Consider the following 140,389-nt stretch of genomic DNA (forward strand, 5'->3'; position numbering starts at 1 on the left):
TGTGGTTCAGGTACCTGATTCAATAAAATACAAACCACCACAAAAAAACATTTGTGAGCATGTTATAGGTTTAGTATACTCACACATGCTTTGTAACTGCTGATCAGTCCTGCACAACATCCTCAGTACAAAACCACTTCAACTCTGTGATGTTGGTGGGTTTTGTCCTATGAACTGCTTGCTTCAGCTCCTTCCACAACATTTCTTCACAACATTTAATCCACAACTGGATTAAGGTCTGAACTTTGACTTGGCCATTGTAAAACATCAACTTAGTTCTTTAACCATTCTTTGGTAAAATGACTTGTATTCTTGGGGTCATTGTCTTGCTGCATGACCACTTTCTCTTGAGACTCCTGACATGTTCTATTAGAATTTGCTGGTATAATTCAGAATTCATTGTTCCATCAATGATGATGATCCGTCCTGGTTGACTCATGAACATTAACATTAGCCAATGTGAGAAAAGCCTTTAGTTAGTTAGAAGTTTCCCTGTGGTCCTTTGCAACCTCACCAAATATTATGTCTTTCTTTTTACTGTTTTTTAAAACAGGGCAGGCAATGACACCACTGAATGAAACGCCTCTTTGCAGTTGGACTCTAACTTCAGCTTTCAATTTAACAGTTAAACCTAGAGATTCACATACTTTTGCCACACACTGATATGTAACATTTGATCATTTTACTAAATAAATAAATTACAAAGAAAATATGTTTCTCTCATTTTATTGATTGATTCTCTTTGTTTACTTTCAGGACTTGTGCGAAAATCTGATTATGTTTTGATCATATTTAGGCAGAAATATAGAAAATTCTAAAGGGTTCACAAACTTTCAAGCTGCACTGAATATAGTCTGCATAGGTTTTTAATTTTTTATTTCAGTTCTGGCTTTAATTATCTTAATACATCAAGTTATACTAAATGAAAAAGAGAAATGTTACTTTGACAACTAGCTGGAATAAAATAAAATTTAAGGATTTTTTTATATGAAGAGTTCAGATGCAAAAGCCTCTAAATGCCATCTGAAATGTTCTTCTAGAGCATTTTTATCAGGCTCCTATATTTATGTCAGTTATTTCACTTTAATTGCATAGAAAAGGACCTATATAATGCCATTAGAGTAAAATAACTCAACCTAAACATAGCAGCCTGATAAAAATGCTCATTTTAGATGAAAATTTCAGATGGCAATTCAGATTGAACTCTTTATATTTTATTTCAGGTAATGTTTATTTAATTCATGTAACAAAAACTGGTTTTAGTTTTAATTAGAAACTACAACAACCCTGGTCTACATGGCTTTATTTGGCTTGAAAAACCCCCCATAACAATTAGACTGTACACACACACTCACATGCCTACCATGTGTGTTTGCTTTGATAGGCAGGGTCTAGCTCTGCAGCATTTGATTGGACCCTGAAAACCTTTAAATGCTTCACTTTGCAATGAATCACCCAGAACCTTGTGATAACCTTCAGTAAACATAGATAAGATCAATTTCTGTTGGACATTTTGAGGAAAACCATGAGTGGATGTCCTTTTTCGGGAAGAAAGCATCAGTATGTTTCCAGAATTCGTTTTTAACTTTATTTATTTTTAATTCCTGTCAAAAATCAAATGAAATACAAAGTAATCAAAATAAAATGTAATGTTTTTTATATATTTTACCTGAACATAATTTGAATATAAATGGATGTATATATTTTTTTTTTATTATCTCAAAATTAGTTTGTTTACCAGTACACCCAGTCAGGCAGAGGAAGAGGATGAATCCCAAAAGGGCATAAACAAGGCCACTAAAGGAGGAATCGTCTATGGAGAATACCTACAGGTAATAAATCATCAACTTTTATATATGTACTGATCCAAATATTAATTATTCATACCTAACTTTGAGCCTGTTTTGCCTAAAATGACTTAACCACATCATGAAATGCATTAAGCTGTAATAACTTTGATCTGATTGCTGTTAGCTTGACAAGGTGTTGAGCGCTCAAGTTTTGCAGAGTCAACAGAAAGGTAACAAAATCCACGATGAGCATCTCTTCATTGTTACCCACCAAGGTAATGTATTCATACTATATGAAAACCTGTTAGCTCTCACATAACATTATCAAAAACATTTTGCGGTTTGAGAGTCCATTTCCACATATCCTGACTGTTATTCTGTGTTTTCACGTTTAGCTTATGAGCTGTGGTTTAAGCAGATACTGTGGGAGCTTGATTCGGTTCGGGACCTGTTCATTACAAACCATGTGAGTTAAACTAACAATATGGAAGGAAGAGTTGATTGCTCCTCAAGCTTTTCAAAATAAATTCTTGTTTTTGGCATCAATGGAATCACGAAGAACGTTTAACATACATGGAAATGTTTCCATGCCACAAAAGGTACTTTCTAGTGGAAATGGTTCGTTTAGGTTTTTTTAAATGTTCTTCACACAGAGTTCTTTTAGGAATTGTTCACTGAAAGGATGGGGAAGCAAATATGATTCTTCTGTGGTATCACTGTGAATCCCCCCCCCCCCCCCCCCCCCCCCCCCCCCCCTTTGGAACCTTTATTTTTCAGAGTGTAGGTGTATTTTGTGTTAAATGTGGACTTTGTCCACAGGTTCGGGATGAGAGAAACATGCTGAAGGTGGTGAGCAGGATCCACAGGATCACCATGATCTTCAAACTACTGGTGGAGCAGTTTGCTGTCCTGGAGACTATGACTGCCCTGGACTTCTATGATTTCAGGTAACATCCTCAGTCAACACATTCTCATGGCAATTCATAAGCACTATAAATTGGTAGATATTTCATATTCATGCAATCACATTCATATGCTTGCGTATGATCTGCTTATGCACCATTGACAGTCAGGTTTAGGGTGGACCTCTGTGTGTGGTTTTTCCCCTATCGCATCATATTAATTCATTCAAAATTGTCACCTCGTAAAATTTTTACATTTTCTGATGAAATCTGGATGGCCTCAGCTCAAACAACCCTGAAAAATAGGTCATAATTTTACAAAATGAAGAAAAAAAAGCCATGAGGTTAATATAGTTTACAGATAGATAAACTATATTAGTAGTTAATAGAGTAGATTAATGAGTTAAATCCTTTAAGTGAATCATTTAATCCAGAAAAACGGTTTGAGTGATTTGTTGCACGAATCGGACGGGTTTAAGACGTTGCTTATGTGTTGTAGGGAGTATCTGTCCCCAGCCTCGGGGTTCCAGAGTCTTCAGTTCCGTCTTCTTGAGACTAAGATTGGTGTGGCGGATCGTTTGAGAGTCCCCTACAACCGACGACACTACAGAGATAACTTCCATGGACAAGAGAGCAAGACGCTGCTGAGTTCAGAGCAGGAACCCACTCTCCTTCAGCTGGTGGAGGTAAAACCTCTCATCTTCAATAATGGATTTTGCCACTATGTTTGGTATAATTAGTATGCCATTTAAATTATATAATGCATATTGTAGCAATGGCTGGAGAGGACTCCTGGACTGGAAAAGGAAGGATTTAATTTCTGGGGAAAACTCCAAGCCAACATCGAAGAGGGTCTCAAGAGGGAGAAGCACAAAGTGGAAGTTAGTTCTGCTTTCTTTTCCGATCACAATGATTTTTTTCTATTCCATTTTCTCAGAAATGTTGCTATGCTCAAAATTGACTTACTCATTGCTTTGACATACAGAAAATGGAAGATTCTGAGGTGAAGGAGGACCTTCTGGCAGATCTAAACAAACAGACTGAGGTCTTCACCGCCCTGTTTGATCCAAAACGCCATGAGCATCTTTTAAGCAAAGGTGAGGATTAGCTCACAGTACTTTACCAGTAGTAGTGTATTATAGACTATGCAGGGATATTATTGTTAACTAAACTCACTCTAAAAAAAAATGGTGCTATATAGCACTAAAATGGGTTATTTGGCTCGTAATCACAGGGGAACCACTTTTGGTGCTGTATAGCAACAAATCTTGGTGCTTCACCGGTTCTTTGGCATAACTGAGGGACTATATAGCACCGATACCATATACAGCACCTGTTAAGCTCCTGTATGATTCTTCAGCGGCTCTTCAGTGGTTCTTCAAAGATATGGTGCTATATAGCACCAAAAGTGGTTCCCCTATGATCACGAGCCAAGAACCACTTTTAGCACTTTTGAGTGGTAAACTATTAAAAACCTTTTTGTTGATAGGAATATAAATAATAAATGAAAAAATAAAATACAATAAACAGACTGCAGTTGCCAAGGCTGACTGGAACAGGAAATAAATAAAAACTAAAATGAAAGTAAAACAAAATTAAACCTTAAAATTAATATTTGAAATTTTGTGGTAAAGACTGAAATACTATTTCCTTGTAAACTGTCCAATAATCTGTTTTATTTACTATAATTTAGAAAAGTATTTTTAAAGTCTATGGTGCATAAATATCAATGAATTTCAATCTTTTCCCAAAAGGTGAACGGCGACTTTCTTACAAGGCGCTTCAGGGCGCTCTAATGATTAATTTCTATAGGTATGTGAGATTACATTTAATCCACTATTCACTATATTCAATATTGTTTTTGTGCATTATAAATTAGGATATTTTTACAGTGAAGATCTTCTTTCTTTTTTGTATTCCAGGGAAGAGCCTCGATTCCAGGTGCCCTTCCAGCTCCTGACTGCGCTGATGGAGACCGATATGCTCATGACCAAGTGGAGATGTAAGTCTTTGATTCTAAGCACAAATTCAGGAATCTCTACATATACTACAGCCATATCCCACACTAACACCACAAACCTTTTGCTCCAGATAACCATGTCTGTATGGTGCACAGAATGATTGGGAGCAAGGAAGGGACAGGTGGATCTTCAGGCTACCAATACCTGCGCTCCACTGTCAGGTTTGTGTCTCACTAATGATCTGAGAAACATGCTTTTTTGTTCCAAACTGAAATACTAAACTACTCTAGGTTTTTGTGTTGTTTTGGTCATCATCTTTCTCTATGGTGGCATGATTACAGCTCATCACCTCATCCTTATCTCACGTTATCATCCATAATGCTCACTTATCTTCGCTGATATGGTTTACAAGTGTTTGACACATTTCCATTGTGTTTATTGGAGTTCACACAGGGATTTAAATCTGTGATAAACAGTAACACTTTGACCTCAGAAAAGTTCTTATAAGATTGACCACAAAAAAGATGCCTTGTTCTCTCATCTTTCAGTGATCGTTACAAAGTGTTTGTGGATTTGTTCAACCTTGCGACATTCCTGGTACCCTCGTGCCTGGATGCCCAAACTGAACCCAAACATCCATAAGTTCCCCTACATGGCCGAGTGTTACGACAGCTCGTACAGCAGTGAGGATTCAGATTAGAAAGACTTGTTTGTCTGTGCTGATGAAATGAAATGATGTCCAGAAACTCAGGAATAGTGCCAGGACTCTGTATTGATCAGCCAAAGCTTGTGCTTTTTGTGCCATTTAAATGATTGATTGATTTTCTGAGACACTGAAAGGCTAGAAGCTTCTCTCAAGATGATGTAAACAAAGTTTAATGATGAAGTGATTATGTATATACTGGAAATCAAGAAATCTTGTATGTACTATTTATATTTTTGAAACATTTATGTAAAAAATGTCTCTTTTGTAATATTAAAAAGATATTTTTAAATGAAGCACATATACATATATGACGCGCACACATATATAAATATATGTATGTATTTTGTAAGCTGTGCATAGTCAATGATATATATATATATATATATATATATATATATTTGTAGCAAAAGCCAACAATACGTTGTATGAGTCAAAATTATCATAAGGTAAAGATCATGTTCCATGAAGATATTTTGTACATTTCCTATGATAAATTTATCAAAACTTAATTTTTAATTAGTAATATGCATTGCTAAGTACTTCATTTGGACAACTTTAAAGGTGATTTCTTTTCAATAGTTAGATTTTTTCCTCCTCAGATTCCAGATTTTCAAACATTTGTATCTCAGCCAAATTTTCTCCTATATCCTAACAAACCATACATCAATGGAAAGCTTATTTATTCAGCTTTCAGATTATGTATAAATCTCAATTTAAAAAATAAAATAAAAAATGGACCTTTCTGACTGGTTTTGTGGTCCAGGGTCACAAATGTAATTTATACTATACAGTTAAAATGCTTATTTTATGCTTAAGGTGAAGATACTGTGCACCACATTAATAAACAGAGCTATATTTTTCACTTAATGCTACTTGTGAAATAAATACTTAATTCTTTCCAGAATTTTCTCCATCCAAGTTCACTGACTTTTGTTGGTAAATATTTGTTTGACCGCAGTCACTCTCAGATGATCTTTCCGTTTTGAATGGAGGGTTACTTTGCCCTGTTTTTTGCCTTTTTTTTAAATAAACATATGAACTGCTCCAATTCAGTGAAAATAGACAAGCAGTATTTCATCATTAGACAAAAGTCAAAGTAATCAATCATTCAAAATGAAAACACTAGAATAGATCATGACAGCGGTCAAACATATATTTACCAACAGAAGCTGTTAATATATAAAACATAATATATTAAACACTTTACAATAATTTTTTATTTGTTAACATCTATATTAGTAATATGAACTAATACTGAACAACGCTTCTGCATAATCTATTTATCTTCAAGTAAATATCAATATTTACTAATACTTTTTTCAATCAGACAAGTGATATAAATATTCCCATTAAAAGACAAATCCCATAAAAAAAATCATGTAAGATACATATTATTAATGCCATATTTTATTATTGCATTTGTATGATTATGAATGTTATTAACTCTTTTCTAAAACCAATGTAATGTCCAGATTTATATTTCTACTCAACTGTTTATAAATGACGAAGCATAATCGGTTAGTTGATTCTTTGTTTTTGTACATCATGTTGTCTTTAGTGTTCATTCACAAACTTTCAAGTTCAGTTAACTGACCTGTAGTACACTTCGTCTCTTCACATAAAGAGTTGTGTGGTCAGTAACGGTGTACAGTGGTTTGTGTAATATATAGGGAAACAACATGTGAGTTCTGTCCACAATCAGATGTACAGAGGGCATGAATCTGCTGAAGGAGTGTTTGCATAGAAACCAACAGAAGTGCACAGTCATTGGGCCTGACAGAGACACTCAGAGATACAATTATATATGCATAGTGAAGTAAATAATTACTTTATTGCATGTATGTATTTATTTAAAAAGGACTTTTCCAGGATCATAATATATTTATCATTTATATATATGTGTGTATACACACACACACACACACACACACACACAGGTTCAAGGAATTGCTTTACCTGTTTTGCAATGTGACATGCATATTGTCTTGTATGAAAATTGCAGGCTGAATGGGAGATGAACACAGGGAAGTAACCATATGTTGCTACCCTGCCATGTAGTTGTATTAGCACCCAACTTTTTGATTCTTTCTGCTGATGAGAGGTTTGGTCACTGCAGTCCAAATTCTCTTAAATGTCGAGACACTGTATGCCAAGACAGATCCTTAACCTGTTCAGCGCTGAAATGGCAAACAATTCCAGCTGCCGTGTTGAATCGATTGAGATTCTTCTCATTATTCTGTCCTCTCGTGCATTTGTCTTTCGTGGACGATCAGCCTTTTTGGAGGACTTGGATGAGTTAGTGACATTGTAAAGATCCAGTATTCTAGAAATCGCAGATTTGGAACGACCAACTTCTCATGAAACGGCTGCTATTGGCCTTCATCTGGACATCCTGCTGTTAGAGGGTTTCAGTTACTTTAGCTTTAGCTTTTGCTCACCATCTTGCAAAGTGAAAACTGCAAAGTTAAACTGTCAGTTAAATAGTGTTTGTCAGATAATTAAGGAAATTAGGAACATGTGCCAAATTAATATCAATAACTTGTAGGTATCTGTAAGTGTTGTCTAATTTTGATTAGTGTTCTTTTTCAAATATCTCAAGTTTTTTTTAAGTTTTAATTTTTTCTTTTTTTTTATACAGTGTAGGTTGTTTCGTAAGTTGTTCTTTTTGACGACACACACTCTCTCTCTCTCTCTGTGTGTGTTTTATTGTTTTATCAAAATATATTTTAACATGCAGTACAACCAGAAAACATGTTATGATGTAAGTCACCCAACCAGTATTTTTATTTGTTTCAAATCAGTTGGATTTCAACATAATTTCAGTGTGTATGTATGAGAACTTCTTGAAAATTTCCAGTACATTTGAATAATACTGTGATAATATTGATAACTGTGATCATTTTGTTCACTTATAACCGTGATCTGAAATTCTACCTTTATTCATTTGATCTAATACCAATAGCTAGCTTATGTAAAACAATTCTGATAAAATCTTTAAAACGGATTTAAAAAATAATAATGTTTTTAAAGCGAACATGAAAATGTAACATTAAATTAATGGAATATTTGCTTAAAATCTCAGGGGGTACTTAAGGTAAATAATTTATGCCAAAGATTTTCAGCTGACAAAAAAAAGCATAGATAGATAGATAGATAGATAGATAGATAGATAGATAGATAGATAGATAGATAGATAGATAGATAGATAGATAGATAGTGCTGTACTTGTCCACTAGAGGGCAGAATGTATCCAACAGTAAATGAAGTTTGTTCTGGCAATGGAAGCCTCATGTGACAAGAAAAAAAATCTTGTACTTTCATCTTAATGCTTGGTGAAAGAAAACAGCCTTTGAAATCATGCTAAGTGCCTGACTGACTATCATTAGTAAGCTACAATGTAAAACGTTCTTTGAAGGATGTAAGTGACAGACGGATCGGGGTTGCAGTAAGGACATACTTTCACTGGGCTGGACACCAATTCAGGAAGTCTCCTTTGAGAGAGCCAATTAGTCCCCTTAGTATCACTTAGTATCACCCAACCCAACCCCCCCCCCCCCCCCCCCCCCCCCCAAGCATTTCCTGCAGTTATCTCCAATCAACACAGAGTTGCACCACCAAGGCAGGGAAACAAAAACATACAGACAAAGCAACATGTTCAGAAAAACCTCCTCATTGCCAATGTGATTCATCATAAACTAGGTTTTCCAGTCAAAATGTTTCTCATGAAATATAAAGGTTTCAGTGGAAGTCCATTCATGATGTTTTCATTAATGTGCTATTGTCTAGCCTATTGTTTTTGGTAGTCTGTCTGTCTCTGGAGAAGTGATTATGCACAATTTCTTTCTGTGGCAGTCTCATTCAGAACATGCTGTTTTTATTGTCAATACGAATTGAGATTTTTGGTAAACATCGTCCCAGAGTTCGGGAGAGAGAGCAAAGTGACTTCACCAGCTTTCTCCATCTGGTTGGCAGACTGCACTTAAGATTAATGGAAGTGTCACAGCGCTCACAGCCGTTTGAGTGCGGCTCAGGTCTGTGTTTAATTAGCTGCAGCTCTTCCAGCGCGATCGACCTTGATGATTGCCATAAATTGATCCTCTGAGAGGTATTTGTAGAGTGATTAGACTCTTGTGGTCAGAATGCTGTTTTTTTTTCAGTATTTTACTCTCATTCTCTCTCATTACACCCTCAGGAGGTGATTTAATTAAGGGCAGCTTCAGCTAAGCACTGTTCATTTTTCCATGACACACTTGTGAAAGCATCATACCTTACCATGCTGAGTGGACACTCACAGACTGGGCACCGAAAACCAGCTGGTGTCCAAGATCCCATTCACCACCTTACTATGTTTTATCTTCTCTTTTTATAAGAATATATAGGCATACCTAAATAACTATGCTTACAGTTTATTCTCCACCACCCCACTAAAACTCATACAGGACACAAGAAATAATAAGCAATGATGCCACTGTATAAGTGAATTCTGATTGAGTTCAAATGGAATTTAGCATTGAATGTGTACAGTAATGGCCTAATGGTTAGAGAGTTTATTCAAAAATTGTTCTCTCTGTAATGACTGTAGCCTTTGCTTCTCCTCTCCTAACAGGTGTTTTTGTAATAAAGTGTTTTCCAGACATTATTCCAGAATAATGTGCTTGCCTCTATCTGTCACATGATCACATGATTTGGAACAACTGAGAAAGGTTTCATCATGGTTTTGCTGAAGCATAAAACAGGAGATGACACTAATGTGCATCTGTGCCATCTGGGATCAGTTTGTTTTCTCATTAACATGGCCGCATATCACCTGAATTAAACTCGCCATGTTCTGATAACATGTGTAGGTGATCTAACGTCTGTGACAACATCTCTTCTAGCTTAAATTAATAGAGGAAATGGGGTAGAATTATTCTTGTGCAATATAAATAACGATCTTATCCACATAGATTAGTATGGATTATATTGCATAACGTAACTCCTCCATCATTCGGTTTCATGCACATGCTATAAAAGTTTTCATAATTCTAGTAAAGTTGGCATCTGTATTCAAATGTGCTTGGAGCAGTTCTCAAGAGCGTATGATCTCATCCCATGGGAATTTCACCGGCTTTCCTATTTGGATCCAGATAGGAATAGTAATCCAGTAAGGAAGGCCAGGGTATTCATTTGGTGAAAATTTGGGATTTTTCCCAATGCTCAAACAAAATCTATGACTGATGAATTATTCACAAGAAGGTCAAAACACATGGATTATTGTCTTTATAGATCAATGCTTTCCTCTGTCTCTCCCTTGCTACAAAACTCCCAGAATTAGAGTACATATCACTAGGGCTAAAGAGCTGGAAAAATGAAGTCATATACATAAATAACAACATAAATTAAAATAAAAATTAATTTTGACATTCGTTTATGCTTACCAAAAGATTCACAATATTGCTAATTTTACTGCATTAATGAGCAAATAAATGCAGCCTTGGTGTTCTATCAAAGACATTTAAAAAAATCCTACCGACCCCAAAGTGTTGAACTATAAATAACCAGAATAGCATTCAGAGTTTGGGTCGTTTATGTTACCTGCTGTTTTGTGATTGTGATCTAAACCCTTGAGGTTCCCTAGAAAACCAGAGGTCAAGCTTAACCCCTCCCTCACCCCCCTTTTAACATGTCGAGATAAGATTCATTTTAAAGGCTGTGCACTTTGACCTGTCAGTCTGCCTTTAACTTTGAACATTCTTCTAGTATGTTCTCACATCTGCCTTTTGAAAAAAAAAGTGAAGTGTGGCGACCCATACTCGATTGTGCTCTGCATATAACATTTACATTTATTCATTTAGCTGACGCTTTTATCCAAAGCGACTTACAATTGCTATATATGTCAGAGGTCGCACGCCTCTGGAGCAACTAGGGGTTAAGTGTCTTGCTCAGTGACACATTGGTGTCTCACAGTGGATTCGAACCCGGGTCTCTCACACCAAAGGCATGTGTCTTATCCACTGCGCCATCACCACCCCGTCCCCATGCAAGTACACACACACACACACGGAGCAGTGGGCAGCCAACGCTGCAGCACCCAGGGAGCATTTGAGGGTTCAGTGGCTTGCTCAAGGGTCTCACCTCAGTCATGGTATTGAGGGTGGAGAGACTGTTGGTTATTCGCTCCCCCCACCGACAATTCCTGCCGGACTTGAGACTCAAACCCGCAATCTTCGGTTTACAAGTCCGACTCTCCATGAGGCCACGACTGCCCACAACTGCAGTTCTGCTTCAGCAAAAAACAGTATGCGCACAATCCTGATGCCATTCACCTCGATGAAGGCCGAATGAACCAGCGCAGCTGTCAGATTCTTCACAGATTTACAGTAAGCCTCCACTATAAAATTCTGATTATTACCAGATGCCCCCCCCCCCCCCCCCCCCCTTCCTCCCAGTCTTAGGGTACACAATTATTTTCTCTTTCTTTCTTTCATGGAAGAAAAAAGCTAAGCGAATGAGATCAGTGGAAAAAGCTTGCTGAGCTCTGGCCAAACATTGGACTCCTGTACATAGTATTTTCAAGGAGAAATTAATCCTTTCTTTCGGGTGGGGGGAGAGCACACCCATTTCCCTTCAGTTGCCACCAGGCAACTATTTTGATCCAAAACATACAGTAAACATCCCATTTCACACTTTCACCCTCCCTCTCTGAAGCATAATCCTGATATTACCACATTTGTTTGCACATACAGTTGTACCTTATAGCATCACGTAAATATTATTTTGTACCATGGTATCACCACAGTACTTTTTTTTGTAAAGAACCATGACTAGGTTTCCCCAAGGACCACCCTGATCTCCCCTCTGTGACGTTCCAGCTCATGCAGTGTTCATTACAGACCGAGAGAGGAAAAAATGATCCCTCTATTGGTGAACCATACTGCTTTTTTCCCTCCTCTATTTTACACAACACTGCTAGATGTACAATGAATGTAGTGTCTTCACTTTACCGACTTTACAGTCACTCTTTCCCGGTTTTAAAATGAAGCAGCTCTTGCTTGGACTCTCTCAAAGCGGTTAGATGCTTTCCCATCCTCTCACATGCGAGTCTGTCGTTATGCGAATGAATGATGATGTCGTTCTTCACTCACAATGTTGTAATTATAGTGTTTCAGAGTGTCATCTTGAATTTACTGTAGTGCTAATGGGAGACATTAACCCAGACACAAAGCATCATTCATTAACTCCAGATATTGATGTTCTGAGCAAAATACTGTTCCACTTTGATCCTGTTATCGTTCTGGAAAAATATATGAACATAAAGGTATAGATAATAATTTATCTCAATCAATGGCATCATTTGGTGTGCTGATTTACATCAGCTTGATGTTCTAGATCTCAATCCAGAAGCATTAGGCCTGTAACCACTATGGTGAACCCATCCCACCCAATATTAGTGGTCAACCAATTATGTTTTTTAAGTCAGATGAAATGGGTAAAGTTACCCAGAATGGGTAACTTGGTTGACAGTTAATGCTTCACATAGATATGTACCTCTATGGATATTCAATCATACAAGTATCCAAATGTTATATACACTGCCCTCCAAATGTTTGGAAACACCCCAAACTTCCAACAAGACAATGGCCCCAAGCACACTTCCAAGCTGTGCAAATCCTATTTGGAGAGGAAACAGTCAGCTGGCATCATGTCTGTCATGGAATGGCTTCCCCAATCACCCGACCTCAACCCAATTCAGCTACTAAGCAACAATTGGAATTGGCTGCATTAAAGGCTGGGAAAAGTATTTCAAAGGATGAGACCAAGAGTCTGGTGATGTCTATGGGTCACAGACTCACTGCTGTGATTGTGTGCAAGGGATCTGCAACTAAATAATAGCTTTTAATCTTTTATATCTGCCTTATGTTCAACTGTCCCAATACTTATGCTCACATCAATGAGTGGGATGAACTCTAAAAGTGCTGTTCTTTTTATTTGGTAAAACATGTATGTGTTGAAATGGCTAATAATAAAATGTGACATTCAGTAGTTTTGTCTCATATTCATCATTTAACCATATTTGCAAATGTCTTGACTCCACAGCCAACAGAGCAATTTTGTCTTTACTGTTCCAATACGGAGGGGACTGTACATATACATATACATATAGGCTACGTATACTATCATTCAAAACTCTGGGCTCCGTAATTTTTTTTTTCAGTACTGTGAAATATTTTATGCAATTTAAAATAAAATATGTTTTGACACACACAAATAAAAATGTTTTATAGATATAATATAGGCTATAGACACAGGAACAGTTTCTTCCCTCAGTCAATACATCTCATGAACACTCAATAAATAAACGTAAAACACACAACTAATACATTATCCATTCACCACACTCACTTATTTTATTTTCTCATTTCTAATTTGCACATACTTGACCTGTACATACATAGTCGCCTATATTATATATTATATATTGTGTATTTCTTTTTTTTTTTTTTGCTGCTTGTACATTGGTCATTGGCTATTTCCTGTTATTTTGTTTCATTACCTGTGTCCTGTCCTGTTACTGTCCTTCTGTTGCACTGTGGAGCTTCTGTCACTACAACAAATTCCTTTTATGTGTAAACATACTTGGCCAATAAAGCTCATTCTGATTCTGATTCTGATAATATTATGAGCCATACAACTTTCAGGAAGTTCAGGAAGGGAACATTCAGTTATAGAGAAGTATGAAATACCTCATACTCGTAATCAAGATCTCAGTGAGCCAAAATTGAGCAAAGCATGTTCTCATGTTCTCTTTTAAAATAATTAGGACAGTGTGACTTATTAAAATCCGCACATGGGTGGCGCTGTTTCTCTATCAAAAACAAACGTTAAGAAGGGAGTGGCGCTTTTTTTGCCGTTCATATATTAATCTTAATTCTCTCTCTCTCTCTCGTCTAATCAATTGGTCTACAAGTAGACGAGATGCAGATGTGGAAAGACCTTTACCCTCTGCCTCTGGAAGAGAAAAGACATGTCAGATGTCTCGCTTATTCGTTATTCTCTCTCTCTCTCCCTCTCCTTCAAACTCTTCCCCTCTCAGCTCTTAAAAATTGTGTCTTTGAGTGCACTTTTATAACCTCTCACACACAAGCAGTGTTTCATGTCGCTTGCACGTTCTCACACACCAGAATGTTACCCATTAAGTTTCCAAGGTAACCAAACTTTATGCAAAAAAAAAAAAAAAAAAAAAAATCTACAGTTAGCTGCTTGGACACAACTGGTAACTTGGTATTATAGACCCATTATAGAAGAAAACAACAAATAAATCTTCTTGAAACTATATTTTCTCCCAAATTGATTTATGATTTTATAATATTAGCAATATTTATATATAATTTCTAATATATATTCTTAAAAAAAAATTAAGACAATTTTTTTTTTTTTTAAATAAAACAGAATTAAGGTGCATATGGCGCATTAAATAGGCTATAATCAAGTACGTATTGATTTTGAATATACCTCGTAAAAGAAGTGCTTCAAGGCCTAACATCGGTGTGCAGCAGTGGGATGAAGCCCTGAAGTAGTGAAGAGTGAACCTCCCTCCTCCTCCTCCTCCCTCCTGTTGTAAGGCGTTTCATTTTCTGTGCGCTCTGAGCAGACGCGCCACCGTGCCACTGTCCGCCACTTCATCTTACCCGAGCCTATTTTCATATTTCATCTGCAATCATATCACTCCTTCTGTTCTGTGTACCTCAACCTCAGTTTGCACGGTTAACGTGCAGTAACATCGGGATCTATGGCGCTTAATGGATATATATTGACCGCTCTGTGCGCACTTTGGGGAGGGATCATCGCTCAAGATGTCCAAAGAGTCTCCTTCAAAGGTAATTATAAATATTTTTTTTCCCGTCCATGTTGCATTGATTGTCTTATTTGTAAAGGTTAAATATGTTTTGCATGTTCGGTATTAATGCTGTCGCTGTGCGTAAAAGTCGGTCATAAGTTACATTAGACTGATATTCAGCTGCAAATAAACGATGGACACATTCGGCACTATATGGGTTTTCAATGCATTTAACGTTTGCTCTTTTGTTATAATAATCACAGAACAACGTTATAATAAGTTATATAGAGGTGTTTGGAATTAAAGTATATGACATTGTGTTGTGAGTGCAATCATAGGTATAGGCTAGTTTAGGATGGTAGTATAGTAAAATATAGTATAGTGCGATAGTTTAACGAGTACAATAGCAACTCACAGAATGAATCTAATTAATGGAAAATGACATCCATCCATCAGGAGACAGCTATGATGATGTGATGCTGCTTGTTTCAAGGTATATGCAGGAGATTATTATGTTTGATGCACCAACAATGAGCAAAATGATACTTCAAAGCAAATGAAATCAGGGCAGTGAGTTGATTTTTGAGATGCAACTTATGTTTATGAAGAACCCTTGTGCCTCTTTGCAAGAAAGGCCTTGGTTTAGGCCACATTTATGGATTCTTCCTATATAATCTGTGCTTAAATTGCTATAAAATTTTTTTAAAAAAATCATTATTGTAATTGAATCTTATCGGACTGTCCCAAAAATGGATTTTGAGGTTCATTTTGTTAGGTAAACATTTTGTGACTGTTGGGCAGTTTATTTTATAAGTTACATCTTTGTACATCTGCAAATCCTGTATACAGTATCTCAGACACTTTAATACTCTATTCAAATTAGCTTTAATGTCACATGACTGTTTAGGCCAGGTGATGCTAATTTCTCAGATTGATAATAGAGCAACAATTTTATCACCCACCAATAGGGGGAGCTCATTATTTTTCCTAACTAACCATAATTATCATGACTAGGAAGTGATAGATAAGTAAACACTGAAAGTTAATATTTATATAGCATTATGGACATGAGAATGCATTGCTACTGTTTATACATCCATTTTCATGCTGTGTTTTCTAGCATATATTTTTCCTGAAATCAAGTCCTGATAGACTGGACCCATTAAGAACAGATCATGTTGTGATTCTCCTTCTGTCTTCCTGCAGAGTGTCCTGTGGACTTGTTCTTTGTGTTGGACACGTCTGAAAGTGTGGCCCTCAGAGCCAAACCTCCAGAGTTTTACATCAACCAGATCAAGTCCTTCACAAAGATGTTCATTGATCAGCTAAAAAATCTGTATGCTATCTTTAAATTACATATTCTTATCAAGTATATTTTGACCAAGAATTGAGCATTTATCGATGTATATCATATCTAGCATATGCTTTAAAAGGTTAACAAAGTATAGCTTAGAAAATGCAGATTCATAATATGGAGCCTCCCTTTGGTGGCTGCCATGTTGAGATCACATGACCAGGCCAAACTATATATTTTTCCTTACTATCAAGGGGTGTTATTTAGCATTTTTACATGCTATTATAGTTTTTATTAATGTTTTAAATTAGCTTTTATTTTTTATATTTTCAGTTTTAATTTTACTTTTTAGTAGTTCTGTCATGTGCATTTGTCATTATTACTATTACTATTATTATTTTCAGTTATTTCTGTTTTAGGTTAAAAACAAATTCAGCTTTTGTTTTGTTTTGTTTTCAGTTAGCAATTTTACTGCTTCAGCTTAAGCCTATTCCGTTAGTTACCAAGCCAGCATTTTTTATTTTATTTTTAGTTTTTCATGTTGTAGCTATATTTTATTTCAGCTTTATTCAGTAAACAAAATGTTTTTAATAGTTTTAGTTTTATTTTACTTATTGATAATAATGTTGGTCAGTGTTTGGTCAATATTTTAACCTTTAAAAATGAGTTTACGTACATTTTTACTTTATTGCTTTGCTTTGCTTTTTTAACACTTTAGATTAGGGAACACATATACACTATTAACAAAGAAGTTTCCCTCATTAAACTCCTAAATTGCTGCTTATTAATCTAGAATATGCTCATGCAGGATAGGGCATTAATATCTGTATAATAGGTACTAATAAACAGTCAATATGCTAGTAATATGCATGCTAATAAGCAACTAGTTAATGAGATTTGGTCCCTAGAAATAAAGTCTTACCAATCTGATAATGTCTGTTGTGTTGTTGGCAGACCACAACCATGTGATCGCAGTGTGACGTGGAATTCTGGAGCGCTGCATTACAGTGACGACATCGAGCTAGTGATGGGACTAGTTGACCTGAACACTAGGCGTCTCGACCTGAAGGCGGCCATAGACAAAATCAAATACATCGGCAAAGGAACGTACACCGACTGTGCCATCAAGGAGGGTATCTCTGAGCTGCTCCGAGCGTATGTGAAATTCGCTATTACTTCGCTAAAAATTTGATTTTTACAAATAGCCATGTGTGAAAACAGTCGCATGCATCTGTCTGCAGGGGCTCCCATTATCATGAGAATAAGTACATAGTGGTGGTCACGGATGGCCACCCTGTTACCGGTTACAAGGAGCCATGTGGGGGGATCCAAGAGGCTGCCAATGAGGCACGACAACATGCCATCAAAGTGTTCGCTGTGGCCATCTCACCTGACCAGGAGGTACCGTACAGATGCTACTTCAAGTTTTTTAAGTGCATTGCATCACATTTTCTGACGTGTATAAGATTGAAGCATACAATGGGTTTTCAGATACTGTGTGACTTTTCTTGATTTGAAACGCATAGCAAGTAAACAATATAAAAACTCAGACATCCTTTTCCTGTGTAAGTGGGCGACCATAACAAGCAGCAGTGTGGAGTAGACATGCCGATGGTCAAAAGTCTGGTCACACAAGAAAACACAAAATGTGATGCTTTTCATGAGAAACACATTGCAATTGTATTTGGACAAACAATGTTTTTCTTTGAACTGTCTTCTTCTCAGGACACCAGACTCTCTGTCATTGCCACAGATGTGAGCTACAGACAGAACTTCACTGCTGCAGACAACTCCCGCTCCACACAAATGAGCACTATAAAATCCATCATCAACATGATCGTGAGTGTCGTAACACAAACTCACCTGTGGATTTATGGGTCAGACTGACACAAACACATACAGAATTGATTTGCTTGACGATAAAGGTTTAGGAACTTTGCTTGAAATTGCATAATTATATGTTTATTTGAGAAAAGAACTATATACACTACTGTTCAGCATTTGGGTTGAGTAATTATTATTATTATTATTTCATCAAAAGAAATTAATACTTTTATTTTGGATTCTTTAAATTGGTCAAAATTGGTATAGACATTTATAATTTTACAAAAGATTTCTGTTTCAAATTATTGCTGTGTTTTGAATTTTCTGTTCCTCAAAGAATCCAAAAAATACTGGTTTTAAGCAGCACAAATGTTTTCAATATTTATAATATTGAAATATTTTCTTTTTGCAGCAAATTAGCATATTAGAATATCAGAGTGTCTATTTACACTAAGTGCAAATAGCCCACCTTATTGGCAAAGGCTATTTACACTAACGTGTGATTGGGACAGTCAAATCTGCAAAAAAACACTTGTTCAACATCAGTTTCAGTGGTGTATATGGTAAGGTACGCTCTTTTTGACGCGATCGACCCGAGTTCGAACCCGCCTTTTGCCAAACGTTTTCTCTCCCTTTTCTAATCTCATATCGCATCGGAAAGGCATTTATTTTCAATAAAAATGAAGGAAATAATCAAAAAGTTGAAGATAAAGTATCGGGTAGGGTCAGGGTAGGTGTAGGGAGGGCTTTATTGTCCCAATAAGGTGGCATCCATTAAATAGCCACTTAAGACTTAAGACTAAAGTAATGACTGCTGAAAATTCAGCTTTGGCATCACAGGAATAAATTACGTATTAAAATATAAAACAGTTATTTTAAATTGTAATAATATTTCAGTTATATTTTTACTGCATTTTTGATCAAATAAATGCAGACTTGGTGAGCATAAGAGACTTCTTTCAAAAATATTAAAAACTGTACCAACCCCAATTTTTTGAATGGTAGTTTATATTAATAAATCGATTCTAGTTTATTGGCTCAATGTAGCATTTATTTATTCATTCAGATTTCACTAAACACTTGAGGGTTTTTCAACCAACCTTGTGCTCATGCCAGTTGTGTGTGTAGATTTTGTCTAATGTTGTCCTCTCCCCTTTTTTTGCTTTTCATTCTAGACAAATGAAACAAAGGATGTGGTATGTGTCTTTTCCATAGCTTTTGTACATTTTTATGCATCTTATTTTTATTTTGTACATTAGGATGTTAATGTTGTCTTCTCAATCTTTCCTTCAGTGCTGCTCCTTTGACTGCAACGTAAGTAACATTACTTGCCAAACCCGTGCAAACAGATCTTGTTTGGATGTTTTCGGTTTTTAACTGTTTCATGCAATATTTTCAAAGGCTCCTGGAGGCCCTCTGGGACTCCCTGGTGATCCAGGACAAAGAGTGAGTATTAAAAAAATACATTTTTATGTCTTTATGTTGCCTCTTCATCCATACGCATAGAAACCACCTGTTGATTCCTATGAAATGTTACACGTGTTCATGTTTAATGCACTCTCAGCATGCACAGACGACTGTGGCCTAACCTTTCCTTTTCCTGCAGGGAGAGGATGGAAGACCAGGCATGCCAGGAGAGAAAGGAGAAGTTGGTCCTCCGGTAAGAATCTGCTTTTAGGTATACTCCTGTTCAGAAGTGATAGTGGGTGTTTGTAGGAGTACATCTGACATTTCTGACCTCCTCCATTCTGTTTCTGATCCAGAAAACACTCAAGATCAATTGTAATGCTGAACTTTGATGTTTAAGCAAGCATTAATATTATTATTGCTCATATTTAGATGTAGGGATTTGAAAAACTCTTAATCTTAACTATCAAACTTTGGCATAGACTTAAAATTTTCAACTGGCAGATGATAAGATGCCAAATTTTAGTGCTGTCAAATGATTAATCACGATTAATCACATCCGAAATAAAAGTTTTTGTTTACGTAATATATGTGTGTGTACTGTGTATATTTTTATGCATGTATAAATACACACATATTATATACATAATAAATATAGACAGAACACACAAATGTATTATGTAAACAAAAACTTATTTTGGTTGCGATTAATCGTGATTAATCGTTTGACAGCTCTGAATCTGGTTAATTTTTACAGAATTAATAGAAGTGAGGTGTTAGAACTCATGTCTAAGAGCCCATTCACACCAAGGATGATAACTATAAAGATAATACTAAAGATAATGTTTTAAAAATCATTCTATGAATCTATAAGAATAGGGATATTCACACCACAACTATAACCATATGTGACCCTGGACCACAAAACCAGTCTTAATTAAGTCGCACGGGTATATTTATAGCAATAGCCAAAAATACATTGTATGGATAAAATTATCAATTTTTCTTTTATGCCAAAATCATTAGAATAAAGACCATGTTCCATGAAGACATTTTGTAAATTTCTTACCGTAAATATATCAAAACTTTTGATTAGTAATACGCATTGCTAAGGACTTTATTTGGACAACTTTAAAGGTATTTTTTTTATAATTTTTTATAAAGGTCATTTTATCTCAATATATGTCTAGGGTCACATATCAGCACAGAGAAACAATATCATTGGGATCACGTTTTCAATATTTTTCCAGCTGATGAGTGATACAAACATTGACAACCAATCAGAACCCATCTGACTTTCAAAACTGCACTTGTGCGCTTATTATAAACAGAATGATATCATGCATCGGTGTGGACGCTAAAATAGTTATCCTAATAGATATCTTTACAGTTTTTATTGTTGGTGTGGCTGGGCTTTTCACTAATACTAATAATTATTTTTTTAGCTTAAGCTAAATGTGCGGTCACATTAGCATTAGCAAAGAAGTTTTCTGTTGTTCAACGTCAACTTGAACCTGTTGCGAAATCTGGAAATCTTTCACCCTCACACAAAACTCCTGATTGTGTAGATTTGATAAATACGCTATTTAAATGAATTTTGCCTGTGAAAAATTAACCAAGAACATACCTTAAGAAAGAAGTCAAAATATACAGCCGTCAGGTGAAAAGTCAATTACATGTGCCTATTAGTGTGCTGATTAATATTTTTCACATGGCTATGAGATCATTGTGTCGAATAAATGTTCCATGTGTCCCTGGATTTCTTTGTTGATAATCCAATCAAAGCAAAACCCTCGACTGACCCCGAGGTCTTTCATCTTCTGCAGCTGTTACAGTTTCAATAATCTGTCAAAAAAAATGTATCTGCATTTGCTGGTGGATTCAGACTTTCTGACTGCCACATGTGCTGAAGTTTACAATGTTTGTAAGGATGTTTTCAGAGATTTGGCTCTTATAAGAGTCACAAAAGATGCACACACTTGAAAACATCCAGCTATGCTATTAAACAGCGTATGGTGACTGCGCCAGCTATTCTGTTATTTTACAGCAAATTATGCTGATTGCATAGATATAATAATCACAGCATGCAGTTGACTCCATAAAGCCCTGTAGGAATGTTTTTCTTGAAGATGTTATCTTGATGACTGTCTTGTTTATCCTCACTTAAGGCATTCGGGCTGATCTTAAATGGGGTTTAGAGGGCAGCCATGTTAACAAATGTCTTTGCATTAGTGATTTATATCACAACCACATCCAGCAAAACTCTTTTTGGCTTTCTCTCTGATGTTTCTTTGCTTCTCCTATTAGGGAAATGTTGGTGATCCCGGTCCTGTCGGTTACCAAGGAATGAAGGTCTGTCTTCCGCTCTCTCTCACAAATGTTTACGTTCTGTTTATATTACAGTTGATTTGTGCACTCTTGTTGAAACGATAATCTATATTCTTTTCCTTTCCTTCCAGGGAGACCAAGGAATAAGAGGTGATAAGGTAAAAGAAACAGAGCTTCCTTGCAGATTCGACAGACATTTTTATCAAAAGCACATTCCAGTCGATTAGTTTATCTCATAATTCATTCTGGAACTGCAAAATGTCACAAATACACTTTTGTTTTATCTGCAGGGAGAGAGAGGTCATAAAGGCTTTAAGGTGAGCTTGTTTATTAGCAGTCTCTTTAGTTGTTGAGTCTTACCCATTTTCCCAATTGTTTATCGTACTGAATTGAATCTCAATCCTACTTTTAGGGAGACAAAGGTCATCATGGTCTTGATGGCGTTGATGGACGTAAGGTAAGTGCTTATGTCCTCTTCTTATATAACAGCATTTTAAAGGGATAGTGCACCTAAAAATTCAGAGTCTGTCATAATTTAACAAACCTGTGTAGTTTTTCTTCTTCCATGGAACAAAAAAAAGAACTATTGCCTAATGTTCGCTGCAATTTTCCATGTATTAAGATTGAATGGAGTCAAGGACCATCTAAGAATGACTAAAAAAACATCATAAATGTATGAATAAAATAGCTAATATGACTACAGAGTTGCTTTACTTTTTGGTCTGTCCTTAATACATAAAAGTTTAACAAGTTTCAAATTGCATGAGGGTGAATAAATGAATTTAATATTGAAGAATAATCCGCTGCTGTTAGATTTGATGTTATTTCTCTCTCATCTTCCTGTGCTGCTTTCTCTGGCATCCTGTGTCAGATTTCAGGTTAACAGTATGTGAACAATACGTAGATATCAAAAAACATTGCATGGTTATCTCTCTTCTCTCTCTGACACTTGTTCCATTTCTGGTTTGTTTCTGTGCTTTGGAAAAGCATTCCTAGTCTTGTGTCTCTGACCCTTGACTTGACTTGTCTTCATTCTCGGGTCATTTTGCACCTCAATTAGTTCTCAACATGTACTGTAACTCTTTCCAAGACAGTATCCACTCAACAAATCACTCTCCCTTGACTTCACTTACCCATCTGCACGATACTTCTGAGCTCACAGTCATTTATCATAGTGTGATTTACAACATGCATCTCTTGCTGTTGTTATTTTCAGTCTCCATTGCATGCAATCTTGTTTTGTAATGCTTTTTTTAGTACTTTATATCTTCACTCTTTCTTTGCATGATGTCACCCTCAAGCTAATTAAATGCAGTTCGGGTGTTTGATTCCCACCATAAAGAAGAGTGTTTATGTTTTGTGTGTTTGTATTATATTTGATAGGGTGAGGCGGGATTCCCTGGCCTTTCAGGCTGTAAAGGGTCACCGGGGCCAGATGTAAGTACAACTGTTAAAAAATATGTAATTTTTAGGGGAAAAAGTGTGCATCATCTGCACTTTTTTATTGTATTATATTATATTATATTTCAGAAATCACATTTTGAATAAATCACATTGTAAACTCCATATATAGTTATTTTAGCAAAGGAATTTCACTTGTGCATGTATGTTTATAAATCTGCTAAACGGGATTCATAAAATGAACGCTGTGCAGGTTTGAGTGCGAAAATATCTAACCTTGTTTGCAAAACCTTCCTTTTGTGCATACTTTGAGGATGGAAGGTTTTATACTTGAGTACTTGCTTACTGTAAGTGTTTACAGGTGTTTAGTATGTTTATGGACATTCCCATGAATGTCTACCAGCTGAGTGCATGTTTACATCAGATTACTTTGATCCAAATGCATTTGAGATCCAGACGTTTAGATATCAGAATCTAATTGGCTGAGTTGGATCTCATTCTCCTTTAAAGCATCACCTCAATAGGACTGCAGATGCTCCCGCCCCTTTGAGCAATGCTCATAGGCTGTGCAGTGTGTCAGTCAGTTTCACAAGCGTCTGTTTCGTCTCAGCCTGCATCTGGAGGCCAGGACGTGGGATGTTTGCCTCTTGAGCAGCCAAATATTTACCAAATTTAACATCCAAGCTGCTTTCAGAACTCTGCACACTTTATTTACATTCTGTTGTAAAGAATATGCTAAAAGAAAAGTAGGATATTTGGATGTACGTTCTTCTCTATTACTCATAAATAAACTTTTTAATTTGATTTGGTAGGGCTTGCAAGGAGAACCAGGTCCTAAAGGAGACCCTGGCCAATATGGAACCAAAGGAGAAAGAGTAAGGAATTTAAAATTTAGATGCTCACCAAGGTTGCATTTATTTGATTTATTTGACAAGAGATCAATGTGTGATATTACCCTTTTGTAAGTCATTTCCAGCAGTAAAACATCTCTAAGCTTAGAAACATATCTTCTGGGTTTGATTGTTGCTTTCAGGGAGATCCTGGCAAAGATGGTGAACCAGGAAGACCTGGAAACGATGGGTCTTCAGGGCCGAAGGTACAGAGGAAGATTTTGATCTTGTATTAAACACAGTTTTACATTGTGACTTTTGACTGGTAAATGCAACATAGCATTTGACGTAGGTTAGTTATGATTCACTAATGCTGTTGTTTGGCTATATGGGGTTTTACCGTGTAACTAGTTTCAATGGACATTGGCTCATCTGCAAACTCATTGTTTGTTGTTTCAGGGAGACAGAGGTCCTCGTGGAGCCAATGGCGATAAAGGCGAGCGAGGAGATGACGTAAGTGTTTTCACTCTTTTTTTCACTTTTTCACAGGCTTGGATTCTAAACATTCAGTGTAGTAATGTGTGACAGACCTGCTTTTAGTGTTATCTAACACTTTCTTCAATTTCCTGTTCTTTTTTAGGGACTACCGGGACCAGATGGCCCAAAAGGAGACAGAGTAATCAAGCATTTAAATTAACTTCTGTCTTAGTGTGAATGGTTGTGGTTTAAGCTGTTTGCAAAGGTTTTTTTTTTTTTTTTTTTTTTTTACATGTGAGGGTCAAAATATGCAGGTGATCTGATGTGTTTTTCTGTTTTTCTGTCAGGGCACAGCTGGTGAGAAAGGTGAACAAGGTTCCCGTGGTAACAGAGGGCCCAGAGGCGACCCTGTAAGTATATGTCACATTTAGAAAATATCCCACAATGCATCTCTTCCAAACTCAATATTTAAACCCTGCTAATGATGACTTGAAATGACATTTGCAAGCCAATAATAATAACAGTAATTTTGCGGACCTGAGCATATACAGTTCAACAGATAATTTGGAATGATCACATAATAGATTATAACAATGACATAAATTGTAATTATGGAATGAAAAGTCAAAATTATGACATACTACATTCTATGACAAAAGTCAAAATTATGAGATAAGGTCATAAATATGACATAATAGAATATAACGATGGCATAAATTGTAATTATGAGATAAAAAGTTATAATTATGGAATAAAATTCTGACATACTACATTCTATGACAAAATTCAAAATTATGTTATAAAAAGTCACAATCATGACATAGGTTATAACTATGACATAAAAAGTTGAAATTCTGAGATGAACATAATTATGTCAAGAAATGTTTCTATGTAAATCTAACACGATTATAACTTCTTATTTTTATGAATAATTTTATTAATAATAACAATAGTTTTGTGTGGATTTCCAACCGAAAGAGGCAAGGTTGTAATATTTTACAGACATTTTTTTTTCATTGAAATAACACATGAATGAATTGCTCACAAGTAAATTTCTTTTTGATTTCACATTGACACAGTATTCTCATTAATAAGTGGTTCTAATTACTCCCTTGTTAAACAAATACACATTTTCATAAATCAAACATATCTGACATATAGTATATGCACAGATGTACATAATGTCTGTTTCAAACAAATTTATTGGTTATTAATTGTTCATGTTCTGTTCTGTAAATTGTTTGACAACTTAAGCCTTCGGTGTTTATGCACTCAAGAAGAAAATAATATTGTGAAAGAATGATACAAATGACATTCTAACTCTGACAGGGTGAACCTGGGCCCCGGGGTGAACAAGGACGTGAGGGGTCAGCAGGGCCAAACGGAGATCCGGTGAGTGAGTGACCAAAACCATCATGAGTGATATACAACAGATTTTGAGTGTGGAAGAGTGGGTACTTCAGCATTATCCTGCTTGAACTGAGACACTGCAGGAGTTCAATCTTCTAAACTCAATCATTTTATCATCTTTATACATTTATACACTTCCTTAAATGTTAATCCAGAATTATACATTGCAGAATTGTGTAGTATGCAAGGCATAAGAGCTTGAACAAGGATCAAAACTTATGACCTCAGGACACAGGCATTCTGAGAGGCCCTCTGAAATCTCAGAGATCATTGGACCTCTGGGCTGTGTTAGGGGGTAACTTGAGGAACAAAGAAATACGACCAGGGCTTCTGCCATTTGTGATGGTTTGGGCAGTGGGAGGAGAAAGAACGAAAGCTATATATGTTCCTAGGGTCAGATGGACTCCAGATGGACGATGTCAAACCGGCTGGGCGAGTTCAAAACTGAGCAGCACATGTATTTTAATACCTAAAATCATACAAATGTTCTTCCCTAACAAGAATAGCTTACACTCTATGTAGTAAAAGATGACCGAAACTAATGTAGACTGTAAATTTTTCCATCCAGGCTCTAATTGCATAAAAACATAGATCATTTCAAATAGGAAAGCACTGCTGATTGTTTTTTGCAGATAAAAGGAAGACATAGATCATAGTAAGTATAACCAGTAAAAGATAATGTTACAGTCATTATTATAAATTATACCCTGACAAGGTGATCTGGAGCACTTCCACCATACGTTGGTAAATCATATTTATGAGATAAAAAGTCAAAATAATGAGATAAAAAGTTGAAATTATGAGAAAAATTAATAATTCTGACATGAGAAATTTTACTTTTAATGTCATAACGTCATGTCAAAATTTTGATTGGTAAACATTTCAACACATGATTAGGACTTTTTTTCATGATATTTGCTATTTATCTCATAATTATGATTTACTAAAGCATGCTTTTTTTCTTACGTGGCGGAAATGGGCTCCCATAGACACAGAAATCAGAGGGGTCTTGTATTACTCTAAAGGGGTTTATTTTGCAATAATGCCTGTCTGACTGTTAATTATCCAACTTACCATACAGCTTCTTAAAAAATAAAATAAATAAATGTGAAATTAAATGCATTTGTGATTTGATTTGATTTTTTTTATAAAAAATGTATTTTGTGAAGAAAAAAAAATCTTTACCCCCTATATCTTTACCACTTTTGGTGGTCTTAACTTGGCCAGTCTGGGAAACCAGTTGAGACGAGCAAACCAGCTTTGAGCTGGTTTAAGGCTGTTTTTTTTTACACAGGGACCACGTGAGTAAATTGTGTTTATCTCAAGAAACCATTCTTGTCTCAAACAAACTTTTTACTAGTTTTGAGGCATTGAGTAACTCAAGGACATTAAGAGTGATTACACATGCCAGACCTGACTCAAAATTCCCTTCTGAAACAAGCTAATCTGCTGAGATTTGAACCTAAGAGTCATGAGGCTTACAACATCATCAGCAGCTGCACCACAGAACTCCATGCATGCTAGTTCTGTCAGCACATGACTTCTCTCTACAGCTCTTGTAAACTGCCAGGCCAACTGCGAACAGACCAACAAATTTCCGTTGCCTCTCAGGACTCTAAATTTCCTGTGCAGCTTACGTGAGAGTGTTTAGAGCATATGCGTGCCCAGATGGTTCCTTGGTTTCATGGGTTTCTCAAAGTCATCTATTGTTTCTCAAAAACAGCTGCGCTTTAGGTGCTCACATAATCTTCGTTAGTGACTAACGAGGACTGCCATTATCTCAAAAATGCTCTGTTTTGTGCTTGAAGTTACCAGCGAATCACAAGTTTTACTTTTCGCTATGTACTCTTGGTTTTTATTGGTTTTGTCCCGACAGAGATATTTTCCAGTAGAGTTGAGTGGGTGGGATGTGAAAGAACCGAGTGTTCAAATAGGTGGGAATCTGGATACATTTCTGAACTCATGAGCCACTGCTTTCTCAAAGCCTGTTTTTTTACTGATTTAATTTGTGTCAGATACCCCTCTTCGAAAAGTAATGCTGCAGTAAATAAAGAAAAAAATATATAACAAATTTTTTTTTTCTTTACTGAGTCATTTTCCGAAAGTATATTTTTAGTTGATGACTCAGATGTCTAAGGCCAGCAAAAAGCTAAATGTAATAACGTATGATATGATAACTGTATGATTCCAATATGTGGTCATTTTGTCATGAATGGCTCTCTATCTTCAGTCTCCATTCCCTTGACTCTGGAGTTACTTTTATTCTCCACCTTTAAAAGAGAAAGTAATCATTTTAATATGCTGATTTATAAGTGTTGGAAACATTTGTGCTGCTTTAGGTTTTCTGGGCCTTGTGATGCTTTTTTCAGGATTTTTTAATGAATAAAAAATGAAAAAGAACTGTTTATTCAACATAGAAATTTTGTTTTACAATAGACACTATAAGTTAATACTTTTATTCAGCAAGGATGTGTTAAATGGATTAAAAAATGAGTAAAGACTTATTGTTAGAAAAGATTTATGAATAAATGCTGTTCTTTTTTTTTTATCCATCTAAGAATCAAAGAAAATAGTATCACAGGTTCCAAAAAATATTTATCGGCACAACAGTTTAAACTCTGATGATAAATCATCATATTAGAATGATTTCTGAAGGATCATGTGACTTTGAAGACTGGAGTAATGATGCTGAAAATTCAGTGCTGCATCACAGAAATAAATGATACTTTAAAGAATATAAAATTGCAATAAGATTTCACAATATTAGAGTTTTTTTCTGTATTTATGATCAAATAAATACAGCCTTGATGAGACTCCATTAAAAACAGTAAAAATTCTAACTGATCCCAAACTTTTGAACACCAGTGTATACAGTATTAATATATTATTTATTTTCTTATATCCTGACCAAGCAGGGAGATCACCTTAAACCAGCTAAGAAAACTCATTTAGATTGGTTTAAAGGAACACTCCACTTTTTTTGAAAATAGGCTCATTGTACAACTGTTTTTGAATCCATTCAGCCGCTCTCCGGGTCTGGCGGCAGCACGTTTAGCTTAGCTTAGCATAGATAATTGAATCGGATTAGACCATTAGCATTGGGTCGTCAAAATTGACCCAAGAGTTTCGATAATTTTCCTGCGTCATATCATTGCGCCTGCTGCACCCATGGTACGGCAGCAAAATTCCTTGATTATTACGCCGGAATGAGAGTATAGTTCCTAGCTATATCGGTCTATAAAATCGCAACTTTTCATTTTCCGTCGGTCTTAGTGCACGATGTAACTACAGGAGTGTCAAGCTTTAAATCGGAAAAATATAGAAACTCTTTGGTCATTTTTGAGCGCGATGCTAATGGTCTAATCCGATTCAATGATCTATGCTAAGCTAAGCTAAACGTGCTACCGCCAGACCCGGAGATCAGCTGAATGAATTCAAAAATTGTAAAACTCAACTGTTTAACTCCAGGGGAGTTGTAAAATGAGCCTATTTCCAAAAAAAGTGGAGTGTTCTGTTAAGAGTTTTTCAACCCAAACAGAGGGATCTTATAACTTCGGGAATATAATTTTTCCCCATTTCCAACAGGGTGAGTCAGGAAGGGTGGGGGCTCCAGGTTATCGTGGCGATGAGGGTGCTTCTGGGCCAGAGGTGGGTGATATCAACTAGTCTTGATTACCTTTTAACCTGACTTGCTGCTGCATCTGTGACTGACCTACATTTCCCGTGTTGCATGTCTGTGCTTTAGGGAGCTAAAGGGCCCAGAGGAATCAAAGGGGCCCCAGGAGACAGAGGCCTGATGGGAGAGAGGGTGAGTTGATCCTGTTGATCTTTAGAACTGGTTTAAACTAACCAAAGCCAGTTGTCCATTGCTTTAATAAAGTGTTTTTTTTATTAGGGTGAAGATGGACCACCAGGAAATGGAACAGAGGGCTGCCATGGTTTCCAGGTAGAAGACCTCTCAGTTTATTTAACGCCTCGCCTTTAAAGTCCGTGTGAACAGGAAGTTGCTGCCGACATTATTTCAGTATGGTGACGTATGCAAACTGAAATGGACTATTGAATAGAGGGCAGGGTTTTATTTTTGTGCTCCTCCTCTCATCTCTCACTCGCAGCAAACTAACGGTTGGAGGGGCGTGGTTAAGCATATTCTTCCCAAGCCTCAAACAGGAGTGCCATTCCAGAGCTGAAGCAAATGATCAGATTTTGATTAAAGATTACCAAGACAAACATTTTTTTTTTAGTGGATTAACTTGCATGGAATAATTGTTCACATTAAGACTAGTAATGTGCGCTAACAAATTAAATACTGTAAATTTTGATTTAATGCAGACTTTAAACTCATATCTAGTGGAAGATCTGTATTGTTTACGTGCATGTTTTGTGTCATTTTTAGGGTTATCCTGGGCCCAGGGGAGATCAAGGAGCACCTGTAAGTATCCTGAAGATCTGTTTTTGAACACAACCCAATAGTGTTCCAAAAGTAAAAATCCCATTCATTTCTTCCACGGAGAAACTGATTTTGATTGATAATGAATAACACATTTAATTTGTTATGTAATGATACATGCTCATTTCATTTAAAAACATATTTCCAGTAAAGAACCAAATTATTCTTCAGAGGGATCCATTAATCAGAGTTGCCATTGCAGAACCCCCCCCCCCCCCCCCCGCTCTCATAAATCATTGAGAATGATGTTATCCAATCTCCTTATGCTACCAAACAGTTATATATTTGTTAAGTATTTATACACACACATACATACTGTATATATATATATATATATATATATATATATATACATGGAAAAAAATGAATTGGAAAAATCCTCCACAACTGACCTTATAATTCATAGTCTGTGGTTATCATGAAATTCAAAATTATTTACAGATTAAAAGAAATCCTCCATATGGAAGATGATGTTAATATTGAGAATGATTTGTATGATTTATTTGTGGTTTTTATTAGCATGCCTAACTATTGATTCGCAATGTCTTAATTTATCAGGAGTTAGTGTGTGTGTGACTCACAGCAGGGACTGTGTATCGCAATAGAAACACAACAGCTCATCCCTAGCAGATGTAAATAGTCTAGACTGAGGCCGAGCCCAGACATTAAGAGGAGACGGTTGATAAGTTGACACAGCAAAGACAATTCCTCTCAACTAATCTCCCTTCTTCTCTCTTGCACTTTCTTGAACTTCTCACTTTCAAGGGTGGAAAAGGAACCCTTGGACCCAAGGGAGATGATGGAGAGCCAGGTGACCCTGGATCAGATGTGAGTGGCTTTAGATGCATTTGCGCTTATCAATTTGTATCACTGTCTTTTCTCTTCTTTAGCCTCTTTATCATTTTTTTCTCAGAGAAGTCTGTTTTCCTTCCATTTTGACCGTTTTTCATGAAATTCTTCACTTCTGAAGGAATGTTCTGGGTCCACACAAGTTAAACACTGTCCAAAGCACTATCATCAATGGTTTAAATCAGAAATATGCAACTCTTTTGTTAAAATACTTGGCGGCATAAATGCAGAGTCAGAGTCAGGCAAAGGAATGTGCAATTCTCAAAAAATTCTCAAAAAATTCTTATAAAAAAATAATAAAGTGGGCAATATTGTGCAGGTCATGTCATTTCCCATGATGCGACCTGCTGCATCTTAAATACAATTGATTTTTAGCCTACTCTTCATCTTATGTGATTGTAAATTATTTTAAACACATTTTTAAAATTTAACTATTTATTTCTGCATTTTAAAAATGAAAAAAAAAAAATGATGGAATGTTATGTGTTTGTTAAAGTGATAGTTCACCAAAAATGAAAATCCTGTCATCATTTACTCACCTTCTTGTCATTCCAAACCCATAAGTCTTTGGTTAATCTTCAAAACACGAATTAATATATTTTTAATGAAAGCTTTAGCTTCTTGCGTGGAGGAACAGAAATTTCAATAAAAATATATTAATTCATGTTTCAAAGAATTATAGGTTTGGAATCATGTGATGGGATAATTTTCATAGTGAACAATGAAGCACATGTATCATGAAGAGTCCTGGCTCTCTCAGCGTTTTGGTCGTTGTCTCCAGTGTTGAGTTCAGGCAGCTGTGTATTTCTTGTTGTCATGTATACAAGGGAGCAAAGTTTAAGGTCTTGATCTTTTTTAAGAAGACTGTATTTTTATTTACATTAATTTTAAAAAGATAGAACGGAAGACTTAAAATAGTTGATTTTCCATTTTTCATGAGAAAATCACATCCGGGCCAAAGTAAATTATTATTTTTTTTTCAGTAAAGTTACACAGGGTAAACAGCTTAGTCCTTGTTGAATGCATGCATTAATAAACAAATCTTTCTAGAGGCGTGTAATAATCCAAATCAGTTTGGATAAACAAGATCGCTTGAGAGCAGAAATTCATTGAAAGTTTAACGCTTTTCTAAAGCCAGACTCCTCAGCTGGGTTACATTTTTTAACGGCCCCCACACACATTCAGTCCAACAGAGATCTACAGCACTCTCACAAAACAATATGTGCTGCAGAAGTCACAGGTTTGGACACAGCGCTGCTTTTTGTGCCTGATGATTGATTTTAGATGGTGGAAATTGTGGCAAAGAGGCTTGGATTTGGTCAATTAAATTTAGGTTCCTGCTCCTGAGAGGTTCCTGCTGTTCCTGAGATTTTCGATATGTTGTTTTAGAACAGCTAATAGGACAGTTGTGGCAGTGGAGACATTATTGGCAAACATCTTGCATCTTGCACCTTTTTTGCCCAATGAAAATTTTCAAGATGCTTGATTTAGCCAATGCAAAAACAGCCTTTTGAGAAGATGCAACGTCCATTTAGTACACTTTTAGGTGTATTAGTGGGCTTGCTAGTACATATATTTGATTCAACTCCTAAGTTTAACATTTTGGCAGTTCATATGTGCTACATACTGTACATGAATGCCGTAAATCATACAATTTGTGAAAGAAAGGTGTACTATTACTTTTGTAAGTAGACTTAATTTCTTTTTTGTGACAGATAATAAAACATATGAGAAAAAGGCCATAGACTTGCACGTGAATTGTGCTTGAGCCTTATCTATGGCTGAGTTTTTTTTGTTTTGTTTTTGTTTTCCGATCCCACACATGTACAAACATCTGAAAGATGCAATTATTCTCTGCCCTGTCTGTATTTACAAGTGGAAATAATCTGATTTAATTCCAAAATAAACTTCTCTATCCTTCTGGGTGATCAGAAAACCACTAGTAGCCTGGAAGCAAAGAGTTTGATCCCATGCATTCATTATTCAGACTTATTCCCATCAGGAGATGGAAGTCAGCGGGGACTTGACAGGGAACCCACATTGTTATTTATGTTGTCTAGCTGTGCACGTCTGCAGTGCAAATGTTTGAGGAAACTTCCCACACGTTCAGTTCTTTGATCATTCTGGCCATTTTGCACATCTGCAGGATTAAGATAGCAGTATTTTCCTCTGAGACAACGTTTTAGCACTCAGTTTTTATTTGATCTAACCAGCGGGTAGATGCTGAACTGTTTGTTTTGTAATCCCAAACTTGGATCCTAATGGAATAAGTTGTACAAGAGCACAAAAGCATGGACTGCAAACATTTTATTGTCACACCATACTGTAGCCTGTATTTCATTATGTCACTTCCTTACATCTGGAACATATGTGTTGTATTGGGGTGGCACGGTACATGTATTTGTACCGAACCGTCACGCTATGAACATCTCGGTTCGGTGCATGAGGCCTTACGACGAATACAGGCAATTCACCCCAATCCCAAAGGGGACGCCTGAAGTAATGCAACGCTGTTTGATAACCGCCAGTGCCAGCAGAAGAAGAGCGAATGCCATGAGTTGCGCAGCTAGACAGTGACCATCTGCTGATTCTGAATGTGTCTCTCACATAGACTGAAGGAGTATACTTTAAAGCAGGGGTGTCAAACTCAGTTCCTGGAGGGCCACCTGACAAACACACCTGATCCAGCTAATTAATTAAACACACCTGATCCAGCTAATCAAGTCCTTCAAGATTATTTGAAAACTACATGGTTTGTGTGTTGGAGCAGGGTTGGAACAAAACTCTGCAGAGCTGTGGCCCTCCAGGAACTGAGTTTGACACCCCTGCTTTAAAGGCTTGTGCACTCAACTGTTTGTGAAATGGAGCTTTGTGCTCGTGTATCCTACCTCTCTCAATCGGCACAAATCCAAATATTCCATAATATTTCCATATTTGCGATGTAACATATCTGAATGCTAAACTATTATTTATCATGTAAATTATAGGCTTTGTATTTCAGTCGCGTTCCGACAGTGACACAGAGGCGCGCGCGCTGATGTTTGGCTCACTGTATTTTATTTTGATAAAGTACCAACTGCGCTATCAAGCTAGCAATGCTGGAACTGATGTGTGTTTTGTGTGTGTGTGTGTGTGTGTGATTGTAACTGTCATTTGCACTACTATCTGTTCAAAATAAATTAAAAGAAACCGAGCACAGTAGATTTCAGTTTTTTTCCTGTTGTACCGAAATCGTATCGAACCGTGACCCCCGAACCGAGCTACGTACCAAACCGTGACATCTGCGTACCGTGCCACCCCTAGTGTTGTAGCACTGGGCAGTATGACCCCATAGTGTATATTGAATTCCTGACTAAAAAAGGATGATATCATGATATATACTGTGATATAAAATGACCTTGAGTGGCGAGATGAATGTCATCTGTAAACATATAACACATGCTTATATCAAAGCTCATGTTTAATTTTTACATCAAAACAATCTGAGTCGCTTCATTGTGGTTGAACAAGCCGACGCGAAATGGCAATAACTACACATGCTCGCAAGCTTTCATCTTCAGTCATCTGGAGTCGATTTTTGGTGATCTAACACCCAGACTGCTTCACTATTCATCAATGTGTTTGTCTTAGTCCATGCAAAACCAAAAACTTCAAGGAAGTGGTGGAGACATGCATATGTGGAAAGATTATTTTGCATCTGTTGGCTTTTCATGGTGCTTTCTTTAGAAATTATGTTCTAATTTTAAAATTACCGTTATATCACTCCAAAAGAGGAACATTGAGAGAGAGAGAGAGAGAGAGAGAGAGAGATTTTTTGTTTGTTTGTTGAGTAGTGATTGAACACATGTGAATGTTTGGGTTCTAGAAAGGCCTTTATTAATCATACGGGATGTTTACATGCCACACACATTTTGCAGGTGTAAACTGTTTATACATGGTGATCTTTCAGTTAAAGGCATACAGTATACCTTTTCTGCAGACTTACGATATTGGCTGTGTTTGCTAAAGCTGGCATAGCTGTTATTATTTCGAATATTTAGTGATTTGAATGAAGCAAACACATGCTGTTCGACTTTTTTGGATTAAGCAATTGGCTCATCCAAAGGAAACGATAAGTTCTTTTGAACTTTTTATTCATCAAACAAATCTTGAAAACGTATCATTTACACAAAAATTATAAGTAGCAACAGTTTTCAATAACAATAACAATAATAATAATGATAACTGTTTCTTGAGCACCAAATCGGCATATTAGTATTATCTCTGAAAGACCATGTGATACTGAAGACTGAAAATTCAGCTTTGCAATCACAACAAAAAATATATATTTAAAATTTATTCATTTCATTAAATTTATTAATTAAATTAACAGTTATTTTAAATTGTCATTTTTTTCATAATATTACAGTTTTTGTTTACTAGTGGTCAACTGATTTTACCGATATCATTAGCTAGGTTGGACCACACTGGCCGATAACCAATTAATTAAAAATATGAAAAATGAAAGCTCTAATAGTGAACTTCAAAAACAAAAAACAGTACTGAACCACACATTTAAAATGGAATAAAATGTTTGTTAAGTATTAATTATACATCAATTTTACTTCATAGTTCATTAAGTAACAGATGCATTCAATTCAAGCAGTGGTCCAAAACTGTTTATTTAATCCCCAAACAAGCAAAAGTTCACATCAAGAATGAACAATGTTGTGTTGATGAGTTTGAGATTTGGTGTTTGACAAAACAAAGCGAAAGAGAAAGTGTGATCTATATTATAGCACAGCACACAATCTCCAATCCTAGGGTGAAGTCATTATGCACATTAACAGTAATGTGAGACAAATCTAATGCAATTTAATGGAAAGATGTGTGCTAGGCATTCTGTGACGTGGAAGGATTTCTGTCAGTTGCATTAACATATGATTTTGCTGATCGTCACTGGCTTTAAATATGCAACTTCTCTGAATTAAAGGTGGTAACAATAAACTAATGCAAATAGATGGTAACAATCATGGCATTACACATTTAGGGCAGATTTCCATGTGTTTTGGTCACATCGTTTTAACAGCTTATGTTCTACTAATGTTAGTGTCCTCTCAGCCTTAACGGCAAACATACTGTTGTTTTTTCTCTACTAATGCAACATCTAGTCAACATTAGATGTTGCAATAATTAATTACTTTATAATGATATGAAAACATACACTGCGGTGTATACGTACGGTTTTGTTGGCAGTCTTCCGCATCTGAACTGTCCTGCTCTGTGCAGTGCACAGCCTCACATGTCAAAACAAACAGCTTAAGACGTCAGTGATTCACCTCTAGAAGCTGTTCTTGTACTGTATAAAGGCAGCGGACCGTCCTCAGCTGCTACAGGAACGACGCAACCCGGAAAACCCCCAATATGGATTTTTGGAAAACACAGATAACTTCAGCAATTGACTATTGATCCCGATTAATCGGCAAAACCAATCAATCATGCAACCTTTATATGTATTTTTGATCAAATAAATGCAGCCTTGGTAAGCATACACATTTTTTTAAGCTAGCAGCATACAGCATATGTTGTTTTGTTGTTTAATTATTATAATTATATGTTATTTAATTATTATAAAGTAGTGACCCATGTGGCAAGTGACCCATGTGGCAAGGCTGGAAATGCAACATTGCACTGTGTTATGAACAGTGTTCAGACACATTTCGGAAAGGCAACTTATTTGTTTAGCCAGAAGAGATCACTTAGAGCATGTCTGGTGCATATTGCTCTCAAAGTTCAAACACACTTCAACTGCTCACAAGATGTGCTAGTGCTCGTTTTGGAGGGTTTAATTTTACTGGCTAAAGACCCCCTGTAAAAGTTTTGAGTAGTTTGCCATACTTAAGTTCATCTAGAAAATGAAAACATACGTTTGGTTGCGCAAAGATCAAAAAGAAGCAAACTGACTATAATTCCAAAAGTAATCATTAGCAGAATTGCAATTAAAATGTTTACTATGTGTTTTACAACTGAATCATAAAGCCTGACCAGAGGCTCTTCATAATAAACATCAGATTTCTAGGGAATAATATCCACAATAACACAGAGGGAGGAACAATTTAACATGCTGACACAAAGACTGATTTAAATTAAAGTTAAACTTCTATGATTAAACACACACTTGAATGTTTTTGGCTACAATAAGGCCTTTATTAATCAAACGCAATGTTTACATGATACCCAAACATTTTGCATCATATGTGTTTTGGATGTTTAAACTTTACACACAGCTGATCTTTCTGTTTATGAAGACTTCTGTTATTAGTGGTTTTTGTTAAGAAGATCGCCATTACTATTTCTCATACTTAGGGTGCAACTCTTATTTTTATACATTATTACTTTTATAATCAATTAAGCATGATAGCAACCACCAGAACGCCTTAGCAGCCACATACAGTAGCAACTGTAGAATGCTAACATGCTAGTTTGTGTTGATTGATACATAGAGTTTTGTTGATACAGAGTCAAACTATACTATGTCTGAAAAAAATAATAGCTTAACTTTTGCTAGTTTAACGATGAAAAAAATGGTACAGGCACATAGTCCAAAAGGGTTGTACCTATTCTCATAATGAGTCATGGGTGTAGCATGCAATAAACCAGAGTCTCATCTCCCATTCCTTTTAAATGCCAGTTGCACTTGCACCATGGCGGATTCGCTATGGCGGAATTTGCAAGAACAAAGACTGAATGCTTCTCCAGCTTCTCCAGGAAATGGATCATTTTTTATATTTGGCATGTCTGTGTGGTGCATTGTGTGTGTGTGTGTAATAAGCAGAGTGTATGTGCGTTGTGCACCCGCGTTTAGGCGCATATTAACGGGCCCTGTAAATAAATTAAACAAATAATACTGCACCATTGACTTTAGACCAGGTTTTAGTTGGTCAACTGCCTCAAAATAGCTACGTGGCAACAGTGCGCCTGAAAACACCTTGTTTTTTGACCAGTATGCCCATGGCCGAACAGATGAGTGCAAGTGCATTTGCTATTTAAACAATGTGGTGCTGGATGTGAAAATAATAACTGCGTCGAAATGCTAAATTTTTGGGTTAATGGTGTATACATTATTTTGTATACATTGATATTCAGGGCCTCACATCTGCTCCATATGAGGCATGAAGGTGCTTTGCTCTTGCTTATGTTTGATACTGTCTTTCTGCGGGCCAAGAGTGTTTGGAAATGTTTTTCTGTCCTTGTAAACAATTGATTGGGCTCCTCCGGCCTCTCCCAAACCCGAGGGGCCCACACTTGGTCTCGTATCTGTCAAGGTAATCACAATGAACCAAAACAATATTGGCATGACGGCATCATTTAACCTCGTCCCTACTGTGAGCTTGCTTGGAGAACATCTGTGACAGTTGTGGACTTTGAAGTGAAGAATTTGAAGGTAATTGAAGCAGCATGGGAGAGACAGCTTGAAAATAGGGACAGGTGGTTACTATTATCTCACCGCCTAACCATAATCTAGCACAAGACACACATGAAGGGATGAATGTATCTGCTGGGCTGGAGGCAAAACTGTGCAGAGGAAGCTGAATTATTGCCGAACATTTAAATTGTTTATATGAAGCAAGATTGTTGTCTGGGAGAGTTTTAAGCTGATTGTGATGCTTATAGTTAGTGATATAACAGTGATATCCAAAAGTCTGAAAATCTGTAATTAAGAGTTTAAATTAAACCTAGAAATTAACAGATGTTTTGGTATTTGAAAAACTTGTTTTAAATATTGATATAAAATGACGTTTTATTTTATGAAGTCTTATTGTGAAGTTTTGCTGATAATTAGGGGCCAAGCACCGAAGGTGCATAGGCACCTATTATATCCGTTAGCGTTCTTGTTCTTCCGTTTCTTCCGCTGTGGAAGTCTATGGCAGCCCATAGAACTGATTGCAGGAAAGTTGTAAAATTTGGCACACTGATAGAGGACAGTCTCAATACTAACCACAGCAAATTTGGAGTCTCTAACTGAAACTCTCTAGCGCCACCACTTGTCCAAAATTTTAATTTTGTTACGCTAATAACTTTTAAACCGTAAGCCACAAAATGAAAATTATTTTTCTCTCTGAATCCTTGGCTCAAGCCGAGTCGAATGAAGTCCAAAATTAAAAAATCGTAAGGTTTAATTTTTTCGCTATATTAAATTGTTCATAAAACCTACTTTGTCGAACTCGTCCTGGACGGTTAGTCCGATTCTCACCAAAATTGGCTCAGATCATCTACAGACCATGCAGGCAAAAAGTTATGGAATTCAAGTCGATTCGTCCAAGCGTTCTCAAATACAACACTAACGAATTTGCAGAGAAGCACGCAAAAATGGATCTGAGGCTATATCTCCGCAAGGGTTTGACGGATTGAGACGAAACTTGGTGTGTGTTATAACAACCATGACCTGAGGCTACCTGCAGTGTTTCGGCACTGTGCCACCTAGTGGTCAGGAGATGTTGAATTTTGTAGTAAAATGCTATATTTTATGAACGCATTAATGTATCGTTATGAAACTTGGTATGGGCAAAGTCTCTTTAAGACAAGTCATGTCACTCGGCGGCCATCTTTGAAACGCCTCTCGGGCATCCAAGTGCAGCTCCTATCACTTTGAATGGGGAAACATCAAATTCTCCAAAACTGTTCACTAAGCTTAAGATTACATTTCATATTTGAAATCACCAATGAAATCGGACAACAACTGTGTCATAAATGGTTCCCACTGTATAAAATGTAAGCGCAAGTTGGACATACAGAAAATGCAAATTAAATTAAATTAAAAGTGTACACTCGTTTTAGTTATTATTTACAAAATACAGTTTACACTGTAAATGACATACATTAATCCTATTAAAATGGTACAGCTACTAATGACTCTGCCAGCATTGTATTTTCCAGGCTGAATGTTCATATTTTGTGTTCCACAGAATAACAGACCAGGACCATCTGGCCTTAAAGGAGCCAAAGGTCACAGAGGACCTGAAGGAAGAGCTGTAAGTGCACCGCTTCGTGTATTCAGTATGTGTTTCCCCTACTGGAGTATGATAAAAGTTGATATCATGATATCATGAGTCATGTTCTCAAATGAAGGTTCATATGAGTATGATATTGTGCACCAATTATGGTGCTTATGTCAGTATCCTGTATACTGTAATCACTGTGTTTGTATTCTGGATCAGAAAGACAAACACACTGATCTGCTCTGTGATTTGAGTCTTGAAATTTTTGAGATCCAAAATTCCAAATGCACCAAATGTCAGACGTCCAAAGCCGCATGGATGTTCAGTTCGACCTTTTGTTGAGAAATTCAATGGAATGTGATCAACAAATCTAACCTCAAAATTTTGGCCAAATAAAATTTAGAAAAAATAGTTTTATAGTTAGCTTGATATAGTATCAGAAACACCACTGGCCACATGTGACATGTTCACTTAACCTAAAATATGTCAAAAACCTGGACCTGAACCTGGTTAAATATCTAAAATATATATATATATATATATATCTCCAAATCAGATACATATAGAAGATGATTGGCATTATTATATTTTCAGAAGTAAACAACCAGGCTCTTATACTGTCCAGAGGAGCCAAGAGATGTTTTTAAGTGTACACATCTTCAGTTATGTGAAACGCCGCTGAGCAGCAGTGAGTTATGGGAGTGTGGGAAGGGAAATTTCTCTCAGCCTGCAATTTTGTGATGTTCCTCTTTGCCACTGGATGACATCCAGAGAGGAGGAGACTTGACGGTCTCAAAAATGCTCTTATTTGGAATGAGATTCAGAGCTTCTTTGCTCTGGCAGAACTACATCTGTGTAACATGTAACAATGCAGACAGTGGCCTTTGCACAGACATTTTTATGTTGTTTGATATTACAGAAGCAGTCATATTTGCATTTGGTGTGTGAATTCAGTTTGCACCTTGTACATTTCATTTGTCTTGTTTTCATGCACAGGGACCACCAGGACCACCTGGGCCGCCAGGAGCTGATGTGAGTGAGTTTAATTTAAATAAACTGAGTTTTACTGAATGCACAAATCAAAGAAAGACACACATTATTGGATGTAGTCTAATGCAAATGTTCCAGCATTGTTTCCTGTACGAAGAGACAAAGAGCAACGCAAATGGTGACAGTGCTCTTGATAAAAGATCCTGGACATTCCACAATTCACTTTCCGTTATTTTTGTGAATTCCACATCGTTGACAGTCAGTAGCGATAGAAATCTCTAGCCAAGGCTCAAGCACATACTAGACTATTCATTTTGTGGAATAAAAGCATCTTTTAATAGCACACAACAGCTGCCTTGTTCCAACTGCATATATAATTAAACACTATAGATGTGCAGTTTTCTAGAGTGTCATTTATAGAGGTCTTTTCTTTCTTTTTTTTTTTTTTGCTGAGGGCCACTTATAATGCCTAATGCAAAGTTTAATATATATATATATATATATATTTAGTGACCACTAGACAATTTTGACCATTATACAATTGAATTGGGCTGTTATTTTGCTGCTGTGACCTTTAAGACATCTGTTTAAACAGTCTTTCACATTTGAAATGAGATACAAGTTCAATGTAGTTTTTAATGCTCCATCATGACAGGTTTACTAAGCAAGCTGTGCTAAATTATGCCACTTAAACTTTTAAAATCAGACTAATGACTAACGTCCTTTAGAAGAATCTGCAGAGATGTAGGTGCTACACCACCAGAAACTGCTGAAAGTGCCCCACATTTTACTTTTATTATTTTTTATCCTGGTATTTAGGAATATTATAATGTCTCTCTTAGTACTGTGACTTTATTTTTCTTAATAACAAATATGCGTTAATATGTAAATATGTTATGGTAGTTATAAAGTATTGTATATGCTTAATTAAAAAAAAAAGTATTAGTATATAGAATGAGTAATTTTTTTTAGTTGTTAGTTTCAATAAATGGTCTCTCTTTTACTTATTTAAATTAAATTCCCCTGAATAAATTACCCCTTTATCAGGACTGATGTTGTGTATTCTTATAGTATGTGCTTGCACCCTTTAGCACAAGAGGAAATGCACTTTTTAAAAAAGTGTATTGCAGTAACTATGAGTCTTTGGGGAGCGTTGTGCAGCAGAATTTCCTGTCATTAAAACAACGTGGACTTGTGGCTCCATTTTGTGATACAAAATGTCGACAGAGAAAAATAGTTGCAGAAGCAGCCATCTGTATTACTGTCTCTCTCTATTTGTAGGAATGTGAGATTCTGGATATCATCATGAAGATGTGCTGTGAGTAGACCTGTTTTTGTATTTACCCAGTTTCACTGCCTCCATAATGCAGCAAAAGATAATGCAGCAATCCACCTAGCCAGCTCAGTGTTCACTCTGCAGACCAGTAGAAAACATGCAAAAAATTGGATAAGGCATGAGAGAAATGACACCACCGTTCATATATAAATGTCCTTTTTTCCCTAAACACTGTGGCATGCATTCATATGTATAATATGTCTAGTTAAGTTAATCAAATTATGTCTTTATTGCTTTTGAAAGGATATTCATTATTTTGTTTCATAACTCTCGTTGGAGCTGTAGCCATAGTCATTTAAATGATCATATTATGCACGCTTATCATAAATATTAGTTTTGGAAGCTTAACTTAGATATTTAATATCACCATCCGGGCATGTGAAAGCAGGACATAATCCAAGAGAGAGAAAACACTGATGCTTTGAACAGAAGTGTGTAAAAGTTCAGTGTAAGGTTACACATTAGTTTGAAGAAAGGGGATTCGACAGTATTAACCAATCAGGTGCAAATAATGTGTTGTGGGCTGATGTTTTACTTAGTATGGCCCACATTTTTGGGATATGAAGGTTCTCCCTGTACGGCCCTTGTGCATTCATCTTGAGTTGCTATATTTATAAAAAAACAAAAACTTGACTCTTGTTGTGTTAGTATTTAATTTGATAAATTAGTCATGCAAATCATGTAAGATTAAACACAACGAGTATAAGCAGAGTTTGTAGTGTATTACTGTATGAATGAAACCTCAGGGACCAGAAAAAAGCAGGCAAACATGTCAAAAAAAAAAAAATCTGTTTCAACCATCAAGACAAATAGCTCCGACCATTAATTTGAGATTAGGCTGCTTTGTGTCAATTAGAGTTTAATTTATTTTTACTCCCAAGCATATTACTCTTACCTTGTTCTGTCCAGATTTTCACAGATTGGTTTATTTTACATCTGTATACTAGAGGTTTATGTAAGCCATTGTTCTGTTCATTATTGCCACCATAGATTAAACACAGATTATGGTCTTTTTGAAATTCTGTTTAAGGATTATAAATTCAAACATAAGATAATAAAACTGTCAGGTGTTTAGGTCAGAGCATTAACTGATCTTTTGTTCAGTGGGGAAAAAATGATTTGATCCCCTGCTGATTTTGTATGTTTGGCCACTGACAAAGAAATGATCAGTCTGTAATTTTAATGGTAGGTTTATTTGAACACTGAGAGACAGAATAACAACAACAACAACATAAAAAAAGTTATAAATTGATTTGCATTTTAATGAGTGAAATAAGTATTTGTCCCCTTCGCAAAAAATGACTGAGTACTTTGTGACAAAACCCTTGTTGGCAATCACTGAGATCAGACCTTTCTTGTAGTTGGCCACCAGGTTTGCACACCTCTCAGGAGGGATTTTGTCCCCAGTTGAGCTGATGCCAAAGAGCTGGATATTGGTCTTGTCTAACCACAACACTTTCACCCAGTTCTCCTCTGAATCATTGGCAAACTTCAGGCCTGTACATGTGCTTTTTTGAGCAGGGGGACCTTGCGGGCTCTGCAGGATTTCAGTCCTTCCAATTGGTGTTAACAATTGTTTTCTTGGTGACTATGGTCCCAGCTGCCTTGAGATCATTGATAAGATCCTCCCGTGTAGTTCTGGGCTGATTCCTCACTGTTGTTATGATCATTGCAACTCCACAAGGTGAGATCTTGCATGGAGCCCCAGTCCGAGGGAGATTGACAGTTATTTTGTGTTTCTTCCATTTGCGAATAATCGCACCAACTGTTATCACCTTCTCACCAAGTTGCTTGGCGATGGTCTTGTAGACCATTCCAGCCGTGTGTAGGTCTACAATCTTGTCCCTGACATCCTTGGACAGCTCTTTGGTCTTGGCCATAGTGGAGAGTTTGGAATCTGATTGATTGATTGCTTCTGTGGACAGGTGTCTTTTATACAGGTAACAAACTGAGATTAGGAGCACTCCCTTTAAGAGAGTGTTTTCCATCATTCTTCTGGATTTTTTTGTTGTTGTTGTTGTTTTTATTCAGTTTCTCGCTGTTCAAATAAACCTACCATTAAAATTATAGACTGATCATTTCTTTGTCAGTGGGCAAACGTACAAAATCAGCAGGGGATCAAATAATTTTTTTCCCCACTGTAAGAGTTAATGAGTAAACTTTTATGAATGTTTATTATTTCCAGACTGTATTCTTCCTTTTGTGAAATAGCTAAATATTTGTGGATCCCTTACTGTGAATGTTTTGATAGAACATACATTTCTGATTTGCCTCATATTGTCAAATTGTATGCAAATGTAATGTGTTTTCTCTCTCTTTCTTCATTTCTTTCTTTCAGCTTGCTGTGGTAAGTCCAAAGACTTTGAAGTAAAAATGTTTCAAATGGTGTTTTTAATTAGCATTTTGCAATGCCATCTTCTTGCTTGATGCATGTTTTTTTGTTGCTGTTTGTTTGTTAAGAATGCAAATGTGGACCCCTGGACATTGCCTTCATTGTGGACAGCTCTGAGAGTATTGGAGCTTCTAACTTTGCCATCGCTAAAGACTTCATTGTGACTGTACTGGACAGGCTCAAGTTAAAACAGGTAACCTGTCCTTTTTAGATCACCAAGAGTCTCATTAACATTTCAGTTAACTGTCAGCTTTGATTTATTAGAGTTGTAACCACCATAGACACTAAGGAAGACACGTTTCCAATCTTATTCAGATTAGTGGAAGACCGAATTGGGTTTTTCAATTATTAATTCATAAATTATTACATTTGGTCTTCTCCAGTCTTGAATGCATGGTGGTTACATACTAGATGCATTTCACTCATTGATGTATTTAAGCTTAGTTTCTTTATTTCATTTTTTTCAGTTTGGTGCCAATGAGTCTCGTATTGGTGTGGTGCAATACAGTGGTGAAAAAGCTCAGGAGGTCGTACAGCTTGGTGACCCCGACATTAAGACCTTCACAGACCTAAAACAGTATGAAATATCAATGTTCTTTTGTTAAAAGCCATAGTCTGCACACACTATTGCAAAACAACTTCAAGATACACTTCTGTGGCTTGAAGGAATTTGCTTCCTCTTCATATGAGCTTGCATTTCATGTGTACATCTGGAGTTGTGTCTGAAGAAATAAAGAAAAATGATCTTTTTCACTTTAGAGCTGTGAAAAACTTCCACTGGCTGGCTGAAGCCACATACACTGGAGAAGCTCTTCAGTACTCGCTTAACAAGCTGATTAACAAGCTTGTGACGGAGAGAAGCGTGGTCATTGTCCTTACTGATGGACGCTCTGACACCAAAAGAGACCCTGTGCCCCTAAACGTGCTGTGCGGCAAGGGACTGAAGGTAAAACTAATTAACTCAAACAACATTGGCTTTTTGGAAAAAACATGCATCAAATTTTGCAAAGCTATTAAAAACATACCTACACATACAGTACAATTCCAGTTTCCAGTTAAAATAAACACTAGTTACAGTAAAACACCAACAATTTTTATTTATGTTCACACAAATTATGCCGATTATCGGTTAATCGGGATTGGTTTTTGCACAGTTACTTGTGCAAAACTACATATTACCTCAAAGTGGAAATCATATTACAATGGAATATGATTTCGACAGCTGGATCACATAACCAGCTCCATATGTACGGCTATACTGACATAGTAAACTTGCTCGGTAATGCACCTGATACAGCATTGCACTTGCGATGCGGAGCACTCAGGTACAAGTCCCCTGAAATATGAATCACATTAAAAGAGATTTTGTTGCTTGATTTTGTGTAGAGCACTGGTTATATTGCTGCTGCAATATGTGCAGCAGCCAAAATAAAACATTGCCAAATTAACGGACATCTGTTTCAGATTAAGCTGAACATGCTTCAAGTGCCTCTCGCTGGATATTTAAGTTTGAAAGTGTATGCAAGTATGCAGGAAGCAATGTAATATAATTTTGGCTCATTTTTCCATTGACTCTGTGTTGAACTTTGAGCTAATGAACTAATGCAGTTGTTTGGATTTTTGAGGAGGTGTACAGAAACCGCTTCCACAGAAGTTGAATTCATTATTCAGTGATATGAATCGAATATCCTGCAGATGTCATGTTTGGTTAGGGACAATTTGTGATCCAATGACATTTCATGTTATTGGCATCCAAGTATGGTCCCATGACATGGAGTTAAATAAAGTCCACGACCAGAAAGGATGTACCAGTAGACGGAAACCTTGACTCCCTTATGATATCTGGCAGGTTGGTGGTGTTGGAGTAACGGATTATGCAGAAAGGCAGCCCAATCCAGAACAGCTTGATGAGGTTGTGTGTAAAGATGATCCCAGAGCAGGCTTCTCCTTTGTCTTAAACAACTTTGGTCTTCTTCTGGATGACAGTTTCCTGCAAAACCTGACTGAGAAGATCTGTGAAGGTAGGTTAAATACTGCATCTGCTGCAGATTAAGGGTGCTTCGTTAGTTCTGGATTTAATTTTGAGAGATATTTACAATGTTGTGCTTTCTTCACAGACAAGAAGTGTCCCAACTATACTTGTCCAAGTAAGTATTGATTTGAGAGCCACAATTGTCGCTGTTTTGATTGTGAGATAATAACGGTTACACCTTATTCTCTTTGTCCAGTTTCATTTAAAGACATCACTGATGTCCTCATCATGATGGACAGCTCGGCCAGCGTGGGCCCCAAGTACTTTGAGATGACCAAGAAGTTTGCACAAATGCTGGCTAAGCGCTTTTTGTCAGCAGAAAGAGGAGGCTTCCAGGTCCGGGTTGGTGTTGGCCAGTACAGCAACAATGCCAATTTAGAGGCCGAATTTTCCTCAAACACCACCCAGGTGGTCGCTCAAATCGCAGAAGCAAAGTTCCAGAATGCAGGTACACAGGTAACAAACGCTCTCAACTTTGCCATTGAGCGCTTCAGGGGTGGCAGGACGAGGAAGAAGAAGCTGCTGGTGTTTTCGGATGGTCGTTCCCAAGGCGTCAACAACATCCAGATTGAAAAAGCCGTGGAGCAGGTGAGCAACGCGGGCATTGAGCTGTACGTGCTGGCTGTGGGCAACCAGGTAAACGAGGCGCACCTGCGCACTTTGGTGAGCCGAGGACGGCCATATGACAATATATACGCCTACCGCCACCTTTTCAAAGTATCCGATTACCGCTCATTGGTCACTGGGGTCTTTTACCAAACTGTATCCCGCAAGATTTCCCTGGAGTGATTGGATAGCGGGAGGGGATCAGGAATAAAGGGGGTGGGCTGCAGTATTTTTCGTGTGAATGATATATCTGAACTTTTTTTTTGGTTTTGATTCAAATGATTCAAATGATTGTGTCAGAATGTTATTTCTTTCTAAGTAAAGGGATTAATCAAGTCTTTTCACAGATTACGTCAATGTTGGAGTAGGTTCTAGAGCTTTGACTATATGACTGTATTAAGTTGTCCATGACTGGCAGAAATTAGCATTAAATGATATATCCACTGTTGAGGGCACGAAAAAGTATTTTTTTCAGTGGTAAGGTGCTTAAATGTCTTTGATGTCATCTCTCTTTGATGATGCAGACTTAGACTCTTTAAAATGCATTTAAAAAACAATCCTGCAACCAGGGTCCAAAATGAACACATTCTTATCAATCAATCAATCAATCAATCAATCAATCTATCTATCTATCTATCTATCTATCTATCTATCTATCTATCTATCTATCTATCTATCTATCTATCTATCTATCTATCTATCTATCTATCTATCTATCTATCTATCTATCTATCTATCTATCTATCTATCTATCTATCTTCGACAATATATGCTGTCAAATATACCTGGAAATTGAAATTATTTTGGACCCTGCTTGCAACCAAGTCCTAGCAATTCTTTATTTGCATTAGTCTGTGGTAAACTTATGTGTTGGCATTAAAAATAAAATTTGAATATAAATTTGGTGCTACCAATGTAAACATTACGCTAGCTCCTTTAGTTATTAAAAAATTGTTCTTTATGCCTTTATCCAAAGAGTTTACCAATAGGCTTCTCATGTCAGAAATGCATCTGAGACCAGCCTCAGAGCTATTGTAAAGGTATTTGAAATAAAGGATGCTACACACCACCATTAATGCCTCTGTCATGTGTCTGTCTTGAAAAACGTGTGCATTCCACAACACACCAAAAGATGATGTGAACGATTAGTATCAGTTTAGTTGTTAAATGAAAATGTTGTGAATTGTTTTTTTCCATAATTTATCTCCTTGCATACGCCACAAACATTCTGAAGTATTTACTGTCTTTCATAAATTTTTACCTACTGTACATTTAAAATATTTACTTTAGCCAATGAATGCTAAAAAGGAACAGTTATATAAACTAAATATAAAATAAATATGTTTCAACTTAAAACAAGTTATTTAAATTTTGCAGTTTATAAGCTTTTTTCCCCCCTTAAAACTCCTTAAGGCAAATGATTAAATATTGTTAAATATAGAAAGAAATATACAACAATAAATCAAGTAATTTTTGTATTCTCCATTTTTGTCCCTTTGGATATTGACATGAGATATTCTGTTTATCCCATAAGGAATGAATACTGGCAAGGAAGAGCACCGCTTGTTCACTTGTTGAACAGTGAATAGGATTGCCTATACATTTGTACAACACTAACGACAATGTATAATGCCAAGTCTGCAAATGGAAAACATCCACTTAACAACCACAACCCTCTGACAACATGCAATATGTCATTAGAGATCCGCCTGTGGTTTTGCTTTGTAACATGCTTTCGTCACCCCAAAGAACTGATATCATCTGACAAGGCCATTTAAACGTATCCACATAATTACTAGTTAGAGGAGAGACAGGAAACAGGGCAAAAAAGCAGTTGCTAGACTTCAGGATACACTCTTCTGGGAAGAGGGAAAAAATATGTCGGATTTGACATATTTGACACTACATTCAGACTATATGTAGGCTATATTTGGCGTATATTGTGACTTGTGTTACAATTTAAAATAATTGTAATAATTATTTATTACATCTTAATATATCATTTATTCCTGTGATGCAAAGCTAAATTTCCAGCATCATCCTCTTGTCTTCAGTGTCACATGATCCTTCGGAAAACATTTACTATGCTAATTTGGTGTTTAATAAACAATTCTTATAGACATTTCTCTGTATATTTGTGGGATTAACAAAGTTTTTTCAGGACTTTTTGATGAATTGAAAGAACAGTATTTGAAATAGAAATATTTGTTAACATTATACATGTCTATGATGTACCTTTGCTGATCATTAAGTACATCCAATATTAGTTTCTAGTTTCGTGTCGTCAGGTCACTCATTACTCCCCAGTGTTCCTGTCTGTGTCAGCCTTGCCTTGTCTTGCCCTGCCTTGTTTGGAGTCATTAAAGACTGTTATTTTGAGTTTACATCCTCGTCTGCGTACCTGTATCCTCCTCGTGTGTGCACCGTGACACATTCATTGTAGGCCTACTTAACTTTCCCATTAATTTCTCTTCTCTTTTAAGAGCCAGGTGAATGAAGTAAACTCCTGGTTCAGTTTATTTAATACCCCAAGGGGAGAAAGCATGAAGAGGAATCTGGTGTGATTCACTTTAGCTGTAAACAGATCACGTGCGGATTCGTTTTAGCCATTGTGTAATTTCTCCTTAATGTTCATTTTCCCCTAAAAAAGACATTGAAGAGCAACTGTAATACATTAAATGAATAGTCTCACTGGATTCCTTTCAAGTAAATAAAAGACTTAACATTTGCATTGGCATAGCTTAACGTCTGGCGCTCCAGCCATCCATCTACCCTACCTTTAGCAGATCGTTAGCGTCTGTTGATGGTTAATGAACAGGTACTTTAAGATAACAAACATATTCATGCACATCTATGAGAGGCCCTGATTGTTTTTTGCTAGAATCTGTTACTGTTTTGGAGGGTGTGATGATACTTCATGGTTTGGTATGTCACAGTTTGATACAACAGCAAATGCATTCTTTCTTTGTTTATTTATTTATTTCAAACAGACGTTAGTGCTACAATACCAGTCAAAAGTTTTTGAACAGTAAGATTTTTTTTATTAATTTGATCCAAAGTACCATAAGAACAGTTACATTTTAAAATATTTTTACCATTTAAAAGAACTGTTTTCTATTTGAATATATTTTAAAATGTAACGTAATTTATTCCTGTGATTTCAAAGCTGAATTTTTAGCATCATTACTCCAGCCACACGACACTATCCTTTGCTGCTCAAAAATATTTATTGTTATTATTATTATGTTGAAAAGAGCTGAGTAGTTTTTCAAAGTTTCCTTGATGAATAGAACGATCAGAAGAACAGCATTTATCTGAAATAGAAATCTTTTGTAACATTATAAATGTCTTTATCAATTCTATACCCCCCCAAATCAGCATATTAGAATGATTTCTGAAGGATAATGTGACACTGAAGACTGGAGTAATGTTGCTGAAAATTTACAGGAATAAATTACATTTTAAAATAAAGTCAAATAGAAAGCAGTTATTTTAAATAGTAAAAAATATTTCACAATATTGCTACTTTTGCTGTAGCCTATTTTGGATCAAATAAATGCAGGCTTGGTAAACAGAAGATAATTATTTAAAAACATTAAAAATCTTACTGTTCAAAAACTTTTGACTGGTATACATGTGGCATGAACAGTTGTTTTTGAATTGAATTAGATTATAATTTCAAGATTTAAAGATTATGCTAAATAAGACACCTGCACAAAACAAAAACAGCAGACAGAGTCAATGAACATGCAAAATTATTCCCTGACAGCAGGTGGGCCTCTGCTTCTAATTTATCTCACAGAAACACCATGTCAAGACCCTGTGCTCCACATGATGTGCAGCTAGTGAACCTTCTCAGCAAGAGGTTGTCAAACTGCAAGATCATCTCCGGTCAAGGATTCAGTAGCAGCGGTGTAATCTTTCCCTCATCTATTGAAGCTTTGCCATGGCATCTGTTTCCTTTCCTGACTCTCAGGAGCCTGCAACCACATCAGCCATTAACCGATATTGAATTATATTGTTGCTTCTGGTGTTTCCTTGTAGTGACCACATCTATGAATTTACAAAAAGGACCATAAAACTACTTGCATGCTCCTCTAGTCAGCAAGACTCAGAGCAACGTTGCTCCCATATTGTGATACTTCACGGCACGGGACCGTCTCAACTTTAATTTCCATAATTTGGTTTGATAGGTATGGAGAGATTTACTTACTAGTTAGCCCCTTTTTTTTCAGTAAGCCAAAGTGGACATGTGAACTCAGGAGTTCTTAAAGATGCCATAAATTACTTTTTGCTTTCTGTGTTTATATATTTCCTATTACAACAGGAGGTTTAGGGCACATAAAGGGATTGATCATGATGGCGTTTTACTTTACAAAAATCATATTGTGCAGAAAGACTACTACTGTATTTTTGATTTTTTTTTTTAAAGTAAGACACTTTCATAAACATTAAAAATTGTAGCAACCCCAAATTTTTGAACAGTATGGTTTCAATGTTATTTCACCAGAAAAATCAATTTTTTATTTTGTTGCTTCAAATAATGTCCTTCTTGTTTTCCTAAGAACAAGCTTTCCCAGTTGGAGCTTTACTCAGGAAAAAAGCTGCAGCTGCTAAAACATCCAAACCTTATTCAAATTCAACTTTTTTCCCCCCACTCATTTGGCAAATTCAGTCTCTGATTTTACGATTTCTTCTTAACTCAGCAGTAGCCTGAATATTTAAGTAAACCAAGTCTGCTGTTTATTGTCAGCAAACCTTCAGACATTCAGCAGTTTCAGAGCACAAAGACATTCAGCCTTTTGACTGATTTCAACATATTTAATTCTTTATCTTGCCAGATTTTGCGTTACAGTCTGTTTCATATTGGAAGCGGTACAACAAGTCTGCTTTAGGAGCTTCCCAGTAATATAAGTTCAATAGTATGCTACAAGTACATTCTGCCAAATCATGCCTGGAGCACCACATACATGCCAAACCCATTTTCCAAATTCTCTTCACTTGAAATCCCACAGAACAGCACTGTGGCCATGGAAACGAGGTGTATGGAGGTGTGGGAGGGGTTTTGGAGAGGTTTGGTACAACATGCCCAGATAATGACTCCCAGCTGGCTTTGAGCACTGAGGGTCAACATCTGGAGGCATGTGGTCACAGAAATATCTCAGTTAAAGGATGCAAGTCGCCTGCAGAAAAAAAAGCTATGAAGTGAGCTATGATATAGAGTGAACACAAAAGAGGAAGTATGTGTAAAAAGACTGGATTAAATAAATATATTGGAGGAAATTGAAACGTATGTTTTGTTTAAGTTTAGTTCATGCACACATGGGGAGTGAGGAACCTTTGGGAAGACGGAAGGAGAAGGAAAGAATTGGCTTGAATGGTGCAGCAGGGTAATCCCACAATGCACTGTAATTTGCTTGAGCAATGAGAGCTGTGAGAGCTCCATGGTGGGAGTTTAGTTTAGTTTAAACAAACTCCGGCCAATAGTGAACCGCAAGAGCGGGATACCAAAACCATGGTTAAACACTTAGTCAAATGACACACGCAATCTTGTTACAGCTCGTAGGAGAAGTTGAGTCACATGCTTAAGGGGGGGGGGGGGGCACTTCAATCAAAACACTTCATATTATTATAAGCATGGATCCTCTCTAACATAATGGAGTCATTACAATGTGACCTACTCTGAGGAATTAATCATTTAACAAACTGAACTTTTCCCTGGAAAATCAACCATCTTGATTAATGATAGAATTAAAGCAGCATCTCATTTAGCTGACTTGAAAGTGCTCAATTTTGGCAACATAAATAAATAGTTGGATTGAATTAAGATGCAATTCATGGAACAACTGTAATTCAAATGTCTAATACTTATTAAGCAAAGGTGAATCCCCGAAAAACAGGTTACAAACATTGTTTCACAACTGTAATGAGAATGCTAAATTCCAACTCAGAGATTCAAAATCAGAGAATAGCATCTCTTTAGCGCCTTGCCTATTTCAATGAAGTAATGTGAATGATGTAATAGAGTCAGTTGTTCTCAAGCTACTTTGCATATGTTGTTTCTGCATTATTTAATCTTTAAATCAATAATTCTGTATTTCTGCATCATTTTAATTTCATTGTCATTCATAATGCTTCTTGGGATTGTGGATCTTTCCTTAATTTAAGCCACGATACAGTCTTGCACTTTATTATTATTATTTTAACAATTTTCAAATACTTTTTACTTCAGTTAAATATTTGTAATGTTTATTTGAAGGTTGGTTTAGTTCATACAGCTTATAACTCTTTAACCAAGACAAACTTTTGAAACCTTGAATGGGAAAAATGAATAGGAAAATACTTCTAGAACCATTTCCCAATTCCACTTAATGAAAATTTGCACTTGTAAATGTAAAGAGAACCAAAAAATTGCACAGCTATTTTGATGACACAGTCCCAATGGACACAGTTAAAGTCAGCAGTCGTTATGTTTGAGCAGGACAATAGTCTTTTTCTCCAATTTGAGAAGTTGTGCATTGGTCACTATCAAGACCAAAGGCCACCCGCTGAGAAATGTGAACGTTTGCACCGACTCCCTTTGATTCTCCAAAGACTAATTAAAGGTCACAACTAAAAATCGTCCGGCCTTATACACAAACATGAGCAAATGAGTAGGCTAATGAATATGTATTGTCAGATCTGCACCTGCACCAGCCAAGACATTGGTTAAAACGCCTCATCAAATGACGGTTTACAAATTCGTCTCTCCTCTGTTTAACTTGGCCAGGATGTGAGCGCAGCCCAACCGTCTAACAGACCACACTGTATTTACAATACACAAGTAGATGACTCAGTGGAACTGTCAACACACTGTACACTTAAATAAGGAATATTCTATGAATATGTTTTACTCTATTTTCCCATTGAGGTCATCTTTCCCCGTTGAGGGCAAGCCCAAGTTCTCAAAGGAATTCACTGTTCTGAAGGTCTGTCCAGCACAAATCGCTGGTTAGGGAGAACGAGGGTACATTACGTAACAGGTTATGCTGACTATAAAACTTATCGTGTTATCGGCAGTTATCGTGAATTGCACCATATGCCAATTGCAATATCACGTATCTGGTTTTAAAAAGCAGACTAAATGCTATCTTAAGCGAAATGTCATTGTAAACTATGATTGGGCTGCTGCGCCTTGGTTTTATTAAAAGCAGATCTGCACAGTAAGTGCGGGTGCACTAAAAGGATGATATTCTTTTTCTAAACCTGTGGTTTTGTTTGAAAGGAAATTGGTTCTGCTGCTAATTCCAAGATTTCAAAGGAACTCTGGATTCAAACACAGGGCTTCATGACTCTGTGATGAGAGGTCCGATGATACGGGTTTCTTACACCTTCATTAATCAGTTTTTAGTTAGACACAAGCAGGAATATCAAATTTCAGAAGAAAGAGTTATTGTGAGCTCTTTAGAATGACAGAATGTGTCCAGTTTTCCATTTAATGACTAATGGAGTTTTATGGAAGCCCATTTTCACCACATAAGAAAACAATCATGCTTTGGTAAATCATAATTATGACATAAGCCATAATTATGAGATTAAGAAGGGATAATTATGACAGTTGAGTTTGAAAGAGTTGGTCATAATTATTACTTAATCTCACAATTGTTTTATGTCTCATACTTTATCTCATAATTTAGTCTTTTTATGTCATAATTATGTTATCGGTTTAAAGTTTTATGTATGACTATCTCATAGTTTTATTTTTTCATGTTAGAAATTCTACTTCTGTAATAACTGTTCTTATGACAGTTTTGACTTTCAAGTTATAATTATGACTTTATCTCGTAATTTTGACTTTTCATGTTATCATTTCTACTTCTGTAATAACTGTTCTTATGACAAATTTGTCTTTCATGTCAATTGATTTTTTGTTTCCTAATTTTAACAGATGTCACAAGTTTTTCATGTCACAATTATGATGTCTCATAATTGACTCATAATTCTACAACATTGTTAATTCGATTTTTATCTCATTATTTTGAAAGTTTAGTCATTTAAATTTTTTTGGCAATCATGACTTTAATCTTAATTTAGTACACTCTTAAAAATAAAGGTGCTTCAAAAGTTTCTTCAAGCGATGCCATAGAAGAACCATTTTTGGTTGCACAAAGAACCATTCAGTCAAAGGTATTTTAAAGAACCATCTCTTCCTACCTTTTTATAATCTGAAGAACCTTCTTTCACCACAAAGAACCTTTTGTGAAACAGAAAGGTTCTTCAGATGTTAAAGGTTCTTTATGGAACCATTTAGACAAAAAGGTTCTTCTATGCCATCGTGAAGCACCTTTATTTTTAAGAGTGTATCTCATATTTTGGACTTTTAATCTCATAATTACAATTTAATATCTCATAATTTTCATTTATGTCATAATTATGACTTTTTATTTTCATGTGGTACGAATTAGCTTCCAAAAACAGCTGATGAGTTTACAAAACAGTATTGAAATGTGATCATGTATAGGTTATCCTGTAGCAGAATTGTTCAGCAAGATCTTGATGTGGAGTAAGTAGTTTTTCATTTGTGTGCTTGTAACTGGAGGGAAGTATGGAATCATTCTTGCAGTGTTAGTCATCCAGTACCTCTGAGACAAACCAGACTCAGTCCCCCCTCATTCAGACCCCCATCCCCCTTTTTCCTCTATCCCTTTCTCTCCTTTTTAAGGAAATATACAAGCGTTGCCAAGAAACAAAGAACAAGAAAAAAAAAACCACAAACCCATTGCTGTTTCACAAGTTCTGCCTGATTATTCTGCAGAAGTTGGGCAGAAATAGTGCTTCCTCAACATCAGAATTGTTTTCAGTCAGAATTTTTCCAGAGAAACAATTAAGCTGATCAGATGAGGGAGTCAAAGCTTGGATGCAAGCTAGTACTAAAAACAGGGAGATGCAGATCCTAAAATCCAGACATAGACATTTAATTAAGGAAAAGAAGGTGATTTCAGTCCTAACTGCGGAACAGGTTTGTTTTAATCTGCTATTCTAAGTAATGATCTGGACTATAGAATTTATAGAGTTCAAGGTCAGCGATGGCTCTGAAGCAGATCAATGTGCATACATATTTTTGACTGTGTTTGGACTTGATATACAGTACATACGCCGCACACGAAGTGTTTAAAAGTCAAAGGGTAGCAAAAAAGGATAAAATCCAGCTGGAAGCTGTTGTTATTCATGTGCGTGTGTGAGGGAGAGAGAGAGAGAGTGCATACACATCTGTAAGAGTGTGACCACGGAAATATCTGTACATGTGTGTTGTTTGTTGTGTGTACGCAGTCGTGTGTGTTACTGTCTGAGCCTCTGATTTGTTAACAAATAACAGACCTACTAAGTAGACGACCTGTCCAATTTTCATGATCACTTTGGCATCAGTTTCACATTTATTTTGTTTAAATGCTGAAATAAAACAGCTCCATTTGAACTGATTTTAATGGCCCTGTTTTATTCCACACAAAACAGACAATAAAAAAAGAACGCATTTAAGGATCTTCATGCTGGAGCAACCATCACAATATACACACTTTTACATATGTATGACTTAATAGGATTTTTTTTATTATTTTTTTTTTACCTTGAAATATCAAACATTCTGATGGTACACTGTCTGCTTAAAAGCAGAATGGCTTCTGTTTCTTTCTCACGCTCCCCGCCAAACATCTGTTTTGGGTGTTGTTTGGTGAGCGAGTACGTAATTATGAAAATGGCGGATTGATTTACTGCAGCAAAAAATGTACATGCACAGATATGCATTGCAATTATGACAGTGATATATTTACCATAGTGAATTACACTCACTTACTGTAGGGGGCTTCAAAGTCGCAGAAAAAGGCCTACACAAAACTACATACATTTGCTTTAAATTGAGCTTTTTTTCAGTATAACCAACAAACTGTACTTCAATGCATGAAGTAAGACTTTGGGTTAATGATTGGAACAAACTTAAATGTTTAGCACATGCTGCACTGAATGATACCTCAATGTTCCCTGAACATTCAAAATGTCGAGTTTTTTTTACAAATGTTTGCTTTTATGTGTTATACATGAACATTCAGTGCATTTTATCACTTTTGCAGACATTATAGGAATGTTAATTAGCTGAGTGTTACTGAAATATAAAAAAAAACTTTGCATGAAGAATGTATAAATCATGTTTTTGTGCATATTTTGTGAATATTATTATTAATAACCAGATAACTTTAAATGAAGGTTCTATTAACGTTACTGAAAGAATGTTTGTTCTTAATTTGAGAGAACCTCGCAAGAACGTTATCCACTGTTTTGAGAACATTTTCTTTCAGCAGCATCATGGTATTGAATCGCATTTCCAGTATATTGTAGCCCACAAATAATTTATTACAGCATCTAAGTATGTGTCTTTAATGGCTTATTAATCTGGGTTCATGGGGATATTAGTGCAAGTTTTATGAAATTCTGTGGAACTTTGGAAAGGATGTGGAAGACATCTTTTCTCTCTCACATTCTTTTTTACCTCTCTCTCTCTCCAAATGGGGGATATCCCAAATCCAGCCACCCCGTTTCTCCCCACCCAGGAGTACAGGACACATATGGCATAGGCTACAGGCAGAATGAAGAGATGATCAGTCATTTCCTCTGCTCAGGTGGTGCCATATGATTGCTTTTGAGGTTTAGTTGTTTCATGCACTTTTTTTGTAGTATGAATGCTGGCATACAGTTCAGCAGGAGTGAGTTAAGTGTGCTGGGCATGCACACACTCATGTTTATGGGAGAGTTTACTGGAATATGAATGTTTATGTAGATATCTTTTGGTGAAGGTGACTCAGTGGAGTAACTTCTTCAGTTGTGAATAGTGCACACTCTGACAGATGCCTACAATTGGAAATACTTTGTTATGCTGGTCCATGTAATCGACTATGGAAACGACCGTAACTAGACATGACTTACATTTTTTTTTTTTGTTTAACTTGGTGAAGCTATGACGCCTCTTGAGAACATTTCCAGGTCATATTTCAACCTAAAATAACAAAAAACAAATAAGAAAGTATATCTTGCATATGAAAATTAAGCCCATTTTTATAGGCTAATCATTAAAATGCTTTCAGACATTATTTCATGATAATTAAGCACAAATTCATATTAGCCTACTGTAATGCAAAATGATCTCATTCTTATTACGTAACGTGAAAAAATCATGATGATGATGATTCAAATGAAGTATTTATACTTTGCAAACAATAGGAATTACAACAACAGTAGGATAGGCTATAGGCCTACACACACACACACACACACAGAGTATTTAACGTCTTTACTAATAACATCTGGCAGTGATTTTCACATGCATTCTGTAGAAAACTGGAACTCGAAGAAGATGCCATAGCTCTTGTTTTCTTTGGAAATGAACAATTGTCATGCGGAAAGATGCTATTCATGTGCATTTCATTAGAGCACTTCCACAGAAGAAAGCCATGTGAGAGTTCCTTTTAATTCAGCACACGGTTTTTCTTTTTTCTTCAAAAAATAAATACAATTCAATAAGATGTCCTGACTCTGGACTTCGTGAACATGTGTGGGTGATCCATATAACCCCCCCCCCCGTCCCCCCCTCCCCTCCCCTCCCCTCCCCTCTTATCACCAGATATCCATCAAAAAGTCGTGGGGAGTGTAGTCCATCAGTGTGGATGCACAGCGCCGCCATGCGGACAGAAGAGGCAGTGCACAGATGCTCCGGTCCGTTAGCGCTGATGAAGGAGGGACGAGAGACTTCTGTTCAAGCTGGGAGAAGCGCAGAGGAAACTTCTCCTGCAGCTTGACTCTTCACTCACTCCCTTATTTTGGACTTTATTCTAATTTTTGCTTTACCCAGTTCGGAATATATGCTTGGTAACCTCAAACATAAATCAGCACTCGAAAAATTCTTCAGATTTCCTGATCTTGGGTGGGTAAGTGATGTCTGACTTTTATATAACTTTACAGTGCGTCTCTGTTTCTGAAGAGTGGACGTTTGGAAATGCTCAGGCACTTAAACTATCACATAGCTGCACGTTCGGCTGTTCAGTGAACTGTAAATAGTCGAAAAACGATTTAGTGAAAAGAATAAACGGGTTTGCATGCTTTATTATTTGTGATTTCAAAACCCAAAGTGTGTTGCATGTACTTTAATCAAGGTATTTAATCACATATGCGTGCTGCTGCACTTTTTGACTGATTGTAAACTCTTTTGGGATATTTTGAGTTTAGAATATGGCTATATATTTTCATACTGTATATTGCATATCATATACTATCTAATGGGCCTGAAATACAGTAGCCTACCTGGAGTTGTGGTGTAATCAGTATGATAAACAAACAACCTTGATACCTAATGCAATAAAATGTAAAATAACTAAACATTTTTTTTTTTAAGTTTTTTTTAAATATTTAGTAATATGTGCATTATAATTATTTAGTAACACCTGTGCTGATTGAATGTAAGGCGTTTGTGGCAAAAGGCCATATTTCTGATTTGTTGCAGTATTTATTTAATTGCTTGCATATATCAGATCAGCTAATTTTTATAAACATGAAGGCATAGCTGAGTTAATTGTTTCAAATACAAAATTCTGGTAAAACCGTACTAATTGTTGAGGATTGTTTCAGATGAATCAGCTAGTTTAATTGAAGTTGCTTTGACAGTTCAGTAATGAGTTAAATGTTAGTATGATTTGGCATCAGACAAACTGACATCAGGACCAAAGATAATATGACCGCCGATTATTTGAGCTGATTATCGATTTACTTATCTGTCTCCTCTGAGACAAAAGTTATTTTACTTTAGGGGACGGCTGGGGCCTCAGAAAGTCACCTTGAGTCACTTTTTTTTCATTGGACACATTTGATATGCTAAACTGTGCATAAAAATGAAAATCCCCAGCAATCTGTCTATATACAGTAATCATGAGGGCTGTGATTGGTCCATCTTGACCAATGATGTGAAAAGTAACAACAACTGTATGGTGCATCTAGCAGCAGTCTGTACAATAATTCACACATGAATAATGACATTGAAAAACTTTATTAATTCCATTGATACTACACAGTGAAAAGTAAATTATTATTATTATTATAGAGATTGACACTGTATCTGAACAATTAGAAACAATTTCCGGGCAGGTAAGCCACATCTTTCTGTCTAGATAATAGAGCGACTGCCCATTTTCCATCCAGTTGCCTTCATCCCGGAAGTACAAGTAGTGGTTCACAACCCATTCACTTTTTTTTCAGAGAGATTTAAAAACATTTGAGAAAGGCTTTAGAGGTAATAAGATGTGAACCAATCCAACCAGCTATGAGGTGAATGACATTACAAACTTTGATTTGATTAGAAGAATGGTTGTCTGACTCGTCGAGCATGCAAACGCTCATCTTTGTGGTTATTATATTTAGCATTTATTTAGCAAAGTGTTAGCAACTTGCATAAAAAAATAAAATCTTCAAAACTGAAGTTTGAAATAGAACTGTGTAATTTATGCTGTAGGACAAATTAATTAACGTGACTACAAAATTATTATAGCTAATTTCCAGATTGACATAAAAAAAAACTGTATTATAGATATGCCTAAATATCAATAGAATTAGTTTGTATGACGTATACTGTATAGTAAGGTTTTGTGGCATTCAGAATTGAATTTGTGGTGAATATGAATTGAGGAGGCAAACACGAGCTAGAACTGATATTTAAATTTGAACTCAAGGAAGTGTAAAATAATAATAATGAAGGCACTACAGACAGATTTATGGACCAAAGTGGCATAACACTTCATTTCCCAGAATGCCATTGCCTTGAATTCCTATCTTTCAATGTTCAGTTCATCTGCTTATGGGTGTGGCCAATTCAATAATAATTTGTGATCTTAATGAAATATGGTCTTATATCAATCTTTTTATCAGTTTAGCAGTTTCTATGCTTCTTGTTAGATTGATAATGCAACTGGCTGATGCAAAAGATTTTGTGATTTCTGTGAAACTCAATTTATGCAGTTTTACTGATAATAATTTTATGATTGTGCATTAGAGTGATTTAAATAGTCACATTCCCCAAATTCTGGCACCGGAGAGACATGCAAAATTCCTGATGTTTTGTAAATGTAATTTGCCTGCTAGAATATAACAGATGTCCACAGATGGGTACAGATTCTGAGCGTGTTGTGAGGTGATCATGGTCAACACATCCTGTTTGTTTGTGTGTTTAGGAAGGAGAATAAGGATGATGAGACTAACGATCCTCCTCCTGTTGTTTGTGGGTGTTCACACACAGGGTCAGACTCCCTGCACAAGTGAGGAAATGCTTACTTCACTAACTGATTATTCTGTAGTATTCTATGAATGCATTGTTCATTACACGTGTTTTATTTAAAAATATGGATGGATGTATTCAACTGATCAAACGTGACAGTAAAAACATTCATGATGTTACAAAAGATATTATATATAAAAAAAGATATTTATATTTCAAATAAATGCTGTTATTGTGGACTTTATATATACAAAAAAAAAGGTTTTCACAAAAATATTAAACAACACAAGATTGATAATATTAAGAAATGTTTCTTGAGCATCAAATCAGCATATTAGAATGATTTCTGAAGGATCATGTGACACTAAAGACTAGATTAATGATGCTCAAATATCAGCTTTGCCGTCACAAGAATAAAATAAATCGATAAAAAAAATCACACATTCACACATTTTCTTACCCTATTAAAATGTCTTTATTGTCGCTTACGACCAATTTAATGCATCCTTACTGAAAGGTAGTGTATTATTTTAAGAAATATAAAGATTCTTTAATATTATTTTATGTTGTTTTAGTTTAGCTTTAGTGTTGAGAATTTGCTGTATGTCTTCTCTCTCTCTCTGCAGAAACAACCGAATGCCCAATCGACTTGTACTTTGTCATCGACACATCTGAGACCATAGCTCTGCAAGAGAACCCACCTGGTAGCTTGGTAAACAGCATCAAAGATTTCACTGCCGCTTTTGCTAATAAACTAAAAGACTTTAAGTACAAAGATTTAGTTGACATCAGCTGGTCTGTAGGAGGTCTTCACTTCTCCCAGCGGCAGGAGATCATCAGTGCCATCACCAGTAAAGATGTGTTCATCACTAAGCTCCTAAAAATAAATTACCTGGGCAAGGGCACGTACATTGACTGCGCCATCACCAACATGACCCAGCAACTGGTCCGCTCGCCGTCCAAACCCAATGCCAAACGTTTTGCGGTGGTCATCACTGATGGTCACGTGACAGGAAGCCCATGTGGTGGGATAAAAGTGGCGGCAGAACGAGCACGTGACCAATTCATTAAGATCTTCGCTGTCGCATCATCCAGGAACCTAGAGGAGACGGGACTCAGGGAGATCGCTAACTCACCTGCTGGAGTTTATCGTAACACATATATGGCGGTTAATCTCACGGGAGTGCGGCCACTCATAATGCAATCAACAATCGATCGAATTTATGACACAATGGTAATCCAATGCCTTTAATACTTTTCTTTTGGATATGCAGTGGCATAATACCCTAAAATTAAGATATTGGATGATTTTCAGATGTTTTTAATGACGAAGACACTATTTAGTACTTCATTCATATTTGTTGTGAGCTAAAGGGTATTATAATAATCTTTCTTTGGTCTTTTTCTTTATTACAGCTTCATCTGGCTTATCAAGAGGTGAGATCCATATCAGTGTACTGCCATCCATTGATTTCAACATGTTGCACCACTTTCCTCAGAGCTATATACTCCTAAAATGTACTGCGCCTATCCATTGTGGTGTTCCACAGGGATCCATTCTTGGCCCTCTTTTGTTTTCCCTCTACATGCTCCCTTTGGGCGCAATACTCCAGAAACATAACATAAATCATCATTGTTTCGCTGACGATCTCCAGCTATATCTTCCAATCAAACCAGGGAAATGACTCTTCATTAGATCATCTTTTTTATGCCTTAATGAAGTCAGGACCTTGATGACAAATAAGCTGCTGCTACTAGCAACTCGTCTCCATTAAAACACAGTTTGGTTTCTTAAGTAATAACCTACTCAATAATGCAAAAAATCCATTTTGATCCTTGTCTCCAATTTGATAAGTATGTAAATGCAGTTGTAAAGAGTAGCTTTTTCATTTCAGATCGGTGGCAAAAGTGAAAGACCTTCTTTCTGGTAAAAAACTTGAAATCATAATTCATGCACTAATTTCCTTTTAATTCGATTACTGTGACTCTTTGTACTTTGGCCTATGTCAGTCTACACTGTCTCGGTTACAGATGGTTCAAAATGCAGCAGCCAGATTGTTAATAGAAACTAAGAAAAGGGATCATATCTCCCCTGTTCTTGACTCATTGGCTCCCTATAAAATTTAAGTCCTACTTTTTGCATATAAGGCATTGCATAATTCTGCCCTGGATTATATTTGTGATCTTCCTAGTCCATATACAGTCTCTAGGTCATTAAGAACTTGTGATCAGTTACTTTTATCTTAACATTAGGATTTAAAATGATTTTTAAAAGGATTTTAAAACTATAAAACTGACCAGAGGCTGTCTGACGCTGATTACTCTGCAGAGGTGCAATGTGGCAAGGGGGACAGCTGTCCCTGATATTCCCTGATTTTATTACATTTTAATGAATGTCTGACGGCGTTGACAAAAAGTAGGGACACAGTTTTGAAACCGTATGAAACACGCATTTGTCATTGAAAAACAACCTTGCTTTGATATGAGGTATTATTAAGTGTTGCCTTTGATAAAACAAGCTCTTTTTCATAATTAAAAAACATTTTTGTCTGTGTTATAGCATATGAATGATTGAACCCTTCTCTGTGGACACACTGTTTTAGATGTAGTGAGAAGACAATAAGTGTCATAGATTTGATTTAATAATTAAAAAATTAAGCTGAAGGGAATAATTGTGTTAAATACATTAATCCCCCATAACATTTACAATTGAAAATATTTTATTTTCTATACCTAATAGCAGTTACAATTGCTGGACATGTTTTGTCCCATGTCTCAAGAATAAGTTTTTTTTTTTTTATGCTTCTCCCCTCTTTTTTGATTTATTTTATTGTAAGCACTTTGGGTCAACTATGGTTATATGGTAAAACTTGTGCTCTATAAGTGTAATTTGTCTTGCCTTGCCTAAATACGAAAGGAGGTTTTGTCAGCAATGAAACAGAATAACCATTTTTCCACCTTTCAGTGAATAGTTCTTCAAAGAACCATTATTTTTCTCAGTGTGAACAACATTTTTAAAGTCTGAAGGACCTTACATTACAATGTTTTCTAATTCAATTTCATCATTATGTTCCAGTGCTACTCTACGAAATGTTTGGAGACTCCAGGACCTCCAGGTCCACCAGGAACCAGGGGACAGAAAGTGAGAATCTTAAAAAGCTAAATTGGGTTTAAAAAGACAGGACTGACTGAAATCTTAACTATCAAGTAATTTCACTCTCATTTTCTTTCTGCTTAACACTTAATCTAACGTCTTGATTATTACAGGGAGCTAAAGGAGATAATGGCAACCCCGGTACAAGAGGTCAAATAGGACGTCCTGTGAGTACAAACCAGTTCTATTGAATGCATTTGGTAAAACACTGCATTTCAACCAAAGACTATACTAAATCTAATGCGTATTCGGCTCTCACACCAGTACTATCTGTATTAACTCATGTCGAAACCTACAGGGAGATCCAGGTATTGAGGGACCCATTGGACATCCTGGACCTAAAGTAAGTTCTTCACATTGCTCAGGTGCGATTAAATGCCTAATCATAAACCAATACAGTATGTATTGATCAGACCAATTATTCTGCATATGTTTGGCTATTTTAAGATTATCAGCGTTAACTGATTTAGCTTGGCTGATTACTAGAAGGGAGCACTATATAATTTAATTTTTTTTTGTGATTTTTAACTAAATATTGTGTTAAATGCTCGGTTCACTTGAAGCATTTCATTTCAGTTTCTGAGTACATCTAATTAGACTTATTGCACTTGATTCGTCCAGATTACTGTTCGTAACCACTCTCCTGTTTATTCTCATTTAGGGAGAGCCTGGTCTCAGAGGTGAAAAGGTATGATTTTCCCAATGTTATCTGTAAGATCTAATAAATATGGTTGACTTATTGGTAATGCACCAAAAACGTTACATGTAAATTATCTGTTTTTAGGGAGAAATTGGAGCACAAGGGAAGAAGGTAAGTTCCTTAGACTGTTTACTTATCATTTTATATTTCTTCCAGAATCTTTCATGCTGCATCTATTTTGAAATATTTATAAAACATTTTTTTTTTCTTTGTCTAACAGGGTGTTGCAGGAATATCGGGCCGAAATGGAACAGATGGGCAGAAGGTAAGTAATAGTAAATGTGGGATAGTGAAGTTTGGGTAGCAATAAAAATACAAAAATTTAATAAAAATAACTATTTTTTAACAGGGAAAAATTGGCAGGATCGGCGCTCCTGGCTGCAAAGGTGACCCTGGCGACAAGGTGCAAGTCTTTTCCTTTGGGGTAACAGATACTGGTATTATGCATGTCCATTAACAGATGAATGTGTCTTTTACAGGGTCCTGATGGCTATCCTGGAGATGTCGGAGAACCTGGTCTTCAAGGGGCTCTGGGAGAAAAGGTACCTGAGAAATTGCAGTAAACAGTGAGAAACAGTGCGTAAAAGCCATTAATTAGGCATTGTGGTTTGAGGTGTCATGGTTTCTCACTTTCATCTCAGGGTGATCCAGGTCGTCCAGGAAGACCAGGTCCACTTGGGCCAGCTGGAGATCCTGGACCCAAAGTAAGATTTCATAATTACAGAGATTAAACTAACATTAGTTATCAATCATATTTTAATGTAGACACCCCCTACAGGGAGAGAGAGGAAGTGGCGGATCACCTGGAATTCCTGGCCAGAAAGGATCTGCTGTATGTATTTGTTTTAATTATGGTCATTATTGTTATCTTACCAATGTAAATTAGAGATGGTGTTAAAGAGAACTTTGTTTTGTTTTATAGGGTACAGCTGGAGGACCTGGACCTAAAGGCGACCCTGTGAGGAATTCTTTTTCTCTTATATTCCCCTTGTAAAACTACAGTAGGCTGACTTTTGGTGATATTTACCATTGTCTTTTTAGGGAAGGCGAGGAGACTTTGGGCCTAAAGGTAGCACAGGAAGTAATGGGCCAAAAGGAGAAAAGGTCAGTGTTGGGTTCACTGAAAATTATAACTTTACAAAGTATTGGTTCTCAGTTATCAGTTAAAAAATGTACTTAGTAAGTGGCTCTTATTGTATTGTAAACTCAGATTGCGTGAGGGGAGACTATGTTATTTAATTTAACAATTATTTTAACCATGCCCTGATTGATTAAAATATTTATAACGTTTGACAGGGTGAACCAGGTTCTGAGGGATCCAGGGGTCTTTCGGGCGAAGTTGGCAACAAAGGATCCAAGGTAAGAGTCACTGATTTGGCTGCTTAAAAACAGGTCATTGTTGAAAATGGATTTTATTGGTTTTATGGTAAATATAACTAAAAACAAATATTTTTCTGGCTTTCGTTACTAACTTTTAGGGTGATAACGGACTTCCAGGACCAAGAGGCCCACCAGGAGCTTCTGGAGAACCAGGCAGAAATGTAAAAATGAACAAATTTTGCTAAATGCCATATTTTCCAGTCATTTCACAGTACACACTGGCTGAAAATCTCCAAAACCAAAAACAGCTGCCTTTTTGTCTCACTGCTTACGTCAGATGATGAACTTATTTAGCTGGATGAATAGCCAGCAAAGAACATGTTATATCTCTTATAGGGTTCCCAAGGTGACGCAGGTGATTCTGGCCCTAGAGGTGATCCTGGCTCTTCAGGACCAAAGGTACATCACACACAACAAATCTGATGGTTTCAGAATCAATGCTTGCATGTCTGTTGTAAATACAAGATGCTGATTCTTTTGCCTTAGGGTGATTCTGGCAGACCTGGATTCAGCTATCCTGGACCAAGGGGACCTACGGTACCGTAATGAGTTAAATTTGTTCTTGTACTAAAAAGAAATTTCAATTTTCAGAGCTTTAGATCACATCATATTTTATATTTTACAAATAAATATAATAAATATGTGTTTAACAGGGTGACAGGGGTGATAAAGGTACACCTGGTCCCAGGGGAAGTAGAGGAGACTGTGGACCAAAGGGCGACCCAGGTCAAAAGGGAACTCCTGGAGAGTCGGTCAGCAAATTGACTCAGTTTTGTTGCATGTTTGCTGTTCAGAAGCATTTTTTATAAAATCAAAATAAAATGCCATTTACAACCAGTTTTACTTTCATAATGTGATAATATTTTTTCATTGTGTTTCAGGGAGAGCCCGGGCATTCAGGAGAACCTGGACCAAGGGGGCCTAGAGGAGACCCAGGAAGAGATGCAAGTTTGATTTTTTAGTGCATATTACTGTTTAAATGATGTTTGGGTAGGGTTGGGTGATAAACGATATCATATCAAGATCGCAATCAAATTTATGTGTAACGATGATACGCTCTTGATATGGATTCATCTAAGAGTCTATCACACAGCAGAAATAAGAGCAACAACAGTCAATCATGTTGATAATAAGCCTGCTTGTTCTCTTTCATCTAGTATATACATTTTCAGTCTTCAGTCTCAATATATGATATGGTAAATGAATATCATTATATAGTTGACATGGAAAAAAACATTTGTTGATATGGAAACAACAGCCCTATATTTGGGATATATTTTATTTTTTTGTCCATAGAAAAGTCCTTAAACAACAGTAAACATTAAATCAAGTTCTGAATGTTTGGCAGTGTGATTTAAGTGATTTTTTTATGAAATTATTTCAAATTGTGTACTTAACAGGGTGACCCCGGACCAGAGGGAGACCCTGGCCTTACTGTAAGCATTAAGTTATTAAATTGCTCAAAATTACTTAATGGAAAAATGTTGTATATATAATTTCTTTTTTTTTATCTTTCAGGAATGTGATGTCATGAACTACATCAGAGAGACCTGTGGATGCTGTGGTAAGATTCTCATGCGGTAAATTTTCAATAAAAATAAATGTATTGCTGCAGTATATTCAGTAAACATTCTTGTCTTTTTCAGATTGTGAAAAGAGATGTGGTGCCCTGGATATTGTGTTTGTGATTGACAGCTCTGAAAGTGTGGGGTTGACCAACTTCACCCTAGAGAAGAACTTCGTGATCAACACCATCAACAGACTAGGCTCAATAGCAAAAGATCCCAGTTCTGAAACAGGTAAAAAGACATTGAAGGGCCAACGTTTGCATGGGCAAGCACCATTCATATTTACTGTAGAAAATGTCAAATTGTTGTACAAATTTTTTTTTTTTTTTTTTTAAGTTTGTTCTGGAATCTCTTTGGGAAAATAAAATCTAAATTAGCTTTAAATACTTTAAGTAGCAATGCAGAAGTGGTTTGATGTAATCTAACAAAATCTGTGTTTGCTAAATATCTCAGGGACTCGAGTCGGCGTTGTCCAGTACAGTCACAATGGAACATTCCAGGCCATTCGCCTCAACGACTCCAAGATCGACTCAATGTCTGCCTTCAAAGACGCCGTGAAGAAGCTTGAGTGGATCGCTGGAGGAACGTGGACGCCTTCTGCCCTGAAGTTCGCCTACGATAACCTGATTCGTGATAGCCGTCGTTCGAAGGCTAACGTGACAGTGGTTGTGATCACAGATGGCCGGTACGACCCCCGTGATGACGACAAACTGCTCAATTACCTCTGCGCAGACACCAGCATTGATGTGAATGCCATTGGTATTGGTGACATGTTTGACCAGCCGGAGGAGAACGAAAGCCTCAAGTCCATTGCTTGCAGAAAAGATGGAAGAGTCATGGGAATGAGGCGTTTCGCTGATCTGGTCGCAGAGGATTTCATCGATAGGATTGAGACTGTACTTTGTCCAGGTGAGTCCTGCCCTGACTTTACTGTTTTTAGCTTGCTGTCTTGAAATCCAGAAATAATTAGCTTTTAATGACTTTTATTTTCTTTATTTGTTTTAGATCCAGTGATCGTTTGCCCTGATCTTCCATGTAAAAGTGGTACGTGTTGTTGTTCATATACACAAAAATGTGTATGATTAACTCTGTGTATGGTTAACTTAATGTATACAGTAAAATTCATATATTTATTATTTGTATTATTTTCTTTACATTTTTCTTTTTTCACAGGTTTAAATGGATTTAAATAGGGGGAAATACTCTATACAATGCATACAATCAGTGTTATTTTTGTATTATTTATATACAATTATAGCATTCATTCGTATTTTGAATTAGCTTTTATTATTATGTTTTTTTGTGGTGTTTTTAGCCATGTCTTTTTATTCGTTTTTGTGTTTTTTAATATTTCTATTAAGCTTTAATTTATTTTTAAGTTTTTGTTTTAGTCATTTTAGTACTTTAACAAACATATTTATTTAAGGCAACATTTTCAATTTTATTTTTTTAAGTTTTTCATCTAATTTTTATTTCGCTTGATTTCAATTACCGAAAATTATTTTTCACTTTTAGTTACCAATAAAAACACTGCATAAAATATTGTTCATGGCCAATTATTAGATGACACTAATAGTTGCTGTGTCAGCCATAACACCTAGCATGTTAATTAAAAAAAATTAAAAAATCAGGTTGTATTTGACTTATTATTAAAAGTCATAATAATAATAATGTTTTTTTTCTGCAAAATAATATAAAATCCACAGAACTGTCTAGATTTGCAAGGTAAACGATAAACATACTGTATTTATAAAAAGTCATTTTTTATACATTAATGGTTCAGTATGCATAACAAATGTTATACGTATGTTGAATTATACATCTCATATGTATATGTTATGAATATAAATCATACACTTGTTATGTGTGATATAGCAAGTCTCACAATGGAAATGTCACATTATCACAACGAAGGTGTGCAAACATATTTCCTTATGAGTGTGTCAGCAAAATGCACAATGATCAATGCAAAAGATTTCAAATCAAAAACCTAAAATCAATCAAAACAGCAACAAGGCAGAGCCAGTTGCTAGGAGGCCCCTAAAACTATTGTTTCAACACTCACTTGCAGATGATGCCCTTGCAGAGGAGTGGAAGGACAGTCCCATCCCAACCACTGTACTAAGCGTCTCAAACTTATTCAACAATCCACAAGAGGCCAAACACCCCGATACCTACACCAAGGCTGTAGCTACATTGGCTTACGCAGCCCAGATGGCTAAACTGTCCTCTGAACCTGACAAACAGAGATGGACTGATCTGTTCATTGACTCATTTAGAATGATCTATTCCGATATGATGGGAGACCCAAACAAAGCTCTTGGCTTGTGTTAGGAAGTACGGGATTGGGCATTTCCAAAAATTCAAACTGATAGCTTGACTAAAAGAATCCACTTGGCCTCACTGTAGAGTTGTTAAGTAAAAAGCTAGCTGGTCTATGCATGAATATAGTATTTGCGTTAATATTCGAATGCTGCTAATAAAGAAATAGCATGTAAAATATTTAACATCACGGCCAATTATCAACCACTTGCACTTGTTTTCTAGCCTCTGCTAAAAGCAATTCTATGCTATGAAAATGAGACGTGCCTGCGTCCCTGTAATAATTTTTTGCATTCAAATATGCAAAATGAACACGTTTTGAACAGATGAACTATTTTTTCGACACTTTGCTTGCATAGCATGCTCTCATTAGCTATTCCAGTTTAGCTTGATTCCTCAGGGCTTCTAGGATTTTGATCTTTTATAAATGCATTGGTGTTGTGAATATCAAAGATAAATGAAGGGTTAGTTTACATTAAAAAAATACAATTCTGTCATCATTTACTTACCCACGTTGTTCCAAGCCTGTATGACTTTTTTTTCTTCAATGGAACACGAAAGCAAATGTTTTAAACAGTGATCTTTTTCTAAAAACATAGAGTGACCAGGGGTTGTCAAACTCCAGAAAGGAAAGTAAAAACTCCATAAACGTGTCGTAAAGTAGTATATCGAAAATTGGAAATTCATACAGGTTTTGAATGACAGAACCAGATAACGATGACTGAATTTAATTTTCTTACTTGATCTATTCCTTTAAAGGATCTGTAAATGAATGAGCATTTCATTTCGAGACTATATTCATATCAGTTTTGCACTTTGCACATTAAGGCTGAATTCACAAGGCTGTAGCTTTGCATAGGGTTAGTGAAATATCAATGGAGCTTTTCAGTGCTGCTGTACCATGGCCGACTTTCAAATACCCACTATATTTTACACAAATAATTGGTATGATAAATTAAGGATTTTTTATGAACTGCTTTACCAATGCTATAGCATATTGTTTTATTAAAAAAAAAAAAATTCAGTATTTTTTCTGGTTGAATTTATTTTCTAAATTGCCCCCAAAAGTTAATCTGCTATTTAGGCAACAGAAAGCTTTAGAGAGTATCTGACATATCTCTATAATATCATTCATGTATTACAACGGCAATTCAGTAATACTTTTTGTAGCCTCATTATATAAATGTTAATAGCCATTTATGCTTGATGATTATCTCAGTGAATCTTTTTGAATGGAAATACATATCAATGTGAATTAGCTATGAGCATCTCGATATTGACTATCCATGAGTGAAAGAAAAATGGACTAAGAATGTTTTTCAGTCTGCCATTATAGACAATAATGAGATTTTTCTTGGTAATGCAAGATTATGTATATTTAGTAGTAAGTATTATATATGTATACTGTATATCAGAAATGTGCAATGAAAAAACGGCAAGCTCTTGGACTGCAAGAAATGCAACTTGAATTATCTCTGACCAATAAATATCTTTAGCAATGAAATGTTTATTTTCAATAGCTTTATTTGCTCTTAAATGAACCTTATCTATGTAAACTAACACATTTGTTTTGTACAATTCATTATTTTAATTCAGGAAAATTCCACTGGAATGAATCAAGCATGTCAACCAAGACAATTATTGCTGTTTTTTTTATCTTATAGAGCCAGCTGTAGCCAACTGCATCCAGCGGCCTGTTGATCTCATCTTCATGCTGGATGGCTCGGAGCGCATGGGTCAGGAGAATTTCCGCTATGCACGTGAGTTCGTGGAGAACGTCGCTAACCGCCTGACCCTCGCCCGGGGAGTCGATGATGAACGCAATGCCAGGGTGGCTCTTCTGCAGTATGGTGATGAAAACCAACATCAGTTGGCCTTCAAACTCACCAACAACTTCACCCTCATCACTGATGGCCTGGCCAGCTTGAGGTATCTGGATTCTACTTCCAATGTGGGCAGCGGTATTATCTACGCCGTCAACAATATCGTTACGAGTAGAGGCACACGATTGGCTAGACGAAATGCCGAGCTGGCGTTTGTCTTCATCACCGATGGGGTCACCAGCAACAAGAACCTGGAGGAAGGCATTAGCGCCATGCGCAGAGCAGAGGGCATTCCCACTGTGGTTGGCATGGGCAGCGACGTTGACAAGGAGATCCTAGCGAAACTTTCGCTGGGTGACCAGATGGCTATTTTTGGGGATCAGGATTTTGCTAATCTGAACAAAGCTAGCTTTTTTGAGCGATTCGTTCGGTGGATCTGTTGAGGGGTGGGGCGGGTTTTTAAAAAGGGGGATTGGTGTGTCATAGAGTTCAGCACAATGGTTAGAATAGAACTGATGCATTTTATTACACTACATCTATGCACTTATATTGTGGTAAAAATGGTTTGTTATACAGAGTTATGACTGCTTAGGATAACCTGCAACTCTTTCATTGGATTTAACTCAATGATTTCACCAGTGGGGATGGGCTTTGGGTACAGGAAGACACTGCAGTAAACCAAGAGGCCAATTTATTAGTAACACTCACACAAAGAATATGTACTGAATGTGTATTTTGACAAAGTTGCAACTGTAGTTTTTCTTTTTTTTTCTTTCTGTATTTTTATTCTGAAAGGCCTCTAGCTGATTTTTGTTTTATATATTCCTATACACAAGGTGCTAAACCAGAGTAAGACTGGACATTTTCCTGCATATCATTATCAGATGCACGTTAGTAAAAAGTGCACTAATTCAGGGGTACAAGAATTTGAGAAAAAAACACACTTGCCACATTCATTCTGTATCACTTAAAACTTAAAATCACTTTTAAAAATAAAATTATGTCGAAGAACGTTGTTAAATTTAAATTGCCATTGACTTAAAAAGGGCCAGCAGCAGCTAAAATAAATCTATGTCACCTTCCACAGCACATTTACTCTTGAGCCAACACATGCTTAGAAAACCAGTGTTTCAGATTTAACAGACGCTTCTTCACCTACACTTTAATGTATAGGATAATTATGAGACAATTACGATAATTATTAGTACCACAATCAGTCTCTTAATTCTAAGAACCAAAAAGGAGCATTTGAATATTTGACATGCTGTTGGACACTTGAAGATGAATGAAGATTTCCATGGTGCTGTCAAAAGAAAGTGTAGTACAATAAATCAAGCTGTGGTAACACAACTGAGGAGTCTGTGGTTTTTGTTTATTATGCAATATTATGTCACCAGGTTTGTTTAAAATGAATGAGAATTCTATTCAATTCTACCCTAATTCTGTTATTCTACTTTAGTATATTCTTTTTGTTCTGCTCTATTCTATTCTACTCTCCTCTACATTGTTATGTATTGTAGAAGCAGCTGCCTGTGGGCTTTTTTTTTTTTGAGCTGCCAAATGCATTTTCTTGGACTTTTAATTGATCTATGAGTCAAAGTAGAAATAATTCAGTTTAAGGTCTCTCTGGTCATTGGTTTAAGTCTATGAATGTTGAAGAAAATACACAGATTAGAAATGTGTTGCACTTTTGTTGTTAAGAAAAGGTTGCAAGTATATATACTTTTACATAGTTGAACAATGTTGATGAAACTGCTCCTTAACCCTTTAAAACCTAAGGGTAAAATAGGTCATTTTTACATATTTTGTTTATTTGACTGTAAAATTCTAACAGAATGTGCTATTTTCAAGTGCAAGGTGTCATTTTTTTCAGAAAACAGACGGCTTTCAAAAAAGTACAGTTTTTGACCATTAATGTCGTGTGTTGAGTTTGTAAACAGAATTTAAATAGACAAAAATAAAAAACAAATGTAAAATATTTTCTGTTTTTTATTTATAAAAAAGAGAAAAATCGTGATCGAAATAATCCAACACTTCTTACTTCAAAATTCAACTATATTACATATATACAAGTAGTTTTGGGACACTGGGTTGCACAGTTTTCATTCAGGAGGCTTTTTTGTTCATACACGCATACATTTATACATGCATGTAAATGCGTGCACATGCATACACCCATACATTTACACGCACGGACTCATTATAGCGATGCACACACTACATGTGAAAAAGTCTCACTCAGACTGCTCCCAAAGTCTCATCAAAAATCATCCCAATCGACTCCTGTGCTGTTTACTCCTCCTTCACCATGTTTTTGTTTGTTTCGTTTATTATTTTATGCAATCCAAAACTCCGCGCTCCCTATCGCTCCATTCAAATTCTCCCTCCCCGCTCTCCCGGAAATCAGCCGTCATTTGTCGACGGAGCGCAAGAAATTACCGTAATAAGCAATATATTGCCGAAAAGCGCATGAAGTTTTCTGTCAGGAGCAATTTGAATTATTGTGATGGTGCAAACGGTTGAAGAGTTAAGGTAACATGAATACAGCTTGGTTTAGTGTGTCGGCGACGACACAGCCGGTCTTAAAGGGTTAACATCACAGTGGCCTCGTAAACCTAGAGAGAAACTTTATTTTTGGATTTTATTGTCAATGCCCCTAATGTACGCCAAAGCGCTCATCGTGAACCAATCAAAAGACGAGCTTCTACATGAAAACAAATTGCGTTTGGGCCAGGGCGCATACCGTAGGCGGTCCCCAATGAAAACTAACACGGACTTTTCCCTTTTAAACTTCAAAACAAGACGTTTTAATTAACGTTTTAGTAGCGCTTAGCACGATACATAGGCGTGAACTATTAGAATAAAAAAAAATCATTTAGCTCTTAAGAAAGTGAATGCTTGTTTTAAAATAACTGTAAATCTTCCGTCAGTCACTGGATGCTGGCGATATGTTACTGAACTTCCGGGTTTATTATCACTCAAACAGCCGTACGTCATAATGTGGGCGGGCTCTCGTTTGCTGTCAACATCATCATTCATGCAGGATGTGCAATGCTTAATTAAAATACAGCGCTTTACAGATCCTTAAAATGGTAGAAGGGCGTATATTGTCTTTGAATAGCCTGTTCGTGTGGTGGGTCTGTTTATTTGAATCGTTTTTATTATGTAGTAAATGAATGGACAACATTGACATGACTTGGCTAACTTAGTCGTTATGAATAACTAATACAGTAAAGATCTGGTTGCATGCTCTAATCGATCAGGAAGCAGGTTTTCTCTTTCATATCTTCTTCAATTCTATATCAAGACCATACATAGATGACAGCATGAGGAGCCGCAGTAATTCAGGAGTGAGGTTGGATGGATTTGCCAGACTTGTCCAAGAAACAATATTATGCCACCAGGTTTGTTAAAAACATGATCGAGAATTCTATTCTATTCTATTCTATTCTATTCTATTCTATTCTATTCTATTCTATTGTGTTGCATATATCATGCTATTCTCTTCTATTCCATTCTTTTCTGTTTTGCTCTATTATACAGCCTATTCTGTTCTATTTAGCTCTATGTGTTATTCTGTTCGGATGTACTATATAATTCCATATTATTCTATTTTACTCCATTGTTCTAATTAATATATTCTAATCTATTCTAATAATTTGGTATTCTGATCTATTCTAATCCTAATGTGTTCTGCAAATCTCTGTTCTATACAATCTATATTGTTCGTAATTAATTATTCAAATCTAATGTTAATAAAAATCCAGCTCAAATAAAAACATAGGCCTCTGTCTACAGTAGTTCCTTGTCGTTGAGATTCTTCTGCACCATTGGGGCCATTCTGACAGGAGAAATCTAAAAATAAATAAGGCTTGAACAAAGGTCACCTTTAAATAACCTACGAGTGAGGAAAATATTTGTATTATCTACAGCATGTAAATCCCCTTTGAAAGCAGAGCTGATGTTTTATGCATAACAAAAGAAACTGTATAAGGTATAATAAGTGATCAACATAACTGTTTGAGTTTTTTTTATTTGATTGTATGAATTAACATTTTCTCAGCACGTTACTAGAGTTTAAAACATCTAAAACATATGAAATATGTAAGTGTTATGATGAGAATTAGCAAAACAAATCAGTTTAATTAATTCTGTTTAATGAAATGGTGTATATTTGAATTGATAAAGATGGGTTTGACCTCTCCATATAGAAACCAGTGACAGGTCTACTGCCTGCTAGCGAGCAACAGAAGGATGCCTGGGTCAGAGATAATGTTTACAGCATCTTGGCAGTGTGGGGGCTCGGCATGGCTTACCGCAAGAATGCAGACCGTGATGAGGACAAAGCTAAAGCCTACGAGCTTGAACAGGTAACTAGAACTTCAAAACATGACCACCTGTTGTGGCATTGTTCAGTAGAACATTGTCATTGAGTAGTGTAACAGGTTGTTGGATGATTGCTTCAACTACACATAACAGAAGCCTGAAATATATTACAGTGTTATGTGTAACATATTTCAGTCTGTTATGCTCAGTAATATACAGTGGGGAAAAAATTATTAGATCCCCTGCTGATTTTGTATGTTTGTCCACTGACAAAGAAATAATCAGTCTATAATTTTAGTGGTAGGTTTATTTGAACACTGAGAGACAGAATAACAACAACAAAATACAGAAAAATGCATTTCAAAAAAGTTATAAATTGATTTGCATTTTAATGAGTGAAACAAGTAGTTGACCCCTTCGCAAAACATGACTTGGGTACTTGGTGGCCAAACCCTTGTTGGCAATCACTGAGGTCAGACGTTTCTTGTAGTTGGCCACCAGGTTTGCACACATCTCAGGAGGGATTTTGTCCCACTCCTCTTTGCAGATCCTCTCCAAGTCATTAAGGTTTCGAGGCTGACATTTGGCAACTCGAACTTTCAGCTCCCTCCACAGATTTTCTATGGGATTAAGGTCTGGAGACTGGCTAGGCCACTCCAGGACCTTAATGTGTTTCTTCTTGAACCACTCTTTTGTTGCCTTGGCCATGTGTTTTGGGTGATTGTCATGCTGGAATACCCATCCACGACCACGACCCATTTTCAATGCCCTGGCCCAGACAGTAAGTGGCCCCGTCCATCGTCCCTTTGATGAGGTGCAGTTGTCCTGTCCCCTTAGCAGAAAAACACCCCCAAAGGATAATGTCTCCACCTCCATGTTTGACAGTGGGGATGGTGTTCTTGGGGTCATAGGCAGCATTCCTCCTCCTCCAAACACGGCAAGTTGAGCTGATGCCAAAGAGCTGGATTTTGGTCTCATCTGACCACAACACTTTCACCCAGTTCTCCTCTGAATCATTCAGATGTTTATTGGCAAACTACAGACGGGCCTGCACATGTGCTTTTTCGAGCAGGGGGACCTTGCGGGAGCTGCAGGATTTCAGTCCTTCATAGTGACGTGTGTTACCAATTGTTTTCTTGGTGACTATGGTCCCAGATGCCATGAGATCATTGAAAAGATCCTCCCGTGCAGTTCTGGGCTGATTCCTCACTGTTATTATGATCATTGAAACTCCACAAGGTGAGATCTTGCATGGAGCTCCAGACCGAGGGAGATTGACAGTTATTTTGTGTTTCTTCCATTTGCGAATAATCACACCAACTGTTATCACCTTCTCACCAAGCTGCTTGGCGATGCTCTTGTAGCCCATTCCAGCCGTATGTAGGTCTACAATCTTGTCCCTGACATCCTTGGACAGCTCTTTGGTCTTGGCCATGGTGGAGAGTTTGGAATCTGATTGATTGATTGCTTCTGTGGACAGGTGTCTTTTATACAGGTAACAAACTGAGATTAGGAGCACTCCCTTTAAGAGAGTGCTCCTAATCTCAAAACTTTACCTGTATAAAAGACACCTGGGAGCCAGAAATCTTGCTGATTGATAGGGGATCAAATACTTATTTCACTCATTAAAATGCAAATCAATTTATAACTTTTTTGAAATGCGTTTTTCTGTATTTTTTTGTTGTTATTCTGTCTCTCACTGTTCAAATAAACCTACCATTAAAATTATAGACTGATCATTTCTTTGTCAGTGGGCAAACATACTAAATCAGCAGGGGATCAAATCATTTGTTCCCCCACTGTAAGCAGTATATGATATTGTAATATATAATATTGTGAAATGTTACTACAGTTTAAAATAACTGTTTTGTATTTGAATATATTTTAAAATGTAATTAATTCCTGTGATGGCAAAGCTGAATTTTCACTTCAGTGTCACATGCTCTGTTCAGGGAAGGTTAAAAAAAATAAAAAGCCTTTAAATTTACTTACCCCCCCCCCCCCCCCCCCCACCCCATCATTATAAAAGGCTTACTGTACATTGTGATCAGTTTAATACATCCTTGCTCAATAAAAGTATCAAAAAAATATTTGTACTCAGTATAGTATATAAATATAGTTGTGTCTGGCAATTATTTTGGATTATACATTTATCCAGAATATTGTGCTGCTTGTTTATTTCCAGAAATCAATACTTGTACTATTAAAGGGATAGTTCACTCAAAAATGAAAATTCTGTCATTCATTACTCACCCTCATGTCGTTCCAAACCTGTAAGACCTTCATTCATAAAATTATGGTTGAACAACTGATGTCACGTGGACTATTTTACCAATGTCCTTGCTACGTTTCTGGACCTGGGAACATTGCAGTTGTGTTGCTGTCTATGAAGGGTCAGAAAGCTCTCGGATTTAATAAAAATATCTTAATTTGTGTTCCAAAGATGAATGAAGTTCTTACAGGTTTGGAACGACATGATGGTGAGTACTTGATGACAGAATTTTCATTTTTGGAAGAACAATCCCTTTAACAGCATTTTATTTCCCAGAGTGTGGTTAAACTAATGCAGGGCTGCTGCAGTGTATGATGAGACAGGTACGTCATTTAACTCTATGGTCTTAATCATTTGTTATTCTAAACCCTGTTGAGCTATATAGTTTTTTATTTTTTCATTTATTCATCAGTTCATTCATTGTTGAGCTCATGTCTGCAGACATCTGAACACACCTCTCTGGCCTGGCTAAGCTTGTGCATATATTACTGCAGGTGGCAAAGGTAGAGAAGTTCAAACACACACAGAGCACAAAGGACTGCCTGCATGCCAAATATCACACACCTACCTTTGCCACAGTGGTTGGAGATGATCAGTGGGGGCACCTGCAGGTTGATGCCACATCACTGTACCTGCTCACATTGGCGCAGATGACCGCCTCAGGTGAGACGAACTATCTTTAGAGTGTATTTATCCATAAAGGGATAGTTCACCCAAAAAAGAAAAAAAAAGAAAAAACTTTTTTATTTTTTTATTTGATGAAAGTCAACGGTCAACCAAAACTGCTTTGTTTCCAATACTCTTAAGATATATTTGATTTTGTGTTCTGCAGAGGAAAGTCATACAGTTTTGGAATGACATGAAGGTGAAAAAATGATTTTCATTGTTGGGTTAACTATCCCTTTAAAGACCCATTGAATTTTTTTTGACCAGCACAGTTTTCTTTTCTGTTAAAATTTTCTTGAAATCTCAGCTGGGTTTTATGATTTATGATATCAAATCATTTGCTGCTTGCTATTGCTTGTCAGATGCATGTGGTTTATGGGATTTCTCATTCTAGAGCACATTTGATTGGACAAAAATATGTATAGTAATCAAAATAGTCAATTTTCCTGTTTTTTACTTGTTCTAATAGCCAGGTCCTCACAGAAACTGTCCTTAACTCTTCAGAAAACAATGCAGATTTCTGCTAAATTGAAACGTCTATCATTCACAAAGTTCTCCACATTTCTCACTACTTGGTTTATTTACTACTTTGGTACACTTGAAAATGTTTTCATCTACAAAGAATATTTAGCACACAGTTTAGCAATTCCATTCCACCGAATTCAATAGATTTTCCCCAAAAACTAGAGCAGAATATGTGAAAATAAGCCACAGAGTGTGTATGGATTTGCCTCAAAGCAAACAAACATGCTCACAAACCTTCGTGGGGTTTGAAATTTAGCCTCCATTGGTTGGGTTGTGCTGCGGGCAGTGTTGGGTAAGTTACTTTCAAAAAGTAATTAATTACAGTTACTAATTACTTCATCAATATTGTATTTAAATTACTTTACTAATTACTCTATCTGAAAAGTAACTTAGTTACTCAATAAGTAACTTAATTATTCAAATCGCTAATTAGGCTACATCTTAAAATCCCTATAAACCTTAATAGAAATTAAACTCTATATTCTTTCAATTCGAGTCAAACATAGAATAGTTTAGCCTTTTAGCTTTAAAACAACTGTAATACTTAAACATTTTTATGAAAAAAATGTAACCACCTTTGGTTAACAAATAGAAATACTCTGCAAAATATCTGAATAACAAAAAGGCTTAAAAGTTAAACAATACATTTCAGTTTGGCAAGATGTTCAGGAAAAACCCAACTAGTAAAATCTGTACAGGTTTATGTCAAAATAACACGTTAACTGAAAGAATAAATTACAGAAATTATCTTCTCTGCTGCATAATGTCAGATCGCGCTGTTCTTATGAGGTAAATTTCTCATAGCAGGTCTTCTTTCAAAAATGATGAATATTAGATTTTTTTTTTTTTCTTAATATTTTACTTTTTTGTATCTAGGTGAGGGCATATGCGCGCAGGTGACTGCATATAATGAGCTCAGACACGGGAAAGACTGTACCTTGCTTTAGTTTCATACGGATTGCATAATCAGAAACATTAGTTTTTAATTTGAATTCGTTCAAGTGTCAAGTAGACACTTCAAGATTTTTAGATTCTATTGATTTTAGCCTTATATGTATCTGAGTCAGAGCCGGCGCCAGGGCACCTCCATCAGAGGGGCATTTGAATTTCTGTGGGGGGGGGGGGCACAAATCACGTTTTGTGTGTGTGTGTGGCGGGTGGTGGTGGTGGCTGGGGGGGTTCGGGGTGGGATGGGAAGCGTGCAATCTGTGATTGCGTGCAGTTTCTGACGCTCGCTAAAGCGTGCAATCGCTTTCTTATGTGCGCTGTTTTACCGGTTTCACTTTCGCTTTCGAAACGATCACGTTCAGCAAGAAGGGGAGAGGATGGAAAGTGGGGGGCACCGTAACTCTGCCCGCGAATGCCCCCTCTTGGTGCCGGCCCTGATTTGAGTATTTAAGGTTTCTCTGTGAATCAGGAAAATCTGAAAGTGAACGCACCCGCACGCGGAGGGTTAAAGCCGCTGCATTCAATATCTTTAGACGGTAAATTTAGATTTCAAATTCAATATTGCTTTTAGAACTGTTGAAATTATTTACTGTATGTAACGCAAGTACTTTATAAGTAACTGTAATTAAATTACCTAAAAATGAACAGTAATCCCATACTTTACTTTTTCAGTGGATAAGTAATTTAATTACAGAAACGCGTTACTTAGTAACGCGTTACACCCAACACTGGCTGCGGGGTTTCCTATTTTTAGCAACCGTTTTCATTATCATTGAAATTGAATTGCAGGTCTACGTATCATATCTAACTTGGATGAGGTGGCGTTTATCCAGAACCTGGTGTTCTACATCGAGGCAGCGTACAAAGTGGCTGTGAGTTCTCATTGGTTTATCAAGTTCTTAGATAATAGAGTTACTAAACTGGCATTACAGTTCATGCTCCCCTGCAGGATTATGGGATGTGGGAGAGAGGAGACAAAACCAATCAAGGAATTCCTGAACTGAACGGCAGCTCTGTTGGAATGGCTAAGGTAGGAGAGTCATATGGTCTCGTTTAGTCTCTCCGCTCATTCAGAAATTGACTTTTGTTTGTTGTTCATGTTTTAGGCAGCTTTGGAGGCCATTGATGAGCTTGACTTGTTTGGAGCACATGGAGGCCCGAAATCGGTGATTCATGTTCTCCCAGATGAAGTAGAACATTGTCAGGTAAATTAATCAATTTAATGTGGTTCTTCGTAGGTTATTATTATACAGACCAGGACTGCATTTCTCAAAAGCATCACTGGCACCAATGGTATACTTTAGGATCTACTTATGCTTACAAAGGTTTTGGGAGATGCAGCTCACGTTTATTCTTTAGTATTTAAACCAAATGAATATTTTGGTATAAATGAGTCTACTCCACCAAGCTACTGTTATAAACATGAGCCCCGTCAGACTGGTTGTGGCGGCGGTGTGGCAACAATATATAGTGATATTCTCAATGTTACTCAAAAAACAGGATACAGGAGGTTTAACTCATTCGAAATACTTCTGCTTAATGTTACACTGTTAGTTATGCAAAATAAATCTCTCCTATCTCTTGCTCTGGCTGAGATTCACATTTAAAATGGTCTTTTTTTCCCAATCAATAATAATTGTTTCTCATTGTGTTTCTAGTCTATCTTGTGCTCCATGCTTCCTCGAGCTTCCACCTCTAAAGAGATAGATGCCGGTCTGCTCTCTGTCATCTCTTTTCCTGCGTTTGCAGTGGAGGACGCAGATCTGGTCAACATCACCAAGAGTGAAATCATCACCAAGCTGCAGGTACTGGGCCAATTAGGAAACAGCTGTGCTGTGCTGTCATCTGTGGTTGCTACTTTTGTAACAATCTTAAGCAAATTTCAATCATTTTAGGGACGTTATGGCTGTTGTCGATTTATCAGAGATGGATACAGGACTCCAAAAGAGGTAATCAGACACTCGATTTTACACAAAATAAGTATTTTGTGGCTAATTCTCTCATAGTGTGACTGCATTCTATGTTTTTATGGTTGTGATAGGACCCCACTCGCCTTCACTATGATCCTGCTGAGCTGAAACTCTTTGAGAACATTGAATGTGAGTGGCCAGTGTTTTGGACTTATCTTATACTCGATGCTATCTTCAGCGAAGACCGTGAGCAGGTACAAACAGACTTGAATTCTGAAAGGAGAGGCAGTAACTCTTATGAATAAAAAATAACTCCCACTTATGTATGCAGTCATCATGGAGGCAGTATGCAGTAATGACTGATGGCTGTGTCATTCCTCAGGTGCAGGAATACAAAGAGGCTCTTGACGGAGTTTTGATCAGAGGCAAACACGGGATTCGTCTGGTGCCTGAACTCTATGCTGTACCTGCTGACAAAGTGAGTTTAAACCATTTTGTTACTCTGATCAATACAATGTACAGTTCATCAATGTCTAATTTTCATCTGCAGCAAATGATCATTTATCATTCTGAATCAGCATGCACATTTTATCACCTCAAATACTCATTTTTGTGCACAAAGACACAATGTGTACTAAATTATGCCAGTTCTGAAGTTTAATTCAAGTTGAATGAGTGTTTGGACTCTGCTCAGTAACTGTGACACAAACAATCCTGAGTAAAATGATTTGATCTGTTGTTCATCTATGTGTTCGTTTCTTGTTCAGGTTGAAGAGGAGTACAGGAACCCTCACTCCATGGAGCGTGTGGCCGCTGGCCAGCTCCCACACATGTGGGGCCAGTTTCTGTATATCCTGGGCTCTCTGCTGGCAGAGGTACTGGATCCACTTCCATATTAAACATGTTATACTGTAAATAATCAGATATGATGTCAGGTGTCGAAGCTCTACCTTTGGTATCTTTGTTGATTAAGTGCACATGTGAACTGTCAAAACAGAGTAGTCCCAGTGTTTTTTTAGGCAATCCTTTGTGTTTTATCTATTCTGCTTCTTTTTTTCTGATATTTGACAAATGATTGATTTTAATTAGGGATTTCTGGCCCCTGGAGAGATCGATCCTCTGAACAGGCGATTTTCTAAAGAATTCAAGCCTGATGTTGTTGTGCAAGGTTTGTGAATATTGTTGCTTTGATTTTGCCGTTTTATGAGGAATATAGACCGTCAGACAGTGCCTATTCAGACACAGACTTATGTGTTCCATATCTTAAGTTGAGTTATCACCTTTTGAATTTCTGTAATTTCTATGGGAAAAGGATGTGCCAGATTTTTTTAGAAATATGTTTGGTCAAACTCAGGCACTTATGCTTTTTCAGTTACAGTATAACTTACACAATAGTTTTACAACAAAATTAACAAGATATAAAGTGGTGAGAGATATTAGGGAAACAAAAAGATAAAGAGCAAAAGTTGATTTTAAAGGGAGTGACAATTGGCTCACTTAAAACATAATAACTTTTGAAATTATGATATTATGATACAAATTTCTATAATACCTAACAATGTGAGCAATGGTCAGTGTGTTTGAGTGAGACAAGAAAAATAAAACCAAAATTTGTTTTATTTTTTTAAATTAATTTCTAATAATACTTAGGTTTAGCCTGTGGTTTTCTCACCTATTATTATTATTTTTTTAATATACTGGAATAAAAATGTAGGTTGAATCCCAATGAACACAATACTGCAGAAAGCATCTTTTGAAAGATTTTGGTGAAAGAAAGAATAAACTGAATATATACTTCGAGTTTTATGTTAAAACTGTATAGCGTATGAAAACTATATAGTATGATTTACATATATAAAAAGTGTGAGTTTAATATCGTTTTAATTTTTTTATATTTGTTATTAGGGGATATGAAAATCTACCACATAGTAGGAATGAATCAGCTGGTTGTGTTGGGCTGAAGTCCATTTAAGGAGCAGATTCAATTCATTACTTGAAGCTCAATTTTGAATTAGATCTTGACACTATAATTTGCTAAACAGAGAAGACTGACCTTTTACCAGCAGCTCTATTTGTTCTGTTTAGTGAGTGTAGTGGCTGAGTCGGTGCAGATCCAGCAGCTGCTGAGGGACCAAGGGATTGAGGTTCAGACCATCTCTGACGTTTCGCCAATCCGGGTCATGCCAGCTCGCATCCTGAGCCACATTTACGTGAAACTAGGTAAGTGTTCAGATCCACCATAACTAATAGAACAGAGCTAGACAGTGTAAACAAAGGGTACATCTGCAAAACTGCATTTAGAAGAAGGCCTTGAAGGTTCTGGGATACAACATTTAATTCAAACCATTCATTTTCCATTGCACAGGTAACTGTAAAAAACTTAATCTGAGTGGGCGACCATACAGGCACATTGGTGTCTTGGGAACTTCAAAGTTTTATGAAATCAGAAATAGTACTTACACATTCACTCCACAGGTAAATAAAAATGATCTCACATGGAAGTCTTTTCTGGTAGAAGACCTACTCTACAAAAAAAAAATGTATGTATATGTTGTAAAGTCTAAAAAAGCATAATACATTTTTCCCATAGTTCATTGACCAGCATCACTTCTACCTGGCTCTGGATAACCAGATGATTGTGGAGATGTTGCGAACAGAGCTTGCTTATCTCTCGTCCTGCTGGCGGATGACTGGAAGACCTACGCTCACATTCCCTATCACACAGAGCATGCTGGGTAAAACCTCTCGTTCGATTGAAGATATTGCAATATGCACAAATTAATATTAACAGTTTCTTTGTTTCTATTATTGGACCAGTTGAGGATGGTGACAGTATTGACCCCTGTATCCTCTCCACCCTCCGGAAGCTTCAAGATGGCTACTTTGCGGGTGCAAGGTCAGAAACATTTTGACAATAACAATACAAATAGCTATATAGTATGATGTTTGAGGCACAAATATGGTTTATTTGACATCGCAAATCCCTTTGCTTTTTAGGGTGCAGATGGCAAACCTCTCTTCATTCCTCACAACCTCCTTCCACACCCAACTCAGCTTCTTGGATGCTGACCCTGAAGAAAATCTGCTAGAGGAAGAGGAAGAAGAAGAGGAAGAGAGTTTAGAGCCTTCAGGTATCCATACTTACTTGCATATAGCTGCTTTGGAAAGCATCTCTCCCCCAAAAAAATATATGTATACATACCCTGCTGAAAACCAGGGTTTTAAAGTGTAATTTATTCCTGTGATGCAAAGCTGAATTTTCAGCAACATTACTCCAGTCTTTATCATTCTAATATGCTGATTGGTATTACGAGCACTTTCTGTGTCTGTTTGCCTCTTTAAGATGAATCGCTTTATGTATTCCCCAATTGTAATTCGCTTTGGATAAAAGCATCTGCAAAATGACTAAATGTAAATGATTTGCCGCTCAAGAAACGTTTCTTATTACTATTAATGTTACAACAGTTGGGCTGCTTAATATTTTTGTGGAAACCTTTATACTTTTTTAAAGGATTCTTTGTTTAATTGAAAGTAAAAAATAACATTTAACAATAGAATGTTTAAAAAAAAAAAACAGAAATCTTTTTATAGTAATTTAAGTGTCATCAAAAACTGTCCTGGAAACTTTTTTCAGAATGTTTTTACAAGAAAATTGTCATAAAATATACATGATTAGATTTATAGAGATTATAATAGTACAAATAATTTTGTACAACAATTTTGCCTCTAATATTTTTTATTTTGTATGCACTCAGGCTTGCACAGATCTGATCTCCCATCATAAACAGCTGACAGTGGGTCTTCCTCCCGAACCCAGAGAGAAGGTCATCACAGTGTGAGTGTCTTTAGTTTCTGATAGTCATTTTAGATTATTTAATTTTGTAATCATAATTTTTTATAAAGCAATCATTTTAATGTTCTCCTTTTACTTCACCGATTCTCTTATTTTTAGTCCTCTTCCTCCTGAAGAACTGATTTGTTTGATTTATGAGGCCAGTGGTCAAGACATCAGCATTGCTGTCCTCACACAGGTAGTTCTAATATTAAGCCTTCAAGTTATGTTGCTGTCTTCTACTTTTCCATTAAAGTGATCTATTAAACTTCTGAATTCAGGAGATCATGGTGTATCTGGCCATGTATGTGCGCTCTCAGCCGTCTCTGTTTGGAGACATGCTGCGTCTGCGCATCGGACTCATCATGCAAGTGATGGCTACAGAACTTGCTCGCAGTCTACACTGCTCAGGTACAGCCAGTCAGAGTTTTGGTTCTGCAGTGTAAATCTTTTCATTTGCTTACATAAATCTGTCCATGTGACGTCTACAGGTGAGGAGGCATCAGAGAGCCTGATGAGCCTCAGTCCTTTTGACATGAAGAATCTCTTGCATCACATCCTGAGCGGAAAAGAGTTTGGTGTAGAGAGGAGCAGTGAGTATCAATCAGTATCAAGGTTCTAGTATCATTTCTTTGGGTTTTTAGGTGTAATTTTCTGTGGAATATCTACATGACTGTTCAAAAGTTTAGATTTTTGTAAGTCACTTGTCTCACCAAGGCTGCATTTATTTGATCAAAATACATTAAAAACAGTAATATTGTGGACATAGCATTTTTTTTGCTCTTATGTGGTCTGTTGTTCAATAATCGCTCTGTATTGTGTGAAAGTGCGTCCGATTCAGTCTTCTGCCACCAGTCCTGCCATCTCCATCCATGAGCTTGGACACACGGGGGCCACCAAGACAGAGCGCACGGGCATCAGAAAACTCAAGACTGAAATCAAACAGGTGGAGTGAAGGAGGAGACATGTCTGTAAATTATTTATCAAGTGTTTTTATGTTTTGTAAAATGTGAAATATCAGATTTCCTCACTACTGTACTTTAAATGGTTTTTATATTATTTTGTTTTCAGCTCGATGACTCCAGACCCATAAGTGTGGGTTGAGTTTGTAATTTTGGCATGCTGTGTTAATACTGTAGAATAGCTTTTTTGTGCAGAGCCCATTCTGTCTAGAGGTCACAGCACATTTGTCGAGACCATGAAAGCAGTATTTAGCATGACAATTCTGAGTAATATTCAGTTTGCCCATATCATACACATCTTTTTTAGTCATATGAAGCATCTTTTTGACTGTGAAGGTTATAGTTTGTCATGTTAATGTCTCTGTGTATGATTGATGTTCATTAGAAATACTTTCCATTTTTATGTCCATTTTAAATGTTTGTATGCTCTGCTTTTATTCTCATAGATATTCACCAGCAGTCATTCCATCAGCAGTAATTTCACATCCCCTCGTTCCACGGTAACTTGGAGGAAAAACCTACTGTACCAAAACCCTCTCCATTAACACCTCCTCTCCACTGTCAAATACTTTTTTTTTTTTTTTTTACACAAGTCAGTTCAGAAGATTAAAAATAATTTTAACTTGGAGGGGTGAATTTAGTTAATTGGTTCTCAATAAATATAATATTTCATCTAATTAATTTTTTCAGTGCCTCAGATTAGTTGACTGATTTGATATGGGACAAACTTCCAGCCATAACAGCCAATTAACATTTCTAACGTGTGTCAAATCAGTCTTGTCTTGTTTTGGTCATTTCACTCTCTTAGCATGGGCTGACATTGTAACATCTTAGCTGTTTGTCATAGTTTCTGCTTACTAAACCTGAAGCATGCTTTGAAGTGTTATATGTGCTGATTAGTGGCACTAGACCCACTAGTCAAATTTTTCCTCATATCTTTATGATATACTGACGATAAAAATGTGTCCGTGACTCTAGCGATGCAGCAGCCCCTCAACTCCCAGCGGGATGCTGTCGCCGACTGGTACAGGAGACTCACACCTGCAGTGGGAGGAGCGCCAGGGCCAGTGGCTGAGGAGACGCAGACTGGACGGGGCCATAAACAGGGTTCCCATGGGCTTCTACCAGAAAAAGTCTGGAAGATTCTCCAGAAATGTCATGGCCTCTCCATTGCCGGATATGTCTTGCCTTCCTCCACCACCCGTGAGGTGCATCCACCTATGTGTGTATATATATATATATATATATATATATATATATACATATGTGTGTACTTATACTATATATGTGACTCTAGACCACAAAACCAGTCTTAAGGGTACATTTTTTGAAACTGAGATTTATACATCATCTGAAATCTTTCCATTGATGTGTGGTTTGTTAAGACAGGACAATATTTGGCTGAGATGCAACTATTTGAAAATCTGGAATCTGAGGCTGCAAAAAAATCTAAATATTGAGAAAATCACCTTTAAAGTTGTCCAAATGAAGTTCTTAGCAATGCATATTACTAATCAAAAACTAAGTTTTGATATATTTACGGTAGAAAATGTACAAAATATCTTCATGAAACATGATTTTTACTTAATATCCTAATGATTTTTGGCATAAAAGAAAAATCGATAATTTTGACCCCTACAATGTATTGCTGGCTATTACTGCAAATATACCCGTGCTACTTACGAATGGTTTCGTGGTCCAGGATCACATATAGTAGATTGCATAACATTGAATTGAACCTCTTAACTATGTATACTACAGTTTAAAATATTTGGGGTCAGCAAGGATGCATTGAATTGATCAAAAGTCACAGTAAATTATTTCACATTGTAAAAAACAAAAAAAAAATTCATATAATTGCTGTTCTTTTGAACCTTTTGTACCTGTTTCAATAAAAAATATTAAGCAGCACAGCTGGTTTCAACATTAATAATAAGAAGAAATGTTTCTTAAGGGAATAATTTCTGAAGGATTATATGACACTTAAGACTTGAGTAATGGCTGCTGAAAATTAAGCTTTGCCATCACAGGAATAAAATACACTTCAAAATATATTCAAATAAACAGTTACCTAAAATTTTATTAATTTTTCACAATGTTACTGTATATTTTACTATATTTTGATCAAATAAATGCAGCCTTGGTGAGCATCTTTTAGAAATTTCTTTAAGAAAAATGTAACAAACCCCAAACTTTTGAACTGTGTATATATACAGTATACTATACTATACTATATTACATTGAACCTTAAAGGGTTAGTTCACCCCAAAATGAAAATTCTGTCATTAATTACTCACCCTCATGTCGTTCCAAGCCCATAAGACCTTTGTCTTATGGGCTTGGAGATGCAAGGAGATGCCTCTCTGGGCATACCGTCGCTCGAAAAAGCCCCTGGAGCTCATCACCCACAACCGGACCGAGGGGCGTTGGGGAATTGCCGACCCCAACAAGGAGAGGCCTCTCTGGGATTTCATCAAAAATCTTTAATTTGTGTTTCGAGGATAAACGGTCTTACGGGTTTGGAATGACATGAGGGTGACTAATTAATGACAGAATTTTCATTTTTGGGTGAACTATCCCTTTACCTTTGAATTTTCTTTTATATACCCATAACCGTGAGCTGTGTGTATTTTTATAGATGACAGAAGGAGAGATCAAGTTTGCAGTGCACGTGGAGTCTGTACTGAATTATGTCCCACAGCCTGAGTACAGACAGCTGCTGGTGGAGGCCATTATGGTGTTGACCCTTGTAGCTGACATGGAGAGTCCCAGTATTGGGGGAATTATTCACATCGACCGCATTGTTCACATGGCCAACGATCTCTTTCAACAGGATCAGGTATCATCATGCACATGCTGTTATATATAATCATATGATGTTCAATTTGTATGTTCATATGTATGTACAGTACACACCTGTTTGTTCTTGATTATTACAGTTTTTCACATTTTAGTATAATGGTAATGCCATCGAAACTATGAAATAAAACAAATAGAATTATGGTAATTGAAAAAAGGTTAAACATATCAAAACGTATCTCAACTTCATCAAAGTTTGCCTGTTTTGTGTAGATTCCAATTCTTCTCATGTTTTTATTTCAGAGATCCAGCGGGGCCAATGAGTATTTCTTGGAGAAAGATCCTGCCACAGGAATCTGTAACTTCTTTTTTGACAGTGCTCCTAGTGGCAGCTATGGTACTATGACTTATCTTTCCAAAGCTGTGGTCACATATGTTCAAGACTTCCTGCCAAGCAGCAGCTGCCTAATACAGTAATGCCTGCAGTTCCCAGAAAACCGGTGACCATCTGGACGGATCTATGACTGGTTTTATTAAATCTAACAGTTAAAAAAAAAAAATCAGTTGACCTTAGTTCAGTAGCAAAGGACAAGCATCAACAGGGAAGCCACTAAAAAAACAACACAGGATATGTTGTGAAGCTAAAAGACTGCAGGAAATGGACCACTGTGCTGTTCTGTATTAAGTATAAAGTTATAATTTAAGAGCTGTAAAATGCAATTAATTAATATAATATAATAATATATATTTAATTCCATCAGAAACACTTGATTTTAATGATCTTTTTCTGTTGGCTAACTCGTTTAACTATTTTATTTTATAATTTTATGTTCATAGAAATATGTTTATTTTATTTAAATTAGTGCTTCAATTGTTTGTCTATAGGGCACTTATAATTTGATCTGTACCATGTCTCTAGTTATATTATTGTAAGCTTTGAGACTTAATATTATCCTATAGATTATTACATTATAAAACTACTCTGAAATGTGTTATTTAACAGGTGCTTCTTATTCAAAGAAACATACAATACAAAATGTAATACCTCATAAAAAGCACATGTGACCCTGGAGTCTTAAGTCGCTGGGGTATATTTGTAGCAATAGCCAAAAATACATTGTATGGGTCAAAATTATTGATTTTTCTTTTTTCTAAATCATTAGGATATTACATAAAGATCATGTTCCATGAAGTTATTTAGTAAATATCCTACTGTAAATATATCAAAACTTAATTTTTAATTAGTAATACGCATTGCTAAGAACTTAATTTGGACAAATTTAAAGGCGATTTTCTCAGTATTTAGATTTTTTTTGCTCCTTCAGATTCCAGATATTCAAATAGTTGTATCTCAGCCAAATATTGTCCGATCCTAACAAACCATACATCAATGGAAAGCTTATTTATTCAGCTTTCAGATTTTCAAATTGACTCTTATGACTGGTTTTGTGGTCCAGGGTCACATATGTAAAATGAACTCATAATCTGTTCTTTGCATGCAAACATGCAACATTCTAACTCATGGCAAAGCCAAGCATGTGCAATTCTGGCAAATCATGCATTTGAATCATTTTTCAATGATTTGTTAGAGAGGTTAAAATCAGAATTGGTTTTTGTTCATTTCATAGAGATCAGTTAAATTAATGAAGAAAATCAAGAGACTTGACTAAAAGTTGTTAGAGAAAATGTTTTACGTTTTGTTGTAGGTTTCAATCTAAGACATTAGAAGAGCAAAGGGGCTTTTGATATAGTCTTCATTTTGGACAATGACAGTAGAGATGTCAAGAGTGTTGAGTTCTGGCTGTGTTTATTTCATTTAGTCCTGTAGTTTCTCATGTTTACGACTAATTACTGCTTTTGAAGGAAAGTACTGTATTTTAGTCTCCATTAAGCATTTGTATGACCACAGACAAATAAAATGTAATTACATATAATTATGAATTTTCATGGCTGTATTTTCTGTTGTTGTTTTTAATGTTATAATGGGACATACAAAGTGTGATTATTTAAAAAATCTTAACTTAAGTTCTGCATTATGTGTGTATTCAGAGAATACCTTGAGATTTAATTTTTGAACTAGGTAAAAATATATATATATATTAATCAAGAGAAACTTAAATCATAGAATTGTGAGGTTTTAGGGCAGACTCAGAGTCAGAAAAATAATAATTTTAAATTTAAACAGCACCTTTCTGCTTTCTAAAGGCTAACATAATTTAAAGATAGCCTGCAGCGCCCCCTTATGGCTGTTCCAGTTAAACTACAGTGTCCGGTTGATGACGGGTCGCGCGAGGCTTGGATCCAAGTGTTGCGGTACTGAGGTAAACAGAAAACTGAGATTCCGCTTCGAGCCCGGTTTTAAAGCGATGGACATGTTATTTCAGCAAACAGAGTAAGAAATATGTGTTATCGTTATTCAAAGAGTACCATTGCTTCACGAGACAAACAGGCAAACAAAACGAACAACGTAACGTTACAAATATAAATCCTTCGTGTAAAACGACGAATAAATGCTATTTGTTAAGTGATTAAGTGTTTTATTAACACATTACACGCAATCCTATTAATATTAAGTTATTTGAATGAATGTTTCTTCAAAAGAGAGCTAATAACATCATAAGTTAGTGCTTCCCTAGAATTATTGGGCATTAGTGAATCAAAAGTGCTAGTTTTATTAATGTTGTTTGGATTTGTGACTAACTTAGTTAATCATGAAACAAACTGCGATTTAGTTATTAATGGCTTTTGTTTTCAGGGCAAATTACCACTACCTCACTAACTTTCCTCCAAGACAAGAGTCAGGATACTGCAGTGAGGTAGAAATCACTCTAATAAGTAAGAAAATATATATCTTGCATTTGATGTTGTTTGATAAATTGTTTGTTTTTTCTAATTCTTCAACACAGGTGAACATCTTGGTTCTCAAGGAGGTTACAACCAAATCTGTCTCTATGAAACTGCGGCGTAACACAGTCCTGAGGAGCCGAGAGCATGTGAAGGACTCTGAGAGCATCTCTGTGGTGTTGAGTGACACTGACTCTAGTCAGTCAGACAGTGTGGAAGAAATAAAAGATCATGTGTCTGTTATTCGTGATGTGACGTGGCCAGTAAGGAAGAGTAGAGCTGGTTCATCATGTCACATGAGAAAAGAAGACGAGAGGCTGCTTTCTGTTGTGGAACCAGAACATGGGACGGTTCAGAAGATCTCCCTGGCTCCAGGTGCAATGGCTGAGGACACTCTAGAGAAACTCAGGTCGAGGGCTAATACCTCTGAGAACAAGAACGAGATTGAGTCTTACTCTATTTTGGATGAATCCAGTACTGATCTCACAGTGGTATCGGGTCCCAGCTCACCCTGTCATCCTGGCGATACTGTCAGATGCAGAGAATGCAAGAAACTTTTCGCCAAGATGAGAAAACAGCCGACCCCGGAAAAGAAAAGCAGAGATACAGGTAAATATTTCAGATGTGCTGTTTGTAGAAATGAGACTCTGAGTGATTAACATAAAGCTTGTAATATTAAGCACCTGTTATCGTGTTACAAAAAATATTTTTTTAATCTTTGTATGTTAGACCCAGCATCTTTATCTTGTGATGTGTGGGTTCTTCTTAAAAAGTGGCACCCTAAGAGACACCGTCATCGTGAGAAGGGGTATGTTACCTTTTACATTAATGTAACACTGTAATAATAAGAAGGATCACAGAAAAGTGCAAGAATTATCAGCAAAAGCAGTAGATTTTAGTCCAGTACAATAACATTAGCATTTTCAGGAAACGGAAGCTAATTTCTGGGTCAAAATATCTGTTACAACATGAGTGTTTTAAAAAATTAGGCTAAGCTTTTTACTACTTTATTAAAAGCCCATCTTGCCAGCGGTGAATTACCGCTTTAATAATCAAATGTTAATTAGGTTGAATGTGAATTGTGTGAATGTTGATCTTCAGATTATTGTGGACAAGCCTGAGTCGGATCAGGAAGCTGTTAGAAGGAGGCTCCGATTTTGCAGCCGTCAACAGAACAGAAGCAAGCTGCTCCAGACCTCATGCGTTTCAGCAGAGGTGAGTCAATATATCATTCATGATCAGAATTAACTCAGAATTAAAACAGGCAAAGAATTTTCATTCATTTTCTGTGTTTTGTTTTGTTGTTTTTGACTCTTGAATATTTATAATATAATATTATTTACTGATATATATATTATGGTTATTAGTAGTAGTATGGTAGATTTTTGTAGTACAATTTAATTTATTTTTTGAATAAATACAGACGACAAATATGACCAAAATGTTTCAACATGATTGCAATGTGATTTTATACAATAGTAGTTCAATAAACAAGACGTTTTTACATTTTAGACACAATATTGACAGTTTTTGCTCAATTTCGCTGATGAAAATAGTTCCAATCAAAGCCACAGCAGAACTGTTTTGTGTCTCCGAGCAACACAGTGTGAATCCATGTTTTTGAACAAATCAAGTGAGTCAATGATTCAGTAACCCATTCATAAAGACAGTAGTCACTTGCCTTGTTTCTGAATGAATCAGCCGTTTGAACAAATCGTTGAATGAAGGACTAAATGACACTCATTCAAACAGTCATTTGCCGCCACTTCCTGGTTTGGTTTCATATTTAAAACTATCATTGCATTTTCCCCCACATTTCTTAGTTGTGTGTTTAAAAAATATTTGAAACATTAATCTTATAAAATTCTTTATGCATTCAAAGTTTTGCAGTGTAAATGCATTTATGGCACCTCAGCTTCATCAAACAGTCTGTGTAAATGCATCTAATGCCACTTCAGATGCAGCTTCTGTGTTTCCTGCAGTGGAAAGATGGAGTAAAGATGGAATTAATTGAAACAATGTAAGAATTTGAAGTGAAAGACGACACATTTGTGAAAAATCACGTCCATTTTGTTAAACAGTACAGCAACTCCTTTTCAGTTACTTGTTATTTCTACCTCTTTTCTAGTCATAGTGCACTTTATTTTGAGAGGTGTTTAAATGAGAGAACCTTTCTAACTTTTTCCAGGTTGGGGGAATTGTAATATTTAATAATTTGTCTTTTTTTTTTTTTTGTTGCATTAAAAAGTATAGGTTTTTGTTTGTATATGCTGTCAATTATAGTTTTTAGAACGAAAATCTGAATTGGCAAAAATTGGTATCAATAAAAAAACATCGGAAATCGGAATCGGCCAAGAAAATTGCAATCGATGCATCTCTAGCTGTTCGTATTAGCAAATGTGAAAATCAAGTGAACTCAGAGCAGTTTGCTTTTAAGCAAAGTAACTTAAAATTACGAATAACTGTTTCTACAGTGGCACAATATCTTAAAATTTTAATAGTCAAGTCACCTTTATTTACATAGTGATTTATGCAATACCAATTGCCAAAGCAGCTTTACAGTGTTAAACAGAAAAATAATGTGTCAATAGTGCAAATCAAAATCTAATGTTGCTGTAAAGCAGCTCTAAAAAGAGGACAATAGTTAACAGTCAATTTTTCAGTTAAAAGACGTTCATTGTTGATTCACTGATATCATTGTCCAGCTCCGGTCACTTCTCTTCCAATAGTGTCTGTCGATGAATCAAGTCGATGGTATTGCCAAAAATGAAGTGTCCCATTCAAGGAAAGATAAAAAATACTCCAGTGTTGTGCGTATATATGTAGTAAAATAATTTTTGTATGCATATATCTAGGAATTTACGTCGCTGCAAGTATCTGCTGTCCATGCAGACCAACCTGTCCATTACCAAAGCAAAGCCACGGCATCGAAAGAGGTCACGACCTGTGGTCTGGCCACCCATGGCTGGCTGGAAATCTTCAGTGAAAAGGAGGCCTTCCTTGAACAACACATTATCTCAGCAGCTTTCTCCTCTTAACCTTAGTGTCGGTGTGACGCAGGAGGACAAACTGCTTGTAGATGACAAGATTTCAAGATTAAATGCAGATTTGAAGAAGAGCTCAGATGCCTCCAGCGAACAGAGGACGACTAATGTCTGGGGCAAATTGAGCAAGCAGGAAGTGTTTGATGACATTGACGGAACGCGGCGGGTGCTGAAGTTTGATGACACGCCTGAAACTGTTGCTGTGGAAACTGTGGAACAGAGGAAGAGCCCTCGGCAGAAGCACAAACGCGGAGAGATTCGTGAAGCTCAGAATGCTTTCCAGAATGAGCAGCAGGAAGAAATTTCTGAGGATTTGGATTGGTTCAGGACACCCACAGATCTGTTCAGCGTGAAGCCTAAGATTAAACGAGGGAACCAGAAGAAAGTCTCTGCCTCTGGTGTTACAAAACCTGCCGTGCAGAAGCCCAACTTCATGACCATGTTAGCCACTCTGGTGGAGAATCAGAACCAGATTATTAAAGAGTCCTGCAAATGAGTCTCTACAGAAGTTCTGTAATTAGGTTTGTTAGTCATTTTGTATAATTGAAGAGACATGCATCGCTCCTGTCAAGATTTGTTCATTCTGTTACTTGTTTAAATTAATAGATCAGATTTTGGGGGGAAAAAAAGGTCTGTTTATATTTATTGTATTGTTCTTTGTGTGTGTGTGTTCTAACGTTTGCATTTGCATGAGTAAATAAATCTTGCATAAACATCTTTTTGTCTGTGCTGTTAACTTGAGTGGCTTGAACTGCAGTTACTGTAATAACCACAGAGCGGGGCTGTTTCCAAACAAACTTGCACATTTAAACCCAATATTGTTTGTCATTTTAGTTTCTTAAAAACATTTTTAATTATTACGACATATGACTTTAAAAATAAATACAACTAAATAAATAAAAAATTAACTTTCTCCCGTTTTAGTCACATTTTGACATCTAGCATGAGTGTGCATAATGCAGGACTTCCTATTTTTCTGTTTTTCAGTAGATCAAGAAAAATGGTTTTATCACACACTATTTTAAATGGATTCATATCCTTCAGAATCAATGGTTACATGAAGAACCATTAACATCCATAAAGCATTTTCATTGCATAAAAAGTTCCTTATGAAAAAAGTTCTTGAGATTATTAAAATATTCTTCACCCTAAGAAAAAAAAAAGGTTCTTTGAAGAACTGTTCACTGAAAGGTTCTTTGGGGAACCCAAAATGGTTGTTCTTTTGCACCGCTACGAAAACCCCTGTTTTGGAACCTCTATTGTAATAATGCAAATTGTTTAGATACAGCTATTCATTTATGTTCACTGTAATGCATCATTTCTATTCAATGATTATTAGATAACTATGGGCTCTTTTAAATCCTGTCCTGGCATTTCTCTGATATTCCTATAGAGGTTCCTATATTATATTATCCTTATATAGAGGTTGTGGATAATATAGTAAAGGTACAAAGCTTTGAGTCAGGAAAGCTGACTCAAAGCCCCCCGTAAAACCTTATATTTAAAATAGTTTTGTGTGAATTCTGTCCAAACCAAAATTCTAATATAATATTTTGTCATAGCTTTTGACAATAATACTACACTTGAAGTAGGTAAAGGCCAACTATATTATGAAGAGTAGTTTTAATTGGTGTTTTTTCATACTTGTTAGGGCAAGTTGTTAATGTGAATTATATGTTATGAATTTAAAAGTGAAATTGAAAAAGTTTATAATTTGTTTGGCAAAACAATGGTTTGATTCTTGAATGTTACCTTTTACATTTTTGGTAGTTTTGTCTTTCATAGTTTTTCTTCTTTTTTTTTTTTTAATTACCATTTTAATTTAACCCATAAAGTGTGACAAGAAGCCTCAGTTGCACGCTATGTAGTCTGTTCAATTTTATTTTTTATATTTGGCTTAAATTTTCATTAGCTTTTTATTACCAAGCCACCCTGAGAAACATTCACTGTAATTTAGACTACCCAATAACTATTCCAATATTTAAAAAAGATTAATATAATAATATGAATATCTAAAGACTTGATGTGCTTTATTTATTTATTGCAGAGTCCCATGATGATAAAAGAGCCAAGATGCTTCTGAATAGTATTTTTTCACAAAAATATAAACTCTGCCCACAAGGCAAGCCTTCTGCTGTTTTATGAGCCATCAAAGTGCTTCTTAGCACTAAGTTAACACACAGTGGTTTTAAATGGCTTTACATACATAAAAAAAAAGCTTTAAAGTGTGATGTGTGCTTTTATTGGTGCTGATGTTGAGGGGTTGGGCTCAGTGACTCCACTGTCACAACCCAAAAGCGCACTGATCCATCACAACATCAGTTTAGGAAGAGCGAGCGGGCAAGGATGCAGCAAAACTGGACTTTTACCCAGGAGACTGCTTAGAGAGCAGTTTTGGTATTATTTTTTTCTTTTGGATGGACAATCACATCCACACATAATCGTGTTAGGATATGTGAGTGTTGCAGAGGAAAGGCATGCAGCCAGATGAGCAGAGCTAAGAGGATTTAATGCAGCTGGACATGAGCCACGCTGAGTAAAGAAGAAGATTATATTGTTTTAATCAAATGCGAAGAAGTTTTTATCGCTGGTCACTTTGAGTTTGGACTGTCGAGGAGTGATGTTTGTCTTCATCTCTTTAAGCACTACGATAACTACACTATAAGGATGCTCACCGCACAGAGATGTATGGCTTCAACTCTACAGTAAAAGGGTGAGCTATTCTGAAATGAATTATTGCTAATAATATTAAACAATTTACTATTTGTTCATTTATTTGGTAACTCCTTTGCATTACTTAGTTTGTTGCCCCTGGTGAATGACTTTATATAACAGAGAATAACTATAATCCTCTTCTCAAAATAATTGGGTGTTCATTAATACAGTATTTCTCAGTACTGACAATATTGTCGGGTACTTGACATTTCAAGCTGTGACAGCAGTTTCCTGCAGTGTCATTCTATACTTCAGATAAAACTCATTTAAACAACATAATTGTAGTTCATGTTGTGAATTAATATTGCTTAGTAAAAAAAATTTTTTCATTTAATTAGAGAGTCTACATGGTGTGTAATTTTTTACATTTATTTCTCACATCACAGAATCTGCAAAAAAGGTTAATAAAATAGAAGCCTAATTAAACCAGTAAACTTGACTAGTTTTATATACTTTCTTGTATACTTTCATGTACATTTCAACCTGTTATTTGTCAGTGACATGCTAAAATGATTATATTGTTAATGTAAATGTAAAGTTTAGCCCAGTTTTTGTTATTTGTTTGTTCTCAACACTATTTTCATGTATTTCCTCATATCTTCAAGCATGACAGCTTTTGTGTTTTTAGGAATACTGACAGAAGACCTTGCCACGAGTCGACCTGATCTTTACTAAGCCAGATCTGGACTCAAAAAACACATGAAGATGTGCCAGTGGTACTCTGCCCTGCTTATGCTCTGCTTACACATGGTATGCATTTTATATATATTATTTTAATTAAAGCAAAGTTTTATATGTGACTACTGCAGTATTTCGTTTGCCAAAGTTAATGAACTTTTCTTCTCACAGGGTGTATTACTTGTGAAAGATGGAAAAAGACTGTATATTATTATTATTATTATTGCTGTAACTAATACTTATATCTATAATAACCAATCGTCTTCATTGTCTTTTTTTTTTTAGTATTGTAGTATTTGCAAAACCGGTAGGTATAAGTTAAAAAATATATATTTTTAAATAATGCATTACATTATTATTTTTTTTTTTTTGAAAGAGACAAAACAGTTTGTATAATCCAAATATGCTTTTAGAATATGCCTTGGCTTTTTGTCTCATGCCTCTTTGAATAATCTTTGAATAATCCAGTATCCGCAGGGCTTTAATCCGTCAGTTTTGCTTATTTCTCAAAGGAGAACAAAATGTGTGTGATTGTGTTTTTATTTCCAAAGATTAATTTTAATGCATATGAATTGACTTCACAAACCCAACATACCGTTTAAGACTTGATCCCAGAAACCAGTTTAAGCCAGTTGAAGATGAAATGACAACCTGTGTGATGGCTCAGCCCTAAATCCTCTCTCAAGAGACTTTTTCACTGCAGTCAGATTTTTATCAGTAGTTATTTTTTTCCCTTAATTTATTTCCATCCTTGAACTGTAATAAAATGTATTTATTTCAGATTAAATACATGTCCTTGATCTCTCAATTTATAAATAAATAAAAAAAAAATTTTTTTTTTTTTTTTTGGGGAACCAAACCCCCCCACTATATTTAATTTTTCAGTTTAATTTATTCCAGAGATTTATTATGACTGACCAAAATTAACCGTTTTTTTATTTTTTATTTTTCATTTTACACATTAGGCATTTTATGTCTCTCCAGAGGATATTGGTAGTTCTTTTGTTCTGTGGATCATGAATTTGCACGATATTGAAATTAACAAACAGCAAATTTGTTCATGCACAGAAGGTTTTAATTCTCATTCACCATCACGGGTTTGAATTATGAAGTGTACTGCACAAATTGACTGTGTCTCCTAAATATACCCTCTTGTTTTTTTTCCATTTCTTAAAATGAAAGAGAAATGATGGAGAAAGCTGAAGATAGACTTTGGGAGATGGGGACTAAACAGCCTTTGGGACATATACACTCTTTCGTTTTATCAAATTGTGCCTTTGAAAGTATATGTGAGAGGCTTTTGAGCATCGTTGAAAGATGGAGAGAATGAGAGTAGGGCAGCTCCTCTCTGATCTTCCTCCTTTGGTCTTTCCTGTGCTGTTTTCTGTTCATTCATATTTCACCATGCCTGCAGTGCAAAACAAAGTAATCACATTGATTGGCTGTATTAATGATATGAAACTCCAGATTTAAAAAAAGCTAGTCATGGGTGTGTTTTAGGAACCAGATTTGCTGGGTGTGTGACTGTGTGGGTGTCACTGTCTTAAGCTTGTGGTAGATAGTGTTGATTGTGTCAGTAGTAAACTTGCATTGCAGTGAGCAGTTTCATACTTAGGAGATGTTACATCCTGTTTGCATCATTTAAAACAGGGCTGTCCCATGCAGCATTCAGTTTCTCATCCCCTCTTTATGTTTTGATTTTTTATGTAGTGATGCATCTCCTTTGATTTCGTCTGTATACTAGCTGTAATATTATTCATGTTATACTGTAGGTTTCATAATTTCACATGTGAGGTGTGAATTTGGACATGCACATTAGTTTATTGTAATTGGGGAATTCTTAAAACCTTAATAACCTAATATATATGTTCACTAACTCTAAATATTTTATGCTTAAATGCAACTCATAAAAACAATAATTTCTTTCTTAGTACACATTTGTTGTCTAGGTATTTGAGGCAACCTAAAAAAGTTTTCCTACAATTTCCTGGACTAGAGCATTTTTCTGGTTTGACAGGATGGTGCCTCAAGCATCTTTTCATTTTAACTGCGTGTTATGGATTGACCACTTTTCATGTAAAGATGCTTGAGGCATTATGTAGGGTTTCTTAGATTCCTGGTAAAACTCTCTGGAGAACCTAGGCACTCTTTCTAAAAGGGAAGTTCTCTGAAGAACATTCAAAATGAAAATGAGTTCCTGCAAGAATTCTTAACAAGTTAAAATGAAAGCAGAACCATTTGGTTCCCCAAACAACCTATCAGTGACCATTTTTTCTTAGTGTGAAAAACAAATTAAAAATGCACTGTAAAGAGCCTTTTGTGGAATGGAAAGGTTCCATGGATGTTAAAGGTTGTTCATGGAATCATAAATGCTAGTAAAGAACTTAAGAGTGTGGAACCTCCAGCAACCCCATAATTAGGGAAAGTTCCTTGTGTACACACTAGCATATCTGAAGCACCTTCAGAAGGTTTCCTAGCAGTTCTCCGAAGGGTTCCACTAGTGTAATAATCAGAGAAACCCCAAAGTGTGTATGAAATGCCTTTATTTGCACAGTTAAAACTCAAAAGATAAAGTTATGCAGAAATATGGAAGTAGAGTAGTTTTGAATGTCTTGTAAAATTGACTTTGGGAAAAAACATTTATGTTAGTCCACTGGACTGGATTGGATCTTTATTTTTCCAAAGATACATTAGCATCTACAACCTCTTCATTTAACATTTCTCTTCCTGGTTTTGTCTTTGAAGGTGACATGTGGAGCAGAGCTTAGAGCAGCTGTGTCTCCTCTGGGTTGGGGAGAGAGCGATAAGGAGGAAAGTGTCTCTCCTTACGGCTCTCATTCAGGGATTCTCAAATCCCTGAGGCTTTTCTCCCACACGTCCCAATCTAACAGCCAGAGCCGTGAAACTGCTCCGGATCCCGGGGCACTGGATCTGTGGTCTTGGTTATCCAACCACACTGATACCGAAGGAACCCTCTCGAGAGCCAAACGTCGCCCCTATGTGAAAACGGGCAAGTTTAAGAAGATGTTTGGCTGGGGCGACTTCCATTCGAACATCAAAACGGTCAAGCTAAACCTTCTCATTACTGGGAAAATCGTTGACCATGGCAACGGAACCTTCAGCGTCTATTTCCGCCACAACTCCACCGGGCTGGGCAACGTGTCCGTCAGCCTGGTCCCGCCCTCCAAGGCTGTCGATTTTGAGATAACTCAGCAGGAGACCATAGAGGTACCCAAAGACAGTAAAGCCTTCAATTGTCGAGTGGAATATGAGAAGACGGACCGCAGCAAGAGGACGTCCGTTTGCAGCGACTTCCCCAACAGGGTATGTTTCCAGGAACAGACCCAAAGCCATGTGTCTTGGCTTTGCTCCAAGCCCTTCAAGGTCATCTGCATCTACATTGACTTCTTCAGTGCTGACTACAAGCTAGTACAGAAGGTCTGCCCAGACTACAACTACCACAGTGACACTCCCTATACCTCTGTGGGATAGGACAGCCTAGATTGGATGCGTTGAGGTAACTGAGGTGTCATCTCATTGTCACAGCCTTTCTAGCCTGTAGTTTCCTTGTTCTGTTCCATAAAGAACCGGATAAATGGAAGCCAGGTCAGATGAGGAACCACTCTTTTGATTATATCTTACTTGTCCTCCTAGGGCAGTCAATGACAGGAAGAGTTCACCCAAAAAATAAGTTTTCCACAGAAAAAAAGTCAACAAAATGAGGATGAGTGAATGACAATTTTTTTTTTTTGGGTGAATCCAGGCTTAAGACCTGATTTCCTGAAGGCTGATTCATGTGGTTGACATTTAGATTGGACAAGACCAACACATCTATGGTTTCCACAGTGACCCCTGACCCTTTCTCAGTGACTCTTGTGATGTCATCAGTGTGAAGTTTTAAAGATCCTAAACAAATTTCCCAATCAACATTAGCTGGGATTCAAGAACAGAACAAAAAAAATGTGAAACGTCTCGTATTGCACCCATTTGTGACGCCCTCCTTTTCATGCCAACATATTTTTGTGTTTACAGAAACATTGTCAGTAACTAAGATTAATGTTAAAGCCATAATGTGCTCCTCAGTTCTTTTGTATTTTGTTTTGGTTATTAAAGAAAAGACAAGATTTACATTTCCAGAATGCTCCCGTGTGTAGTTTCTTCTTTGACTCAAAGACTGTCAGCAGATTTTTGGTGTATAACTTCACAAGTTGGATAGACATCCTTGCACAGATGATTCAAACTAACAAACAAAGTCGTCAGACAAAGCTTGAGCAGTCAGCTCTGTACCACATTTGTTACAAAATCTTCTTAAAAGCTTAAGTATCCTTCTGACGCTACCACAAGAGAGTCTCGTTGCAGAACAGCCATTAACCTCTATCAGTTCTGCCATATGAAAACAAAGATGACATTGTTTTACATCAGAAGAAAAAAAAGTTTCATTCAAAAAGGTGTGATATGCGCAAACTATGATCTGAAAAATGTACATAATGTTGGTGAGAGTCTGTGTAATCTCATGGCTTGATGTTTGAAGATTTGCAGCTCGCTGGCTTTGATCTCAGCTTAAGTCGTCTCCAGATGTTTAAAGACTAAAAAAGAAAAGAAGATTTACATTAGTTCATTCAAATGATTTGTGAAGCCACAGACTGAAGAGAATGCGTTTGCAACATGCTAATGTACCGTAAAAATCATACCGCTCCACTCATGGAGCTTTTAAAGGAACTGATATTCTAAAACGTTCAAAAGATTCTAAACTTGCTGTCAAATAAAAAAAAGTCAAGCTAAAACTATTACAACTGGGGCAGACTTGTAAAATATACATATTTATTTTCTTAAATATGATCATCTGCCAACTGAAGGCTTTTATGTGTCAAAAACATTTAATATTTGAAATCGACAATATTTAAACAAACTTTCCATGCAGGGGGGAATCACAAATTATTTTACTGAACAGCAAATTAAATATTTTGAAAAAGTGCATTTTAAATGTTTATGTCGACACAATACTTTTTTTTCTTATTTTTTTATGGATCATGAAATCTGATCTATATACACTCTATAAAGAAGAGGGTTTGTTCAGGCAAAAATGTAATGTGTTTTAGAGACAGGAGAAAAAATACGAATAAAGAAAAGGAGAGAAAAAAAAAAAAAAAAAGTCACAATAAGACCAGGACATTTTTTCACCATTTTATTTCCAAAGCAATAAATCAAAGTTCTTTTGAACCACAATACAGTTTTTCAAACACAAAGAACTCTCCTGTTAAACCATGGAAAATAACTTCAACTAAAGTCAGAACTAACTCTGTGCGAAAAAGGGGAAAACAAATTCTGTAAACACGGTAAACAAATCGTCATATTTACCATTAGTTTTAAGTTGGTGCAAAATATCGACGTCTTGAACTCGTGTAATAATCATAATGTGAATTGCATCACATTGCACCAAGTATTCTACAGCACGACCTCGGTTAATACTTACGCCAAATTTAATGATGATAAACATACAATGCGACATTCTGCCAGCAATATAGGCAACATCACTTTAAAAGTGTCAGTGGAGACGATCTTTGCACTCGATGCGTGTGGGTGGATATGCATTTAGTGAGTGTATACTTGATTTTTTTTTTTGAAACGTCAGACCACAAGTTCACAAGAAGGTCTAATGCAACCCTCCCCCCTCGAGAACATGTAACATATAAGGTCCTAAACACCACCATGTTAAAACTACTGCATTATGTGGGAGCTAGTGCAATCCAGACAGGTCTGGGATCAGTCGCAGCAGGCACGTAGCTACACGTAGAGACATGAAGGAGCGGAGGGGCAGATCCTTTAAGGCCATTTTTCAAATGACGCCCAGAGTAAACAGCATGGCAAAGTCCATTTCTTTTTGAGCACTGTGGTTTGAACTAGCTCCTCTATCCGGTCTCTGGTAAGGGCGACGGGTGAGTGAAGAGGGTGGCAAAAAGGAAGGGGAAGTAGGGCTCGGTGGGGTAGTTGCCTCCTCATGCGGTTTGTTCTAAGCAGTCTGTGAGGGCAAAGGTCAGGACTGTTTTAGCCGTTTCCTAGGCAGACCAAAAGGGGTGCACTGGGCTGAAGCGAGAGCCCGGAACGCCTCGGCCACTAAGTGAGGATGGGACTGAATCATCGCTTTCCAACCTGCGGTCTCCATTATGTCTGCGGCATGACTGCGAATGAGCAAAAAAAGGCTGAAGGTTACTATCTATAAATGACAACATTTGTCTCACGCTGATGAAATGAGTAAAAAATAATCTGGGATTTTTATTAATTCAGGGAAATCATGCTAATTAAAGGAATGTTCTGGATTGAAAACACGTTAAGCTCTATCCACAGAATCTGTGGCATGTGGTTTATAAAAATAAACACCGAATATACAGTGGTGGCAAAACAATCTGGCGAATATAAATGAACAATTTCAACATTAATAATAAAAAGACATGTTTCTTGAGCAGCAAAGCATTATATTAGAATGATTTCTGAAGGATCATGTGACACTGAAGACTGGAGTAATGATGCTGACAATAGTTTTGTCATCAGGAATAAATTACATTTTAAAATCTCAAACAGAGAGCAGATATTTGAAATTATTATATTTCAGAATATTGTTGATTTACTGGATTTTTGATCAAATAAATACTGCCTTGGGTGAGCATAAAAAGATTGAAAAATCTTACTTTGTTACTTTGCTGTCGACAATGCCTAGACTGCATCGAGCCCAGAACATTTTTTAAAAAATGTGATCATACAACAACAATGGCACCAAAAAACAAAACAAAAAAAAACCTCTCCACAAGCTGTGCCATGAATCAATTTGTTTTACGGATATCTTAGTCACATAATTACTATGCAAACTGGAGGTTCCTGTTAAATACAGATGCGTTTGCAAAGGACTCTGGGAGATGGTAGCATGTTGGCACACATACTTGCTATTCCAGTTCTTCCCATCTTTACAGCCCAGCTGTCTAAGAACACTGCATCTGAGGAAAGAGACCAGAGCAGAATCCAGCCACCGCTCTCACCATTACATATTCAACAGCTTATCAACTGTCACACAAATAACTGCAATTAATATAATTGCCTTTGCTTTAAATCAGTCAATTACCCATACAAAAATAAAAGTATTATTTTCAGGAAGGCTTGACTGATGAAAGGCATAACAATAATAATAATTAATTTGTGCTCTAAATTCTACCATCATGTATCTATGGAAACCCATTTCTGCCACTGAATAAAAAAATTAAAAAAAGGTAATTTTCTCTCACAATTTTTTCTCAGAATTGCGTGATATAAACTCGCAACTGCGAGTTAAAAAGTCATAATTGTGAGATATAAATTCGCAACTCTGAGAACAGTCTTTTCCCCCCTCAAAACTTTAACTCGCAGTTGCGGGTTTATATCTCACAATTGAAGAAAAAAAGTCAGAATTGCGAGATATAAACTGGTAATTGCGAGAAAAAAGTCAGAATTGCAAGTTTTTCTCTCGCAATTGTGACTATCAATCGTAATTCTGACTTTATAACTCACAATTGTGAGTTTATATCTCTTCTGAGAAAAAAAAAAATGTCGCCATAACCTTTTTTTATTTTTTATTCATTGGCGGAAACGGGCTTCCATATGCATCCTTTTAAAACAGCCCAATTAAACCTGTGAGTCATTAAATGTGCAAATATTTACAATGTAAATATAACTATGTTTAAGTGTTTGGAAAACAAAATTGTAAAGTACACAAAGGATTTTTTTTTTTTTTACGACTGAGTGGGTGTACTTGCCTATTAATGAAGTCTATGGCTTGTGCTTTAAGCTGCTCTGCGCTGTGCAGGTCAGCCAGAATGAGGATGTCAGCCACATTCTCTACAGACAAACTGTTACAGAGAGCCTCCTCACATAATACCTTTAATCTTTCCAGAGCATACTAAAAAGAAGAGAACAAGCTGCAGGTCAATCACAGGACGTGTTCACACACAACAGCAGCATGAATGCAAAACAAAAGCACTTTTCCTTCAGAGCAGCAGCGTCTTACCTTGTCTGCAGCAGCTAACAGGTTGTCGGCCATTTTCTCCAGGTTAGGAGCTTTACCAGTGTAAATAAATACCATCATTTCCCTAAATACATCCGGTTCAACATCGCTGATGTCCACACGGTTCTGTGATGGGGTTGGAAACAAAAATTAAAATCTAATGAATTAAAAATATGATTTAGAATTATAGTGCGTGTAATATAAATAAATATGTATGTCTTTTGTTTATTTTACACATACTGTTACTACATTTTATTACATACTATATTACATTATATATAGAACATTTTGAGATTCTTTATAAAATTTTACACATTTTTATTTTTTTTTGTAATATATACACTCACTGCTGTTCAAAAGTTTGAGATCAGTAAGATTTTTTATGTTTTTTCAGTGGAGACGTTGTGAAATATTATTGCAGTTTCTAATTTTGGTTTCTAATTTATTTACTGTATGTGATGCATAAACACTTGACTTATCAAAGAATTCTGAAAAAAGTACCATAGATCCCACAAAATATTGAGCCGCACTAGCGTTTCCAACATTGATTATAAATCAGCATATTAGAATGATTTCTGAAGGATCATATGACACTGAAGACTGGAGTAATGATGTTGAAAATTCACTTTTGAATTCACAGGAATACATTATATTTTAAAGTATATTAAAAAAAAACAACTCTTATTTTAAATTGCAATAACATTTTACTAAATTATTTTGTAATATAAATGTTATTTCAATAATAAAATAAAGAAAAATAACCTAAGATAAGTTTACAATTCTATTAAATATTATTACTACATATATTATAACTACTACTATTCTAAAATGTAGTAAACAGTAATTCTAAAGAATCAAGGGTAGGCTTGTCCATTTCTGACTGGTAGTGTATATCTGATCACTTACTTTTTTACTCTCCTCCATTTTGTGTTCAAACATGGCATTGAATACTGGTGACCTCGCTGTCAAAGGAAACATAAATCATCAGTTTGAAGTGAATCATCTGTGTGCAAGTACTGCCAAATTCATCATGTGCCTCATTATCATTTCGCCGAACATTCTCTATTGTCTGTGCAGCTTGGCTTTTTAGCAAACATCTGTCAATGGCGTATTGGGATGACTAAGCTCACCTGCCAGTATGGATTTGTGCGCTTTGAACTCTTGCCCTCCCACGAACAAGCTGCAGTCTGTAAACCTGGAGCCTTCCCACAGGTTACCCAGGTCGTCGGAAAGCTGACACTCCGGAACCTTCAGCATATTTGTGTTTGACTGGCCAGAGATGTTTACGGAGTCTTGGACCACACTCACCTAAACAAATGAGTCACTGGTTTGAAGCAAGGACATTATTACACCAAAACATTTGGTTTACATGAAACGTTACATGATATGGTACCTCACAGAACAGAGTGAGCTTGTCATCAGGAAGAAGTCCATTAGCTTCATCCAGCAAGAAGTCTCTCCTGATGAACTTCTTGAAGCCCCAGTCCTTTCCCTGGACAAAGCGGTAGGCTCTTTGGCTTTCTGAAGTGTGGGGAGGAAAAAAGTTAAAAATATCAATACAAATTAAACATTTGCTATTGCACATTACCAAATTCAATCCTGTGAACCTCTGGATTTACAAAAGGGCAGAAACTTTCTGGAAAGTTTTCCAAAATGTTGGAAAATTTTGGACATTGAAAAATTTATCATAAATTTTCCACCCCCTTGCAACCCTGTGAATGTACAGAAAACTCTTACCCATGGCTTTAGTTTCTTCTCTTTTGGCGTTCAGTAAAGAAAACTTGAACTTTGCTCTCACTTCACTTTTTGGGCAACTGACAAGCAATAAGTATAGAGAGAGATAATCTTTACTCTCATCATCCAGACCCTTTGGGTTCACTCGCAAACACCTGCAGAAAAAATAATAAATCCAATAGGAGAGCATGTTAAAAAAAATTGCAGCGTTACAAAAAATAGTTTAAAATCTAAACCTAATTTAATAATTTAAAATAATTTAGAATAACTGGAAAATACTGTGTGTCCATATGCAATAAAATGCTAATTTAAATATATAACGATGAAGATATTTAATGTTTTTGAAAGAAGCCTCTTATGCTCACCAAGGCTGAAATAAATACAGTAAAAACGGCAAATTGTTGTAATCTTTTACAATATTCCTATTTTAATATATTTTAAAAAGTCATTTAAATTTATTCCTGTGGTGGCAAAGCTGAATTTTCAGCCATTACTCCAGTCTTCAGTTTCACAGAAATCATTCTAATGTGCTGATTTGCTGCTCAATTATCATTGGCAATTATTAATAATGGTTCTTTTTATTATCGATGTTGAAAAGAGTTTTTGTTGTTTAATAGTTTTGTGGAAATCTTTGTCACTTTTGATCAAATAAACGCAGACTCACTCTTTCAACAACATAAAAAAAAAAAAAAAAAAAAAAAAAAAGAATTATTCCAAACTTTTGACCGGCAGTGTACCATGTATAGATCTATTTTTTAAACCACTGAAATAGCACGTACAACGCTGCTTCTGAACATCCCCAACCACACAATTCTGTAATTTGGCTACCAAAATATGTTACATGACTCATAAATATGTAATTTTATTGGCTCTTCAGCCATTTTTTAGTATAGGAACGGCGATCGTAGGCACAATCACTGTCACTGCAGTACTGTGATCGAAATGTCTGCTAGAGTCAGATCTTCATCAGAGACCAGATTCATCGTTAAGCAATTAATCAGCTGTCAGTGACAAGAAATCTTTTGCGAATCTCAAAGTTTGCCCCAGACAGCTCAATGAAAACCCAACCTAAATCAAAATGGGCCACTGTTGTTTCACAGACAATGATATTTGGAAAGGTCAAGCCTGATTTCTTGGGTGTATGTGAGTGTGTTTGGCTGGGCAGGATGGTGAGGCATTACAGAGAAGAATTAAGAGGCCACTTGAGAGCTTTCGACAAACACTCAGAAAGCAACGAAACACACCATTTCATCTTGTCGTTGGGGCCTGAGGAGAAGGTCGAGCTCCTTACGACTTCTCCCATCTCCTCCCGACAGAAGCTGAAGTTATTAATCGTCCACATGTAAGAAAACTTCACAACTTTCACCTGTCGATACACAAAAAAAAAGAAAAAAGAGAGGAATATTAGTTTCTTCTCTTTTGCTGTTCAGTAAAGAACTCAGTAAAGAACTCTCAACTTAGTGCGATTAATTTTCCATTCAGCCAGTCTCTCTTACCTGTGTATAACACCAGCTCTCCGCCACAGGTCCTGATGTCATTTCCCCCGGGGGAGGGGGTGTGGGAACCCGTGACATGGCCTGCTTTCACCCTTCCACGTCCCTGACTTAGCTCACTGCTCGGCCTGCACACAAAACCAAGACAAAGCTGTGCAACTATAGTCAAAACAGGTCAGTGAGTCAATATGATTTCCCAATACGAGAACTGGTTACAATCACAAGGCAGCTCTCTCAGAGGTCTATAAATAATCACAACTGAGGTACACTATTAGGTCAAAGTTTATATATAGTGTTGGCTAACATCAAAAGCAGTCAATTATACCTTTAAAGAAACTAGACTTTTGCATTGATTGAAAAACCCCCTACTACATTTACATTTATCAGATGCTTTTATCCTAAATGACTTACAAATGAAGAATACAACATACGATAAGGTGTTCAGGGTGATATAGACATAGAAAAGCTGCAAATGATGTGGCTTGTTTCATTTCAAATATTACAAAAGTTTGGGGTCTGTAAGATTTTTTGTAAAAAAGTGTCCTATGCTCATTAAGGCTGCATTTATTTGACAAGAAATACCGTAAAACAGTAATATTGTGAATATTATTATGTATATATAAAAATAGAAGTTTTCAATTTTAATACATTTAAAATTTAAATGTATTCATGTGATACAAAGCTGAATTTTAAGCATCATTACTCCAGTCTTCAGTGTCACATGACCCATCAGAAATCATTCTAATATGCTGATTTGCTGCTCAACATTTCTTATTATTATCAATGTTGAAAACAGTTGTGCTGCTTAAACTTTTTGTGGAAACAGATGGTTTGTAGATTTGAGTAGTAAAAATTCAGTAAACCTCACTTATTTAAAAAAAAAATTTTTAACATTATAAAAATCTGTCACTTTCATGAAGCGTTAAAGCTGCAGTCCGTAAGTTTTGCCTCTTTGTTTGAAAACCTGGAATTGCAGCTCTGTGTGGAATTATCTTCCGTGCGTGGGGTTGTGAGCTGGCACGGCTCCAGAGCGGATGAATCTAATGATTTGAGGAGTATGTGTGGCAGTCGGTTACTGCACCGGTGTGGATGTTTACTGTACTTAGGGATCACAGATTCTAGCCCAAGTCTTGGAATATATGACCCAAATAAGAATTTTCACCGTATATTGCCATCGGAACAAGTAAGAAGTCTGCCTCGTTTGTTCGGACCAACTGAGGAAAAAAGCATTACCATAAATCGTGCTACCAATGGTAATTTAATCTAAAGATCGGTTAGCTCATATCACATCTAGCCATGCAAATTATTATTATTGTTATACTTTATTCTCAAATTATTACCATCATAGCCGGGACAACTTTCCCGCAAAATCTTCCCTACCACTAAAATTAGAAAACATTATTATAAGCTAACCGTTGTGAATTGGGCTAAAGTAAGGTGATAGTTTTGAACAGTGGCTTATGTGGTTATGTACTTGCTCAAATATTGATTTCAGATAATTTTTAACCCAAAAAAAGTTACAGACCCCAGCTTTAATTTCTTTTAATAACAACAACAACAGCAACAAAATCTCAGTGACCCTAAACTTCTGAATGACACTGTAGAGGCCACAGTTAAGAGAAACAGATGACCAGCAGTAACAGCACAAACGGAGTAATAAAATGAGAATATTCAATGTCAAATAATACCTTGTGTTCAGAGATCAGCAGGTTGTGTTTCCATGTCATCCCTGGGCTCAAGCTCAGAGACGCAGCCGTCAGAGTGACTGGAAACAATGACTAACAGTGCATACTGGCCTCAGCCTCGAAACAAGCCATCCTAAACACACAGATGCACAATTAACCGTATTTACCTTCACTTGGAGCACAACAACACATAGAACTTCCAAAATATTCAGAACAAAATCAACTGCCAGCACTTTTTTTCCACAAGTAGTTTGCAAAAATCGCAGATAGAGAAAGGAATGCAAGGAATTTGTTCAACTCATTTTTCAGCTGTAAATGTATTTGTAGGTAGAAAACTATTTTTCTATGTGAATGATCTGCTAGTTATTAGGTACTTAACTTATATCTATGAATGCTGCCATGATGTGACCTGGCAAACTGTTTTCACTTGGACGATTTCTGACTAGTTGTCATATTTAGATATTGTGAATGTATGCAGATTATGACCAGCCTTACGTTATCCTGATAACACACACGCACACTATTTTTTTTTTTTTTAATTGCCAGGGCAGCAAACAATTCTATCACTATGTAGAACATCTCATAATCTATAATATTTTAATGCTTATTCTCTGACCCCCCATTTAATTCAGTTGTACAGCTGCTGAGATGATGTATTGTACTTCCTGTGGAAACAAATAATATGCTACAAATTCAGTCAACTGAGCTTAACTTGTATTGGAGGAAACGTGTACATGACAAATCAGAATTCAGCAATCTCTACAATCCAGTCATCATTGTGAGCGCACACACTCACCTCAGTAAGAATGCTGAATCTCACTAGTGGGAGTTTTGCGAGCCTTCCAGAGCGGGGAGCTTGGCAGATGAGGGCAGTTCTGTGGGATGCCACTCTCAGCAGAGACTCAATGAACCCTGGCAGGAATAACAGCATTTTAACACTACATCTACACTGGCACAGCATCAGGTTCTGTCCTCTCTGTTTCGCAGCCTACACTTCTGACTACAGACTAGTGACATCATAACGCTGATAAGGGCATGTAAATGTGGAGTCGGTGAACGAGATGATCTAGAACTAATTAAAAAAAAGGGTGGGAAAGTTCTGTCATCCAAGAACGTGCAGAACACAAGTGCAAAGGACATCATGATGTTTGCTTAAGTGATGCACAGCACAGGAACAAACAAGCCAGTTGCAAAAGCGAGAACAACAAATCTAAAATAGACACTAAACACTTATACATCACTGAAAAAACATTGCAGTGCCCCTAATGTTTCAATGGCCAATGTCTGGACCGAATGGCTGATATAATGATGACAGATACAGAACAATTTAATTAAAATACAGTGAGATGCACAATTATTGAACAATTATTTAATTTCTCACTCAAGTCACAAAAATTGGATGAAATAAATGGTTTTGTTTTTGTAACTAACAAGGCTTCTGGTAGAATTTGGAACAGAATAACTTCAAACAGGCCAAAACTAATTTATAGCACATCACCACTCTTAAGACTATTACAGGAAAGCCTCGAAATATTGTTATTGATTTTGTTATTGTATCAACTCTCTAGCCATTGTCAGCAAAACATCCTCGCTTTTCCTGTTTCAATTTAGGTTTGTTTTTCTTTTTTTTTTTAAATGGTGCTGTACAAAATAAACTAAATTGTACATTTCGTTTGAACTAATAACAATAATAATAATAATTCATATTTGAAAAAGCTCTCGAATGAATGAGTCATTGAGTTGTCAATCGAGTCCGAAAGAGTCGGTTCTTGATTGTAAATACGCTCGTTACGAGTGAATCCTTGAGAACCCCCAAACGATTCCGTGATCAAACGATTAATTTGTGTGTGAACCGGATCAATCGATTCACTAATAAGATCCGACTCAGTGATTCGTTCGCGAATCGGACATCGCTGTAATGCGCTACGAAACCAGCCACAAACCCCATCCGTCCTAAGTTTTGTGTTATAAATCGACAACCGCGTTTCCTACCGCGTTCAAGCAAGTTTGTAAATACATGTGAGCGCCGTATACATGTCGCATTTCCGTTAGATCCGCTTGCAGTGCAACTGATGCGGAAAACGACGAGAAAAAGAGTCAAGAAACCAAGTTAGCCAACCAAGGCTCGTCTCGTTTGGCCTACATTTCATGCACGGCCCAAACAAGAGACAGAACCATAACAAAGCCGAGTCAACAATGCTGCTTTACGGCCGAAACAACGAAAGATCCTTCTACTAAACCCCGCACGAATCTGATTTGTTTGTCCCAAAGCAGCACATAATGCTGTAGATCGAGTAAGCATCTGTCTTTGTGTCAGTGCGCAGAGCGGTGCTTAAAATACAAGAAAAATAATAATTTTACAAACCTCTCAGACACTCCGCATCACAGACATAGAAACACGGTACGATATGTGACTTGAGTGAGTCGTAGAAAGGATTTGGTGCGAAACGAGTGAACTTTTGAGCCTTTCTCTACAGATAAGGGGTGTTTTTCTCTCTCTTGTCTCTCATAGCGCTGTCTGCGCTTCACAGCTCTGCGCATGCGCACACAACTTCCTCTCAAACCATCTGTTCTAATAACAAGCGCAGTTAGTTAGCAGAGTACACTAAATTCTAATGACTAGAAATGAGATTTACCACTACTGATGGAGTAACTATCGCGGTTTTTTTAATTAGGTCAGCTTCCATGACTTCGATAAGACATGCATCTACATTTTAGTACTTACTACATTTTATGAAGCATTGCAAAGTTAGTAGGCCTACTCTAAACTGCATAGCCACCACCAGTTCCCATAATGTGAGGCCACATAATTAAATGACACGAAGACGTGAACCTACATCAGATAGATAGCGGATATAATAGATATATAGGTATTTTATCACATGCATATAAACATTGTTTTTAAGTAGCTATGTTTTACATAGAACCTTAATGAAAATAACTTTTCATTCAGATTTGCGACTATACACACACACACATATATATATATATATATATACATACACATACATATATACATATTTATAATGATGAAGTAGGAAAAATATATAATTTTAGTCAACCTGCAGTGACACTAGGAACTAGATATCATGCTTATGCCCAGTCATATATATATATATATATATATATATATATATATATATATATATATATATATATATACATACACACAGTGACATACAAAGTATTGGAACAGTAAAGACAAAATTGATCTGTTGGCTGTAGAGTCAAGACACTTACAAATATGATTAAAAGATGAATATGAGACACAACTACAGAATGTCACATTTCATTATTGGGTGATTCAACACACAGATGTTTTACCAGCTAAGAAGATCAGCACTTTTAGAGTTTCATCCCTCTATCTGATGTGAGCATAAGTATTGTAACCGTTGCCTCACAGGTCTTTCTAAGTGATCAGCTGTGTCCTGTTGCATTAATTCTTCAGATATTAAAAGCAGGGAATGTGTCGTATCAGTTATATCCATTACTTCTGCATTCTGAATCTTGCATTCGATGATGACACACACACAAACCAGGATGAAGACGAGGGAGCTGACTGAGAGAAAAGCAAGCAATTTGGATGCTAAAAGAAAAGAGGAATCAGTTAGAGCTCTAGCAAAAACAAAGGGCATGGAGAAATCAATTTGGAAACCAGCAACCAACAACTGCCTGATCGGCTGAGAAAACAATAGTAGCTGATGACAGACAAATCATAAAAGCTGTTAAAATGAACCCTAAAAGCCTTTGGCCCCATTGTACCCTATATCAGGGCTGCCCAAACTCGGTCCTGGAGGGCCGGTGTCCTGCAGAGTTTAGCTCCAACTTGCCTCAACACACCTGCATGGAAGCTTCTAGTATGCCTAGTAAGACCTTGATTTGCTGCTTCAGGTGTGTTTAATTAGGGTCGGAGCTAAACTCTGCACGCCACTGGGCCTCCAGGACCGAGTTTGGACACCCCTGCTCTCTCTCTCTCTCTCTCTCTCTCTATATATATATATATTTATATATGAACGATATAATATATATATATATATATATATATATATATATATATGAATTCAGACAAAATTCGCTTGAAGAATGAGCCACGCTGCTGACGTGATCTAATCACTAGCACACCCTGAGCACATGTGAGTTAACCCATTCCTCTTATCGGCAAGACATATCGGCATAATTTTTCATATCAGGCCGATGCCGATATTTAGGGTAGTAGGGGGAAACACCCCCATGCGGTATATGCCCCCCACTTTTTTTTCTCAAAATAACCACAAGATAAAGTCAAGATACATTTTTTTTGTACCTATGGACCACATTGACGAGAGTGATGTAGATGTTTTCACCATGAAGTATACGGAAATGGATTTCACAATAAATGGTCTAATTTTCAGCAGTAAGAAAAAAAAGTGTTTTAAAGCTTGTTGTTTTGTAGAACATCACAGCTAGGCTAAATATGATATGAGAACAGTAGGGCCTATATATGTATATATATGTATATATGTATCGATGGTTGAGAACCAGAAGGGCGTAAATGACATTTTTGGTGAAATGGAGATATATCAAATGAAAGCTCTTAATGAGCTCTTTCTACTGGCAAAAGTACTGTCATCCATGAGTGTACACATTTGTATTATAAACAATTGAAATCAGTACACAAAGTCAGATCAAACTATGGAATTTTTGTTTTGTTTTGGCTCTCCTGTAAAGTTATATGTATATATAACTGGGCATAAGCATGATATAGTTCCTAGTGCCACTGCAGGTTGACTAAAATTATATTTTTTCCATACTTCATCGTTATAAACTCATGGCATGCTGATCGTGTCATGACTGTAAGACTGAATGCACTACCCCACGATATCTATCATCATTTGATATCATGGGAGAAGATAACAGTATTTTTGCGGGGGCTGTTGTAATGGTAATGATCCTCAACAAATCCAAGCTATCACTCAATGAAAAATGAAAGGCATTCTGTAAGCCAGGGGAGATATACTTGGAAATAATAACAGATGAAAAAGTGACTTGCAGATTTGAATGGTTTAAAAAACAAACATATTATTTCTGTTAAAAGATATGAGCTCATCGTCTGTGAATTAAAAGCTGTCTCACTTGCTTCATTACCATGACAAAACCTGAGTCTCAATGCCCTGTAACCTGCTGCATGGCACTATCAATGTTTGAAAGTAAGAGGATTATCAACTAAATGAAAAAGATGAGGGTGGATGAACTGGTATTTGTGTGGAAAAAAAAAAAATTCTATTATCAAACGCTGACAAAAGTTTAATAAAAAGCTTTTATAATTCAGTGTCAGTGGTAAAAATATCTGGATTATATGTAGCTACAACAGCCTTGCATACAAATCATTATATTAAAAAAAACAACAGGGTTTTGTTTACAACAGGGATCTTGGTTTACTATTTTAAAAATAAAGGTTCCAAAAGGGGAGTTCCCAGCAATGCCATTGAAGAACAATATTTGGCTCCCATTCCATGGATGTTAAATAGACTTCATGGAACAGATGCCAATAAAAAACTTTTATTTTTAAGACACTGTTCACAGTAAAAATGGTCATTTCAAAAATAAAAGAATGTAAAAATTCCTTATCTTAAAGGCATAGTTCACCCAAAAATGAAAATGACCCCATGATTTACTCACCCTCAAGCCATCCTATATGACTTTCTTCTTTCAGTTGAATACAATCGGAGTTATGTAAAAAATATACTGCTTTATAATGGCAGTGAATAAATAAACCTACCATTAAAATTATAGACTGATCATTTCTTTGTCAGTGGACAAACGTACAAAATCAGCAGGGGATCAAATATTTTTTCCCCCACTGTAGCACATAGTGGAAGCAGGTTCTTTAGATTGTTTAAATGTTCTGCGCACTATAAAAATGTTTATTTTAAGAACTGTTCACTGAAAGGTTCTGTGGAGAACACAAAATTAGTATTCTATGGCATCATAGTACAAACCCCATTTGGAGACTTTATTTTAAGAGTGCATTTTCTAAATGTATTTTACTGATGTTACTGTGAATCATTTATGCAGGCATGTTTTATTTATTTTTCTTTTTAAAACTTTTAATCATATTACATTTATGTTTAAAACATCACAACTCAATCTTACAGTGAAATGAGATGAATATCTGAGCCCCGCCCTTTTTTTTATTTTACGATAATGTCACAAAATGCTAGAAGAGATTTGTAGCTACCTCTGTTTCACTGTGACTTATATATATATATATATATATATATATATATATATATATATATATATTGCCAAAAGTATTGGGACACCCCCCTCTAATGAACAGATTTGACTAGTAATTTAACTAGAAATTACATAGTAATTTGACTAGATACCAATCTAAATGTTTAAGCATAAAATGATATTCTAGGGAATTGTGCACTGTAAAAAATCAAAAGCTGAGCAAACTTAAAAGCTTAAGGCAACTAGCTTCAAGACATTTTTGAGAATTGTATTCAGTTTATTCAACAAAAAGTTGAGAAAACTCAAAAATCTCCTGAAGCTGGTTGCCTTAAGCTTTTCAGTTTTCTTAACTTTTGATTTACAGTGTGTGCTTCTAATTTTATAGCCACAGTTTGGACAGCAACCTTCTTCTATTCTAACATGACAGTGCCTCTGTGTATAAGGCGAGGTTCAAAAAGACATGATTGATTCAGTCAGTGTGGAGGAAGTTCTGCAGAAAGCAAAGTCTTATTCCTAGCTGAACACCTCTGGTGTGACTTTAGATGCAGACCTTGAGCCAAAAACTTGTACTGCACTCTATGGACCAAAATATTGGGACACCCCCTTTTTTTAGAAGAGAAAAAGGCACTTCCAAAACTGTGACAGAATTCATCATATATCAACATAAATTATTTACTTTTGAACCTTGACTTATACACAGAGGCATTGTCATGTTAGAATAGAAAAAGTTCCTGTCCAAACTATTGCTATAAAATTAGAAGCACATAATTCCCTAGAATATCATTTTATGCTTAAACATTAAGATTCGTACTCATGGAATTACTAAAGTAGTCAAACCTAGAGGGGGGTGTCCAAAAACTTTTGTCAACAGAGTATATATATTTAAGACAAAACATATTGTGAAAGTAAAATATTGTTACAATTTGTTTTATGTTGTTATTATTATAGTGGTTTTCAGTATATTATAAGGTATAAAGCAGAACATAAAGTATACAGTTATGAAATGTAAAATATTCAGGCAGCAAAATGTTCCCTGAAGTACCTGTTTTATTGTGAATTTTTGTAATCCACAGCTGCCAGTTTTTTCTCCCATCAGTTAAAAGAAATAATAATAAGAAAAGAAGGATACATGAGAGAGAGAAAAGAAAGAGAGAGAGAGAAACAACTCTATGATGTTGCTGCACAGTGTCTCTGTTGAGTTTACCCCTCTGGCTCTCCCAATTATGAGACAAATTCCCTGTCAGGTAGCGGCACATGAGACTGACAGAAAAGATGCTTGATCACGGTTTTCAGCATCAATGTTGCTGTTACATCAATAGTTTGAACGTTTTATCATAATTGAGAATTTCTGTGTATTTTTTTTTTTTTGTTTTTTTTTTGCCTTTTTGTCTTTTTTCTGTTAAAAGCACTGCTGTTAACACACAAGGAAACAGCTGTTGGCCAGTTTTATCAGCCTGAAATGCTGCATCAAACAGTGCATTTTCACGATGTACGACTATGCAGACCTGCATTTCTGTTATTATTAGCGGTGCATGTGGCGCCAAGCATTCTGGTGCTATTCCACACAGTGATTTGAACAAATTGGTGGAATATAAAACAGATAACTAACTTAATAAATAAATAAATAAATAAATAAAATCAATAGACTGACTTTTCAGAAATTTTCAGATGCCATGTGAGGTTGCCAGTTAATTAGTGCAACCTAAAAATAATGTAAATTAGATTCTGTTTTGACAAAAAGCAAAATAGTTCACAGTAGATTAGCTGAGCTGGTTTCGGTTGCAGCATGCTCCTACAAAGTACCCCCTGGCAACTAATGTCTTAAGAACTCCAGAGCTCTTACAGCAGTAATCATCTGTCATAATTAACTTCATTGTTTGAGTTCTGAATTCTAATCCGGGAAATAGTAATGAGTTTTAAAACCTTTGGCAACAGAGAGAAGGATGGAGAGAGATACGGGGGAAAGGATTGAGAGAGAAAAGTGATTAACACCCGGTCTACAAGAGGGATTCCACAAAGTCAAACTGCACAGACCTTTTTCTGAGCGAAAGATTCATTCATGTCATCTCTCCTGAGTTTCTAGTTTCTACAGCATGATCACAAGGCCATAAACAGAAATACAACTGAAGAGTTCAGATCCAAAAGCGTCTGTGCCGTCTGAAATTTTCTTCTGAAATAAGCATTTTTCTCAGCTCCAGTTATTTCACTTCAATGGCAATGAAAAGAACCCATTCATTGCCATTAAAATGAAATTACTGAACACATAGGAGCCTGATAAAACTGCTCATTTTAGAAGAAAGCAGCACTGAGAGGCTTTTGCATCTGAAGTCTTCAACTATAGTTTAGTGAAAAGAGAGTTAAACAATGAATATGAATACAGAATCCTCTCTTAAATTCTCTCTCAGTCTTTCGAAAAAGAAGTAGACTCAAAGTCACTCACCAAGACAATGGCGTCATAATAAAGACTATCTACATGCAAACATAAAACTCTCAAACGCTCAAACTCTTTTCTGCTAAAAATGCACATTCAGTTAGGTATTTAAAATATCTTTTTGTACAGTACCGGTAAAAAAAAAAAAAAAAAGAATTTTGTAATATTACGATTTTGTAATATTTTTTTGTAATGTGAGTCTTTTATGCTCACAAGGTTGCTGTTATTTGATATAAAAGCAGTTATACCATGAAATATTGCAATTTCAAATAAAAGTTTTCTATCTAATATTTTAAAATGAAATTTTGTGATGGCAAAGCTAAATTTTCAGCAGCCATTATTTTAGTCTTCATTGTCACATGATCCTTGCTCAGTTATTATCAGCTATTATTGGGGCCCAGTAATGAATAATGATTCTTACAGTATAATCATTGTTGAAATACATTTTTGTTTAATATTTATTGTGATATATATTTTTTTTTCAGGGCAGTTGGATGAATAGAAAAATAGAAATATTTTGTAATAATAGATGCATATAGCCTAAAATATTGGGTTACATGTTTTTTTTTTTTTACTTTTGATATTAATATGAACTGTTTATTGAGCAGCAAATCAGCATATTAGCAAAATTCAGCTTTGCCATCACAGATATAAATTTACAAAGGCAGCCTTGGTGAGCACAGTTTCTTTAAAAAATAAATAAATAAAAATCTTCCAAACATTTGACCTGTAATATACGGATGTCTCTCTGATGGAAGACTGTGTATATTTGAGATACTATAGTGTTTATTTTTGCATTAGGGTTTGTATATTTTTGTGTATTTGTACATTTAGCATGTTAGTGCATATTTGCATGTTCCTGTGTGCAAAGGTCAGCAAAACTTACTTGTATGCTATTTCATTTTATGTCGGATCACTCATTCAGATGACGACCTGTGCTGCAGGCACCTTTATGTGACCATTGAAAATTTATTGAGGTGAAAAGTACCAGGAATGCATGCAGTGATATAACATTTTATAAAGGTTGGTTTCATGCTTCACCGGTCTTCTGCATACCAGCAGTGTACATATCCCATTCAGAGATGGAGAGAGAGAGAGAGAGAGATCGGCATTTTGAAGCCTGTCTGCACAGAGATATTTCATTTCAAAAACACATAATTATCAACAAAAGCACAAATGCTTGAGAAGACATTGGTTTAATTAGGAGGAATGTATTGCCAAATGCACACAGCTTAAGAGAGAGAGAGCTGTAAGAAGTTAATCAACATTAGCCTTAATGATAAGGCCTCAGAGAAAATGTACAGACACAAAACCACATTGTTTGTCTTGGGTTTCCAAGAAATTATCCTTATTTTGCTTTAGAAATAGAAAAAGAAGAAGAAAAACACATCATCGCCTCTCCCACTGCTTGTCAGAAGAAAGGACAGAAAGGAGGGGAGCGCGAGGCGGTCAGCAGACAGATTCCCGCGCTTCCAGCAGCTCGCGCTGTGCAGATAACGCGGGAACGTCAACGGTTTGACAGCCTTCCGACGCGCTACTCCCTTTCATCTCCGCCGTTGACAGCGCGGTTTAAAGCTCTTTTTGTACTTAAATCTAAATTTGTGTTTTTGGAATGAGAAGTCACTGAGCAGGAACGCATGTTTTCATGGGCTCGTGAAGGAGGGAACGGATGAAACGTTGTTTTTACCTCACAAGCCTCCCTGTGATCTGAGGTGAAAAGTACTTCAGCAACACACAAGGCTAATTTAAGGGCTTAAAGAGTTAGTCATCAAACAATAGACACATGTTTTTAATTCAGTATTTTCTACACTTTGTTATTTGTTCCAAACACTGCACTAATTAATTGTATTTCAGTGGTTCATTACTCCCGCTAGTACTATAGGGGGCCTCATATACTTTCAAGGCTGCGCAAGATAACTTAGAACTTTTATTAAAGAACCAGGTTTTTCACAGCCTAGATGTGTTCAATCTTTATAATGAATAGATAATCACATAGGCTATTGTAAATCAACTGACAGTAAAGCAAAACCCTGCATAACATTCAGTTAAACTTCTTGAATTATGGAAATTGGATTTTTAAATTATTTCTAATTTTTAATTATAAGCATTATATAAAATAATGCTGTTTATTAATGTTATTATAAATTAATGTAATCTGTTTTTATAAACAGTAAACGTTTGCCATAGAAGTTATAGCTTAAGGTGATTATGAAACCCCCTAACAGATTTAATATGAATCATTTACAATTAGTGTTACTGGTAAAATATACTGTACTATGAAAGTGTCATGATATTTCAAACTATTGAATGCCATAATGTGTTTAGCATATATGAAAATGCTGTTGTAATCATCAATTGATGCAATCTGTTTTCTTAATTTTATTCTTTTATTTTCAGACCACTGTAAACTCATTCACCTGTCTTTTCTCATGGAGAAAACAAAAGCAGAAAGATTGTGTATCTGGGAGGGAATTTCGCCCTTGTGTGTTTGTGGATTGTCTTTTATGGAAGGTCATTAGCCAACAGTGATGTTTCACAGGTAATCATTACACTAATCTTTACACTAAAATGTTGAATCTATGCTAATAGCAACACTAATTGACAATGTCACAAACAATGCCTAATTTGACTGCTGTGAAATTGTTTAAATCGGATGTTATCCTTATTGAGCCCTTGAGCCAAATAAACATACATCATCCGATATCTGTCCATGCAGAGAAAGCAAGTTTAACCATACCACTCAATTCGATTCCCAACAATATTTCAGCAACATCAGACCAGAGAGGACATCAAAACATATCTGAGCAATTATTATAGGTCTGGGTTGCATGGAATAGAAATTAAATGTGAGCAACACCACAGCGCTTGACATAAGAGCAGCCTTAAGCGTTTGTTAAGGGAGCACCTCAGAAGAGTATTTTGCTCTCTTTCTTCACTCTTTTTCAAATGCCACCTTTTACTGACCTCAATTTTAATCAGTACTTACTGACCCTGTCATCTGGTCATAATCTCCAGTGTATTGGATTTAGCAAGGGTCTATATTAAGATTCAGGCACTTGGCGAAGGTAGAAGTTTTTTAATTTTCCTGTGACATTCAGACGCCGCGGCTGCAGGGCACACTCTGGTGCGCGTGAAACCCTGTGAGAGGAACGGGAAAAGCTAAGGGTGTCTCTGTAGAGAGAGAAGAACTGCTCACAGGGGGCTGCGAAAGCACCAGGTTGGCGAGATTCTTTGCAATATTACCTGAAATTTCAAGAGAATAATGACACTTAAGCCATTTGCACACATGCACACAAAACACACACACTCAAGTTATAAATTTCATCAAATATTATCTCAAGAAACACTCAAGCCTCAAGTCCTCAATCACCCTCCAATCATATGAGATCATTGTGCTGTTTTAATTGTCAGTGGGGAGAAATGCATGAGTGGAATGCTTGAATACAAAGTTCATATCTACTAATCATTTAATTATGATCGGAAAATCTAATGAAGCGGAAAGATTAATTAAGTGGCATTTCCTTGATGCTCTGATTGATTTAGAATTACAATGTCTTTTCACAAGAAGCTCAATAATAATTAATAAATTATTTAAATTAACTTGAAAGACATTGAACACTTGCAGTTCAATGCATGAAACTCTTTCCTAGTCGATAAAAGCTTGTCATTGTGAAATAGAAATGAGGAAGTCGTATTCAAAAGTCTTTAAAGTCTTAAAGGGATAGTTTACCCAAAAATGAAAATGCTGTTATTAATTACTCACCCTCATGTCGTTCCAAACCCGTAAGACCTTCATTCATCTTCAGAACACAAATTAAGATATTTTTAATGAAATCCGAGAGCCCTCTGACCCTCCACAGACAGCAACACAACTGCAATCTTCTCAGGTCTAGAAACGTAGCAAGGACATCGGTAAAATAGTCCATGTGACATCTGGGCTTCAACCTCAATTTTTCAAAGCTATGAGAATACTTTTTGTGCGCATAGAAAACAAAAATAACAACTATTCAACAATTCTTCTCCTTCTCATCCCATCTGCAGCGGCGCCCCGCCATTGTGGAGAGTATGACAACGCATGCGCTTGCTTACGTTTAATGTGAACAACACATGTGCATGACGCTGTTGCTTACGTTAACACGGAAATGCGTCATTTACATAAAGCAGCAGCAAGCGCATGCGTTGTGATACTCTTTGGAACGACATGAGGGTGAGTAATTAATGACAGAATTTTCATTTTTGGGTGAACTAACCCTTTAAGTTATGATATTTCATTTGTGTGTCTACATGTTCAGCAAATAGATTGTATTTGTAGCAGTTTCATTCTTAGCAACATGAAGTGTAAATCAATTTTCATTTATCCAAAGTCCTGTCATGAAACTCTAGATGGCGCAGTCCGATAGGTCTAACATAATCTGACATAATGACATTATCACATGGCATGGCTGATTGGTTCTTTTTGTATCAGCAGCCAATGAGCTTGCTGCTCAACATTTAAATACTTGAATACTCAGAAACCCTACTGGTGATGGGGAAGTCTGGTTCTTTTCCGCCAACCTTTTCCTTTTCCGTTCTTTCGGACAGTTTCAATGAACCGGTTCAAAAAACCGGTTCACTGGTTCTATTACGCTATAATGTAATGATGTCATTCTCGATGACGACTATCGTCCCGGGCCGGGATGAAAATACATTCAACATATTCAAATATATAAAGTCAGTAATCATTACTTCAGTCAGTTTAAACATCACCATGATCTGACTTTAAGTTTATTAAAATAAGTTTTGCAACTAAGCATCCAAATACAGGTACAAGCAGTGATGTGCAAACAATATGTTTTATAAGTATTGAAGATATAAAGTGAATAAATTACTTCTCAGCACAGAAGTGTGATCCACATACTATGCATAATCCATTACGATTTATTTGTTATTAAATAAACGTACGTTTCGCCAGATTGGTCCCCTCATTCAAGTCCTCGGTTTACCCACGTTCATAGCATTAGCACAGAATCAGTTGTCCAAAATAACTAGTTCGGTCCAGACTAGGGGTTGCACCGACTAATCGACTAGTCGACTAGTGGACTTCAGTGCTCTGCCATGACACTTTTAGCTTGACGTCAACTAGTCGCTGGTCCTATAGAGGGCGCAACAGGATAAGAAATTCACATTAACGCTCCGTTTCCAAACAGTTAAAATTACAAATTAATTCATACTCTGAAAGCGCTCCACAAGACGTGTAATTATATTACTGGATGCTTGAAATTGAATGGGAGAATGCACATTTTAAACAGTTTATTGTACAGGTAAGTTAATCACCGTTCTAATCTAATGCTCTGCTGCACTGTAACGCACACACACAGGCTACAGACAGTAGCGCGTACAATACAATACAAGATTTAGAAGCACACAATTCCCTAGAATATCATTATATGCTTAAACATTAAGATTTTTAGTCGTAGAAATTCCTAAAGTAGTCAAACATGTTCATAAGAAGGGGGTGACCCAATACTTTTGGCAATATAGTGTAAATAAAATGAGTAATACTTTAATTTGCTCCATCAGTTGTTTCAAAAACTATAATGTAGCCGAGCCAAACACATCCTCATACAGTGACAATAAGTCATAATCATAATTTTCAATGTTTTATATCAACACACTTTTTGATGTTCAGCAAAATACTTGAATAACATGCTTTTCGTCCTCTGAAAAAAATTACACCCATGCGCAGTATCATCAGATCATCGGTTCTCAAATCGGACGTGTCCGAAAGAAACGGTTCTCGGTTGAGTGTACCGGTGAGCCGAAAACTGCTGCAAACGATTCTTGACTCGAGAATGAGAACCGCTCCAGCAGTGGACGTGTACGTTCGCTGAACTCATGCTCAGTCTGTCAGCTGCTCTGTTCTCATCATCAGTTCTCTTTTCACAGCAGTTCAGAGTCAGTGTACTGTTAGAGAAACTGAATAACTCGGGATATTGGTTTATTTACAGTCAGAGGGAGTGTCATTTATAAAAATAAATATTTTATGTAATTTGTGGATTAGTGCTTACTGGAGGCGCGAACCGTTTCAAACTATTCAGTTCGATTTGGTGAACTGGTTCGACCGGTTCACTAAAAAGATCCGGTTAAATAGAACGATTCGTTCGCGAACCGGACATTACTAAACCTACACCTTCCCCAGCACCACCTGTATAGTTCTGCTACAGGGTCATTCGTGTATGCTATATATAGGGGTTATTTCATATATATGTGCAGCAGCAGTATTTCTTACATGCTCACAGCTGCATGTCTGTGAATTATTGGCAGTAGCAAGTCTCGGTACTTGCTCTGCCACAGCAGCAGCAGATCCATTCCACCAAGACCAAATACATTAACATTGTCACATACCGTGCTAAACCCACCAAGAGTTGTCAGTATATGCTCTGAAAAAAAAGGTTTTTAGTCAGAAATTGCTAGTAAATTTCAGAAATAATGACAAAGAAACACAAGTATCACATTGGATTAACAGTTTAGCTTATTTTACTATTTTATTTTATTGTAAAAGTACTCCAATAATATTTGGAGTAATAATCCAATAACTTAGAAGTATGTGTGTATGTATGTATTTTTTACAGTGTATATGGATCTAGAAATAGAAATATGCCAATAAAGAGAGTATGTGCAATAAAGTGACCCAAAGGTTAATATGTCTTTGTTGGTTTGTGGTTGTCAAATATATAATTAAAAACAACCATCTATGTAACTGGCTTTAAAAATATCTCTCCCACAACCAGACATCTTTATCTCTCTGGACGCACTTGCACTCCAAGGTGCTTTTTCTTAGCAAAGGAATTTTGCATGATGCCTTGAAAACTGCAGTAACATCAAGCTTCGTATCAGCACGATCAGAAGAGAATAAATGGTGCTGTCAATGTCCACACAGAGGAAAATGCAAGGTGCTTTTTTCTGCCAGAGCTGTTTGAACAACTTTTATGCTGTCATGAGACACAATGAATGAAGAGAGAAAGGCAAATATTGTAATTTACATTTACATTTATTCATTTTGCAGATGGTATTATCCAAAGCGACTTACAAATGAGGAACGCTGCAAGCAGTTTATCACGAGTCAGTTAGGCAAGACATGAGGTAAGACGATGAGAAATACTCCAACCATTTATTAAAACGGATTCTCATTCTGCAGCCGGTTCAGTATCCTATAGAAACATACTTTCTTTGTGAGATAAAATCATTAAACAAACCTTGATAGAGGGACTAAACAAAATATGTTTATACCCTGGCCCTCAACCATGTCTATGAGACAACACAGATGCATTCAAGACCATTATTTCAAGATGTGTAGATGGAGAATGTAGATGTGATTAGCATCCTGGTTGAGGACCCGTGATTTGTGATTTGCTTTGAAATGGTCGTCATGGATAGGAGCGGTGGGGTGAGAGTGATGTATGGCTCCTGGAGCTGAGCAATGTTCGCCTGTTGATTACCTTGGCAACCTGAATGTGAAAACTCTGCTGAATCTGTTAGTTAGAATGCTCTAGTGTAAAAAAAAAACATAGATGTTTTATATGAATAATGTTTACAGTTTAAACCTGCCAATAAAATGTCCAGATTGATTTTCATCCCCAAATCAAAATAAATTATGTCACACTTTATTTTAAGGTCCAGTTCTCACTATTAACTAACTATTAACTATGATATTAACTATTATATATATATATATATATATATATATATATATATGTGTGTGTGTGTATATATATATATATATATATATATATATATATATATATATATATATATATATTATGAGGTGCCAAACAGGAAATAATTATATAAAAATCTAAATATATAGATGTAAATCTGAATATATGAGTAAATTGTGAATATATAGTTATAACTCTGAATATATTGTTTTGTCTAAATATATAGAAGTAATTCTGAATATATAAATGTAAATCTGAATATATAGAAGTAAATCTGAATATATAGTTATAATTCTGAATATATAAATGTAAATCTGAAGATATAGTTATAAGTCTGAATATATAGAAGTAAATCTGAATATATAGTTATAAGTCTGAATATATAGAAGTAAATCTGAATATATAGTTATAATTCTGAATATATAAATGTAAATCTGAAGATATAGTTATAAGTCTGAATATATAGAAGTAAATCTGAATATATAGTTATAATTCTGAATATATAAATGTAAATCTGAAGATATAGTTATAAGTCTGAATATATAGAAGTAAATCTGAATATATAGTTATAATTCTGAATATATAAATGTAAATCTGAAGATATAGTTATAAGTCTGAATATATAGAAGTAAATCTGAATATATGGTTGTAATTCTGAATATATAAATGTAAATCTGAATATATAGAAGTAAATCAGAATATATGGTTGTAATTCTGAATATACAGAAGTAAATCTGAATATATAAATGTACATTGTGAATATATAGAAGTATTTCTGAATATATAGTTATAAGTCTGAATATATAGAAGTAAATCAGAATATATGGTTATAATTCTGAATATATAGAAGTAAATCTGAATATATAGTTATAAATCTGAATATATTCATGCAAATTGTGAATATATAGAAGTGAATTTGAATATATAGTTGTAATTCTGAATATATGAATGTAAATTGTGAATATATATAGATTTAGGCATTTCAAGCATCTAACATTGTGCTCTGAATGGCCTTTGATGTATCGGAGCAAGTGTCAGAGATGTAGTAGCCCAGTCGCACACCCGGAAGTAAGCTGGAGTTATTGTTTCAATAGTATGCACAACAGCTAGAGTCCTTACAAGCGACATGAGATTTTATCTACAAGGAAATGAGGGAGATCTTGATTACAAATGAAAACAATAGCATAATCACCTTTCTAATCTAGGAAATAGATTCTTACTATTTTTCTGTATATAAACAACCTATGAGACAGTTGTGTTTATAACAATCACTCTACATTTGTATGAAAAATTAATAGGGCTTGATATTGACACTGATGTTCAGATTTGATTTGATTCTAATTCACTTGTTCTCAGTTAAACTGATATAAATTTGCTTATTCCAGTTGATATACTAAATTAAAATATTCTAGTTACAGTGCCAATAGGCTACGATGAGCAGCAATAACAATTGTGAAAATATATTCAGATTTGCCTCTATATATTCAGACTTATAACTATATATTCAAATTTACATTTATATATTCAGAAATACAAGTATATATTCAGATTTACCTTTATATATTCAGAATTACAACTATATATTTAGATTTACTTTTATATATTCAGAATTACAACTATATATTCAGATTTACTTTTATATATTCACAATTTACATTTATATATTCAGATTTACTTCTATATATTCACAATTTAATTTATTTATTCAGACTTATAACTATATATTCAGATTTACATTTAAATATTCAGAATTATAACTATATTTTCAGATTTACTTATATAAGTCTGAATATATAAATGTAAATCTGAATATATAGTTATAAGTCTGAATATATATATGTATATATATATTTGACCTGGACTTATTTAATAAGATTCACCTTTGCAGTTCAAGCTAGTGATATGCATTCGCTAAAAATTAAACATGATGACAGTGGGACACCTTGGCGTTTTATAAAGCTTTTTCCAACACCGTTCTTAATCATAAACTCTGCAATGCCATAAAAATGATCCAGTATGATACGTGAAATGAGGTTGAGAGTTAAACTCAAGCGTTTCACCCCTTCAGCCCATCCAGCTTTGGCCAGAATAAAGATGAGCTGAGTCTTCTGTCTCGGCACATTTGCTGTGTAGTATTAAAAAAGAACATCTTTACCACCAAACATCGCCCCAGGCAAGACTATTGACTCGTCTCCAAGAAGAAATGGATCAAATGAAATATTAGATGGCCAACGGTTCCCAGCAGCCAGCGGTGGTTGAGGTCCCACATTACCAAGCGGATTGTGGTGCCATGCTGAATTGTGTCTCGGTTGGGGGGTGGGATGATGAGGTGCTTTGCCAGGGCAGGCCTCAGGTGGCAAACGTGGTGTTGAGAGAGAGCAGGAGAATAATTCTCCCCGCTGGAGCGAGCTCTCACAGTTTAAACACCCCGGGCTCTCGGCCATCTCCGTCTCACATAACAGCATCTACACGGCTGTTTCTACTCACATGCACTTCTTCAGCAGTTTAGCGAGCAGGAGAAAGACGGCATGAAAGAGAGGAAAAATATAGAGGGAGAGACAGAGTGAGAGAAAGGCAGATATAAAGAAAGAAAACGAGAAAGAGGGAGAGAGATAAGACTGCAAAAGTGGGTCAAGGACTCAGTTCAGCCATAATTACAGAACTCCCAACACCACAAGCTGGAAGATCAATCCGGCATGGGATTTAGGAACCTATTGTCTCCCCCCCCCCCTTGTGAATGAATCTGTTTTTGCAGGATTTTTCAGCCCTGCCTTTTTGCCATCAAGCCCTTTAATTAAGATTAGGCTAGAGCTCTTACTTCAAACTCCCAGCAGCAGAACTGAATTTTAAGGTGAATCACACTGCAACCTGTCGAGACACATTTCGCCCCAAAATGAAAAAAAAAAAAAAAAAAAGCAACAACAAAGTAAATGAAAAAAAAAAAAGCATTTCACACTTTTACCACAAATTGTGGGTTTTCACAAAAACTACACATGTCTTAGGAGCTTTATCAGAGGCTGATGTCAAAATGGCCCATGGCCTGATGTCTCGCGTGTTTTATGATCCAGGGTTAACACTCCATTCTGAATATTTCTTTGGAGACCTAAAAGAAATGACAGTAGGCTACAGTGACTGAATGCGATGCCACAGGTCAGGCTACTGCTGCCGTGTCTAATGGATTCTCATGCGTTGCCCTGACATTCACATTGGCAGGTAATATTGACAAAGAGGCGGTCCAGCAATACATTTTATACGTGAAACACTTCACGTGGCATCGAGTGAGTCCCCTCTGTTGCCTAGGGCTGTGATACCGCAGAATGTCCATTAATAAGAACCAGCAGACAGTTTCATCATGTCCTCTGGTCTGAAGTTAAACCAAAAAAAAAAAATCTTATTTAGGAAAGTAGATACTTTCTACAAATAAATCATTTATTTTGTTGAAAATGTGTTGCAAATAGTTTAGTGTGTCTGGAAATGTTGTTTGGTTGTGCACATAACCACAGTAATGTCCAGATGTGTTGGTACAGAAACAGATAAAAATGGATTCATGAGATAATTAATGCTGCACAATAGGCTGGAATTTTTTTCTCCAATTGGTGATCAACAATAGTAATGTTACTGTTTACTGTGTTATAATTCATAAAATGTACTGTGCTATGAATCAGTATTATTAGTGTTAACTAAAAATAAAACAAATAAAATAATAACAATATATATATATACAATATATATAAATATTAGATTTAAAAAATCTATAACTGAAAATAAGTTATGATTGTTATTAAAACTAAAACCATAGAAAACATTTTCATTACTTCATATAAAATAAACATGATTAATAAAAATAAATAAATACATACATACATACATAAATAAATGTACATATTTTATTTCATAGTTTGCCTGTCTTTATAAGCCTTCTGTTTCTGTTCCGTCTTTGTCTCGTATTGATGTTATTTACTTGGAAATCCGTGTGTTGATGCTGATTAAAAACTCTTTTCGTTTACTCCTTTGTTGTGCTTAGTTTCTACAACCATGTCCTGTGACAACTACATAAACATATTTTTGGAAAAAAATTTAATAAAAATGACAAAAAAGCAACAAGAGTTTAAAATTAAAATGAAATGAGAATAAATAAAAATTAAATCAAATTTAATATACTTAAAGGTGTCATCAGATGCAAAATTCACTTATGATGTTTGAACATAAATGTGTGTTGGAAGTGTGTGTAAATATCCATCCATTTTAAAATCCCCTTTCTCAAATCAGGCTGTTCTGAGATTCCTGAATGACATAGTTCTGCACAGGCCCCTCCCACGATAGTTGATTGACAAGGCCGTCTTACCTTAGACCCACCCTGAGTGAGTTGAAAGCTGTCCGCCATTGTGTCGACTCCGTTGTTGGGGAAGACAAGAATGTCTCCGATTATGCGATTGAGGTGTTTTGCTGTTGGATGTAAAAATGAATATAGCAGTCGTCATTTACTCCAGACATCTGAGCCGCTGAAGACGCAGAGAATTAATATTACTTTCGTTTTTGAAGGGAATGCGCCGATCCCGATCTGCCTAAATGCGTCTATATTCACGCGAATCATTCGTAAACCAGCTTCATCTACAGAAGAAGTGAGTATAAGGTTTTTTTAATGAATCTTTGCGAATCACCTTTCCTATTAATGTGCTAGTTAGCCAGTTTTGCGGCTGAAGTTTACAGTCTACTCGTCACCCCACGGAAGAGAGGGGCAAGGTCAGCAGAGCTCATTACCATTTAAAGTGAAAACAGCTTGCTGAAAACAGAGCTAATTTTGACAGAGTAAAAAGGGAGTTTTTTACAAGTATGTTATAGACTTTCTATTAAAACCCTAAAAATTGGGAAAATGGGCATCCAATGACCCCTTTAACAAAAACTGTAATAATATGTTAGTGACTCTAAAATAGCACGGATTATAACACTGATTAAAAGTACAAAATTACTAAAACTGAAAGAAAAAAATTATTAAAGCTCTGATACAATCATTGCACTGTGGTATTGAAGGGGGCAATTGAAGGGTGCAATTGATATGGCAATTCAATATAAGTGGGCAATTCATATATATATATATATATATATATATATATATAAGAATTAAGGGGATATGATACAAGTCAGAATATACCCTTATCTCCAGTTAAATCTAATCAGCACAGGTAGAGCTTTCACAAAACAAGACGAGAGATTCTGCCACTATCACGCTGCATAAGTCTGACAAGAGATTGAACACTTCTGCCTATGGCCAGCACACAACAGCTGCACTGCAACCTGTCGGCATTTGTGTAAAGGACCCCAGTGAATCTCATCTCTCAAGAGCGGAGGCCAGGGACAATGTCCCTGAGAAAGACCGACTGCACATAACTCTGGCCTGATCGGACAGGCCATTCTCTGTGTGTGATTGATAATGCCTGTCCGGTGCGAGGTGAAACACAATGGCATTTGGCAGCCATCTGATTCGAATGGATTGCAAAAAATGAAATCGATGTGTCTTTGTGGAGACGCGTTGCTTGAACTGCCTCTATCGGGACTGTCATCAATACAATTATTGATCCCAAGGGGAAAATGTTGGCCTGTGAACTCTGCCAGACTAACTGATTAAAATTACCACAGCAGAACAAATGCGAGATTTGATTGGAGGAGAAAGCACAGCAGTTTTAAAGCAATCTGTCATCAAGATAAGAGGTTTCTTATTCATGCTTCATGAGTCACACTGCTACAGAAACAAATGTGATGTACTTCCTCTTTTTCCACTAATTATGAAAAGAAAAAAAAAAAAAAAAAGTGTTGGCAGATTGTTTAAATAAGCCCATCAATAGCTTGGACAAAGGTCCAAGCAGTCAAACGGTAGTGCACTCACAAACAAAACCATTTTCCCAACTCATCACATATTGATGCTTGGTCAGGACCCTTTGGCATCACTTTTTGATGCACAGGGTACCCCTTTAGTGTAATTTTTCAACATGCAGGGTCCTCCATTGCTTTAAATAAGAAACCCTTGGCGTCAGTATGCAGATGCGAAAGGCATTGGGAATTTTATCGTCATGATTACATTATATATTGGGTAATAATATCGCCATTATTGCATATATTTTGGGGTGTGATTTTTCAATGTAAACAGTTGCAACAGTTTTATTTATATTAACGTTACACTATTTACACATTTATGAGCACGTAACCCAACCCCTGCCCCTAAACCTAGCATTTGTCAATAAAGCACAAGATATAATAGGCAGATACAGCTACAGTCATAATTTATTCAAAAAGTAATAATATTCCAAGTCTTTACGTCAGCTATTGCTATTGGCTCTTGTTTGTATCTTGATGATTGCATCATGATTCCTTTTGAATGAGATGTGAGCGCGTTAATGGAGTGGGATCATTTTCAGTGATTAAAACCTTATGTTTTAGATTCAAGATTCAAGATTCAAGATTTTTATTTGTCACATACACAATTATACAGAGTATAACCAGCAGTGAAATGTAAGTCAGGTCCGCTCCAAGGACAGTGCATTTATATAGAATACAAAACACAGAATGTACATAAATATTAAGAAAAAGAAAAGTAGAAAAAAATAAAAATAATAAAATTAAATAAAAGATAAAAAAAATATATAAATATAAATGTGCAGGTCAGTATGTTGTTGACTTAAATAGTAATAACAGGAATGTGCAAAAAAGTTGTACAGGGTATTTACATAGCAGCAATACGAGGTAGAAAAAATTATGAATAACTTATTGATATAGTGATATTTACTATGAGATGTTATGACACCGAGTTAGAGTTTAGGATCCTGATGGCCTGGGGGAAGAAGCTCCTCCTAAGTCTCTCAGTTTTTGCCATCAGGCTACGGAAGCGCTTACCAGATGGAAGCAAAGTGAATAGACGGTTACCAGGGTGATTTGAGTCCTTGATGATTTTGACAGCTCTACTTTTGCAGCGTTTGAGGTAGATGTCCTGCAGAGAGGGGGGAGCAGACCCTGAGATGCGCTCAGCTAAGCGCACAACTCTCTGTAGTGCTTTGCAGTCCTGATTGGAGCTGTTTCCATACCACACTGAGATGCACTGAGTCAATACACTTTCTATGGTCCCTGAATAGAAAGTTTTCAGGATTGCTGGTGAGACCCTGAATTTCCTCAGCTGTCGCAGATGGTACAGTCTTTGCCTGGCTTTCTTAACCTGTTTTTGGATGTGTGTAGTCCAAGTCAGGTTCTCGGAGAGGTTTCCACCGAGGTACTTGAAGCTACTCACCCTCTCCACAGGGGTCCCACTGATCATAAGAGGAGTGTAGGGCCGCTGCTGTCTCTTCCTAAAGTCCACGATCAGCTCTTTAGTTTTGCTCACATTCAGAGAGAGACAGTTGTCCTGGCACCATGATGTGAGTCTCTCTACCTCATCCAAGGAAGCGGTCTCATCATTGTTGGAAATGAGGCCCAGAACCACAGTATCATCAGCAAATTTGATAATAGACGTGGTTTTACTGTCTTCTTCACATAAAGATATCAATTGCCTTCAGAAGACTTGGAAAGCAGCAGGACTTGTTTGTAATGCTTTTATACAGCTTTTTTATGGTCAGTTTTTGCAATAAATACCTGTGACTGTACTTTTATTTGCCTGTTACGTATTTTATATTGTTCAGAAGTGGGCAGGTTTAGGGTAGGGGTGGGTTTAGGTGCTCCAATGAAAGTATAAATTTATATTAAAAGTATAATTTATTAAATTATTTATATTTTTTACAAATGCATACAAATCATTAAATTAAGACAAACAACTGAAAACAATGGAGGACCCTGCATGTAGAAAAGTGACATTAAAAGGATACCCTTCGTCATCGAAAAATAACGTCAAGGGGTCCTGACCAAGCATCAATATGTGACAAGTTGGGAGTGAGAACGTGTTGAAGAGGAGTATAACTAGTTAGTCTATAAAGTGCAATAAAAATATATTCCAAGTCTTCTCAAGTTGTAAGATTAATCGTTAAATGTGGGGTATGCAGTTTCTCAAAAACAGAGTCGGGTCAGTACCAAAACAAACTTGTAGCCAATCAGCAGTAAGTGGTGTATCTACTCATAATGCAAGAAGAGAGCGCTTATCAGTGCACATGACAGATAGCCGAGCGACGACAGAAAGATAGAGATGGCAGATAAAAAAAACAAAAGAGGAAACGTCTACGGAACAAAAGGCGGCTTATTCCGTGTCTACACCGGATGATCTGTCTAAACTGGACGCGACAAAGCGACTGTTGAAAATCATTTGGAATTGTGTCAATATGTCATAAATAGAACGCGGCAGCAATTTACTGTCGGGAATTTGCCATGTTGTAAGGCAAGAAGTAGGACCTGTGTAAATATCGGATCAGCTTTCCAGCACTGGAGAGTACTCAAGGAGCGGGAAGGCCTGCGATCAGACGCCGAGGTTGCTTTGTTTCTTCTCGATAGGTGAGTAACATTGGTTTTGCTTTGTTAATTAATCGTTGACTGTGATGTGTATGTGTGGGGCGGAGCTATCAAAAAACATTTTTGGGGTAGGGGCATGTTTGTTTTGGTGATATCAAATGTCAGCATTGGCTACCAGAAATCACTTACCCCACCTTTAACCCCTGTGAATAAATTGAGGTAAATTAGATATTTGGATCAGTCCAATACTGTGAAGTGGATCGACTGATTCATTGAAATAATTTTACTCAAAAAAGCAGTTTGTTGACTGATCTGGTTCTCAAGTAAATTCATAAGAGAAGTATATAAACTGAACTCGGAAAATGGGTGCGTTTAATTTGTAAATAAATAATTTTGTGCAGGTGATTCATTTAAAAGTTTTCATTTAAAAGATCTGTGAAATGGATCGACCACTTCTTTCAAGGGGTTTAACTCAAAAGAATGATTCGTTCGCTCATCCAGTTCTTGAGTTAACTCATGGACGTTACAAGGTGAGTTAAATTTGAGAACTGTTTAGAATACCCTCCACCCTTCGACCCCTCGATTTTGACCAAGGGAGTGGTTCTTCCTTTGTAAGACCACAATTGCGTTTAATTTCCCCAAATAACTCTATGATATACAATTTTTTTTTTTAATAAATCAACTCCAGACCAGTTTTGTTTGATGAATTGAATTAATTGAAACGGCCTAACTCAAAAGAAGAAATCATTATGGATCGCTATTATGTCATCGCTGTTTCTCTCAGGAGCTCTATTTCTGCCAAAAAAACTTTCAAGGACTTAAGGTATGTTTTTCACATAAAGCGATCCTATGACTTTCAAAAGACTTGTATAGTGTAGTATATACACTGCATGTGTCATATGGACCACTTTTGTGATACTATTATGGCATTTTCTTGTTGCCATATCTATTGAAAATTCACCTTTTGTGTTCCTTGGAAGAAAGCAAGCAATGCAACAACATACGGGTAAGTAAATAATGGCAGAAGTTTAATTTTCCAGTAAACTACTTCAACTACTAAGTCATGAGGAGCTTGTAGCTTGACAAGCTAGAGTTTTTCAAGTAGCTTCCTCGAGATTGGTTGTCATTTTCTAGCAGACTTCCTTACCCTTGGGGACTCAGTATTTTAAATAGTGTCGCAAGTCGCAGACTTAATTTCCCATGCACAATTACACTCTCTCTTCAGAGTCTTCAGCCGGGGGCAGAGGAGCTGGAAAAAGCTTTTAATGAAAGAGAGAAGGGAGTAATGAAGAGACGGGAGTTATCTCCGCCAACACTCGTCTTTTTTTTTTTTTCTCGCTCTGCCACTTTCTTTTATCTCTCTCATTACTGGCCTTCCACTTAGTGTTTGTGTTTTATAATGGTTTACTAATATTTGGAAGGTGAGCTGCCCTCTAGAAAGTGTCTGGTGAAGCTCGTTGTTGCTGAGGTAGACTTTTTTTTTATGTTTTATGCACAAAATCCTGGTCAATGTTTTGGATGTAAAATGCTTTTTCTTCACTGTAGCTTCTTTAATAGATTGTTTGTTTGAGTGTTCTGTCCAGTCCAACACAGCAACACTGACTTAACCAATAGTGTGAGTTTGGGGGTTTCACTGTTTCACTGGCAAATGACTAAAATGGTAAATGACTAAACACAATAAGACAAGCTTTTAAAAGAATAATTCACCCCAAAATGATAATTCTGTTAATTTACTCATCCTCATGTCATTTCTAACCTATATAGCTCTTCTGTGGAACACACACACACACACACACACACACACACACACACAAATATTGAACAACATTCATACTATTTGTTTTTAATTGACATAAAATGAATACGGACTAGAATTAATAAAAAACAACAAAGCACCATAAAAGTAATATATATATGCTTTCAGTAAACTGGGATCTTGATGGTTAAGAAAGTGGTTGATTTGGGCAGCGTCTGTGTTGTTGTGGAGTGGAGCTGATCTCGAGGTGCAGTGATGTATGTGTTTGTTGTTCTCTGGGCACGTGAGGAGAATCCCGCTGGGCTGGAACCCTATTAGAACCTCAGCACTCAAGCTTATCTCATCTGATAAGGCACACAGAGACACAAGCGAGAACGAGAGCTCTCTAATGCACT

At 36.2% G+C, this 140,389-nt stretch overlaps 5 protein-coding genes and 2 pseudogenes across 15 annotated transcripts; 6 read left to right on the forward strand and 1 right to left on the reverse strand.

Moving 5' to 3' along the window:
- Positions 1-1,463: 1,463 nt before the first annotated feature.
- Positions 1,464-6,554, forward strand: LOC306856743 (tryptophan 2,3-dioxygenase B-like; annotated as a pseudogene). The gene is made up of 12 exons (XR_013785849.1): positions 1,464-1,560; positions 1,730-1,832; positions 1,975-2,065; positions 2,186-2,256; positions 2,610-2,737; positions 3,192-3,378; positions 3,466-3,573; positions 3,678-3,789; positions 4,447-4,504; positions 4,615-4,694; positions 4,784-4,874; positions 5,202-6,554. The product of XR_013785849.1 is annotated as a tryptophan 2,3-dioxygenase B-like (transcript).
- An 8,399-nt stretch (positions 6,555-14,953) lies between these two features.
- LOC306856679 (collagen alpha-1(VI) chain-like) lies at positions 14,954-48,848 on the forward strand. The gene is made up of 35 exons (XM_079396063.1): positions 14,954-15,216; positions 16,383-16,512; positions 17,425-17,625; positions 17,712-17,871; positions 18,196-18,309; positions 19,470-19,490; positions 19,588-19,608; positions 19,696-19,740; positions 19,901-19,954; positions 22,009-22,053; positions 22,161-22,187; positions 22,320-22,346; positions 22,442-22,486; positions 23,413-23,466; positions 24,243-24,305; positions 24,464-24,526; positions 24,720-24,773; positions 24,901-24,936; positions 25,085-25,147; positions 26,067-26,129; positions 29,733-29,795; positions 29,893-29,955; positions 30,043-30,093; positions 30,541-30,576; positions 31,360-31,422; positions 40,389-40,454; positions 41,418-41,453; positions 42,693-42,729; positions 45,086-45,094; positions 45,208-45,332; positions 45,607-45,716; positions 45,899-46,085; positions 46,989-47,160; positions 47,257-47,286; positions 47,368-48,848. The coding sequence occupies exons 1-35, from the start codon at positions 15,129-15,131 to the stop codon at positions 47,958-47,960; spliced, it is 3,015 nt and encodes a 1,004-aa protein (XP_079252189.1). The 5' UTR covers positions 14,954-15,128; the 3' UTR covers positions 47,961-48,848.
- Positions 48,849-59,546: 10,698 nt separating this feature from the next.
- Positions 59,547-74,360, forward strand: LOC306856678 (collagen alpha-2(VI) chain-like). 2 transcript variants are annotated; one of them, XM_079396061.1, is made up of 28 exons: positions 59,547-59,731; positions 62,021-62,104; positions 62,691-63,298; positions 63,481-63,501; positions 65,141-65,206; positions 65,332-65,385; positions 65,517-65,561; positions 65,880-65,906; positions 66,003-66,029; positions 66,139-66,183; positions 66,268-66,321; positions 66,398-66,460; positions 66,560-66,622; positions 66,697-66,750; positions 66,841-66,876; positions 66,960-67,022; positions 67,215-67,277; positions 67,397-67,459; positions 67,635-67,697; positions 67,785-67,835; positions 67,952-68,050; positions 68,180-68,242; positions 68,699-68,734; positions 68,817-68,862; positions 68,945-69,097; positions 69,320-69,775; positions 69,872-69,910; positions 72,853-74,360. In XM_079396061.1, exons 2-28 carry the CDS (start codon positions 62,035-62,037, stop codon positions 73,452-73,454), a joined length of 3,030 nt encoding a protein of 1,009 aa, XP_079252187.1. In that variant the 5' UTR covers positions 59,547-59,731; positions 62,021-62,034; the 3' UTR covers positions 73,455-74,360. The 2 variants fall into 2 exon arrangements, with proteins under 2 accessions (XP_079252187.1, XP_079252188.1); XM_079396062.1 differs by lacking the exon at positions 72,853-74,360 and adding an exon at positions 70,938-72,696.
- Positions 74,361-76,287: 1,927 nt separating this feature from the next.
- LOC306856611 (phosphorylase b kinase regulatory subunit alpha, liver isoform-like) lies at positions 76,288-91,869 on the forward strand (annotated as a pseudogene). The gene is made up of 29 exons (XR_013785860.1): positions 76,288-76,415; positions 77,223-77,381; positions 79,886-79,932; positions 80,104-80,272; positions 82,538-82,620; positions 82,698-82,778; positions 82,855-82,953; positions 83,407-83,553; positions 83,644-83,697; positions 83,790-83,912; positions 84,041-84,136; positions 84,426-84,533; positions 84,748-84,826; positions 85,744-85,878; positions 86,024-86,133; positions 86,249-86,393; positions 86,476-86,554; positions 86,656-86,789; positions 87,293-87,312; positions 87,414-87,493; positions 87,611-87,689; positions 87,772-87,901; positions 87,982-88,083; positions 88,318-88,436; positions 88,562-88,585; positions 88,899-88,952; positions 89,431-89,660; positions 91,091-91,291; positions 91,555-91,869. The product of XR_013785860.1 is annotated as a phosphorylase b kinase regulatory subunit alpha, liver isoform-like (transcript).
- A 1,630-nt stretch (positions 91,870-93,499) lies between these two features.
- LOC306856757 (uncharacterized protein) lies at positions 93,500-98,289 on the forward strand. 3 transcript variants are annotated; one of them, XM_079396195.1, is made up of 6 exons: positions 93,500-93,572; positions 94,007-94,067; positions 94,158-94,704; positions 94,825-94,903; positions 95,197-95,310; positions 96,951-97,879. In XM_079396195.1, the coding sequence occupies exons 3-6, from the start codon at positions 94,203-94,205 to the stop codon at positions 97,633-97,635; spliced, it is 1,380 nt and encodes a 459-aa protein (XP_079252321.1). In that variant the 5' UTR covers positions 93,500-93,572; positions 94,007-94,067; positions 94,158-94,202; the 3' UTR covers positions 97,636-97,879. The 3 variants fall into 3 exon arrangements, with proteins under 3 accessions (XP_079252321.1, XP_079252320.1, XP_079252319.1); XM_079396193.1 differs by having other exon boundaries at positions 93,533-93,643; positions 96,951-98,289; XM_079396194.1 differs by lacking the exon at positions 94,007-94,067 and having other exon boundaries at positions 93,525-93,572; positions 96,951-97,856.
- A 1,159-nt stretch (positions 98,290-99,448) lies between these two features.
- Positions 99,449-104,667, forward strand: LOC306856687 (neurexophilin-2-like). Its single transcript, XM_079396084.1, has 3 exons — positions 99,449-99,852; positions 100,483-100,604; positions 103,278-104,667. The coding sequence occupies exons 2-3, from the start codon at positions 100,554-100,556 to the stop codon at positions 104,022-104,024; spliced, it is 798 nt and encodes a 265-aa protein (XP_079252210.1). The 5' UTR covers positions 99,449-99,852; positions 100,483-100,553; the 3' UTR covers positions 104,025-104,667.
- On the reverse strand, positions 103,060-116,047 carry LOC306856686 (speckle-type POZ protein-like B). Of its 6 annotated transcripts, none has more exons than XM_079396083.1 (13): positions 115,839-116,047; positions 114,270-114,385; positions 113,477-113,606; positions 111,792-111,916; positions 111,540-111,661; positions 110,299-110,450; positions 109,955-110,082; positions 109,692-109,869; positions 109,468-109,523; positions 108,565-108,687; positions 108,314-108,456; positions 107,468-107,521; positions 103,060-105,118 (listed from the first exon to the last, which is right to left on the reverse strand). In XM_079396083.1, the coding sequence occupies exons 4-13, from the start codon at positions 111,867-111,869 to the stop codon at positions 105,112-105,114; spliced, it is 1,041 nt and encodes a 346-aa protein (XP_079252209.1). In that variant the 5' UTR covers positions 111,870-111,916; positions 113,477-113,606; positions 114,270-114,385; positions 115,839-116,047; the 3' UTR covers positions 103,060-105,111. The 6 variants fall into 6 exon arrangements, with proteins under 6 accessions (XP_079252209.1, XP_079252206.1, XP_079252208.1 ...); XM_079396080.1 differs by lacking the exon at positions 103,060-105,118 and adding an exon at positions 105,703-106,711 and having other exon boundaries at positions 115,839-116,022; XM_079396082.1 differs by lacking the exon at positions 103,060-105,118 and adding an exon at positions 105,711-106,711 and having other exon boundaries at positions 107,388-107,521; positions 115,839-116,014.
- Between the last annotated feature and the right edge of the window lie 24,342 nt (positions 116,048-140,389).

The sequence above is a fragment of the Barbus barbus genome (genome assembly GCF_936440315.1).
Source record: "Barbus barbus genome assembly, chromosome: 37".
In the NCBI taxonomy this organism is placed as follows: Eukaryota; Metazoa; Chordata; class Actinopteri; order Cypriniformes; family Cyprinidae; genus Barbus; species Barbus barbus.

Excerpts from the sequence above, each read along its gene's own strand:
- LOC306856679 (XM_079396063.1), top strand. The coding sequence starts at position 15,129 with ATGGCGCTTAATGGATATATATTGACCGCTCTGTGCGCACTTTGGGGA. Across the intron at positions 31,423-40,388 it reads CAGGTGACCCTGGATCAGAT|AATAACAGACCAGGACCATC; the intron begins GTGAGTGGCTTT and ends TGTGTTCCACAG. Across the intron at positions 45,717-45,898 it reads ACCTTCACAGACCTAAAACA|AGCTGTGAAAAACTTCCACT; the intron begins GTATGAAATATC and ends TTTTCACTTTAG.
- LOC306856678 (XM_079396061.1), top strand. The coding sequence starts at position 62,035 with ATGATGAGACTAACGATCCTCCTCCTGTTGTTTGTGGGTGTTCACACA. Across the intron at positions 63,502-65,140 it reads TTCATCTGGCTTATCAAGAG|TGCTACTCTACGAAATGTTT; the intron begins GTGAGATCCATA and ends ATTATGTTCCAG. Across the intron at positions 67,460-67,634 it reads CTGGAGAACCAGGCAGAAAT|GGTTCCCAAGGTGACGCAGG; the intron begins GTAAAAATGAAC and ends TATCTCTTATAG.
- LOC306856757 (XM_079396193.1), top strand. The coding sequence starts at position 93,618 with ATGGACATGTTATTTCAGCAAACAGA. Across the intron at positions 94,904-95,196 it reads CACCGTCATCGTGAGAAGGG|ATTATTGTGGACAAGCCTGA; the intron begins GTATGTTACCTT and ends GTTGATCTTCAG. Across the intron at positions 95,311-96,950 it reads CCTCATGCGTTTCAGCAGAG|GAATTTACGTCGCTGCAAGT; the intron begins GTGAGTCAATAT and ends GCATATATCTAG.
- LOC306856687 (XM_079396084.1), top strand. The coding sequence starts at position 100,554 with ATGAAGATGTGCCAGTGGTACTCTGCCCTGCTTATGCTCTGCTTACAC. Across the intron at positions 100,605-103,277 it reads TTATGCTCTGCTTACACATG|GTGACATGTGGAGCAGAGCT; the intron begins GTATGCATTTTA and ends TTGTCTTTGAAG.
- LOC306856686 (XM_079396078.1), bottom strand. The coding sequence starts at position 111,869 with ATGTCACGGGTTCCCACACCCCCTCCCCCGGGGGAAATGACATCAGGA. Across the intron at positions 111,662-111,791 it reads AGAGCTGGTGTTATACACAG|GTGAAAGTTGTGAAGTTTTC; the intron begins GTAAGAGAGACT and ends GTGTATCGACAG. Across the intron at positions 110,083-110,298 it reads AGAAGAAACTAAAGCCATGG|AAAGCCAAAGAGCCTACCGC; the intron begins GTAAGAGTTTTC and ends CCCACACTTCAG.